Source organism: Prionailurus viverrinus, chromosome B2 (assembly GCF_022837055.1).
Source record: "Prionailurus viverrinus isolate Anna chromosome B2, UM_Priviv_1.0, whole genome shotgun sequence".
NCBI lineage: Eukaryota > Metazoa > Chordata > Mammalia > Carnivora > Felidae > Prionailurus > Prionailurus viverrinus.
The window spans coordinates 144,550,120-144,677,718 of NC_062565.1; the positions used below are offsets into that span (position 1 = coordinate 144,550,120).

The 127,599-nt window shown below is 51.5% G+C and overlaps 1 protein-coding gene across 2 annotated transcripts; it reads left to right on the forward strand.

Moving 5' to 3' along the window:
- Nucleotides 1–13,802: 13,802 nt before the first annotated feature.
- On the forward strand, nucleotides 13,803–119,169 carry IGF2R (insulin like growth factor 2 receptor). 2 transcript variants are annotated; one of them, XM_047858261.1, is made up of 48 exons: nucleotides 13,805–14,175; nucleotides 34,626–34,765; nucleotides 44,677–44,798; nucleotides 46,472–46,570; nucleotides 50,825–50,957; nucleotides 54,340–54,469; nucleotides 56,154–56,259; nucleotides 58,836–58,998; nucleotides 59,174–59,348; nucleotides 60,180–60,283; nucleotides 65,763–65,927; nucleotides 68,606–68,746; nucleotides 70,194–70,334; nucleotides 71,687–71,824; nucleotides 72,966–73,113; nucleotides 73,626–73,803; nucleotides 74,435–74,550; nucleotides 75,031–75,199; nucleotides 76,432–76,611; nucleotides 79,330–79,431; nucleotides 80,727–80,828; nucleotides 83,164–83,359; nucleotides 84,677–84,847; nucleotides 85,386–85,529; nucleotides 85,613–85,788; nucleotides 86,068–86,155; nucleotides 86,637–86,852; nucleotides 87,701–87,831; nucleotides 88,083–88,180; nucleotides 90,623–90,759; nucleotides 91,582–91,772; nucleotides 93,496–93,622; nucleotides 95,443–95,562; nucleotides 95,885–96,141; nucleotides 96,480–96,698; nucleotides 98,932–99,081; nucleotides 101,427–101,588; nucleotides 102,793–103,000; nucleotides 103,341–103,487; nucleotides 104,499–104,733; nucleotides 105,482–105,618; nucleotides 108,657–108,771; nucleotides 109,730–109,876; nucleotides 110,520–110,707; nucleotides 112,351–112,537; nucleotides 114,986–115,138; nucleotides 116,570–116,639; nucleotides 117,312–119,169. In XM_047858261.1, exons 1-48 carry the CDS (start codon nucleotides 14,030–14,032, stop codon nucleotides 117,726–117,728), a joined length of 7,485 nt encoding a protein of 2,494 aa, XP_047714217.1. In that variant the 5' UTR covers nucleotides 13,805–14,029; the 3' UTR covers nucleotides 117,729–119,169. The 2 variants fall into 2 exon arrangements, with proteins under 2 accessions (XP_047714218.1, XP_047714217.1); XM_047858262.1 differs by lacking the exons at nucleotides 105,482–105,618; nucleotides 108,657–108,771; nucleotides 109,730–109,876; ... (3 more) ...; nucleotides 116,570–116,639; nucleotides 117,312–119,169 and adding exons at nucleotides 106,655–106,659; nucleotides 107,421–107,431 and having other exon boundaries at nucleotides 13,803–14,175; nucleotides 104,499–104,753.
- The last annotated feature ends 8,430 nt before the right edge of the window (nucleotides 119,170–127,599 follow it).

The following is a 127,599-nucleotide window of genomic DNA, read 5'->3' on the forward strand; positions in this document are numbered from 1 at the left end:
TGAGTTATTCTTGAACCTCCTTTGTAATCCCCCAGACATGGATCTACCTCCAGCCCGCCCCCCCTTCCTTGTTCTACAGTCTTAGGCAAGTTGTTTTACCCTCTTGGGAACCTCGATCGCCTCACGTGTAAATGCGGATAATAATGCTTTACAGGGTTGTCACAAACCATCAATCACTCAGTACAGTACTTCGGACATAGATATCCTCTGGTATGCTGTACCTGCAACATAGTTGCAAGCAACATAGGTTCCGAAATGTTATATTAGATTTATTTCTTTGTTTCAAGTTTTCAAATCCTCACAGAACCGGGTCATCATGGAAAGATTAAACAAAGAAATAGAAAAAAAATACGGCTGGTTGTGCGAAGTCGCCCCAGAGGGAGTGGAGAGAGAGAAGGAGAGGGAATAAGACCGTGTTTTCACTTTGTAAGTTACTCAGCATTTTTTTGACTGAAAGAAATAACTACAAATCCCTATCTATACCTTTCTGATAGAGAATATAATCTTTGAGGATGAGTAACAGCTTGAATGTAGTGGTCTGTCTCCTCAGGCACAGAAGGTGGCTCGTCAAAGAAGACCAATTATTGACTCCAGTCCCACACCCCTCAGACTCACATTTCTGCATCGCTACTTTCCAGAAAATGAAGAAAGGGAGGGAGATGGGGACAGAGACAAAGAGAGGGAGAGGGATTGGGCGAGAGAGAGGGAGAGGAAGAAAGAGGAAAAAAGAAAGACTGCTTCGTAAGCACCCTCACCAGCCCTTGTGGCTGCTGTCAAGATGCCACCAACTTCATCACTTTGACAAGCTAATAATTAGCGTTGGTTTCTTTCCACCAAGTTTTTTCTTATGTGGGTCGGGAATCTCAAGCTAAGAGAAGTGATAGTTTGCAGGGTTTTTAAATTATTATTACTGAAGAGAGAGGAAGGACTTTCCAATGGAATATGGGTGCCAAAGGCATGTGTATATAGTCAACGTGACCAAGACTCAATGATGATTTGGGGGAGAAGTTCTTGGCAATTATTTTATTTTATTTTATTTTATTTTATTTTATTTATTTTATTTATTTTATTTTATTTTATTTTATTTTATTTTATTTTATTTTATTTAGAGGGGGAGAGGGGCAAAGGGACAGGGAGAGAGAATCCCAAGCAGGCTCCACACTCAGCATGGAGCCCGATGCAGGGCTCAATCTCACAACCGTGAGATCGTGACCTGAACCAAAATCAGGAGTCAGACGTTTAACTGACTGAGCCACCCAGGTGCCCTGTGATTATTTCAAGATTACCAATATTCATATCGGCAGAGCTTTAAACTTACATGTCACAGTCACATACCTTGTCCCATTTAGATTCCGTAAGTACCTTTGATTAAGTTTTCACTTGGGGTGACTTTAGCTGACATAACAGATGATCCAATTCAGAGTTAATAAAGAGAAGTTGGAAATTTCTTTAGCATGCGTGAAAAGGAATCTAGAGAAAGGCTTCTCTCTGCCATCCACGTTGTAAAATTGTTCCTAAGGCTGGTAGGATGGCCAATAGCGGCTAGTGGCCGCCAGTCAGCATCTTGTTTCTGACTAGGGTACAGAGCGGCTAGCTTTGTGCAGCAGAATTTTTCTATGTGCAAGGATGGTGATTTCCCTGAAGCTTCCAGTAATCTTCTCCTCATATCTCACTGGCACAGAATGGCTTCGGCATGCACCTGTCTGAACTAACATGGCCCAGGAGGTCAACACCTTAGATTAACATAGAAAACAATCAGCTGGGTTATAACAGACATTGAGCCCTCAACTATAATGGTTTTGTATGGATCATTTTCTACATTGGGGGTTGGCAGACAATAGTCCTTGGAACAAATCTGGCTGAGTGCCTGTTTTTGTAAATAAAGTTTTATTGGAACACAGCCATGCTTCTTTGCTTGTATTTACAGCTGCTTTCATGCTGCAAAAGTAGGGTTGAATAGTTGGGGCAGAGACTGTGTGGGCTATGAAACCTAAAATATTTACTATCTGGCCCTTAATAGGACCTTTGTTGACCCTTGCTCTAGAAGAAGAAAGTGGAGTTAAAGTTAGAAGACCTGTCCGAGGTCAAGGAGCTAACAAGAGGCAGAGGCTAGCTTCTAACCCATATGCCCAATCTCTCACCACCACCAGCTCCTCGGAGAGAATTGCTTGGGATAGACTTGCATTTTTTGTGATGTGTGCTATGTGGCCTTTTATACACAGCAACACTGACGACATAGGCCCAATGAAATAAGTGTGTTTATGATGACTAATGCAATTCTCAGAGACAATGAATGAGTTCACAGGCTACTAGATAGAGGAATAGTTTGGAGCACAAGAAAATTGAAGGGATATTTCATAATCCCATCATACTCATCTTGACCCCCCACTTAAAAATACAGAAACAGCAACCGAAATAGGATGCAAAATTTTCAGTGACCGTGGGTTAAAATGATCGATTTTCAAAAAATAACTTCACATGGATGAGATGTTGCTGTGTGTTTTTTGATGAGTTTTATTCAGAGGAAGTTTTAAAATGAAGGAAAAACAGTGAAATGACTGAATAGAGTATTCCTAAGACACACCTATGATGGCTATTTTCCCTTTATTACGCCTTCAATGTCCTCTCTTCACCTTCCTCTCTGATTTTCCATAGTAACCAATCTCCAAGATGGCTCCCAGTCAACTTCACCTTCGGGCATTTGTGCTTTTTGTGTAGTTTCCATCTATAGTATATAAGGTCTGGGCACTGTGACCAAGAGAATATGGCCAGAGTGGCAGTGTGCAGCTCTAAAGCCTTGTCACAGAGGGCACTGCAACATCTACCTTGCTTTCCTGTATTGCTTGTTCTGGGGGAGGACTCTGTCACTGTGCCGGGAGGATGCTCAAGCAGCCCGGTGGGGAGGCCCCCATGGAGGGGAACTGGAGCCCCCCCCCCCCCCAATAGTCATACTGACTAGCCAGCCATGTGAGCGAACACCTTGGAAGCAGACCCACCTCGGTCAGACCTTCAGATGATGGCAACCTTAGAAGATGCTCAGCCAGAACCTCCCTGCCCACCCACAGAAAGCATGGGAGATCATAAACGCATGTTGCTATTTTAAGTTGTGAAGTTTGGGGATAATTCGCAAAGCTGCAGAAGATAACTAATATACATTTCTTCCATATTAGGTCAAAAGAGTGGTGGTGGATTGGGTACACAGGTCAGAATGAAGGAGTAATCATGAAACAAAGGACAAAGAAGGAGGCAAGTAAGAAATCAAATGAAATAAAAAGAAGTATGTCCAGATTTATTGTGTGACTTTCTTTTTCTTTTCTTTCTTTCTTTCTTTCTTTCTTTCTTTCTTTCTTTCTTTCTTTCTTTCGTAATCTCTACACCCATCATGGGGCTCAAACTCACAATCCTGAGATCAAGAGTTGCATGCTCTACTGACTGAACCAGCCAGGTGCCCCCAGGAGAAGATATGTCCAGATTTATCAGACAGGTACAAGTTCACTATTAGGGTAACAACACTAGGTATTTTATGGAGCATTTAGTTGTGTCAAGCACTGTGGTGGAATCAGTAAGTACGCTTCCTCTAGGGGACCATGGGTTCTGATTCCTTGAGTTAGAAAATTTGCATCTTAGCATAAGGGAAGAGGAAAAGGGGTGGAATGGTACACAGGAGGGATAAAAAATCTGGACAATAGAGAACACTGAAAAGAAGGCTGCACAAAAATTATATTTATATGGAACTTGAAAAACTTGGTGGGGAAATGTCAAAAATGTCTATGTGTGTGTTATAGATATAAAACAGATACCCTTCCCCTTTCGCCTATTTCATTAGGCTCCCCACCCATTCAGTAATTACCTGTTCTGGGTACTGAGCTGTCACTGTTCTGGACACTAGGAGTCACACTGCATAAAACACAGCTGCGGAGCTTGTATTCTGGGAGGATTTCCTCTTTTTCAGCAGATGGCACCACCAAATACCCCGTCATCCTACAGAAACTGGGGAGTTGTCCTAACCCTCTCTTCCAACCTCCACAAGGAGCCCCCAAATCTGATGAGTACTTCCTGCTGCCCTCTGTCCCCACAGTGGCTGCCTCACCCGAATGGTCATTATTGTCTCCTGGTGGGTCAGTTTCCTAGGCCTCCACAGCAGACTACCACAAGGACTTGGGTGGCTTAGAGCAAATGAAGTTTTTTGTCTCCCAGTCCTGGGGGTTAGAAGTCCCAGATCAAGGTAGTGGCAGGGGTGTGCTCCCTCTGAAGGCTCTAGGCCTCTCTTCCATCCTCTGGCGGTCCCTTGGCCCATGACAGCATAACTCCAATCTTCACATGGCATTCTCCCTGTGTGCAGGTCTGCTTCCCTTTGATTCTTCCAGGTTGAGTTGGACTTAGAGGAAACTCTGTCTCCTTTTGTTTCCTGCAGGTAAGTACCTACCTACTTATTCCCCTGAGTAGGAAAATTGTTCACTTGTTCTGTTTCTTAAACCTGTGAGTCCCTTGATGCAGGAACTGTGCCTCCTTTGGTCCTCTAGTGCTGAGTATCATATCAATTATAAGTAGTCAATACAAAAATAAGTATCCAATACAAAAATACTTAAAACACAAGTATTAAGTATGTGTTTGTGGAATTCGCTTTACTGTCTTTTCTTACAATTATGCCTCTTGTAGAGAGTGAGAAGACAATGATGGTAGTCCAAAGGGTCCCCCATTCCTGCTTATAGTTTTGTGAGAGAATGCACTCATATGGAGTCTTGCTAATATGGATCTAATGGTTTGTATATATTCATAAGCTCCTAACTCTCTTTGTAGGGGAACATTACAAACTAAAGGAATGACAGCCAGATAATGGTTTGTTTAAAAGGGCACTGTCTATTTTCCCATCTTTTCACTTCCATGAGGCTGTCTTGCTTCCTAGCAGGGGAACCTAAGGAATAGATATCTCTAATCTAAGGGCTTGACTCTTCAGCCACCAACCTAAAAGTGTCATCTTTGCGGGAGTTTCCCAGAACACAGCCACCACCATTCATTTTCATCTGAGCTTCTTGTAACTGAACTCCACACCGCTCTCAACTGGAATTTCACAGGAAATTTTCTTCCCTCTTGGTTCCTGTGAATCTCCTCTGTTCTCTTTCTACACCTCTGTTCCTTTTCTGGCATGTTCTCTCTTCCCCATAAATACGGTGCTCCCCAAGGATGGCAAGTAGCTCTTTCCAAAGATGCCCACTGCTTGATATTTATCTCATTCCGTTTTCCCTTCTTGTGGTGTGATTGATGCTCTCCCACTGAGAACTGGGGTCTAGGATCCCTCCCCTTGAAACTGCACAGGGGCTGGTGACTGCCCTGATCAATGGCACATGCCCAAACCACTTTTAAATGACTCCCAAGTGGAGTCCACCTCTCTCCCTCTTCTCTCCCTTTCTTTCTCTCTGCTTGACTTGGAGCCAAGCCACCATATTTGAAAGCACTCAGGCTACATGTGGAGGCCACACACAGGCATTCCAGCTAAAGTCTCCGTTGACAGCCAGCACCACCCCTCAGACATGGGGATGAATGAGTGTTCAGATGACTTCAGCCTGAACCCTTGAAGCTTCCAGTTGAGGGCCAGAAGTCCTGGAGCAGAAAGGAGCCATCCCTACTGGGCTTGGTCTGAATTCCTGACCCACAGAAAGTTGTGAGAATTAATAGTGATTGTTATTTTAAGTCACTACGTTGGAGGGTAATTTATCACATTTCAATAGATCTCTAATATGCCAAGAATCTCTTTTCTTTTTTGTTCTTTCCATGGGTGATTTCATTCACTTGGCTGATGTCCAGTTATCTCTCCTACCACCAATTCTCATGTCTTTGTGTCTCCCCCCCCCATGATTTCTTCCAGTTCCAGCTTCTTCTCCATGTTCAGTGTTGTACTTTCAGCTGCCTGCTGGGCACCTTTCTCTCTCTGGGTATTCCTCAGACTCGCTCTTTCACAGAAAGACACTTCGCATCTTTCTCCTCAAGTTCATGTCTCTTCTGTTCCCTCTTTCTGTTCTTGGAAGCACCAGCCTTCCCATCTAGAAACTTTAATCATCACTGATGTCTTCTTCCTTGTCTGTCCTACCCAACCAGTTGCTAAGTGTTGCATTGGGTCTGTTGGTATGTTTTGGCTACAAGTAATACAAAAGCCAACTGAACATGGTATAGCAATCTGGGCCCAACCAGAAGACAGAAACAGGCATGTTTAATATAGAAAATTATTAGCTATGACAAGAGAGCAACTACAAGGTATGAAGAAAGTCTATAGAGTACACTAGGGCTGAGGGAGAGGACCCAAGGAAGGGCAGCCTTGAGAGGGGTTCAGATCTCATCAGAGAGGGTAGGATTCAGGTCATTGAAGAGTAGAGAAGTTCTCTGGGTTGGCCAGGCTGGTGCTGATCTGCAGTTGCAATAGGTCCCCCTTTGAAATGTGGTGGGGAGGGTAGCACATGATCAGCAACCAGTGGCATGGATGTTCTGGAAAGGATGGGAGAAGCTTGTCCCCTCGCCCAGTGCCGCTCCAGAGTTCATTCTACTCAGAAACCTTAACATTGTGCTCGCTTTCTTTCTTTCTTTCTTTCTTTCTTTCTTTCTTTCTCCTTTTTTAATTTCCTTTTTTAATTTTTAAAATTTACATCCAAATTAGTTAGCATCTAGTGCAACAATGATTTCAGGAGTAGATTCCTTAGTGCCCCTACCCATTTAGCCCATCCCCCTCCCACAACCCCTCCAGCAACCTCCAGCAATTCTCCATATTTATGAGTCTCTTCTGTTTTGTCCCCCTCCCTGTTTTTATATTATTTTTGTTTCCCTTCCCTCATGTTCACCTGTTTTGTCTCTTAAAGTCCTCATATGAATGAAGTCATATGATTTTTGTCTTTCTCTAATTTCACTTAGCATAATACACTCCAGTTCCATCCACGTAGTTACAAATGGCAAGATTTCATTCTTTTTGATTGCTGAGTAATACTCCATTGTATATATATATACCACACCTTCTTTATCCATTCGTCCGTCAATGGACCTTCGGGCTCTTTCCATACTTTGGCTGTTGTCCATAGAGCTGCTATAAACATGGGGGTGCATGTGCCCCTTCGAAACAGCACACCTGTATCCCTTGGATAAATGCCTAGTAGTGCAATTGCTGGGTCGTAGGGTAGTTCTATTTTTAGTTTTTTGAGGAACCCCTGGACTTTTCCAGAGTGGCTGCACCAGCTTGCATTTCCACATGCTCACTTTAAAAGGAACTTCTTTAAAAAAATTCTTTTATCACAGAACATATATTAGAGAGTGCATTTGGAGCTGGGAGGCAATAAATTATTAACTAACACACATGGCTTGAGCAAATTTATTTATTGTGTCACAAAGTAAATGATGAGATACTGGTCAGTTCCAGGGTTTCCTTGAAGTGGTCAATAATGTCATCAAAGCCCCTGATGTTTTCCATCTTTCTCCCGCTGTGTTGGCCATATATTCCCTCCAGGTAAAGCTACAAGTGCCTTATACAGAAAGTACTCCATCCAGCAAAAAAAGGGGGTGGTGAATTTCCTCCTTTGCTTCATTTTTTATTGGGGAGGAAAACATCTTGCAGAAGGTTCTAGGAGACTTCTCACCAATCTCCATTGTCAGGATTGGATCTTAGGCTCTCCCTCTGGTGGCAAGAATGGCTGGGATGCATGGTATTTAGCCTCAGTGGAAGGTGGGCTTTGCCAGCAGGGAAGGGAATGCCTACAGGAAGACAGCAACTCTACCTGCCTCACACCTCCTCCCCCACTCTCCCTCCCCCTGGATAGTCTTAAGGAACCTAGGTGCCCTGATTAGTGACAAGTCCTGAGTTCTACTTTTGGCCAGGTGTTAACCAGTTCTTGCCAAAGGACAAAAGGGTTCCTGCTGTCCCTTTCGTCACCTTAATTTTGATGCTTTTATTGAAGTCAGTAAAACCAGATGGATTTCTTGAAGAGTTAAATGTGAACCTCTCTCTCTCAGGCTCCAAATATCTCACTGAGGAGGCAGTTTCTGAGTTAAAATCGTGGACTTTTGTACCAGATCATACAACTCACATTGAAGTTCTGTCTCTTACTAATTGCATGACCTTGGGCAAGGTATTTAATTTTTTATGCCTGAATTCCTCATATTTTTTTTTAGTTTTTTTTTTGATGTTTATTTTTGAGGCAGAGAGAGAGAGAGAGAGAGAGAGAATTTGAAGCAGGCTCCAGGCTCCAAGCTGTCAGCACAGAGCCCGACGTGGGGCTCAAACTCACGAACCACGAGATCATGACCTGAGCCGAAGTCGGACGCTCAACTGACTGAGGCACCCAGGCACCCCATTGGGAAGGATTATATTTTATAAGGCCAGGGTCTAGCACAATCCTTGGCCAAAGTAGTTTCTTTCTATTCCCATGTGGTTTTCGCTCAAGCAAAAGGTCTTGCTCGTTATACAGCTTCTGTCTTTTTCCACCTGTGCCTTGTTCTTGCTCTCCTCCGTCTGCAATGCCCTTTCTCTATGTCCACTCTCCGGGCCGCCCCTACCACCTGCCGCCACCAACTTCCTTCCAGGCTCATCTCAGAAGCAATCGCTTCCCTGACGGGACCTCTTTCCCAACTTATGCTTGAAAAATGTCAAGCTTCCAGAAAAACTGAAAAAATAGTACAGAGCACTGATACCCCCTTCATCTACGTGCAGCAACTGTTAATATGTTGGACATCTCGTCTCTATCTATATACATATATCTTTTCCTTTTGGAGCCATGTGAAAGTTGCTGACATCATGAGACTCTAGCATGTAGTTTAGCATGCATGATATGTTCAGCATGTGTCACGTAAGAACAAGGACATTCTTCTACAAAATGACAATATCATTATCTCACCCCCCAAAATTTAGCATTGATTCCTTAATACTATTTACCATACAATTTTTTTTTTCTAGGAAAATAGATTACTTTGTTTATTGTTGTAGGGATCAGGAAACACCCAATAGAAATGACAACATAACTTGAGGATCTCGTAGTACAATTTTGCCCTTTCCTGGGTATTCAGAAAAGTTTCTGGAATTTTGTTGCATGCTTCTGCCTGAGTTTCAGAGAGACCTCTGAGCACCATCAGTTTGATAACTTGTGGTTTATGTTCCAAAGGGGCCCCCACTGGCTTTACCTGCAGCTACTACTCTTTCAGACACCAAGCAGGGAAACCCACAGCAGTAGCATATGTTTTTCCATGGTCTGTCAGCTGAACTTGTGTTTCCAAAGCCAGGCCAAGTGTCAGGTGCAAGAAGACTGAGGCTTCATGATGGTGTCGTGTTTGGAACACCTGGATTCCAAGCCTGAATCTGTCCTGTTAGTTGCAAGGTGTATGTGTGTTCTAAGACTGCTGTGACAAACAAAACCTCAACGGAGTATATTTTTAAAGATGTCATTGGCTTTAGTCAATGATTCAGGAATTGCATAGCATCTCTTCTAGCAGACAGAATGGAGTTCTGAGTACAAGATGGAAGACTTTTATAGACAGAAGGGAGGAGGGGGAGTTATACTAGCAAAGAGGGAGTTACCTAGAGGGAAGTCATACTGGCAACAAGTAGGTTGGTGGTGTCAGTCGAGGTCACTTTCCTTCGGGGGGAGACAGGAGACGGCAGGGGTCTCTCAAGCAGAGTACCTCACTCGTGTTGACCTGGTGATTCCTGACTGACTGGTTTAAGATTCCATTTCTGGGAGAGGCTCAGATTGTAATTAAGTCTCAGTTTGGTGGCATGGAGCTCAGCCCAAGTGATTCCATTTTGGGCCTGCTGTCTTGTTTTTAACACAAAGTACCGCAAAATGAAACAACAGAAATGCGTTGTCTTATAGTTCTGCAGGCTAGAAGCCCAAAATCAAGGTGTCAGCAGGGCCATGCTCTCTCTGAAGGTTCTAGGGGAGAATGTGTTCCTTGTCTTTCTCCCAGCTTCTGGTGGTGCCACCAATTCCTGGTGTCATTTGTTGTAGATGCTTCACTCCTCCATTTTTATGTGGCCTTCTTCCCCTCTGCGTGTCTCCATGTCTCTACTCTGCTTCTTTTTCTTTCTTTTTCTTTTCTTTTCTTTTCTTTTCTTTTCTTTTCTTTCTTTCCTTCTTTCTTTCGCTCTCCCTTTCTTTTCTTTCTTTCTTTCTTTCTTTCTTTCTTTCTTTCTTTCTATTCTTAGATTTTTGGGAGAGTGCAAGTGGGGGAGGAGCAGAGAGAGGGGGACAGAGGTAGCGAACCAGGCTCTGCTGACAGGCTGGCAGCAGCGAGCCCGATGCGGGGCTTGAACTCAGGAACTGCGGTATCATGACCTGAGCTGAAGTTGGACCCTCAACTGACTGAGTCACCCTGGTGCCCCTCTACTCCACTTCTTATAAGGATGCCAGTCTTAATGGATTGAGCCCACCCTACTCCGTTCTGATCTAAGGTCAACTAACTACATCTGCAAGGACTCTATTTTTAAATAAGGTCACATTCTGGAGTAATGGGGCTTAGGACTTCAACATATTTTTTCAGGGGACATAATTCAACTCATAACATGGGGTCTTGAGCTAACACCTTGGAGTTTCCATTTTCTCAAAGGTTTGCTGCTTAAACGAAATACAGGAGAATTATGCTCTATCCATTTGACTTTAGAGTTTCTAATATAAAATTTACGTTCAAGCTTTGCCAATTATCCTCAAGTGTCCCTTATGCTTTCCTTTTTTGGGGTCCAGTCTCCAATTAAGGGTCATGTATTGCATTTTGTTGTCTTGCCTCTTTATTCTCCTTTAATTCAGCACAGTGGTTCTCAAACCTTCATGTGTATGAGAATCTCCTGGAGAGGAATTATATGGGGGCCCATCAGCAAAGATTTTGAGTCAGTAGGTCAGAGTGGGGCCCATGAATTGGCATTTCTAACAAGCGGGAAGGTGATGTCCAAACTGCTGGTCCAAGGACCACACTTTTGTGAACCATTGATGTAGAACGGATATTGGAAAACTTTTCCATAGGGGGCCAGTTGGTAGAATAGGCTTTGTGGGCTCTGTTGCAACTGCTCGATGCTATTGTAGGCAAGAGCAGCCATAAACAGTATATAAACAAATGGGTATGGCTATATTCCAATAAAACTTTGTTTACGGGAGAGATCTCTGGACAGATTTGGCCCTCGGCTGTCATTCATAATCCTGATCTGGAATAGTAGTATGACTTTTTTGGAGGGGGTTGTCTTTCAGAGCTTTGACATTTTTTAATTGTCTAGTTCAGTTTTCTTACAGAATGTTCCACAATCTGGAGTCAATTGTTGTATTTTGATTAGATTTAAATTAAACATCTTAAGGGGCGCCTGGGTGGCTCAGTCGGTTAAGGGTCCAATTCTTGGTTTCGGCTCAGGTCATGATCTTGCGGTTTTGTGAGTTTGAGCCCTGTGTCAGGCTCTGTGCTGGCAGCACGGAGCCTGCTTGGGATTCTCTCTCTCTGCCCCTCCCCTACTCGCACTGTCTCTCTCTCTCTCAAAATAAATAAATAAACTTAAAACAAATTAAACACCTTGATAAGAATATCAAATAAGTGATATTGTTTACTATCAGGGAAAATTATGGAAGACCTTGAAATGGACCAAAAATAATATTGAGCAACTTCAGTGGAAGGCTAGGCATCATCTAAAGCACCCTGCTGGACTTATCTGATTCTATAAGGGGTTTTGTGCCTTTCATTGTCATTGAGCTATTTCACAACTTGGAAGATTGTAGAATACCGATGGTAATATCTATGATTCTTGTCTTTAGAAATGCACATTGTGTCCATTGAATGTGCAACTGGTTTTTGCCTTATGGACATTGAACAATCCTCCACCCATTGGGCAACTTAACTTCAGCATTTCTGACAGCCTATCTATGCGTTGGACTCTCTTTGGATTCTCCTTTGAGCCAGTTGTAACACGCTATGAGTTCTCATGTTAATTAATGATTTAAATAATATCTTTGACACATGTTCATTTTATATCTGCATCTGAGTGATAATTATACTGTCTTTTAAATATCACCCTTTAGCAGTATTTTTCATCGCATCACTTTAGGACACAGAAAATGTTAGTTTCTCCAAATGTTGGTGACACTCATTTCAATCACTCGATTAAGGTGGTTCTATCAGATCTTTCCACTGTAAAGATAAGCTTTCCTTTTATTAGGGAAATACACTTTGAGGGTGATATTTTGAGACAAAGTGAATATTCCAGTTGTAATAATTTTTCACCTGATGGTTTTAGTATCCCCTGAAGATCTTTGCCTATATTGATTATAACACTGGAGTTGCAAAATATGAGCCCTTTCTAGATGCCCACAGTTGGATATCTGAGCTCTCCCAGATATCCACTGCAGCGTTGAGCCACTGCAACACTTTCCTTTCTTGGGTTATATTACTCTTCCAATAGTATGGTGACAAAATCACAGATTCTGGCACTCTCTGACCTGGCTCAAACCCAGGCCTTCTCTTACTAGCTGCATGACTGGCAGTTAATCTCTCTCTGCCTCAGTCTCCTCATCTGTAAAATGGGTGCAATAAAAGTACCTTAAAAATAGGATTTCGTTGGGATTAATGAGCTAAGTCAAAACACCAAAATGCTACTTCACACACAGTTACCCGCTTAATAAATGTTAGCTGTTATTGGGTCATGATTATTTGTATGTGTTTGAATCCCAGCGTTGCCACTTACCCAAAAGTGTTTTTGGATAAGTTACTTAACATCTTTATGCGTCTATTCCTCATGTACAACAAGGTGCCAATGTCACAATTTCCAGATTCATGCTTAAGTGCTAGCTAGCAGTGTTGGGCATGGAGTAAGCATTAAAGGAAAGACGAACGTCACCACTGTGGTTAGTCTGTAGCTTTTATTTTAATTTTTTTTTCAACGTTTATTTATCTTTGGGACAGAGAGAGACAGAGCATGAACGGGGGAGGGGCAGAGAGAGAGGGAGACACAGAATCTGAAACAGGCTCCAGGCTCTGAGCCATCAGCCCAGAGCCTGACACGGGGCTCGAACTCCCAGACCGCGAGATCGTGACCTGGCTGAAGTCGGACGCTTAACCGACTGCGCCACCCAGGCGCCCCTGTAGCTTTTATTTTAAAGCTCTAAGAGAAGGTCAGTTTAAGTTCAAATCTTCAGATTTCTTATTTTCACTGTGCACAGCTCAGAGCCATTCACAGTATGGGTTCAACAGATTACTTGAATAGAGGAATTAATAAAGTCTTGTTAAGTGGCACTCGCTTCAGTTACACTTTTGCGTCCTTCATATTCTTCGGGCCCATATTTGTGCTGCCTTCCTTAATGTAGGAAGCCCATGCTGGGGCAAAACATTGCCGGGGAAGGTCGTCTAACTCGCTCTGCCGGACAGACGCTGGAACCCCACGCAGGGCTCCGCGATCTGGCTCCGCAGAGCGGAAAAGTGCGTTTCCACTCAAGGATCCGAAGCAACGCTGCCGAGCGATGGCATTTACGGCTGGGCACGAGAAGTCTGAGCCCTCTTACTTTCCCCTCCCCGGCCGTCGGTGGAGGTTGGGGTGCGGTAACTCCAAGTTGGGGAGCCCGCACAACGCGGCCCAGAGTGTGCGCAGGGAGTTAAGCGAGGCCCGGGTCACCGGACCCCGCCGCCACCGGGACGCAGGCCCAAGCCACGCACCTGCGCCCCGCGCCCCGCCGCGCCGCTTCCTGCCCCGCGCGTGCCGCGCTCACGTGACCGGGCCTGGGCGGAGCCGGGGCGGGCGGGGATCACCTGAACAAGGGAGTCATGTGAGCGGGGCGGGGGAGGGGGCGGTGCCGGGCGCGGTCACGTGACGCGGTTCCGGGGCCGCCGCCGCCGCCGCCGCCGCCGCCGCCGCCGAGCCCAGCCGAGCCGAGCCGTGCGCCCCTCGGGCTCCCGCTCCGCTCCCGCTCGTCTCGCGCGTCTCTCCGTCTCCACCTCAGTCTCCGCCCTGGCGGCGCGACCATGTCCCGGGCGCGGCCCCCGGCAGCCGCGCGCCGCTAGCCCCGCGCTCGCCGCGCAGCCAGGGCCGGGCGCGATGGGGGCCGCCGCCGGCCGGAGCGCCCACCTGGGGCCCGCGCCCGCCGGCTGCCCGCTGCTCTCCCTGCTCCTGCTGCAGCTGCTGCTCGTCTTGGCCCCGGGAGCCGCGCGGGCCCAGGGCGCCGAGTTCCCCGAGCTGTGCAGGTGGGTGGCCCGCCCGGGCGCAGGCTTCGCTCGAGGTGCCCGGGGCGCGCAGCGGGGCTGGTGTGTGTGGGGGGGGGGGGGGGGAGGGCTGGGGCGCTCTGCGGGCGGGCTGGGCTCCCCGAGTCTCCTTTAGCCCGGGTTTGGGTTCCCTCGTCCCCGAGGGAAAGTTGCCCGCATAGTGGCGAAGGATGAGAGACCGAGGGGTCGCGCGGGCGGGGGGCGCGGGGTACTCGCCGTCCTGGCACTGGCCCAGGGTGTGGGGGGGGGGGGCCGCTGTCTCGCCACTTGTGGCTGTCACTAAGTCCGGGCGGCTTTGTGTGCGAGCAGCCGGCCGCCCCGACCCAACCGGGTGACACGCTGCGGGCGCCCTCCGCCCAGCGCCTGCCCTCTCACAGCGGTGCGCCTGCGAAAGTTGGAGGACGCAGGAACTACAGCTTTGCTTTGTTCCCGCTGCACGTTTTTCTCAAAGTTCCACCAGCGGGACTTTGGAGAGGCCCCTTAGTGTGGAAGGACACCCACACGAATGGCCTTACTGGGGTGGGAGGGGTTGGTTTCATTTGCTGATTGATTTCCTGCTTGTAGGTTTTCCATGTTCTCTTTAAAGTAGCTTTTCTGCAGAAGGTGACTTTTTTTTTTTTTTTTTTGATCGAGGGAATGGAGGGTGGTCATCCTGTATTGGCTTTCAAGACTTTACCCTTCACTTCTCCGAGCCTAACTTCCTGTCTAGTTGCTCACATGATGTCATTGTCTCTAGGGTGGATTATTCTAGTGGAGTCTTTTGCTCTGGGAATCATGATTGTATAATCACTAGACCCGTCGAGGGCTGTTAGTGCCCTGTGCTGGTTAGGACAGGAGTCCTGGGGGTGGGGAGCTGCCCGTTAGGAGGATTTTCTGACCAACCTTTTCTGAGCTGTTTAGGATGACAGAAAATCCAACTTTTATTGATTTTTTAAACTTTGGTAAAAAGGGAGCAGGATGAAGAGCTCAGAAAGACCAGCAAACAGTCAAAGAGCTCCCAGTGGCACCAGGAGGTTCCTTCTCAGAATGAGTTGAACCTGCTTTGAACTGAACTTTGAGTTTGTGGTGTGGTTTATGGGATTCTGGTTTTTCCCCTGTGTCAGAGACGGTCTCATTCGTACCTCTGAGGTTAGAGCTTGTTCTAAGGAGAGTGAGGCCGAGCTCACAACAGGAATTCTGTGCAAGGGCCATGTTCTTTATTTCTCTTCCCTTTTTTTTTGTGGGCTGGGGGGACAGTCGGATGGAGGGTTCACTGCACATTCATTTTTAGGCAGGCTGCCTCCTCACATACATATTACACCGTAATGAGCATGGTGCATGGTACACACAAAAGGGGGGCAGCTTCTTCAAGGTCAGGCTGCAGCTTGCGTTTAAAGAAGGTTTTGGAATAATGGCTGCTGTGAGCAGCCCTCTCCATAGGAAATTAACTCAGCTGGGCTAGTGGTATTGAAGTCTTGGACTTGTTAGCAAATTGGAATTTATCTTTTAAGAGCTAAGGTTAAAGTTGGCTTCAAGCGCAGACCCATACATAGTGGCTGAGGCAAGGGGCCCTTAGTTTCGCATTACGTTAGTCCTCACAGCCTCATCTGCGAGTGGAACATGGCCTCTGGGTCCAGTAGGCAATGGCCTTTGTATCTTTAACTTAGCAAATGCTAGAGAGTGCTCTTGGGTGATGTGTGCTGTTAGTGTGATAAATGTGTCCTCTGCAGTCTCAGAATGCCTTTAAAGTTGGCGTGTTTACTTTTTCTGCCAGAGTTCTGTAGGACAGCAAATCTCCCAGTTAATTCAGGGGTGTGCTTGCACACATTTCTTTTCCCTGTTACCGCTCTGTGGTTTTGCGTTGAGACTTCTCCAGAGCCCTGCATAATCTCAGCTTTAAACTCCATATTCTGCCAAATGAAAATGTTCCTATTTGTTCCTGTTTTAAATGAATATCTTGGCTTAAATGCTTGTTACAACTTTTGGGTGGGTGTGTGTGTGTGTGTGTGTGTGTGTAAAAAATCTGTGTATTTTTATGAGATAACACTGGCTAAAAGTTCCTTGACTCTAGCGTATATTTGAAGAGTACGAATGGGAGCTGATAATTTGTTTTTAATGTCTTTATTTTTGAGAGGGAGAGTGCTAGCCGGGGAGGGGCAGAGAGAGGACAGAGGATCTGAAGCGGGCTCTGTGCTGGCAGCAGAGAGCCCAACGCGGGGCTCCAATCCACAAGCTTTGAGATCATGACCTGAGCTGAAGTCGGACGCTTAACCGACTGAGCCACCCGGGTGCCCCAGAGCTGATGATTTTTTTAATCCAGTATGAAAAGTTCTGCTAAGTATCACCAAAGCAGCGTGTGTTCAACTGCCTTTTTATTCCACCTCTGGGTGTCCATTGGCTCAAATGTGAATAACCCACCCAGATCTCCAGTAGGGAGTATGAAAACTAGACCGCTCCAAGTATTACTCTTTGCGTAGCTTGGTCAAGTGATAGCAGACCCTAGGTAGACGTCCCCAGTAGACTCAAGGATTACATTCCAAGTATTTGTAAATTGCTTGTTCGCAACACAGAACACAGTTTTCCATTGGAAATTGTCTTGTTCGCGGTGGCTTGGTGCCTAGGGCAGTCCCCAGACACCCGCCATCCACGCCACAGGTGGGGAGTGCCCAGACACTGTACAGCTTTAACTAGAGCCCTGCAGTAAATTTTCATCATCTCGAAATAATAGAGTTGGATCCTGGGAAGCAACTTCTGTGAAGCCCAGCTCTCTAGAACCAGAGAAGGCACTTTTCATCTGCAGTCCCTTAGAACCAACACGAGGGAGGTCGAGTCTGCTTCAGGGCTGCCTGCAGGTCACCTGGTGAGGTCCCCAGGGTGAGGGCAGACCTTGGGGCCAGCCGCGGCCCTGCTCTCTCCTGGGGTAAGGCGGTGGCAGGGGTCCCGTCCCTGGTGCAGTTAGTTACCGGGAGGGATGCCGGCAACACAGAGAGCTATTTCAGCAGGATCTTTAACTGCATCTGTGCACCTGGGGGACAGAACTGGTCTCTGTGAGTTGTGCACTGGAAAACAGGGACGAAAAAGGCGATGTTCCCGAAGTGTGTCTGGCTCTACGCAGTGCTCAATGTGCTTCTCGTTAGAGCAAGTCAGTCGTGTGTTTTCTAAGACTCGAGAGCATTGCCGTGCCGGGTGAGTCCTGTGCTGTGGAAGAAGTTGGTGATTTTTAGTCACTCAGCTGTTTTTTTGGGAGGCAGTGTGCTAGCAGAAAGAAGGCATTTCCCGAGGCCGGTGTGAGTGGCTGTGGGTCTGGCCATGTACAGAGGTCCTGAGGAAGGAGGAGTGTTAATGCCGGTGAGGAATGTTTGGAGGTCAGTAGGGCTGGAACAGTGAGAACAAGGGGGGGTAGGGCAGAAGCCAGGCCTCGCAGAGTCGCCAGAAGTCACCCAAAGTGACCAAAATGCTCTCTGCTCGTCAGTAGCTTTACTCATCGCTCTGGGATTTACACTTTGTAAAATGCCGTCTTGCATCGTAGGTAGTAGGTGAGTTTCCTGTTTGTTTAGGTGTTAACATCCTTAGTAAGTGAGGTCTTAATAGTTTGTACTAGTTATAAAATAATGCATTGGGCTGCATGACTTAAGTAAAATACTTTATAATTTATTCAGAACAAGTTTCCTCCCAGTTGTTTGGGTACAAACGCTGGAAAGTTTTTATTATATCAAGAACAAGAGAATAACGAGGCCAGCCGGGAGTTGGGGTTGGTTTGGTTGCTGTCTCTAAGGAGATTTTTTTTTTCCCTGCGATTTTTCTGAAGGAACAATGCTTATATGCTTGATTTGGGCCACATGTTAAACCTGGACCGCATGCATTTGTGTGTGTACATTTCTTGCAACAATAAGTGTGGGGAGAAGCCCAAGATGGTTAAATTATGGGTGCATTAGACCTCATGCATTGATTCTTAGAGCAGCGTCCTGACAGATTCCCAGGAAATGAATTCCTGATTGGATTTCCCACCTTTTATCAGTGTTTCATAGAAAGAGTTTTAAAAGATGGGGCTGAGAAAAATGATTCAGATGTTCTCATCTGTATTTTGATCTTGGCACATGTAAAACTGTATTGAGCTGGGCAGATGATTCAGTAGGGTATCAGAACTGGGACTTTGCGGCAGAAAGTACCTCATTACTTTGCTGGTTACTTCTTTTTTTGTTTTCTTCCTTTTTGTTGTCCTAGCCACAGAGGTCTGTCTCTTGGTAATGCCCCCACTGGCCAGTGATGGTGTATGCGAAGGTGGAATACCTGTGGCCCCTTTGTGCCTTCCTCATAGCTGACTCATGACCAGTGAGGGACAGAGGCCTGGACTTATGCTGATTGTGTCTCCTCATGTTTGATCCTTGCAAGGTGACGCAGGATTCAGTTATTTTCCAGTAATTTCTTAAGCAGAGGGAAAATTAGGAGGAGCCAGAGCCGGAATGGAGACATCACAAATGGAGCGGCGCATCGGAATCCTAGAAGTTTGTGCTGGCCGCGACTGCTCTCCCTAGGGAGGCAGCAACCATGCACACCCTTCTCTCCTTATTCTTGTTAATTTTAAATAGTGTAATCTTAGTTTTGATTTTTCTCTTTGGTTTAGGAAAAATCTAGGTGTTAACCAGTTTTCGGCTGGTATGAATACAGCTGTTGAGTGTTTGCAAACGAGTCCTTGTGGACTTGTGCATTCATTTTTCTCTTGAGTAGATACACAGGCGTGGAATTGTTCAACGTATGGTGTTTCACCCTGAGAGCTGTCAAGCTGTATTCAGAAGTGAGTGTCCATTTTGCATTCCCACAAGCCACGCGTGAGAGTTCCAGTTCAGTGTCCTGGTCAACGCTTGATCTTACCAGTTTTAGTTTTAGTCATTCTAGTGGGTTTGCAGTGTATCTCAGTGTGGTTTTAATTTCCGTGTCCCCGATTCATGGTGTCGGATATCTTTCCTCGTATTTATTGGAATGTCTAATGATGTTGAACATCTTCCTTGTGTTTATTGACCATTTGGACGGTCTTCAGCAATGTCTCTTTATTAAAACCAGTCTTTTGTCACCACCCTCCCCCCTGACAAAGTTTTGTGTGTGTGGGTGGGTGGGGGGGCAGTGGTCATCTTAATGAGTTTTAAGAGCTCTTTATGTATTCTGAGTACAAGTCCTTAGGTATGTGTACTGTGTACTATGAATATTTTTTCCAGTCTTTGGCTTACCTTTTCATTTTCTTAATGTACACTTTGTCAACAGATATTTTTTCATTTTGATGAACTTCAATTTATCTTTTTTGTTTGCTAATTTATTTTTATTTTTTAATTCTATTTTTTATTTTTTTAAATTTACACCCAAATTAGTTAGCATATAGTGCGACAATGATTTCAGGAGTAGATTCCTTAGTGCCTCTTACCCATTTAGCCCATCCCGCCTCTCACAACGCCTCCCGTAACCCTCAGTTTGTTCTCCATATTTATGAGTCTCTTCTGTTCTGTTCCCCTCCCTGTTTTTATATTATTTTTGTTTCCCTTCCCTTATGTTCATCTGTTTTGTCTCTTAAAGTCCTCATATGAGTGAAGTCATATGATATTTGTCTTTCTCTAATTGACTAATTTCACTTAGCATAATACCCTCCAGTTCCATCCATGTAGTTGCAAATGACAAGATTTCATTCTTTTTGATCGCTGAGTAATACTCCATTGTGTGTGTGTGTGTGTGTGTGTGTGTGTGTGTGTGTGTGTGTGTGTATGTATGTATGTATGTATATATATACCACATCTTCTTTATCCATTCATCCATCGATGGACCTTTGGGCTCTTTCCATACTTTGGCTGTTGTTGATAGTGCTGCTATAAGCATGGGGGTGCATGTGCCCCTTCGAAACAGCACCCCTGTATCCCTTGGATAAATGCCTAGTAGTGCAGTTGCTGGGTTGTAGGGTAGTTGTATTTTTAGTTTTTTGAGGCACCTCCAGACTCGTTTCCAGAGCGGCTGCACCAGCTTGCATTCCCATTATCTTTTTTTTTTTTTTTTTAATGGTTTGTGTTTTTTGTTTTTTTTTTGCAGCTTAAGAAATCTTTACTTGCCCTAAAGTTTCGCAACCTTAACTGTATTGATGTTTAGGCTGGGTAATTCTCTGTCATGGGGGCTCTTGTACATTATAGGATGTTACATAGCATCCCTGACCTCTACTCGCTAGATGCCAGGAGGGACCCCTCTCCCTCCCCCGCCCTCCCAGTTATGACAGACAACATATCTTCAGACATTTTAAATGGCTGCTGGTGGCCAAAATTACTTCCAGTTGAGAACCATTGGTCTACTCAAAGGTCAAACAGATTTTCTCTTATGGTTGTCTGGAAGTTTTATAGTTTTAACTTCTATGTTTAGCCCTAGGATCAGTTTTTTTTTGGGGGGGGGGGTTAATTTTTATGTATGATGTGAGGAGAAGGTGAACGTTTATTTCTTCCATGAATACATCTAGTTCTGTTTGCTAGTATTTTATATAGGATGCTTATAGCTGTGTTTTAGTGAGATTGGACTGTAATTTTCTTTGCCATGCTGTTCTTGGCTGAGTTTAGCATCGAGAGCATGTTTGCTTTGTGGAAAGAGCTAGGAAGCTTTTAGTATTTTATATGTTGTGGAGCAGTTTTGTGTAAGATGGGCATGTTCTCTTACTTAAATTTTGGTAGAACTCACCAGTAAAGCTCTCTGGGTCTGGTGTCTTTGAGGAGGTAGAGTACAGTGGGGGAGGAGTTTTGATTATGGTTTCAGTTTTATCCTCTTTATTTAGCTAGTTAGATTTGCAACTTTTTCTTGAGCCAGTTGACCGAAACTCCATATTTTCTAGGAAGTTGTCATGTTAATTTCACATTCGTATATAAAAACGTAGCATGCTACCTTCTAGTTTTGACAATAACCCTTTGTATCTCTAGGTAAGTTAAAAAATATTCTGATTTTAATTGTGCACTTTTTTCTTCATACTTACTAAAGATTTGTTTACCCTTTTCAGTCTTTAAAAGAACTACCGTTTTACATTCACCGTCTCTCTCACCATTTATTTTCAATTTTATTAATTTCTGCTCTCTATTGGTAATTTCATTGAAAAGCTTAGATCTTTTATTTTAAATCATTTTACGTAACATGAGATGAATTTAAAGCTATATGTTTCTTTGTTCTGAGGACTGTACCACTCAGAGGTTTGTTACATAGTTTTTTTTTAATCCTTAAATTTTAAATATTTTCTTTCAGGACGCAAAAGTTTAACTATTTCAACTTCCGGGACCCACTAATTTTTTAGAATCTTTTTTCCCCTAGGTAAATGGCTCCCTCCCCCTTCCCGCCCTGCCTCCCCCTTCCCCTCCCTGTCCCCCCCTCCCTTCCCCACTGTGGCTAGTAAACGTGGTGGAATTTAGTGACATTTCCCCTGTGGCCTAGCACCTAGTCAAGTTGGGAGTGTTCTGTGTGTTTGGAACAACTCTTCTCCCTTTGGGTCAAAGTGTCTTTTATTGTGCTGTTCAGCTTTTCTTTATTGTAACTTACTCTTTGTCTTGCTCCACTGGTCTTTTATACTTTGTATCTGGCTACTGCCATGAACAGAGTTCCAGAAGAATGTCTTGCTTCCTGTCTCCCAGTTTAGCCAATCTGTTGCTCATAGGTTCTTAAACTTTTTAATTTTTTAATTCTTCGTTTTCACAAGGTCTCCAGTTGATATGTATCCAGAGCTGCCTGTGACCCCACCTGTCTTCACGGCCGTGCAGCTTTCATCATTTCTGGGAAGATGGGTTGGAAAGTTGTGCTCTCCTTGCTCTGTCACTTCTCCTTCCTTGGGCCCTGGGTCTTCTGCTGGAGTTTGCCCTCTCGTTTTCATGGCGGTGCCCTTCTGATGACTGGTGATTCTTGACTGTGGTCTTTGCAGTACGTCTCCTTTGGGACATTTGTTGCTTGTCCTAGTGCAGCTGTGCAGGGTAGGGCTGGCAGCAGTTGTTGGATCTTGGCTCTGAGTGGTTTGGGGGGAGCTTGGGGGATGGGCAGGGCGGGCCTCTGGCTGCTGTATCTCCCTGTCTGCTCTTCAAATCTTGGGAATTTCTGCCTTCCCAGGTATTCCCCCCCCCCCCCCCCCCCCCCGCCTGAGCCTGCCAGGAGATAGCTGATAAACCCTGTGTTCACTGCATTTGGCCAAGTGCAGTGTGTTCTCCTAGGAGCTGGATTACGGAGTTGGCTGTGGCAGATCTCTTTTCTCTGGATCTCAGTTTCCTTTGCAAGAGAGGGCCGTTCATTCTGGAAGTGGCCATCCTGGTTTGGAAATTGGACTCCTCTCTTTACTAGTTATAAGGTCTCAGGCCAGTCACTGATCCTTACAGACCTTGATTTCCTTTTGTGCCAAATCAGGGTGCTGGACGAGTTTTCGGGGCTGGTTTGAGAATTAGAGAATTTCAGTGCCTGCCCCCTCCTCAGTGTTCAGAAACGGTGGCGGCGGTGATTACGTTTTGTCTGTTTAACGTTGCATTGTCTCCGTGATGTTTTTAGCCTCTTACTCTGCACCCCCCCCCTCACTCCCCCACCCGCCCCGGGTTCTCCGTTAGTGCCGTGGGGTTTCTGCCTCAACCAGAGAGCGTCTCTTCTGTAGCCGATTTCCACAGTGGCGCTCCACTGAAGAGTCCTTTTGAGAAAGAAATGTTTCCATCCTTTGAAGAAGTTGAAAAATCATCAGACTGTGTGATTCTCGGGGTCCATTTTGCATCCAGAATTCTGTGGTTGTGAAGTATGCATCCTTCAGGATTCCTTCAGTTGTGAGTTGGGGAAAAGCCCAACTCAGATTCCCTCGGACAAGGAGAAGCTTGATGATAGGAGGTGTGGGCTTTGGGCCGATGCAGATGCCATATGGCCTGCGGGCCCGGGTCCTCCCCTGCCGTTTCCTTGGCTGGTCTGCCTTCCCTGGGGGTGGCCGCAGCCCTGCAGAACCGGCCTCCCCGGCCATCTCCTGGAGGGGTGAGAGGCCCAGCTGACTCCCGCCCGCCCCGGGGGGTGGGGGGGGTTGGGGGGGTGTCAGCGGGTCCGGAGCGGCTGGTCCTCACCCCTCCCCCCGCTCCCCCTGCAGGGGGAGTGGGCCCTGGGTCCCAGGCTGTGTGCTGTAGGTGGGGGCGGGGAGCCAGACGGCGGGCCGGGGTGGGGGAGGTGAGAGCACTTCCTGAAGTCCACTGTGCTGTACAGCTGGCTGGGTCCTTGAGGTGCCCCGAGCCGTGTGTCATCTGCCTATTTTCGTCCTTGTGTTAGTGGGTGCGGGGGGCCACGGTGGCGGAAATGCCAGTCGCTCTCCTTCCTGCGAGCACAGAACCTACCCTTCAGATCAGCCAGAGATCTTTGGTGGGATTTTCCTGTTCACTTTTGTGTGCTTTTAGATCCCCTGGGGCAGCTGTGCCCTCGAGTAGACAGAGGGAGGGAGGGCGGCCTGCTTGGGCGGAGGGAGCAGATTCTTCTGAGTATTTCGGCTCACGGCGAGCGAGGGGACCTGTGGAAATTAGGCTGTGACCGTATCAACCTTAGTTTTGGTGCAGGGTATGGACGGAGAGATTACGAAATGTGGGAGCGGTGACAAGTGGCCTTTGAGATGTGGTTGCCGGTGGGCGGCCTGGGAGGAAGGTTGAGGAGGTGTCTTTTCAATCGGAGCCTTCGTGCTTGGGTGCCGTAAATACTCTCCGCACGCACGTGTGTGTGTGTGTGGTACTAACCTGTGCGCGTGGAGAGCCCACTGAGGCGTAGACGGGCCCGGCGGATTTGGACCGGGTGTGAATTTCATTTGTTGGCGTCAGACGTCAGCTTCGCTCTGAAACCAGCTCCGCCTTGTACACCGATGCCTTGTCCTGGAAACAGTCTGCCCCCCAAGACTTCCTGCTCTTCGCCCCCTGTCTGAAAACAGAAAACCAAACCACCAGAATGGAAGTCCTGAAGAAGTGAGTTCCTACGAGTGACAAGGGTGACAAGGGTGCGTCTCCACTGAGTCACCCTCGCGGTTCCTCCGACCCTCCTCCACCTGCCGCCTGCCCTGCCGCAGATGTTTACTCACCGCAGGCACAGTGGGAAGCCAGTGTGGCTTCTCTTTTCTGTCTTCTAGAGTTGGCCCTTTGGTTGACACTGGGGGAGGGATGAGCCGCGGGTGGGGCCGTTTCCAAGAGGCTGTGCAAGCGGAGAGCACGGAGGAAGTGCCTTGAGCGGGGGACCCCGTGTCAGGTGCTCTGGAGGGGAGCACGGCTGACGTGGCTAGGGCGTGGCAGAGGGGCCGTTGGGGCCAGAGCAGCATGAGTGCCGGAGGGAGCAGGAGAGGACTGGAAGGAAGAAGTAGCTGGGGACCGGGTCCCATAGGCCCTTGTAGTGAGGGACGGGGTTGGGGGGGGCGGGCTGGGAGGATTTTGAGCCCGGGAGTGACGTAGGGGGTGGCCAAAAGGGGGAAGCTGGGATTTTTGATAGACCAGGTTAGAAGTTATAGCAGGTCGGATGGGGGTTGTAGCAAAGGGTGTAGTGAGAAGTGGTGGGAGTTGGATATTTTGAAGGTGGGGCTGATGATGGCTTCGGGATGCGAGGAGAGAGAGAGAGAGGTTCGGTCTGTGCAGTTGGAAGTTGTGTTGCGGTGGAGTTGTGGAGTTGTGTTGCGGGGAAGACGGGGTGTTCGGCTTGGCCGTGTCGCTGTGGGGATGCCCCCTGGCATCCAGGGTGGAGCTCAAGTGGACCCCCGAGCTGTGCCTTCGGGGTGAGGGCAGTCCCTCGGGCTGGGGCTGTCTGTTTGGGGGCCACTGCGTATCAGGAGCACTGTATCGGGAGCACTGGAGCGAGTACTTAGGCAGTGGTGGAGGCGGAGTCTGAGGTACAGATGCTGGGGGACCTGCCGGGGAGGCTGACGAAGAGATGCCAGGGGCCTGGGACGGGAACCAAGAGAGCGCGATGTCCCGGAAGGCCAGGGAAGACCGGGCTGGACGAAGGAAGTGGTCAGGCGTGTCAGGTGGGAGCACCGACTACCACAAAGGCGGAAAAGTGACCGTTGGCTTTGGCAGCACAGAGAGAGGTCTTTGGTGGTGACGATGGAGGTGTTGGTGAAAGCCCGATTGGCTTTGAGGGAATGTGAGAGCACAGGACACGGGGACAGTAGGTCTGGAGTTTGCTGTAAAGGGATCAGAGCGGTGGCTGGTGGCTGCTCTGGCTTGTGGGATCAAGGGAGAGTGTCGTAAAAAGTGGGGTGTAGTGGTGCCTGGGTGGCTCTGTCGGTCGAGTGTCTGACTTCTGCTCAGGTCATGATGTCACAGTGTGTGGGTTTGAGCCCCGCATCGGGCTCCCTGCTGTCAGCTCAGAGCCTGGAGCCTGCTTCGGATTCTGTGTCTCTCTTTCTCTCTCTCTGCCCCTCCCTGACTCATGCTCTGTCTCTCTCTGTCTCTCAAAAATAAATAAACATAAAAAATTTTTTTAAAAAAGTGGGGTGTAGCACGGTAGGTTTGTACGCTGAAGGGAGTGGTCCAGCACGGAGAGGAAGGTTGGTGACCCAGGGTGAAGGGAGAGAAGGAAGGAGAAGACAGAGGAAGCAAAACTCGGGGTGCTGTCCCCAAGTAGGGGACGAGTCTGGTGGCCAGGGTGCCGTGAAGCATGGGCCTTAGTGAGGTGAGGGAAGGCACAATGTGTGAGGACCATGCAGGTAAGCCATCAAGGTAGACTTGATGGAAACATGGGAGTTTCTATCTTAACTTCTACAGCGAACTAAGAAGCACGATCTCTGCCGAGGGTAGCAGTTAAGCAAACAGCGGCCTTTTCTCTTCAGGTCACATTCACGTTGGTGACGCTTTTACTGTGGCCCTGTGGCGGAGGTGGCCTGTGCTCCGAGGCTGGACAGGCCTCTTTGGAGGGCTGGCTCAGCCACTTCCTGAGCTGGTGACAGGAGGCAAGGTCATGGACCTCAAAGGGCCATCGTGCTGTGTCTGCAGGGGGCACAGCACGGACAGGGGGCCTGTACGGATTGGGTGAAGTTGGGTGATGGTGTTTGCAGACCGGTCAGCAGAAGTGTGGGCCACAGACTTGCCCTTGTTCTTCTAAGAGCTCGTAAGGCCGAGATGAGCTAGCGTTGACCTACTTAAGTGATCTCACGGAGGCGATGCCCACCCCGGCACTGACTGAGCGCCCTGTGTGTGTGTGGTTCCTTTTCCCGGTCGGGTGTTAGGTCCTGCTGAGCTGTGTGTGTCAGTCTGACGTTGGAGCCTGGCATCTTCAAAGCAGCGCCTTTTCTCCCATGTGAACCTCGCCGGCCTAGTGAAGAATGCCCGACAGTGGCCTCACTGCCGTCCCGCAGCTGAGTTGACTGCCTGGCACCCAGGAGGGCAGATCGCCCCTGTGGTTGGGGCTCGGAAGAATGGCACGGGGTCTGGGAGGGTTTTCTGGGACACCGGTGACAGCTTACCAGGGGGCGGGACATTCGGGTTTGAATTCTGTGCCGTGCGCTGGTGGGTTGACTTTAAAAGCAGTCAAATTCAGATATCTGTATAATGAGGGAGGTTTAGCCCATAATCCAAGCCTCCTTTATGCATAGGAGCAACAAAGTATTCGAGCATCCAGGTGATTACTCTGATTTTTTCAACGTTTTTTTTTTTTTTTTTTATTTATTTTTGGGACAGAGAGAGACAGAGCATGAACCGGGGAGGGGCAGAGAGAGAGGGAGACACAGAATCGGAAACAGCCTCCAGGCTCCGAGCCATCAGCCCAGAGCCTGACGCGGGGCTCGAACTCACGGACCGCGAGATCGTCACCTGGCTGAAGTCGGACGCTTAACCGACTGCGCCACCCAGGCGCCCCTACTCTGATTTTTAAAGAAGTCCTCACAGAGCAGGGTTGAGGGTTGAAATACAGGCCCGCATCCTGCTACCATATGGAGTGGACCTGAGCAAAAAGGCCACAGGCGCAGCAGAGGAAAGACCGGCCGTCCTTTCTGGTAGCTTCGTGTTGCGAAGGGGCCCCTGCCAGTTTATTGAGAATCCCACACCTTGCACTGCCCTGGAACCTCCTTAGGGAGACTGTGTCCCGTCCTGTCCTTTGCCCCTGCTGCTCTGCCAGAGTTTCAGATGCATCAGTCTTCTGTTCTGGTGGCAGCTGGTGGCTCCATGGCCTTAACGTGAGTAGGCCCATAGTGGCTGTCCTGTCCTGAGAGATCCTGGGAGGCAGCAGAGGGGTGTGTGTGTGTGTGTGTGTGTGTGTGTGTGTGTGTGCGCGCGCGCCTTAAGGCCCCCACCCCCACCCCCCAGTCTCTGTCTTCAGCTCTGCCAGCTCTGTGGAGATGGCCCAAGACCAGGGCCTGCCCCTCTCACTTCCTGGCCAGTGTTACGTGACATTCCTTTAGGAGGGCTCCAAGCCAAAGTACCTTTTTTTGTAAACTCCATTTTTAAAGCTGCCCGAAGCCTTCTATTGACCAGATGAAAGCCTTAAATCTTAGTCTCTCAAAAGTTGTACGTTCCTAGTCATGATTTTCCTCACGGTGACTTTGTGTGGCAGCTGAGTTTTGCAGATGAGGAAGTTGGGGCTTCAGAGATCAAGCATGTCCCACACAGCTGGGCAGGGTGGGGCGGGAGTCGGAGCCAGGTCTGTGGGCTCTCTCCACTCGCCCTGGCACCTTTCCAAGTGCAGCTCACCTCCCTCCCTATTTCACATGACCTCTGTTAGTCACTCGTGGCGCTGTTTTAAAGCTCTGCCCCCCCCCCCCCCCCCCCAGCCCATCCCGTGGCGCCTTAGGCTCTGGTGCCGTCTCAGGGCCTTGCTTCCAGCCGGGTGCCTCTCTAGCCAGCTGGCTTCTCGCTCCCAGACCCTGCGGAACTACCTGGGAAAACCAAAAGCTGACGTCTGGCACTTTCTTGCCTTTTTTTTTTTTTTTTTTTTTGGTGCAGGCCTCATATCTTTATCCACAGCTTTGTGGGTTTGTTAGAATAGGAAGTGAAGTACTTCCTATATAAGCTTTTGCCATGCTGTGTCAAACTCATGTGTCCCCTGGCCTTCAGACCGGGGTGCAGATTTATCGTACCAAATCAGATTCTTCTCCCTTGGTGTCAGCCGCAGAGAGCTGTCGACAACAGTGGTTACAGCAAGCTCTTGTCCTTCTCCTGCAAATGTCCATTTTGGAAACCCTGCCTCTTTCCGCGCCCTCCTTTTTCCCTGCATCCTCCCCGCCCCCTTCTTAAATTTAGGAGACCGTTCCAGATTTTCGAAGGTTAGCGAGCTGGATATACGAGCTGAGAAACTATCTGGTAATGATAAGGGGCAGAAGTGAGCCAAACGATTTCCGGAATATTCTGCAAGAGGACTTGGATGCAGGCCAAAAGTAGGAAAATCTTTTTTTGATGTTCAGGTTGGAAAGACTTTCCCCCTCGTCCCCCAGATTTTAGATCTGCTGCTCACTCTAGATTCAGAGAAACATTCCTCAAGCCAGTTATTGTGTGCTGTGAATTTAGAACGTATATTACTGAGCTTTGTTGTTCTTTTTTAAAAAAGAAACCAAATTATAGATTTGCACATGCTTATTAATTTTATTACTGATTCCATCATACCTGTATACTGCTTTTTATACCAATAATTAATTGTAGACCAGTAATAAAAAGTTTAATGGCTACATGACCATTACCATAACCCTGACTCATAGAGCGTGAGGGAACGAAGGTATATTTCAGGAGTGTGGCTGTGTGGCACTACGTGTGAAGAGTTGGTGAGGGTTCATGGACCTGTTTTGTGTTGGAGGGAAGGAACTCAGTTTCCTGAGATTTTTTGTTTTCTTTAAGACATTGGGCATAGCCTACATTTTATTTATTTAATAAATTTTTTTTTTTTAATGTTTGTTTATTTTTGAAAGAGAGGGAGACAGAGTGTGAACAGGGGAGGGGCAGAGAGAGAGGAAGACACAGAATCCGAAACAGGCTCCAGGCTCCGAGCTGTCAGCACAGAGCCCGACGCGGGGCTCGAACTCACGGACCGTGAGAGATTATGACCCGAGCTGAATTCGGACGGTTTACCGACTGAGCCACCCAGGCGCCACATATCCTACATTTCGTAACTGAATTTTATGTACTTGATTTTAAAATGTTAGTTGTTTTAAAAAACGTAAGGACCGCAAATTCCGTTTTGCAAGATACCACGGTTTTGCAGGCATTCAGTGATGACAGATGTGAAAACTTACTTGTCCCAGTAAGATGCCAAGTTCAAATAGTTTAAGCCTACTGTCCAGGTGTACCTCTGTGGCTTTTCCTTTTGAATTTTCTTTCTTCTGGACAGACCTCAGTCAGTGGAGATGGTTCTGCGTTTCTTCATGAAGCTTTCTGAGCTCCAGGCGATTGTGTTTGGCCAGCTGGATTTGCTTCTTCGTCGCTGCCCCTAGATTGGTTTATTCTTGACCAGGACGGGCCCTGCGTGTGGCATTTGCTGGAGTGTTATTGGGAAAGTGGAAATGCCTTCCTGCTTCTGGCTTGGTTGACAGTATGCTACTTGTGTGCCTCCTTCTCACTGGTAATCTGCCAACACCTTTCAGGATATTATGAAATTCAAACCAAATGAGATTAAAATGGAGCCTCTGTCCACCGAACAGACACGTGGCCTGACTGTGGTCGTCCAGGACACTTTCAGCAGGGGCGGTGGGATTGCAGTCAGGGGCAGCAGTTTTGAGCTTTCTTTAAGGGAAGGGCTTGGCCTGTGTGCTCGGTTTTTATGGTGAAATTGTCCATGTTCGCGGCACATTTCAGGAGCAGGATCCACTTTAAAATCAGAGCTGTCCAAAGTCATTTGCCTTGTGTGTGACTTCTGCCCCCTCCGCCATTCCCTGCTGGATATGAAGGAGTGATTGTAGGATATTTCCGAGTTCCTGGTGACACCTTGAGACTCTTGGTTGGGGTTTCAAAGGGCAGCTCTCCGCTGAGCCAAGTACATGTTTTAAAGGAGAGTGAGTGTGAGATGCGTCTCCTTCTCAGTGGCGTCCTCACCCAGCTTGGATACGCAGGGGGGCGAGGGCAGCTGTGGGTAGGGGGCTCAGGGATCGATGCCCTTTCCTCAGGAACCACCGGGTGAGTGAGGAAAGAGGTTGCAGAAGGCGCCTTTGGGGTTCGGCGGTTCAGACTGTGCAGAAGAGCAGCGGAAGCGGACGGGGGTCGAGAGCAGAAGTGCAAACCCTGGGGGGAGCTCGAGTTCGGCAAGCGCACGGTCTGTGGGCCACCGTGGCTGGGGCAGCCTGGGTCTTCCACGGGCTCACTGTGGCTTCGCTCAGTCTGGGAGCCCACGCAGTACGGACGGAATGTGTCGTTTCGGAGGCATTTATTGCGACAGGACTTCAACTAAAGTTTTGTGGAATATTTTGTCAGTTTCAGTGTTGTAATTGAAACTATTTTCTGCGAAGTTAAAAACGCTTTTGAAAATTGAAACGAAATGAAGCAGTTCGCTGGAGTGGTTAAGCACTTGCCCTCGGAGCTCAGGTAGACCAGGCACATTTCATGGCTCTGTGGCTCTGGGCGGGGGACTTGGTCTTCTGAGCCTTGGGATCTTTGGCTCCCAGGCCAGGGTGCTCGGGACCGTGGGAGGACGGTGGCTTTGCTGGGAGAGGCGTGCAGAGCCACCGCCCTGGTCCCCCATGGCTTTGTTCCCGGCGGCCCTGGGCCTGCTCATCATCGTTCTGGGAGGGGAGGCTGTGACCACCATGAGGAGCCATGCGGCTGGGGACACCTACCAAGAGCCAGCGTTGCACGGTGGGCACTGCCAGTCGTGCTGGCGTCACAGCTGTGGATCGAGAGGACTTACTGTGCCTACGTGCGTATCTAGAGTCGTCAGGTTTGCATGGAAATGGATTTGGATTTTTGGAGAGTGGGAGGGGGACGTCGGCTGACTACGTTTCACGCTCTGGAAAGTGAGGTAGAACGGCAAGGGTCTTGCTTGCTTTTGCTAACTTTTCAAAGCCAAGGTTCTCGCACAGAAGACGTGTCCAGAAGAGCAGTTCTCACTGGGAATCGGCTGCGTCCTCTCCTCTGAGGATGTTGGCCGGGTGTCGCAAGGCTGGGACAGCGGGCAGGGCTGCTGGTGCTGTTGCCCATTGACCAACTGCTTCCTTGGGCCTTTGTGGTTCTCCCTTGTTACACCTCCTTGTGCCCCGTCCTTTCCCTCGGGGTGGGGGTGGGGGCGGGGGTGGTGTATAGGGTAGAAGCCACAGTGACCTGGAAGACTTGATGCAGATTGGGGTGTTAGAGATTCAAGGAGACGCCCACAGGCTTTCAGACCTGTCTCGTTGCGGGAGATGTTTGTATAGCAGACGTATTCAAGATGTGCGCGCAAGTGTATGTGTGTGTGTAGACTGCATTTCCGCTCAGCTTGCAAATATTTTCTTCCAGACGCTTGGTAGTGTAGATTAGAAACATGCCGTGGCCATTCCGTCATTTTTAAGTGGCGTGGCCAAGGAGTCTTCGAACCTGGGTGTTTCAGGTTGGGTTTGTGAGTGTCACTGAAGGTGCCAGCCTGGAGGGGCTGCCCTGTGGTAGGTGGCTCTGGCAACCCCCAGAAAGAAGCCAGCGCCCAAGAACTTTCATAGGGTCCTCATTGCCCCTCACTCCCACAGCCACTTACCATTTTGATAAATCTTGACAGAGCAAATAGGAAATGCAAATGGAGAAAAGAAATAAAATTGGACAGAGCAACCATTTTCTTGCTAGGGACACTGATTTCCAGAAAATGAAGACAATCTTCCCCATTTTGCTTCCCCCCCCCATCTCTTTTCTGCTCCCTAAACACACACTTTTTACAACTACCTTATTTAAATATCACCTCTGCAAAACCAGCAGCGGAATTCTGTTTTTAAGAAAAGCGTAGCATTTTAGGCGCTGTGTGGATTGCTTTAGAGTTGATTCCTACTAGTTGATTCATTCTAAAATGATACCTTTATGTACCTCGCTCATATACTCAGGATTGTGAAACACTTTCATGATACCACTATTAAGGTGTTAGATTTGATGTGTTAGTATCCCAGAAAAACATGGCCGTTGCTCTTGAATAAGAGATTAGCATTTTTTAAAAATCAACTGTAATTAATAGAAAAGTTTTGCTAATACTCTGCAAAATAAAAACACTAGCTTAAAATTTTAAGGAAAGATCCATAGTGTCTTTGAGTGGCCTTCCTTTGTTTCAAATACTAGATCAAAACGACATTGTTTACTCTGCAAAGCAAAGCCCCGGTGTAGCCAGTCTCCCCATGTCCTTGACCTTAACCTGCTGCTTGCTCTGCTTACCGGTCTCCCTCCAGCCTCTTTGCCCTCTTCCCTTTTCTGTCGGGGTGCTAAATTCATTCCCTCCTCGGGGCCTAGCAGTGGTCCATCTGCCGGAATATTCTTCCCACCATATATCTTCCCCTGAGTTGCTCCTTTTTGTTGTTCGGGTCCCAGGAAAACACTATCTCAAGACTTTCCAGGCTCAAGTACGCCCTTGGTCATTTCCTATCCCACGCTGGTTTGTTTTGTCATTGCACTTGGCGTACCAGCGTGTGAAATGGCTTACCTGTTCATTTTATTTTTGTTTACTGTGTATTTGTTTACCTGTTTATGTTCTGTCCTCCCCTGGAGGACAGGGGGCTTTTGGTCTCTGATCATCGCTGCACCCCTCAGTGCCTCTGCAGTGAGTACTTAAGAAATATTTGTGAAGCAAATGAATAAAGAAAGGCTAGTGAAGGTCAAAGGAAACAGGCCTTTATTGATGACGTTCTCATGCCTGGTCATACTTGGGTTATTTTCTCTTGTCTTTAGCCCTCATGACTTTAGGAGATAACTCTAAGGGGTTACTGATAAAGACGCTGAGTTCAAAATTGGTGGATGCCAGAGGGAAGGGGGTGCCTGGGGGCGTAGATAACTTGGGTGGAGGAGAGAGGGAGGAAAAGGTTTCCAGTTACGGAATGAACAAGGCACGGGGATAAAAGGCACAGCACAGGGAATAAAGTCCACGGTATTGTAACAGGTTGTATGGTGGCCGATGGTAACTTCACTTGTGAGCACAGCCTGAGGAAGAGAGAGAATGAATTACCATGTTGCACACTTGAAACTAATTAACATTGTGTGTCAACTAAGCTTGAAAACATAAAAATACAAAATAAAAACAAGAAGCTTAGTTCAATGGTAACTGCTTCTGAGCCTGGCCTTACCTCCCGCCCGCCCGGCCTGTTTTTCAGGTTTCCAGTAGCTGGCTGTCAGAACCTCTAGGGGAGCACTCTGGGGTGTTCCTGTCCCTTTGCTTCTTGGCACGGAAATTCTGGTCAGTCCCCACACCTAGGTTCGGGAGAATGCTTGGTTCGTTGCCTGCCACCACCCCGCTCTTGGGGCTCGTCTGTTACTGGACAGGGCTGCTGGAGGGTGGGGAGGAGGAGAGGGGGCCCACATCCCTGCAGGGGAGGGCCATGTTGCCTGCTGGGTTGTGGAGTCTTTGTCCTGAGGCCCGGCGGAAGGGGGCTCTGGGAAGTGCATCGCCACTTCTGTGAGCGAGTGCCTTCTGTCATCAAGGTGCTGCTTTGGGGAGATCAGCTCTGGCTACACCTCAGTGGTCTCAGGGTTCAGTGACCTCCAGGTGTCCCCCCACCCCCACCCCAACAACTCCTAAGCCTTCTCTCCAGCGACTGTTGAATTAATACAGTATCTTTGCATTTTGCAAGGAACTTCTTCGTTGCTTTCCTCATTTCCTGTCTTTAGCCTTGCTGAGGAAATGACCCCTGTTTTACAAAAACGACAAAACATTCTCCCCAGGAAGAGTAGAGAATGGAGAATAATTGCTTTGACAGAACGGACAAGCCATCATTTTGTCCCACGTATGCAGATTGACTCCTTAACAAGTACTCGGTGTTTACTTGGCAGAGGTTTGAACGGAGAGTGTTTTAATGCCTGTGAAATGCTTGATGTAGTGGGTCCAGCTTAAGTAAAGTTTGTCTGATTTTGAAGCCAATAGTTGATTCATTGCACCACTTTGTCTTGTCCCTTTGGATGTGAACTGTAGCCGTAAAAGGTAAAACCCGAGACTGTCTTTCATGCCATCGCTAGTGTTTATATAGAATAACCAAAGTTTAAACCAATTCTTTGGCTCTTCAGCATTCCAGTGCTGACTGGAAAGGTTGTGATCTTATATTCAACATGATTCTGGGGCAGTTACTTATGTGAGTTGATGCTGTTTAATGGTAGAGTTTTAAGTATTTTGATGATGGTCAGTCTTGTGGCAGCTTCAGGGCGGACTGAACCAGCGCGAGGTGGTATTTAGTGGTTTCTGCCCTGGCTTCTGTTCAACTTAACATAGTTTGACTTTAGTATTTTTTGGCTGACGAAAGTGTGTCTTTTAGGTTGTGGCAGTCTTAAGTAAATGTGGCTTGCATGTGAAGCCAGGGAGAAGCTTAATTATTGGCAGATCAGTGACAGTGACAAATTGTTTTTCTTCCTTTCTAGTTATACATGGGAAGCTGTTGATACCAAAAATAACATGCTTTATAAGATCAGCATCTGTGGAAATCTGGATATTGCCCAGTGTGGGCAAGCAAGTGCTGTTTGTATGTACGACTCCAAGACAAGCAGCTATCACTCTGTGGGTAAGTAGAAAGTTCTCCTTACTTTACTGGTTGTGTGGGATCCCAGTTTTGCAAAAATGACTATGTACATAGAGCTGTCTACACGTATGCTTATATTTTTATCTTTTATAATTAAGTGGTAACAATTTTAGTTGTCCAGTGTGAGATCAGATTAGCTTACTTCCATCTAGTGGATACTGTTGGCCAATCACGGAGAATTGTGCACATTTGTATCTATTGTCACGAAGAATTGTGCACATTTGTATCTATTGATACAGAAGGATGTTTCTTATATGGCTCTGCCTTCTTACGTTTTTCTTAAACCCCATCTTTACTTTCTCCCTGCTTCACACTTACTTCTTCCAGCTGGTGCCCAGCCCCTGACCCGCTTCTACCCTTCCGGTTGTCCGTATTCACATGGGACAAGAGGTGGTCACCAGTTTTCAGCTTATATTAAAAATTAAATAGTCCTGAGAACCACCAATCCAGGAGAAAGGAGTGCAGACTTTTCTTTCCCAGGACTCATTTCATTTCCCCAAATGCCCTCCTCTGGGGTTAGGATCCCTTTCTTACTGGTGAGGATGAGGGGCCCAAGGTGGCCAACAGCAGCCGCCCTACCAAGTTACATGGAACAGCAAAGGGTGGGGGGGAGGGGTGGGGGGGGTGGGGAGGGTTAAAGGAAGAGACGCAGGGCAGAGCTAAACATGGCAGCCCTTTCTCTTGGTTGGTCCACGGATGTCCGTAGTGACCTCCGACCAACACAGTTTGAACAGTGCAGTGTGACCGTGAAGGACCGTCATGAAACGAAGGCCTGCATGTGACTGGGGACAGGGTGGTCGCTGGGAGAGGGCACTCAGGTGTTTACAGTTGGGAGGGTCAGCTTGCCGTGGTAGCTCTGTCTGTCATTTTTAACGAAAACGCCTAAACACAGTTAAAAGGGCTTTTTAGAAAGTAATGGTTAGAGTGATAAGAGTAAGGTCTGTGAGGTCTGCTGGTGGAGGCAGCTTCTCTTAGTTTCCTTCTCTTCCGACGGGGCCCCTGTCTAGATTGAAAACACTGGTAAGAGGGGGTTGAGGCTCAGGACGGAGGTCTGAGAAAGCGCCATGTTATTCTGAAGTCGTGGGTTGGACAAATTGTATTTTCTCATAGATTTAAAAACTTGCAAACGACATGGCCAACTTCCTGCCGTTCTGTTTTGATGCTTCATGAAGGAGGGCACTAGTGGGCCTGTTGGTCAGTGTTACTCAGGTTTCCAGAAAAAGGAAAGGTAGTTTTCCTCTTGACTTCACCATAATATTTGACTACAGTGTTTCCGACTGATGAAATACAGTGCAGCTGATGGATGTTGGATACAGACAAGTAAATCGCTAGAGGTATGATTTGTGAAGTTAGGTTGGCTGGACAGAATTTGACAATGACCAAGTTGAGTTGGCTTTGAAAACCAGGCGGGTGAGTCGATCTTTGCTGAGATGTTGGTAGTGGATCCATCATAGATTCTGTGTGACAGTAATGGGGGAGGTGATCTGATAAAATGCATTTTTAGGAAGCTGGGCCCAATGGAATAGGAGAGGTTGGTTAAAGGGGAGAAGCCAGAGGTAACTAGATGACTCGAAAGCCAAGTTACAGGTTGATTAAGATACAAACTAGCAGTTTCTGGTCTCATTTTACTCCCAGACACACACGACAGATACTTTCCCCTGAACTTCACACTCCCAGAAGGAGAGGACATACGCTGGATAATGGAGACTTTCAGCATCGCCCTGTCCTTCACCTCAAGAAAGCAAAGTAGTAAAAGCGGGTGCAAATGACTTTCACACTAGCACAGAGATAATCTTGAGTCAGATCTAGTTCTGCTAATTTGTATTATATAATAGAAATAACCGACTGTGTTATTATAAATTTGGTTTTGGGACACCTGGGTGGCTCAGTCAGTTGAGTGTCCGACTTCTCAAGTCATGATCTCATGGTTCATGGGTTCAAGCCCCACGTTGTGCTCTTTGCTGACAGCTCAGAGCCTGGAGCCTGCTTCCGATTCTCTGTCTCCTTTTTTCTCTCTGGCCCTCCCCCACTCACACTCTGTCTCTCTCAAAAATAAATGTGAAAAAAACTTTTAAAAAATTTGGTTTCATAACTAAATAATAACTAAATTTGTTATGCGCTTATGTGCCAGGCATTATGTTTTTAAGTAAAATATCTTCTTTAGCTCTTTCAGCAACTTTTTGAAGTAGGTGGCTCCATTTCCCTGATTTTATAAATGAAGAAACTGAAGCACAAAATAGATACAGGAGCTTGTCAGAGGTGAATGCTGACAGGCAAGCTCCAGAGCCCGTGTCCTTATTTGAGGCCGTGTTGCTCTGTGAGTTATAGGGTCACATCGGACGGTTCGAGAGGTAATATGCGGAACCACGGTGGGAAGTCTGAACTCCCGGCTCTGAGAGGGCAGCTGAGAAACTAACTCCCTATGAACTTGTTAGAAAGGAAAAAAAAATGTGACTTCTGAAAACAGCTACAAAAACTGGAGCTCCCAATAGGTAGGAGAACAGAAAAGCTAGGAAAGCAATAGATCAAAATATATATGAGAAGTTAATGTATAACCAAAAGTTTGGGTGTAATTTAGCAATTTATCTGTTAGGAAACAGCTTTAGACCTCTCCTTCGTACCCTATAACGGAAATTACAGATCAGTTAAAATTAAAATGATTAGAACATCGGGAAGAAATGTAGCAAAATAGATATATAATCTAGGGGTGGTAGGAGCTTCTCTTAATAAATGATTAGAAAAACACACAGCCTGGGGCACCTGGGTGGCTCAGTCACCGAGGTGACTCTTGGTGTCCTGTCCGACTCTTGGTATTGGCTCAGGTCATGATTTCACAGTTTGTGAGATCAAGCCCCATGTCAGGCTCTGCACTGATAGTGCAGAGCCCGCTTGGGATTCTCTCTCTCCCTCTCTCTGCCCCTCCCTGCCTCAAAATAAGTAAATAAACTTAAAAAAAGGTCAGGGGCGGGGGCGGGGTGCAGGCGAAGGACCAAGAACCCAAGGAAAAATGGCAGTCTGAAGACTGGCGGTTTACAATAGAAGAAATCCAAGACGCTCAGTACAACTTCATTCGTAAGCCAGGTATAAATGCAAATCAAAGCAATAATGAAATCTCATTTTTCTTCTATCAAATGTGCAGAAGTTTAAACGGGAAGATGGTGGTTCTGTAACCCTTTGGGAAGGTAATCATCGATGTGCGTTAGTGCCCACAAAGGCCGTTTCTGTTCTTAGAAATGGATAGTAAGACCTCAACTTTGGTTTAAACAACACTACATCAGTTTTGATTTAAAAAATCTTGAATTAGTTCTTTCTTAGGCAAACGGTACTGCTACGTATATAAATCTAGCAGAGTTCAGCAGCCATTTTTAGGGGACCCATGAACAACATTTGGTTCTGTTTACGACCTAGTTGAACCACCTTCACCACAATTTAAAACGACGTATACGTTTCACCTATTTGATTTCCTTTTAAAGTACTTCAGATGTCTGATCTGAAAGTTAGAACTTAGTAACAATAATTATAAATTTAATAGTTGAAACTTCTCATAAGCCTGAAATTCTCTTAGAATTTCTAAGTTCTAGTACTGTGTCACCCGTCTCAATCAGTTGCGACTCAGTTGTAACCTGTGGGTTGGAGTCATAACATTGAACATTGCAAGTAGGTAGAAATACTATGCTCACATTCCTCCTGACATCCCAAATGTTAATTCTTTGGCCTTAATTGAGTTAATCTTTCTGAGGGCTAAAAAACTATGTATATCTACTTCAGGAAACCTGTTAGCACATGTAGCTGAAGTAACATACCCACCAGGGAAGGGTGGTAATTGCGGTTACTTACCGTCAAAGCCTCGGATTCTGACCGGCTTCTTGCTGGTGACCTGGGTAGGACACAGTGAATCCGGTTGTAGTTGCCGCATCAAGTGACTTCCTTTACTCTCAGGAGGCTGGCCCCTGACTTCAGATGCTAGTTGGATGGTTTGATTCTTGTGCGCACTGGGGGAAATCTATGACAGTCATTCAGGTTGATCGCTGCACTGAATTTTGCATCTCTGACTCCTAAGATGTGAAAATCTCTTTTCCTCTTAAGCCCTGTATTCTTTCCTTTTTAAAAAAAAAACATATAATTCTACTGGATATTTAAGATGATATCTGGGAGAGTTTTAGATAGAACTCCTGTTTCTGTCTTACGGCCTCTCCTGAGAGTCTGGCAATAATATCTGTTAGACTTCAAAACCCAGATTCCCATAACCTACTTTTGTAAATCTTAACCAGTAGAGGAATTAGTACTGTATACAGATTTTTTGTACAAGTTTTTTTTTGTTTTGTTTTTTTTTTTTTTTTTTGTAGCATTGTTAACTGTGGCAAATGTGCTGGCCCACCCTAACTATATGGGGATAGTTGAACAAGTTGTATATTTTATTCTGATTTACTTGGTTAAGTCACATCTGAAAAGATATATGTATAAATTATATTTTGAAACAGCCAACACTTAATATTCATTTATTTATTTGTAACAAATACTTGAATGACTCAGTCACTAAAACAGACAAAAATCCCTTTTCTTGTGGAGCTTACATACTAGTAGTTGAGTGGGAGACAAACACAAACACTGGCTAGGTAGCGTATTAGAGTATGATGGATGTAAAAAAGAAAAGGAGGGACAGTCAGGAGTGCTGGAGGTCTCGGGAGTGTGTGTGTTCAAGAATATTAAACGGGGTAAGTGTCGCTGAGAAGGTGACATTTAAGCAAAGACTTGGAGCTGAGGGAGTCAGGTGGCTCTGGGGGGAGCAGCCAGTGCAAGGGACGGAGGGGGGAGTATTAGAGAGGGGAGGGTAATTGGTGGTAGCAAGAATAGAAATCTCTTTTGAAGAGTGTTAATACAAAGAGGGGCAGAAAAATGAGGCAGCAGCTGGAGGGAAAAATTGGGCAGCTAGGAGGATTCTTCGTTTGGTGAAAGGACACGTGAATAGTACACGTTGAAGGACACGACACGATAAAGAAGGGAAAGTGGGTAACGGGGGAAGCCTTGCTGGAGCACATTGGTGACTAGCACGGGGAGGGCTGTCTGCCTGTCTGACAGGCCCTGATCGAGGTGTTGGGGAGGCCCGGTGGCCGTGCGGTGGGCCCTGAGGCTGCCTGCGAAGTTGGGACCGCTGGGGCTTGCGGCCTCAGCGAGGCCGAGTTGCGAGCTCGGCTGGGCTCGGCCGGGGGCGCCGAGGGTTGCAGGCGAGGCCTGGTAGGCCTGGAGCGCGGCCTGGTCTGGCGGGCTCTGGTGAGCGCGGCCTGGCGCGCAGGGTCTGCAGGACCCGGCGCGGCCTGGCCTGTAGAGCGTGGCCTGGTCTGGCGGGTACGGGCGAGCGTGGCCTGGCGGGCCTGGCGCGCAGGGTCTGCAGGACCCGGCGCGGCCTGGCCTGTAGAGCGTGGCCTGGTCTGGCGGGTACGGGCGAGCGTGGCCTGGCGGGCCCCCTGGTGCGCAGGGTCGGGAGGACCGGACGCGGCCTGGCCGGTAGAGCGTGGCCTGGTCTGGCGGGTCCGGGTGAGTGCGGCCTGGTCTGGCGGGCCCGGGCGAGCGCGGCCTGGAGGGCCCGGCCTGGAGAGCGCTGTCTGGCGGACCCAGCGCGTGGTCTGGCGGACCCGGCGCGGTCTGGGGGACCTGGCCTGGAGACCGAGGTCTGGCAGACTCGCCACGGCCTGGCGGGCCCGGCAAGCACGGTTTGGTCTGGCGGGCCCAGGCGAGCGCGGCCTGGTCTGGCGGGCCCGGCCTGGGGACCGCGGTCTGGCGGGCCTGGCGCGCGCAGCCTGGTCTGGAGGACCCGGCCTGGAGAGCGCGGCCTGGAGGACCCGGCGCGGTCTAGTCTGGTGGGGCCTCGCCAGCGCGGTCTGGTCTGGTGGGCCCGGGCGAGCTCGGCCTGGTCTGGCGGACCTGGCCTGGAGAGCGCGGTCTGGAGGACCCGGCGCGGTCTGGCGGGCCCTGGTGAGCGTGGCCTGGCGGGCCTGGTACGCAGGGTCTGTAGGACCCGGCGCGGCCTGGCCTGGAGAGCGCGGCCTGGTCTGGCGGACCCGGCTTGGAGAGCGCCGTCTGGTGGGCCTGGCGCGCGTGGCCTGGTTTGGAGGACCCGGCCTGGAGACCGTGGTCTGGAGGACCTGGCGCGCGCGGCCCGGCGCGGTCCGGAGGACCCGGCGCGATCTGGCGGGCCCGGCGAGCGCGGCCTGGTCTGGCGGGCCCAGCGAGCGCGGCCTGGTCTGGCGGACCCGGCTTGGAGAGCGCGGTCTGGAGGACCTGGCGCGCGCGGTCTGGCGGGCCTGGCGCGGTCCGGCGGGCCCAGCGCGCGGTCTGGAGGACCCAGCGCGCGGTCTGGCGGGCCCAGCGCGCGGTCTGGCGGACCCAGCGCGGTCTGGCGGACCCGGCCTGGAGAGCGCGGTCTGGAGGACCCGGCGCGGCCTGGCGGGCCCGGGCGAGCGCGGCCTGGTCTGGCGGGCCCGGCCTGGAGACCGCGGTCTGGCGGGCCTGGCGCGCGCAGCCTGGTCTGGAGGACCCGGCCTGGAGAGCGCGGCCTGGAGGACCCGGCGCGGTCTGGTCTGGTGGGGCCCCGCCAGTGCGGTCTGGTCTGGCGGACCCGGCCTGGAGAGCGTGGTCTGGCGGGCCCGGCGCGCGGTCTGGAGGACCCGGCGCGGTCTGGCGGGCCCGGCGAGCGCGGCCCAGCCCATTTGGCGCCGTCCTCGGGAGCTGGCCGTGGGCCTGGCGTGCTGGCCGCGGCCCCGCAGTCCTCACCCGGCTCTCGTCCGGGGAGGACGGCCAGGCTGGCCGGTTGCCGCGGTTGTCTGCCGCGGTTCGCTGCGGCCTCTCCCCGAGTGCCCCGGTTGGCAGCCGGTCCCGGCCACCGGGTGGAGTGGGCAGAGGAAGAAGGCGAGGTGGACAGGCGGGTGCGATGCTGATGGGGGCCTGGCGCTTAGGGATGCTGGTGCCCAGTGCCGCGGCGGCAGAGGTTGGCTGGATCCCTCCCAGCCCGAGGCCAGGGCCCTCCGCGTTTCCTTTTCAGGGCGGACCCAGCTGTTATGAGGAGCCCCCGGGAGCTCTGGGCACAGGGCCGGAAGGGGCCGCTGTGTGGGGGGACAGGAGGCGCGGGGGAGGGTCTTCAAGGTGGGGGGGGCTGCGGCCTGTGAGCGCCCCCTTCTGGCCACAGCGCTTGCCGCTTCCTGTGGTCCTTGCCCGCCCTCCGTGTCTCCTGGAGCGCAGCGCTGCAGGGGCTCGTCGAAGCCCCGCCCCGTCTCCCGGCCCTAGGCCCGCCTGCCGTAGGCGGGGCTTACGGGCGCTGTCCACGGGGCGCTGTCCTCGGTCCCGGAGACTCCTCTGGGCTTGTGTGCTCTTTTGGTCGAGGAAAAAGATTTTCGGACGGATCCCGGGAATTTTAGGGGAGAGAGCGATTCAGGTGGACCTTTGCACAAAGACAGGCGGGCAGGCAGTCAGGAGAAAGAACCAATGTACTGTGAGCCTGGTGCTCTGGGGGCAGCTCTGAAATCCATTATCCTGTCTCCACTGGCATCTTAATTTTGACCCCTCCCCCTCTTCTTCCTCCTTTATTTCTTTTCACAAAAAGATATCAGGTATTTGTATCGAAATGGACCAGTTATAATCCTGAGTTTATGATACGCAGTCATAACTAATCCGTGGGCTAACCTTTTTCTGTTTTTTAATTAATTAATTAATTAATTTCTGTTTTGGATAACGTAATGAACCCCATCTCTAACAGAATCTAGGAACCTGAGAATAACCACTGTCTCTGTGTTTTCCTCACCACCCCTCCCCCCCGCCACCGTTTCCCTTCCCTGGGAGTAATAATTAGCCTATATTTAAATTTTTCTTCCTTTTCTTTGTCTCTGTGTCTCTGCCTCTCAAAAGTGTGTGTGTGTGTGTGTGTGTGTGTGTGTGTACGTGCCCAATATTTTTAACTCTATACAAAGCATAGATCATGCTATATGTAATTTTGGGGGCCTTAAAGTGGTAACAACAATATTATGTTTCTAAAGATGGAGCGTATTGTTATCTTTCACCATGGTTTGTTCCTACTAACACTTTTGTGATATTATGTGGCTCTCCCAAAGGTAAGTTATCCATGGTTCTATTGATGGGCATTTGGGTTGTTTCCACGGTTTTGCTGGTGTGAGGAACATGAGATGTTCTTTCATTTGTTTCTTGTTCTACGTATATGAGTATGGTTTTCTTCTGTGTATATACATAAGAGTTGAATATGTAGGTCACAGGATACACGGATATTAGGACATAATGCCATGCGGAGGCAACAAAGGCATGCTAGGCCATCTCTTTTCCAGCACTTGGTATTCAACTTTTGTCAATGGGATGGTTGTAATCAGTATGCCATGTGTTCTCAATATGTAATTCCTTGATCAGTAGGGGTGTTGTACATCTCTTCGTGTATTTACTGACATGGTTTTCTTCCCTTTGATCATATCTGGTTCATTTTATATTGGGTTATTTATTGCATGTGACCTATTCTACCTTTCTAGAAGCTTTAGAATTTTTACGTTTGATATTAAAATTTACCATGACATGACTAGGTGTCGGTCTTTCCTCATTGTCTTCTTTTTGTATGTTCTTTCAGTTAGAGGTTATTTTGTTTCATTTTCTAGGATTATAAAATTTTTTTCCTTTCCTTTTTTTTTTTGGGGGGGGTGTGTGTGAATGTATATATTTTTGATGCCAATTCTTTGCCAGTTTGCCAGTTCTGTGTATCTCCCAGTTTAAAACTTGTTTCTGTTTTCCTTAAGCTATTTTTTTTGGTGAATGTAAACTTTTAAATTTACTAAGTCAAATATATTGACATTTTAGAGTTAATGCTTTTGAGTCTTAAATATTTTTCCTACATTAAGATCTAAAAGGTAATTATGTTTTCTACCAAGAGTTCTATCTAAAGTTTGGTGTTTGATGTTATTTAATTCCTTTAGAGTTGATTTTCATGTACAGTGGTAGGTAGGGATCCAGTTTTTATCTTTTTTCCATTTTGTTTTCAGTTCCATTTATTGAAAGTCTCTTCTTTGCCCACTGATCTATTACTCTGTCACATATCAAGGTTTGATTCACACATATCTGTCTGTGCTCTTTGTCCTAATCTGCTTATACCAATTATCAGTATTTGGTATGGAATAGACATTTTATTCTGGATTATTACAGTAATATACCAGGAAAACTGAAATGTAATCACTCCACTTTTTGGCCATTCTAAAGAATTTTGATTTTTGAGGCTGGCACTTGTGTTGAACACTGGGTGTTCTGTGTAAGTAATGAACCACTAAATTCTACTCCTGAACCCAATGTTACACTATACATTAACTAGCTAGAATTTAAATAAAAATTTGAAAGGAAAAAATTTTGTTTTGATAGTATATATGATGGGAATTTATTGAAGAACTTGAGCAGTTGAGTTATACGTATATTCTGACTTATGTTTTTGGAGATTGTATCTGTCGAGGTGGATGGGGAGGGAGGATGGTGAGGGTCAGGAGTGGAGCAAGGGGACCAATTCTATGCTGCTGCCAGAGTGTAGGTGAGGGATGGTAGTGATTTTAGTAGCAGCAGTAGTAGAGGTGGAGAGTAGTGGATGGATTTGAGATGGAGGGAAAACCATTAGAGTTTTCCAACTTATTCAATGTGATAGATGAGAGAAAGTTGGGACTCATGTAATGTGTTTGGGTCTTGAACAGCTGGGTGGATGGAGATGCCATTCCTCAGCTGGAGAATTCTGGGGAAGGGACAGCCTGTAAGTTTATGAATTTTCAGATGAATTATGGTACCACTTTTAATTTGTTTATGCTCGGAAATGGCTTTATGGTCATGAATGTTTTATAGCTTGTTCATGCTCTTTCCTTTCCAAATAGGTGATTCTTCTTTGAAAACTGCAACCAGATCTCTTCTGGAATTCAATACAACAGAGACCTGTAAGCAAAACACAAATCACAAAATCCAGACTAGCATCACCTTCTTATGTGGGAAAACTTTGGTGAGTCCGCACAGTCACTTTATAATGTTCTTTCCTTTTGTTAAAAATGTTTGTCTGTTGGACATTCTTACTACAGTGTCATTCCGGGAAGAATAAGTGAGCAAAATTAAAAACACAAACTGAAAACCCCAACCAAAACGCCATCGCCATTAAGAACCAATACATAAACAAACCCTAGCCTGTAGTTACAACTTTTAAGTGAAACTTGACCTACATCCTGTATAAAACTACAATTCAAGGTGATTAGCATGTTTAAACTCGAAACACTGCTGAACATTTACATTGCAGGCATAATTTTTTTTCTAAAACTTATTTTCATAGCATTTTATTATGGTAGTTTTTAGGGCAATGCACTTTTTTTTTTTAAAAAAAGGTTTTTGTTTTCTCATTTACATTAAATTGGAGAGGCCAACATCTATCTAGGAGAAGCCTTGGCCAGCAGACAATGGCCACTAATATCACTTTTTCAAGTATTGCTAGTATCGAAAGGGGACATAAATAATTATTTAAAGCATGATGTTTGTTCTTATCCTCTGTATATTGCATGCGAGTTTTTGCTGTTAATCTCTAGTGTTCAGAAAGGGACTGTCAGTGAATAATTGCTAGCTTTTAGGAGAAGCAATTTATTTTTTATTTTTATTATTTATTTATTTTTTTAAATGAAAGTTATTGTCAAATTGGTTTCTATACAACACCCAGTACTCATCCTAGGAGAAGCAGTTTATATACAAGTCTTATGAATGTTCTCTGATCAGAGTAAGAATGCAAGTATTTAGAAAAATAAGGTTGAGTGAAACTCAATGTGGGTATCAGTTTGCTTTAAAGTATCATTTTAGAATTTGGTGCTGTGACTTCCTGCATCTTCAGACCTATAATGTCTCCTCTGAAGAACTTTAAAAATAGAACTTACATTGTTAATTTTGGACCAGCCTGTCAGTTGCACTGTTGTCTATGTTGAAACCTTGGAAAAAGATCTGTTTGCAGTGATATGAAATATGGAGGTCTGTGCTACAGAATAAGCTAGCTGCTGCTTTAATTTTAACTAACTTCCCTCAAGAATTCTGCGTTCACCGTACAAGAACCAGAATTGCGAAGAACTCCCTAGATTTGCATGTGGGCGTATGGAGGTAAATTCAGTATCGCGTATCACCCAGCAGCGCTGTGGTTGGCCATTTTGGAGTCCACCTTGGTTGCAGTCTGTTAGGAGGGGCTGCCCTTGAGTGTGGGGTGTCTGAAGCGAGGCTGGTGTGTGAACTCAGTCGGGTCCAGATGGGCGTCCGTCCTCAGCTTACAGGAAGTATGAGGTCACATTTTCTGGCTTTGATTTTGTTGGCATTTGGTTAAGAGAACATTTGGAGTTTGAGAGTGGAAGGGCTCTGAGGATTGCATCCCATGAGTTTACTGTGCTTTGCATAGTTGGGGCAGTAGAACAGTTTTGGACCGATTATACCAAAATTCCAGCATGATTTCATGAAGCTTTTGTCTCATAATTTTTGCGTTTGGGAACTTCTTGATGACCTTGATTAACTAAAACAGTTGTGTCCTCCCTCCTCTCCCTCTTCTTTCTGCTTTCAAATTTTCATTAGCCTTTACTGTTTCTAACTTTAAGAGAGAAAAAAAAAACCCTTACATCATGCAGTATCGTAACTTATTTTTAATTTTTTTAAAAATAGGGAACTCCTGAATTTGTAACTGCGACAGACTGTGTGCATTACTTCGAGTGGAGGACCACTGCAGCCTGCAAGAAAGACATATTTAAAGCTAATAAAGAGGTAACGAGGGGGCTCAAGGTCACGTGCTTGACATTCTGGGACCTTTAAGAGTTGAAATATTGGCGCAAACCTTTTGGGGTCAAAATCTTTTTTAGTTTTCAGATTCCATTTGAGCAAAGATAACCGTATGATTTAATTGTTAAAATGAGGCTGGGTGGTTCTTATTTTTAGAACAGGGCATTTAAAACATCACAGGATATGATTAGAAATGGACTGGCTCAGCATCTACTCAGTTGGTTAGTTAGTTCTTGGTTTCTGGTGCTGCGCAACTTGGTGACTAACGTGGTTGAGCTTGTGTTCAGCGGATTCCCTCTTCCTACTGGCCCCATCTCTCCCCCACCGTGGGGCGGCTTCTGGACGCTTTCCAAGTCCAGGCCAGGCGTTCCTAGCCCCTCAGTTCTCTGCCAGTTCACCTCAGAGACTTAGATGGCTCCTGTCGCTCCCTCCACTCTTTTCCTGGTGTTTGCTCGAGTCGTTTTTGGTGATTAATGAAGCATCCTCTCCCTGAGCCCAGAGACTCTGAAGCTGGCTCCGCTGAGAGCAGACAGCACTCCCCTGCTGCTCCTCCCCTCTCACCATCCCGCGTCTGAAAGGTGGTGTCCTGTGCTCACCTAGACGACAGCCTTCGTGGGTTGTTACTCTCACGTGTCTCCGTTAGTTGTGTGTTCCAAAGGATTCGGTTCACAGACTCTCTCAGGTTCTAGGAACTGACAGATGGGGGGCCATCTGTTATTTTCCGTGATGGCCTAAGATAGTGCCGTTGAAGGAGGGTGAAAAGGGAGATGTTTGTTTTTTGAAAATAAAGCCAAATTAAGTTAAAGAGAATAAGTTATCAGTGGTCTTTCAAATATGGCAGTCTTTAAAAGAAAAGACAGTCTGATAGGAAAGTGGCAGAGGGAAAATGTTGCCTCCCAGAGAGGAGCGTAAGGAATACTCAACGAGAAAGCAGTTTCCATTGTGGAAAGAATGAATGCGTAAGAAAATGACACTGACATTGAGGAGACCGGGTCACATTTAAACCTCAAATTTTAACACTTAGGTTAAGCTCTTTGCCAGTATATATCGGTGAATGGCGGGAAAAACATCTCAGGAACACAGAGACACATGCCTCCTGCTCTTTTTGGGGCCTCAGACCTCTCTGGGCCCCACACATGTCCTCTGGGGCTCTGGTTTTCCAGCCTGAAAGTGCTGCCCATTTTTCCAGTGTTACCTGTGCATCCTGTTACCTCGCCTTGCTGAGCTGACAGTTGTGTCTCCCACCACCTGGGGAAAAGTCGCTTCTCAAAATAAATACATAAATAGCAACCTATTTTCTGTTTTCTTCATGGTACAGGTCAGAAGTCACAGGCTGCAGACCCTGGACCAACTCCTGCCCCCTGGCCTGTGTTTGTGCAGCCCCAGAACTAAGAACAGGTTTTACATTTTTATAGGATTTAAAAAAAAAAAAAAAAAGCAAAGAACAACAGAGACCTATGTGACTTACGGAGCTTAAAATAACGTGCTCTGTCGCCCTTTATGGGAAATTGAGTGGGCCCCTGTTCTAAATTAGATTTTGGTATGTTAAGGGAGAGGTATAGCCCTCTTTTTTTTCTCAAAACGGTGACATTTCATTTCTCTTGGAAGCTGACGTAAAGATCATGAGCACCATACAGTTTGTCCTCAGTGATACTCTCTTTAGGTCTGGTTGGTAGCTGGGGCTTTATTCGTTCAGTTTTCATTTATCGACGCCCTGTCATGGGCCAAGAAGTAGGAATTTCATTAAATTTTGAAAGGGTTCTTGCTTTCAGAGAACCCATAGACCTATGGTGCGGAGGGCATGTCTTCATTCACGACCCGGGTTCATCCTGCCTCAGGTACAGGTAAACTGAGGCAGGAAGCATGGAAGAGGACGGTGGCCGCCAAAAAGCAGTGCCGTTGCTGTTAGTAAATCATAATCAAGTAGATTTCCTCTTCTCTGTTTTTGGTAAGATTTGATTACACCTTACGGACTGTGGTATCACTTCAAAAACTAGTAGATGTTTCATGTAAACAAACCAACCAGATTTGGTTTTCACATTTCATTTCTGCTGTCAGTTTTGCTTTGTCAAGTTTAGAAGAATTTGGTGGGCAAATATCATGGAGTTCCAGACACTGGCTCTACAGGCTGGCGGAATAATGCTTGTCTAGTGGATCCTGGTTGTTTTTTTTTTTTTTAAGATAATTTCTTTAAAATATCGCGGACGGACGTCCCCTTACTGTGGCACTCTTGGGAACACAGGAAATTCAGAACTGGCATGCCAGTGTTCTTACCAGAGTTACATAAATACAGCTAATATACGTATGGTGCTAACAAGGTTGATTCACTGTGTGGTGTTTGAAGCTGGCAAGCGACCTCCTTCCCGGCGGCTGCATTCCTGCTCTTATGAATGTCTCCATTGCTCTGCTCAGTGGAGCAGGAAGTGGGGAGGACTTTCCCCAGGAGCCTTCACTGTTTTTCCGATGCACGCTCCAATTCTGTGGGGCGCTGTGTTAGGCGTGTCTTCTGTTCCTTCCTGGAGTAGCGAGCCAGCCAGAAGTTGCTAAAACTCCCTTGAGCTGGGTGTCTGTGGACCTCGCTTCCTGGAATCTCTCGAGTCTGTTGGTGAAACCGAGCTAGTTTGGAACTACGAGTTCTTTCACACATGGCCCCGGCTTTCCTTCCCGCCATGTTCCAGGCTGCTCCCTTCGTTCCCAGGCCTTCCTTTGGTCACTAGAGAGGTGCTCCCTGTCTCCCGTTCCCACCCACTCACCAGCCGGCTCGCTCCCTGCTCGAGTCCTGTTTCTGTGTTAACCTGCCGGAGGATGACGGGCTGTCGGTTTGTAGGATTCTGGACACCGTGGTCGCTCTCGCGGGAACCTAGTCACTGTCTGCAGCAGTACCTTTCTTTTTGGCCGCTTTTATGCAGGATGCAGCGTTAGGCTTGGCATCTGGCCTGCCGACCCTGCTGCTGGCTTGGTGTGCCTGTGTCCCCGGAGCGGAGGCGCCGGCCCCCTCAGTCATCAGAGAGACCCCCGATCAATGCTGTGGGCGTTGGGGGAGTTCGTTTTCGGGGTCTGGCTGAAGGGAATTCTTGTGTCCCTTGAGGTTGTTTGATTTGATCCATTAGATCTCCCTGAATCTCTGAGAACAGGACTGGGAAAAAGGGTTAGTAGGTCAGAGTATTGCTGCGGGTTTGATAGCGTCTTTCTAAGAATAATTTTTTAGCTAAATAGTAAGCAGTTAGTTTTTGTTATATAGATCTGCCTGTGAATAGCTTCAGTCTTTTTTTCAGTCAATTTTAGGAAAACCATCCTTTGAGAGTGATGTAGCAGATGAGTTTGAAATGATCACCGAGGGGCACCTAGGTGGCTCAGTTGGTTGAGCATCCAACTTTGGCTTAGGTCATAATCTTGTGGTTCGTTGAGTTCTAGGCCTGCACTGGGCTCACTGCTTTCAGCTTGGAGCCTGCTTCAGATTCTGTGTCTCCCTCTCCCTCTGCCCCTCTCCCTCCCCGCCCCCTCCCAGAAATAAACGTTAGAAAAATGATTGCCAAGAATGTGAATTTTTGGGCATTCTTTGGCAGGGCGATTAAAGGGGTATTTCCGTAAAGATGACGTGGCGGTACATGATGTCAGTTAGATGACCAGGGCCTGTTTTATTCTTGGGCGCATCTCTGGGCTTGAATGCTCTGCCTTCAGAAATAGGTAGACCTTGTAAAGCGCAGGGTCTTCTAGTGGGTTCCTTGAAATTTTAAAAATAAGAGGCCATTAGTTCCTAGAGATGAGCGAGAGGGCCTAGGTTAGAATCCAGGAAGCGTTGGATTAGATGCGCAGAGGAGGAACGTGTCTTCATACGTTCCTGAACAGGTGTTTCGGGAGGCCCCGTTAGGTTCCAGGCGTCATCCTAAGCCTCCCGCTTAGGACCACAGCAGTGACAGAGTCCCTGTCTTCAGGGAGCTTCCTCTCTCGTGGGAGAAAGCTGGCGAGTCAGCAGATGGCAGTGCCCGGAAATACACGTTAGCATTAGGAAGAAAAAGGAAGCGGAGGCTTCTGGCAGCGTGCTGCTGGGATTGGGCAGTAGTGAGGGAAAGTCGGTGGTGCTAAATGTACAGCCGCTGAAGCTCTTGTCGACCTTTGCTCTGTTCCTCTTGTCGCCGGGGACCCCGACAGTGGAGACGAGACGTTGGCCACAGGCCCCACCCAGCCGGTGGTGGAAGAAGCTGTGTGTCCAAGACCGCTTCTCTTCCTCTCTTCTAGGTGCCGTGCTACGTTTTTGATGGAGAGTTCAAGAAGCACGATTTAAATCCGCTGATCAAGATTAGCGGAGGTTACTTGGTGGATGACTCTGACCCGGACACTTCCCTGTTCATCAACGTTTGTAGAGACATAGGTAGGTTTGGGGGGGGTGGTGGCGAAGGATTTCTCAGAAGGCTTTGGTATCTTTGCGCTTCTGCCGTTCTTCCTAGTTGGAATATCCGTGTCACTGAGTAGGCCCCCTGAGGAACCTACCGGAAAGATGTGCATAACCTCACCCCCAGGCTCCCAGTCAGTTCTGATTCCGTTGCAGATCTTGTCCAGACTGTTGGTCCATCCCAGTGTGTTCTCTCTGCCAGACGTGTTGGTTCCAGGATTCTCCCATAGCTGACTTCCAGGGAGATGGTGGGGAGGGCAGATAGGGTGGGCGTGCCGGGCACCCCGAGACCTGCTGGAGCAGGATGAGTCAGCCTTCCTGGGAGGGCTGTGGGGAGGAGGGTCTCTAGCCAGCTGTGTGTACCCCAGTCTGTCGGCTTTGTGTTGCAGGCTGGGCAAAAGGGACAGACGGACAGCCAAGTGACCTGGGGAACTTGCTCGTGACGCGTATCTTAGCCCAAGCCAGCTTCTTGCCCGGCTTTCTCTACAGGTGCCAGAAGCGCTGTGAGAAGCGTGGGTGTCTTTGCTCAGTTAACTGAAGGCTGTAAATGGCCTTTATCTAAATGGGGCCCTGAGAACTGTTACTAATAAACCTTTGTTCTGTCAGCAATTTCTAAACTCCAGCTCTGTGCGTTCTTCAGGGGCGAGGAGGGGTTAGTCCCGAAGGCCGAGACTTGTCTCCCTGCTGTGCCAGCAGTAGTTGTGCCCCCGTAAATCTTGCTGGTAATTAGCTAATAAAATTAAGATCGTTTTTAGTGTTTTAAGTTCCTGTTTCTCACATAGTACGTGGGACTTTGGCCTTAGGAAAGCTCGGGACAAAATTTTTAGTTTGAGAGAGAGAGAGAGAGGGAGAGCACGTGCGTGTATGGTGGAGGGGCAGAGAGAGGAGGAGAGAGAGAACCCCAGGCAGGCTCCGCACTGTCAGCACGGAGCCCGGTGTGGGACCCGATCCCACAAACTGAGATCCTGACTTGAGTTGAAACCAAGAGTCTTCCGCTTAACTTGACTGAGCCACCACTCAGGTGCTCCTACGTTCGGGAAAAAATTTTAAAATAAACTCCGAACATGAGGGTGTGGCTGGGTGGTCGGTACGTGAGTTTACAGTTATTCTTTGAATTGTACAAATACGTTATATACCATTTTGATTTTTTTTTAAGTTTATTTTGAAAGAGAGAGGGGGAGGGGGAGGAGGAGCAGAGAGAGAGGGAGAGAGAAAGAATTCAGCACTGTCAGCACAGAGCCGATGTGAGGGATCGAACTCACAAACCACGAGATCATGACCGGAGCCGAAATTAAAGAGTTGGACGCTTCACCGGCTGATCCTCCCAGGTGCCCCCCCATTTTGATTATTTTCAAACAGTTTTAAAAAGTGAGTATACCACATATGTGGTTCACTAGAAGTGACTAGTGATAATTTTAGATTTTTTTATGTCAGGCTCTTTACATCATTCTTTTGTTCTCTGAAGACAGCTTTTAATGTTCTTTTGGAATAAGCCAGATAGACAGAGTCTTTGTCTTAAATGGATCTGTAACTCAAATTTGATTATAAAGCTGACGAGCCTTGCAGATTATTGAATTCTGAAATAATATGCCATCTTAGTTTAGAAAACATTTAGATTCCTGGTCTTTTTATCATTTTGAGGATTCTCTGAATTCGGTAAGAGGTATTCTTATGAAAGGGTTTTTTTTTTTGTTTTTTTTTTTTTTTAAAGTTGGCTCCCCACTGGCGGTGGAGCCCAGTGTGGGTCTTGAGCTCATGACCCTGAGATCAAGATCTGAGCTGAGATCAAGAGTCGGACACTTACTGACTGAGCCACCCAGGTGCCCCAAAAGTTGGTTTTTCTTTTTGATTACTGACAGTTTGAATTGGCCTTCAGTGACTTTGACTCACAGTAGTTTTTTGAATTAAAAATTTAAAAATGAAAAAAAAAATTGATTTGCCAGTTATTGTCCAGACGCCCTCCATCCCCAGGAAGTTGCCCTGGGCCCCAAGCCTTGTTTGACAGTGACCCTGAAAAGCTCATGAGCAGCCGTAGCTTTGCTGCTGTGTGCCTGCCTCTGCACACTCAGGGTACCTGCGTCCCGTCTTGCCTTCAGTAGACCAGCGGGTCTGCTGATGCGGGGTGGGCAGGGAGCCCGCCACACCACGGGGACTTGACGTGGACTAAAACCGTCCCCTCGCGAGGTTTCACGGTACAGCCTGACGATGCGCTTACCTTTTCCTCAGCCGCCGCCACCTCCCGTCACGCTGGAGAAGAAGGGGCAAGGGCCCCCCTCTGGTTGATCAGGCTTTAGTTAAAGACCAGGCTGGGCCTTATTTACTCCTTCACGGGGGAAATTTGAACCCCTGTCCTGTGCTGGGCACTGAGTCCTAGCCTTGGATGGAGCTTATGGTCAGGGGCACGTGTGAGGTAAGCATGTAAACCCGATGCCGTGTGAGATGCCCGTGGCGGTGAAGGAAAAGCTGTAGGATGGGAAAGGGTGGTGGCAGTAGCCGCTGAAGTCTGGGCGGTGTTCTAGGTACATCGGGGTGTTTTTTAATCCTCCCCAGACCTGTGGGAGATGCCCCAGCAGTTGGACAGTTGTGTGATGAGAGCAAAGTTACAGAGACAGCAAGTGGTGGATCTAAGAGTTGAACCAGAACTGTCTGTAGGTTCTTTCCACCAGTGTCCTCATCTTCCCACTGGTCCTTGGGGTGTCTGCATTTTCTGCATTGTTTGTAGCTTGGAGGAGGGGATGACGCTGCAGTCGGTGTGTCTTTAGGAAAGGGTGGGGGTGGGGGGGTGTTCCTTAAGTACAGATTACACAATAGTCCCCGTTCCTCGGGCACCTCTTCCCTGCCAGGTGCAGCGTGAGCGCCTTCCCTGCACGTCCCGGCAGCCATGCCGGGCAGGCGATGCTGTTCTCACTCCACGTGTCCAGAGTGGTCAGTGGCGCGCCCACGGTCTCCGGACGGGGTTCGGTCGTAGCTCTTTTTTGTTTCCAGACCTCCACTACTTTATGTTACTTTGGGGATTTTCAAAAATTTGATAATTTTTTTTTTTTTAAAATTTTTTTTTTCAACGTTTATTTATTTTTGGGACAGAGAGAGACAGAGCATGAACGGGGGAGGGGCAGAGAGATAGGGAGACACAGAATCGGAAACAGGCTCCAGGCTCTGAGCCATCAGCCCAGAACCCGACGCGGGGCTCGAACTCACGGACCGCGAGATCGTGACCTGGCTGAAGTCGGACGCTTAACCGACTGCGCCACCCAGGCGCCCCTGATAATTTTTTTTTTAAAGGGACCCTGTGCCTAAGGTTAAGCGTGATCATCAGTCCTGACGCACAGCCTGATTCAGCGTCACGTGTGATGTTTTACAGACTCCCTACGGGACTCGAGTCCACAGTTGCGTGGCTGTCCCCGTGGCACTGCTGCCTGCCTGGTGAGGGGGGACCGGGCGTTTGATGTCGGCCAGCCCAAGGAGGGCCTGAAGCTCGTGAGCAAGGACAGGTGAGTGTGCTCTCGGTGCTCGTAACCCCCGCAGGTCCCTGTGAGATTGCTACTTCGTGTGTGCTCGTAGAGACGTTGGTCATGGCTGTGCATCACGCAGGCTGGTCTGCTTGCCGATTTTCTGGTCATTTGTCTCTGTGGTCGTTCAAAACATGTATCACGATGCGGCACACATCCACACGTGTATTCAGTTCACGAAATAACCCCTACCTTAACGCATGTTCTGATGTTCCAGTATCCTCCATGTCACATCACTCGTGACGTTGCTTTTGCAACCACAGTCCTCTGTTCCCCAGAGAGGAGGTTTGCTGGTGTCCTTGTAGGGTGCGGAGCTTGCTTCCTGACCGGGGTGCGGCGAGCACCCTAGTTCCTGTGGGGGGTGGTTTGTTTCTCGTAAGAAGCCGTGCTTTCTGCACGTGGGCTTCTACTGCCCTCGTAGCCTTGAATTAGCAGAGAGAGGCTTTTCTCCAGTGTGTCCCACATGACCACGGCTTAGATCACGTCTTGGCTTCCAGGGGCCTTTGGTAGATGGCTCATCGTGGCTGTTCTAGCATGGAACTGATGGTACGTCAGGGCGGGTGCTTCTGTCCACAGAAAATGTCGGAGCATCACCTAAGTTTAAGAACATTTGGGAGGTTTCTGTACATGTGTCTGTGTTAGTTTGCCAGGGCTGCCATGACAGCGTGCTGTAGGCTGGCTGCAACCACAGAAACCGGTTTCCTTTCAGTTCTGGAGGCTGGGAGATCCAAGGTGCAGGGAAGCCGGGTTTCTTCTGAGACCTTTCTCCTTGACTCGTAGACGGCCGCCTTCTCCCTGTGTCCTCATCTGGTCGTTTCCTCTTTGTGTCCGTGTTCTGGTCTCTCCTTCTGATACTGACACCAGTCGTGTCTGATTAGCTCCTCACATCCCCCCTGTGGCCTCGTTGTAACTTACTCACCCTGTCTTCAAATACAGTCACATGCCAAGGCACTGGGGGGTTAGGGCTTCAGCATATGAATTTTAGAGGGACACAGTTCAGCCCGTCCCGTTGTCCTAAGTGACAGGTGGGTGACTCCTCATGCAGGAGAGGGGACTTTGTAAAACGTGGGCATTGAATGAAAGCTGGAGCTTTTCAGAGAAGAGGAAGATCATCTGTTTTCGGGTGTTCTGTGACCGTCAGCCCTGGAGCCGCGGGCACATCCCGCGGGGAGGCCAGCACACAGACCGGTGGCCCAGGCTCGCCTGGCCACGGGAGGGCAGGACGGCTGCGGCACTTGGCCGTCTTCAGGTTAGAGGAGAAGAGACCTTGGCCTGCACTGACAAGCCGCTGTGTAGAGAAGTGGTCGTGCAGCCTCGTGGACAGAGATGCACTCGGCCGCTCCGCTGTGTTTGTTTTGTTTTCTCAGATCGTTTATAGTCTCGTCTTGTTTGTCTTACTCAAGCGGCTTTTTTTAGTATTTAAATTTACACGTCAGTCGTTTTATTTATTTTTAAAAAGAGAACAGTATTCACTGAAGTTTACTTAAGTAAAACAGTTTTTTAGAATGGAGATTGGAGTTATTTTGCGCTGCGGTTTCCTTTATATTTCAGTGTTTCTTCTGTTCCCCCCTCCCCCAAAGGAGTGTGCTGAATACTCAGGGAAGCAGATTAATGTGAATCTAATTCATACTTTCACAACCCTCTTTTCCAAACGTGTGTCGTCCAGGCTTGTCCTGAGTTACATGAAAGAAGAGGCCGGGGAGCTAGACTTCTGTGATGGTCACAGCCCGGCGGTGACGATCACGTTTGTCTGCCCATCGGAGCGCAGAGAGGTGAGTGGCTTGCCTCGGAGGGCTTCCTGGCAGCGCGCGTCAGTGGGGACCGGCCGAGCGAGCACATCTCGGGGCGGGCCAGGGCGGCGGGTCCGGGGGCAGGAGACGGCCGGCCGGGAAAAGATGCATCAGTGGAGTATCCGGGAAGACGCGCCTGTGGGGACAGACCCTCGTCTGCACGTGCGAGGGTCTCAGGGGGACAGCGGCTTGGTGTTCGCTTTTTCTCGACAGCCTGGAGGGGCCTGTGCGTATGTCGACGTAGGATGGCGTGTTGATGTAGGGAGGCGTCTTGTTCTAGTTTGTGTGAGATGATTTTAAGCGGCTCGTGGAGAGATTTCTTAAGTTTATATAGCAGCGCTGATTGGAACGCGTATTTGAAAGGCCATATGTATAGTCTCAAACCTGTGACTCCCTGGCTATTATTTGTTAGGCTGAGACAAGGTGAAAGTAGCTAATTGGTTTGCAGAAACAGTCAAGGCATGAGAACAGATGCTCTGCAGACGTGGTGGAGGCCGTGCAGGCCAGAGGCTGGAGTTGCAGGGCTAAGGAGGTAGGAGACTCGTGGCCAGAAGGAAGGTTCTTATTCCTAGGGCCTCGCAGCGAAGCCTTCCGCCCCCTCCTCCCCCACTCTCACGCGGCCGATGACCCCGTCATCCGGTCCTCAATTCTGGCACACTCGTAAACTCCTTCAGGGTAGGGCCCGCGTCTGCTTGTCCTTGGGCCCGTGCCCGGTGGCGTTGCACGCGTCCGTTGCTGTTCAAGTGTCCTAGCAGGTGCGGGGTGCTGATGGAGGGAGATAGCCCCCGGGGAGGAAGGGTAGGGCTTTCCTCTCATTTATTTCTGTCTCCTCATAATAGAATGAAGGGGGAGGAGCTGAATTCTTTCGCGAGGGAACCGTGCTTCCCCCCTCCCCACAAACGAACGTGGAATTTGGTCTGGTTTCGGGCTGGCAGCCGGCCCGTTTTGTGTGTGTGGGATTTGGAGACAAAAGTGGAGTCCGGGCCAGCTTTCCATTTTGTGTCCCCAGACTTCCAGGGCCACATGGTGTCAGCTTGGGAGAGCCCTGCCTGGCCGGCAGCGGACCTTGGTGCTGGAGGCGAACGCTGGGGAATAGTGTGTGCGCTTTCCACTGGCGCCTACGGGTGTGAAGTGGAGTCTAAGCTGGCAGGGGTCTTCGTGGTTCCCCTTCCTGCTGGGGCTTTCAGTGAGAAACGGTTCCCTCCACCATAGCGAAGGGAAGCGGGAGTGTCCCTCCTTTCTTCTCCGTGGATACGGATACGTGCCTCCATGGATACGAGGCACTCCGTGGCCTTCGGAAAGGAGGCCAATTTGTTATTAGTGGAGGGAGAGTCCGTTCCCGGCTGCACCGTTCACTGCACAGAACCGGGTGACATTTGACACCTTTGCTCTTGAAGGTCTCTTTAAGTGTTTACGCAGGCTCATGGAATGTACCTAGGAGCTGGACTTTTAGTAAATGTTCACCCTGTCCTATGGATCTTTAAAAAAAAAAAAAGGCTTTACTGAGTTTGCTTAGCATAAAATTAACCTGTTTCAAGGACAGCGTAATGGCTATTAGCACATTAACAGAATTGTGCAGTCTCTGGCACAGTGGGACGTGAGGACATCTCCGTCATCCCAGAAGAAAGCCTGGGCCTGGCGGGTGTTCAGTTCCCATTCCTCCCCCAGCCCTGGCAGCCGCTAGTCGACTTTCTGCCTCCGTGATTGGCCCTTTCTGCGCCTGTCCGATGCGCGAACCTTGCACGCTGGGGCCTTTTGCATCCGTCTTCGTTCACTTAGCCCTCGGCACCCCGTCACGAGTGTCCGGCTTCCCCAGGCCAGGTGGTGGGAGCCTCGATTTTGAGTCGGACAGGCAGAGCTGGACTCACAGCTCTCCGCGTCTGATGGAGTTGCGACCCGCGTGTGTAGCCCCAGCCCTTCGCGCGGTGCCTGGCACGTGACAGGCGCTCGGGAAACGTTCGTGGGGTGGTGTTGCCTGGAAGGAGCATGGCAGCCTTCCGCGTCACTCCAGAGAGGGCGGCTGAGGTTACGCTTGTGAAAGCGGCTCTCGGGCTGCAAAGTGGCAGACTTCAGGCTTGTGGGGGTGATGCCCTGGCCTCCCCCCGGGGACGGGAGCCGACTCGTGTGCAGGTGAGGTGTGCCCAAGACCCCTTTGACAACCTGAGGGCAGGGGTCACGGATCGTCTGCCCAGACACGCGCATCCACGGCGGTTTCCGCTCAGCTCGGGGGTTCCTCTGGCCTGCTCCTTTCATCTCCGATCGAGAGGAGCGAACAGACCGCGTGCCTTCGCAAGTCACGGCCGCCTGTGGAGGTTGTGGCTGTCAGGCGACCTTGAGTCCGGGGCGGTCGCAGTGGCCGAACCTTGAGCGTGCCTCTGAGAGGGACAAGAATGGTAGCAGGTAGACAGTTATCACTCGCCAAGTGATCGAACTGTTCGGAAACAGTAACAGAAGAGTGTAGAAACCCAACACCATAACATACGTTTGGGTTTTTGAGAAGCATAGAAAGTTGACATGTAAAAACGTTAATATTGCTCTTTTCAAACCGTTCCTGATAGGGCACCATTCCCAAGCTCACAGCAAAATCCAATTGCCGCTACGAAGTCGAATGGGTCACTGAGTACGCATGCCACAGAGATTATCTGGAAAGCAGAACGTGTTCCCTGAGCAGCGAGCAGCACGAGGTCACCGTCGACCTCCAGCCACTCAGACAGGACAGAGGTGAGGGTGCTCTGAAGAGAAGCCGGAGGGGCACGGTGAGCCGAGCGGCCGGGGTGGCCTCCGCCGCCGGGGTGGGTGTGTGAGGAAGGGATGAGGCCTGCCTCGGGTAGCGCCCCCGCTTTCTGGCACCTGCTCACGTAACAGCGTCTCTCCTCCTCTCGTCCCCTTTCCTTAGCTTCATCCTCCTCTTACTACGCTTCCGACGGCAAGGAATACATGTTTTACTTGAACGTCTGTGGAGAAGTTGAATTGTCTTTCTGTAGTAAGAAAGAAGCTGCCGTTTGCCAAGTGAAAAAGTCCGAATCCAGTCAAGTCAAAGTAGCAGGAAAGTACCAGAATCAGACCCTCCGGTGTGTAAACAGCCTTCACGTCATTTTCGAGTGCATTGTGTCTATTCTTGTGAGACTGAGCTGACTTGCCTTATCTTCTTCCTCCTTCCATTTTCTGTAAAGTACACACAGGCCCGTTAAGCCAGCATTCCTTCCCGTTTGACTTAGGAGAGCTGCCATCTGTCAGCGATCCTGGCTTTCCAATACGGCCGTTTCTGTTAATGCTGTTCGATTTATCGTCTGTTGTTTGTAAGGGACCACCCTGTCGGAGAGGCACTGAATTTGGTTACCGTGGCTCTGGCCTTTGCATTTTACAACGCGTGTTTCTGAGGAGTTCTGATTTTTCTCTGGCAGCTCGAGAATCTGTAATGCCGTTAGCATTAGTAAAAGTTTGAAACCACTAAGAAAATGCATTCAGTACGATTCCCGTGGCCCTTAACTTGGTAGTTACCTTCACAAAAGCATTACGAAAATGTAGCTCTCTGCAAAGAAGTATGGTCAAGGGTCCTTCAGGTAAGACTGTGCCGTGGCAGTCGCTAGACAACCCGTGTGCTCCTTGGGCCTTACTTATTTTGTACAAAATCCGAAACAAGAGTGGAAGAGTTTTCATGCTCACAGCAAAACCTTCAGTGCTTTCTTCCAGCCAGCTATTACTTTGAAGTAAGAGGACAGGCCCATACATTTGGAACTCATTTCCTTTAGATGTTTTTTTCCCAGCTGCCCGGAGAGCTGGCTGTTCTGTCAGGACTGATTTGTTGATGGTATGCAGAAGGCTGAACGTGGAAACGTGTAACAATTCAGGTTTCTTTCTTGGTTCTACCAAACCTGTGTGTGTTTCTCGCAAACCTCTAGATACTCCGATGGAGACCTCACCTTGATATATTTTGGAGGTGACGAATGCAGCTCAGGCTTCCAGCGGATGACTGTCATAAACTTTGAGTGCAATAAAACTGCAGGTGAGTGCCGGGGGTGGGGGCGGGGGCGGGGGGTCGTCCTTGCTCGTCGTAGTGCCTGGGACATATGTGTTCTTGGGAGCCGAATGCCGAACGGATCAGCCAGGCGTTCTCCTTCGGACGTGGCTACCGCTGGTCCCCGGACTGGGGTTTTCTGTTGTAGCGGACAGGAGTACCCCTTCCATCCCATGCCGCCAGTGACACACACATCCTGTTTCCATTTTCCTCTGCTCTCTGTTTGTTTTGGGAATGGGCCCAGCACGGGGCTTGCTGGGAAGGCGTTTCTGTCCTGACTTCTGGCTCGCACCGAAGCGTGTGCAGGTCTGGCAGGGGTGGGTCTGCTTACCACCCTCGGGGGGGTTGTCACAAAGAGCTCTTCTCTTGGGAAGTAAGATTCAAGACGACCCTTCCTGCAAATAGTGGCTCTGCGGTAGAGGCTGGATGTGGGGGTGGCGAAAGGTCCCAGGGCGAGTTTAAACAGAATGTCTGGTTTTCCTGAGAGGTTAGGATGAGCTTTCTTGAAGTCACAATGGCACTGGCATTTCAAAAAGTTGTGCTCCTATCGGTTTTTTTTTTTAAATTAAAGAAAATGTTATTTTCCATTTTTTAAAAATGTGTATTTTGGAGAGAGCGAGTGAGAGCAAGAGAGCGCGCCCACGCAAGTGGGTGAGGGACAGACAGGGGACAGAGGATCCGAAACGGACTCCATGCTGACAGCAGCAAGCCCGATGTGGGGCTCGAACTCATGAACTGCGAGATCATGACTTGAGCTGAAGTCAGATGCTCAACCGACCGAACCACCCAGGCGCCCCCCAAAATGTGCCTATTTTTGAGAGAGAGGGTGCGCACAAGGGAGGGGCAGAGAGAGAAGGGAACAGGGGATCCAAAATGGGCTCTGCACTGACAGCAGAGAGCCTGATGTGGGGCTCGAACTCACAAACTGTGAGATCATGACACGAGCTGATGTCAGATGCTTAACCGACTGAGCCACTGAGGTGCCCCTCTGCTGTCTATATCTTGGAGATCTTGGACATGGTTTGCATCTGTAGGGAGTTGATGGGATGCCATCACCATCGAAGAGCCATCCTATCCATTGACCTCCAGGCTGTGACCCAGGTGCACGCAGGCAGACTGAGCCCCCGCACAGAGCTCTCATTCTGGACCTGGCCTGGTTCCAGTCGGCTTACAGCCGCAGAAGCTCTCGAGGCCGTTCCACCCCCAAGGGTCTTTCTGGCTCTTTGTTCTGTTTGTTTTGTGTGTTTCTATGGCAGAGTTGTGACCGTTGGTCACGAGGCAGGCTCCTGTGTGATTCAGCAAGGGCTCTGGGAGAGGCAGCTGTGCCCGACATAAATTGTGCTCCAGAAGCTTGTGTCTGCAATGGTGATGGAGGTCGGCGGGGAGACTGTGATCGGCACCAGGCTCTCGCAGGCCGCCGCGGGCGCAGCGGAGAGGGAGCCCGGGGTAGAGCAGATGGGAAGGCTTCAAATCAAAGTGCCACCCTGTCCCCTCGCCGCGAACTCTCTTGTCTTCCCGTGCCCCTCGGTCTCGCCCAGGAATCTCTTTGCTGTCCCTTTTGAGAACTTCCATATTCAAGTGGATTTGTTCAACACACGTTTCGTCCTTATCATATGTCTAGACCCCGCGAGGCCTGCGGTGCCGTGATGGCCACACATTTGCCTGGCGTTGAGGCTGGAAATGCAGCGGGAGCGAGCACGGTGCCCATAGTACAGGTCGTGTAGGCTGGACCTGGGCCGCGTGCACGCACTGTGCCCGAGACCTCGTCAGAGCCGCCTGGGGTGCGGGCAGCTGTGAGGATCAGGGCGGCTAGGGAGAGAGGAGGCACTGCTTGGTGAGCCCCACAGGGTGCGCAGGAGGAGTCAGCCGGGCGCAGCAGTAGGGTGGCCGTGGGGACCAGAGAGAGAGGGAGCAGCTCTGCTGAGGGCTGGATGTGGGTAGGTGTAAGCAGGTCAGAGCTGCCGCCTCAGAACACCGCTACAGATGACCCCAGAGAGGAGAGTGAGAAGCTCCTATGTCCTGCAGAGGAGTTGGGTTTTCTCCAGAAGTCAGCATGGAGTCCCAAGGACCGGAGGTGTGGGGTGGACGAGCCTGGTTTGGGTGTGGCCTGTGGGTACGTCTCCCGTGTGGTTTGAATGCCCCGCTGCTCTCGCCGGATTCCCGACTTCCTTCCATCGTCCTCACCTCTCCCCAGATTCTGGTCTTTCTTCCATCGTCTTTACCTCTTCCAAGCTCTTAGGACCTGTCTCTGAAGTCCAGCCCTCCTTACTCTGTGTCCCAGGGCCTGGAAACACATCCTGTTTCTTCCTCCGTGTCCCCAGGCCCGCAGGCCTCCAGGGCGCCCGCCCTCCCCGGCTGGCCGACTCCAGTAGTCCCAGCCTCCCTCCGACCTTGTTCTGTTCTGGGCTTTTTATAAACGACTTGGCTGAGATCTTTATGCGCGCACTGATGTCACTTGGGTGTGCTGGGAGGAGAGTCGTGATCTGAAAAGATCCCAGCAGGTGAGGAGGATATTGAGAAGGGCACGTAGTCTGGAGCTGCTGGGGAGGGACTCGCGCCCGAGCGCCAGTGCCCCAACGAGTCGGGCTCGAAAAGAATACTAGTGGCCGTTTTCTCCTCTTCTGTCTTCTTCTCCTATTTTCTTCACTTCCAAATGTGAAAGTAGAAAGAATATTGCAGTGAGAACTCATACAGTCGCCACTTTTTGTAGAGCAGTTGCTAACATTTTGCCAAATTTGCTTTGTGCGCTGCTGATGGATCCTAGCATGCCACCCACCGCCCTCCCTTCGCGTGACCTCACGGCCTTTATCAGAGCCGACAGGGTCGACGGAGATGCCCTGATGCCCAAAACCCAGTGTCTTACGAGCCTGTGTTGGTTAGGCTGGTGGTGGAAAGACCAGAGGGGGAGATGCCAGATGTTTTGTGAGGGGTTTTGAGTCTGTTCTCGTGCTGGAGTTGGATTATAAAGTATTTCCGATTCCTTTCAGCTCTGTGATTCGGTGCTTCAAACTTCAGAGCAAACTGTGGACTGTATGGTTACTTCGTTATTGCTTCATTCAAATTTAAATGTAGAATTTTCAGAGAAAAATTCCTTTGTGGATTTTATTTGGATAAATGTCACATCATTTTTGCATGCGAATGGGTGTTAATGGGTTACGTCTTACAATGTGGTTTCTGGTTTAACTGGGATCTCCAAGAATCGTTTATGCTCATGACACATGGGTGCATAAATTTATTCTTTTACCCTCTATGTGTGTACGCTCACACACACGCATACGCACCACCATTTGTTTTAGTAACTTACATCTCGTTTGCTGCAGTGTGCTCCTTATCATCAGTGATCTTGTCAGGTAAGAACATTACATCTTTTTTTCCGAAGGGCAATATCTTGGAATAGCTACTCACGAATTTAACTGACTCATTACAGTAAAGGTGTATTTTCTTCCGTTCAGAGCAGGTCATCGGAGGGACTGGATGTGGGACTCTGCTCCACACGGTCGTCTTGTGTCTCCCATCCGGTTGTTGCTGTCTGTACACTTGGCCTTGAAGGACTCTGCAGAATGGGAGCAGCATTTGTTATGGGCGAGAACTAAGTGGCATGGCCCGACCTCAGAAGCAAGGGGGGGCTGGGAAATGTAGCTCAGTTGTGCACCTGGGAGGAAAACTAAGCCAGTTTGGTGAGCAGGTAGCTTTGTCTTTGCGATAGTGTGATGTGAAATGGTGCTGCAGGCAGAGCACAACTCGGCACCGCTGGAGAAATCCACTTTCCCTTGAGCTGGGGAGTCGCAGCTTCCTGTTCTTCTGAAATTCACTGAGTAATTAATAAGAATACAGGTACGATGCAGGCCGGTGGTCGTGTCAAACTGACTCTCCCTCGTTATTAGTAAGTTTCAGAGGCAGAACCAGCTCCAGAGTAGGGATGGATACCGGAACCATTCCTAGTATTATTTAACGATTTGTAAACTTACCTGGTAAAAGAGAAATGTGGGAAACACGAATCTTTTCCAGACAGTGAAATACAAATCCCGTAGGAGTAAGCTGTGCGGCAGTCTTGTGGGTGGGGTGAAGAGACAAAGGAGTTTCACTGCTGGGTGGGCCGCACAATGGAGGGAGGGAGGGAGGGCACCGTGGTGCTGACTAGAGGGGGTGGGCTCCTCGTCGAAAGGGAAGCTGGGAGCGCTGCTGCTTAAAAAGAACGGCTTAAAGTGTGTACGTTTCAAAGAGAAGGAAAAAAAAAACCCACAGGAGTGTGGGGAAGTATTGCCTTGTGGTTATGGTTATGAGCCTGGCTCTGGGGCCAGACTGTCTGGGTTTGAATCCTGGCTCCTCTGCTTTCTAGCTATGAAACCATAGGCAAATTATTTAGCCCCCCCTTAACCTGTAGAAACGGGGCTACAACCGTACCTGTGCCACAGGGTTTCAGGATTAAACATGCCGACGTATAAAAAGTACTTAACCCGGAACTTGTTTTCTGCAGCCATCCCCCCGTAGCACTTAAACGCTCAGTGCCTGGCTCAGATTGTGCTCAGTACAGGTTAGCTGCTCCTCCTGGTATTATAATTATAATGTTTATAATAGTGAAGATTTAAGAGAAATTGCAATCAAAACATCATTTGCCCTTGGTACAAAATATTATTTCCCTTTCCTTTAGAACATTGTGCACTTCAGGGCACCCCAAACCTCAAGAAAGGCACATCATGTAGGAGGTCCAGAGGAAGATTATTAAACCATCAAGGGGTGGAAAACAGAGCTCTGTGCCAGCGGTTGACCAGCCTGGAAAGGCGAGGGGATAGTATTTCTAGTAAGGGAAAAATTACCAAAGTTCACCGAATCCCAGGCTACGTGGATCAGAGAAGTGGCCCACGGAGAGCTGGCTTTCAGACCGGAGCTGACCTGTCGGAGCTCCCTGGAGCTGTGGGGACCAGAGCACCGGTTAGGGTAGGGTGTTGGAGGCATACACATGTGATGGGGGCCTGAGGGCCGAGGATACTGGGGCCGTCTGGACGCATGCCTCTGAGCCGTGAGGCCGCGTAGGCCTCGCACGCTTCCGTGGGGTGGCTGTCCGTTGTGACTCTTTCCTTTCGGTCTAGGGCTGGATCGCAGGGAACTCCCCCTGCCCGAAACCACATCAGAAAGCCAGTGGTGCTCGTAGAGCCCGCAGGATGTTCATGAGCCCGTTGGGGGCTGACCACAGCCCGTGCGCAGCAAGCCCTGCCTGGTGGCTTACATGGTCCTCATCAGCACCCCTTTCATGTCCTTGGTGAATGTGCTGTCAACAGCCTACTGGCCCGTTGAGGGGTTGATGACGGAAACTCCAGAGAAGCCTCTCGAATCTCCGGCGCCTCTGATGTCTGGGCTTGGGGACTGGAGTTTAACTGCCCAGCTGGTGCTGGTGTCCTTGTCGGCTGACATCCCTAGGTTTTGGTCACGTAATCGGGTGGCTTTTCTTCCTTCTCCAATGGCACAGGTAATGACGGGAAAGGAGCGCCCATCTTCACTGGGGAGGTAGACTGCACCTACTTCTTCACGTGGGACACCAAGTACGCCTGCATCAAGGAGAAGGAGGACCTCCTCTGCAGTGTGACCGAGGACAAGAAGCGCTATGACCTGTCTGCGCTGGCTCGGCACTCAGGTAGGGCTCCCGTGCGCCCTGGAGGCCAGTCCGCGCGCTGGCGGGGGCGTTCTCTCGACTCTTAACCGTGAACGCATTCCGAGAGGCTCCTACTGTTTTCTTCAACGGTCAACTAATCGTGTCCTGGCCTTTCTCCCCTTCCCGCGCAGCGGCACGAATTGTTAGACGTGACGCTGAACGAATGAGGAGGCAGACGGTCTCAGCTCGAGGTTGGCATTGCTCCTCCAGTTGGGAGAGTTGAGGCAGAACCGCCAAGGGCCAGGCCTTGTGCTTTGTGATTAGAACGTCTTTTATTTTAGATTTCTATTCTCGTTGCTAAGGAAGTAGGTGTTGAAAGTTGCCATCTCACGTGCACGCGTCTGTGTCTGCATGTGGTGCTGGACGTTAATGCAACGCAGTGATGCTCTCATAGCAGATGCACACTGTGTTCACGCAGAGCAAGTACAAGGTTGTGTGTCGATTATGTCTCTGGAAAAAAAATAAAAGCAGAATTTAGAGTCTTAAGGCAGCCTTCAAGTAGGTAGTGTTTCCGGCTCGCACCTGGACTGTCGGGCTTGCGGGCTTGAACACCACGTGTGAGGGCCGGTGGGGCCGGGGTCAGCTGTACTTTGACCATGCTTTCCTGTCTCTACAGTGGGGTCGGCAATCCCCATCCACCCTCAGATGCTCTTGTAAGGCTGAAGGGAGAAAGGGTGCGGGAGCCTGTGGATGCCATGTCTCTTGCTCCATCAGTGTGATGAGCTTTGTCACCGAGCCCTGGCTTCACCGTAAACACCGGCCAAGATGGGTGTTACGAGTCTGCACAGCAGGTGTTGTTGAGCGTTGGTTACGTGGCAGGTGCCAGACAGGGTCCTGGGGTCACAGGAGCAAACCTGGTGAGCATGCCCCAGGCCTGCCCCAGGCCTTGTAGCTTCCCATAACTTCCCAGAGGGCCGGGAGATTGAGGACTAAGAATGGGGGTTCCCATCAGGGAGACGGAATCCAGTGGGGACATTTTTAGTTTTACCCTTTTAGCAGCCCTGGAATTCAGTATCTGTAGAAGCGAACAGCATAGAGAGAATACCTAACGGAAAGAGAACGGCTTGCCTCAAGTCCCAGAATCGCCCATGCAGTAGGAGCGATGACTCATGTGTTCTGAGTCCCCATCTGGTTTGGGCAGTATAATATTAGAAAAAGGGATTCCTCTCTTGTGGAGTGCTGGAGAGCTTCTTTTTGAACACGAGATGTCTATAAATGTTCAGTGTCGGCGCGTTTGCCTCGGAAGCAAATGTCCTTTGTGCGTTAGTAGCTCGGCACCCGTTAAGCTGGGAAGGGTGCCATGGGGAAGTTCTGGTGCGTGTGTGTTCGGGAAGAGACAGGCTTTGTGCGGCGGAAGGAGAGCATCCAGCTGTGTGTACGTGAGCGGTTTGCCTGCCTCCTCGGGCCTCACTTGTGTTGCGGTAAACTGAGCGGTGCTGTTAGATCCCTCTGTTCAGCCTTGTTGTTGTGTGCGGATGCACATGGGGCCAGGGGCCTGTGCGGGACGCAGAGATAAGTGCACTCTGTCCCCCAGCGTGGGCCGCCACGCGGGCTCTCCTGGGACACGGGTATTTCTGGGGGGGGGGGGGGGGGGGTTCGTGCAGACCGCTAAGGATTGCCTTGAGCAAGAGCCGAGCTCCTTCCTTGCCGGCTTCAAACTGTCCTCCCGTCTTCTGGCTTGTCAGCCCACTTCGCTCCCTGTGTCCTTGTCCTCATTTATGTTTGTGCAAGCATCTGTGGGTTCTTCTGGGTTGTCGACAGCGGCACATAGAGCTTCAGAGTGTGTTACTTCCGACGGGCGGTGGGCTTCCCCCTCTGAACCCCGGTGTCTGTACGCCCTTCACACGCAGCTCTCCTTCACCCCTTTGGCAGCTGTTCTGGGAACACCATCGGTTTGTGGTCTTGCTCTCGGCACTCACGTGTGCTCCCTCGACCTACCGTGGAGTCCTGATCCTGCTCATAAAGGAGTACATCACGAGCTGTTTGAGCTCAGGGACCTCGGTGTCCTATGATCTCCCAGAAGGCAAGCATGCCCCACGCTCGGTCCGCTGGTGTGGGAGACGTGGCAGCTTTCTTGAGCCTTCCTTGCGGTCGGAGGAGGGCACGTTACCAGTGGCATGGCGTTCTGCCTTCCAAGGCACGGTCTGCCGTCCTGATTTGCTTTTTTTTTTTTTTTTTTTTTTTTTTTTTGTGTTTGTTTATTTTTGAGAGAGAGAGAGAGGGAGACAGACCAGAATGTGAGTTGGGGAGGGACAGAGCGAGAGGGAGACACAGAATCTGAAACAGGCTCCAGGCTCTGAGCTATCACCGCAGAGCTTGATGCAGGGCTTGAACCCACAAACCCTGAGATCACGACCTGAGCCAAAGTCGGACGCCCAACCGACTGAGCCACCCAGGTGCCCCTGCTCTTCCGTTTCTGATTTCACACTCTCTGCCTACTTCTGTTGAGCCTGCTCTTCCGAGGAGGTTTGTTTCCGTCACATTAAGTGAGAAGCCTGAGAATCTCGGTGAGTCTCTGTGTCTCCGTCTGCCCGCGTCCAGAAACATGAGTTTCATGTCCGGTGAGCTTTGGGCCTTTTCCTTTGGCTTAATCACCATTTACGGTGTGACTTTTAGCCTTTGGCTAAAAGCAGATTCTTTTTTTTCTTTTTAAATTACAGAACTGGAACGGAATTGGGAAGCCGTGGATGGCAGCCAGAGAGAAACAGACAAGAAGCATTTCTTCATCAACATCTGCCACAAAGTGCTGCAGGAAGGCCAGGCCAGAGGCTGTCCCGAGGATGCGGCCGTGTGCTCTGTGGGTGAGTGTGCCCAGAGCAGGGGTCGCGGTGGCGGTTTCCCTGCAGGCGTGTGGAGCTCTGCGGCATCCAGTTAGGAAATCTTCCTGTGGTTTATGCGGATCTCCTCTGTCTCAGTTCAGCGTCCACAGGGTGATAAAAAGAGGTGATGATCCAAATGTAGGTAACTGCTCGTTGTGCTCTGGCAGCTACAGCGCTTCCGTGTCCTGACGTCGGAAGGCCAGGGCCTCCTGATGTCAGCTAACAGAAGGAACCATGCTGGGAGTTACTGGATTATCTCTTCACTTTGCAGCTTGAAGAGTAACCTTGCCAGTACTTGTGTAAAACTGATTTTGAGGCTTTTTTTTTTATTTAACAGCTTGACTGCCTGTAATTGTTAATAAGTTAGGCCTTAAGGCAAGTGAGCTCTCATTGTTCTCTTCATATGAGCACTTGTATCCCCGAGGGTTCTTTTTGCAGTAGTTTTGTTGGTCCTCCGGCTTTCCCGAGGAGACTTCTCAGTGTGATACAGATCTTCAGCATGTTTGTTGTCCCTTAAGACTCGCCCCGAAGATGAGAGGCAGGGAGAGGGATCAAAATCTGTTACTAACCTTCGACAAGGAATTGTGAACTCGGGTCGGGTGTTCGGGATTGCCCCAGTTTCCAGAATTGGTGATGTGTCCTTGGGAGCAGGTCCGGGTGTGCCCCTGCTTAAGAAGGACGGGGGATGGGGCGCCTGGGTGGCTCAGTCGGTTAAGCGTCCGACTTCGGCTCAGGTCACGATCTCACGGTCTGTGAGTTCGAGCCCTGCGTCAGGCTCTGTGCTGACAGCTCAGAGCCTGGAGCCCGTTTCAGATTCTGTGTCTCCCTCTCTCTCTGCCCCTCCCCTGCTCATGCTCTGTCTCTCTCTGTCTCAAAAATAAATAAAAACATTAAAAAAAAAAAAAAAAAAAAGGAGGACGGGGGACAATTTCAATGCTTCCTAGTCAAAGTCAACTGAACCAGGAACGAAATAGTCCCCTGCCTGGCTTGCTGAACGGGTTCAGTTAGTTTCCGCTTTGGTCATGGGACAGACTCTAGTCTCTTGGCTGTGCTTCCAAAAGGCCTTGTGTCTCGGGGGGAGCCAAGGCCCTGAAAATAGGGGAACGGTGTTGCTTCATTGGATGGTGTGACACGAGAGCTTGCTGTCCTCCTTGCCTGCCCCTGGAGGACGTTGTTTATCGATGCTGCACTTTTCCTACTCAGCCCGGAGGTGGCCTTGGCATCCCCCGTGTGGCTGCCATTGCCTGGCCAAACCTGTCACTCAAGAAAAACCCACCGACCATGGGGCCAGGTTATGCGGTTGGGGAATGGACCACGGCGCACCTGCTGGTGGTTCCTGGCTGATTTTTATATACCTCTTCGTCGGCATCATTATCATTTTTAATCACGTGTCCTGTTTTTTTTTTTTTTTCCCGTTTCTCTTTTCCAGATAAGAGTGGATTTAAAAATCTAGGCAAATTTATTTCTTCTCCCACAAAAGAGAAAGGAAACATTCAACTCTCGTATTCAGACGGTGATGATTGTGGCCATAAGAAAATAACAACCAACATAACACTTGTGTGCAAGCCAGGTAAAGCATTTTAAAAAATGGGAAAAGGCGGGATGTTTTAGTGGCTTTTGCCACAGGTGTGCCTGCGTTCTTTGTTTCTCTTGGGCCGCTGCCAAGAGGGGAGGTAGAAAGGGGTTGTGCTGAGCGTTTCAGGTTCTAGAACCTCTAGTGGTGGTCTCTTGGATTTGATCCCCCACCCCCACCCCAAACCAGTCCAGAAATGGAGAAACCATACGGTGTCGAGAGAGTTGTGTTGCAGCGTTCCAAATGAGTTATGGGTCTCGGCTCAGCTTCCTCTTCCTGAGGACTGATACCGAGAGTCGCCATGCTGGCTGTTGACCTTCTTCCATAGGCGGGGGACCGTACGGGGTTTAAAAGTGTTGTCCAGGATCTCACATCTAAATACAATGCTCTCCTTCGCCCGCCTGTATTTATAGGTTTACATTGTTTTTACGGGGTCAAATCTATATGTAGTCATGCGTTTTTGGAAAATGTTCCTCAAAACATGTATTTTGTGAATGCTCTTCTGTGTCTCACGGTTTATATTACTAATTTTTAGGGACTCCCTCGTTGATAATGGTTTGGTCTTACTATTTTTAAGCATTTCCCCTATTGTTGGGTTAATTGCATGTTTCCAGTGTGGGTGATGGTGCTGTTGTGTATCCCTGTCTACCTCCTGCTGCAATATTTTCTTTGGATAAATGCCCAGCTGTGGGATAAGGTCAAGGGCTAGGACTATTTTTTGGTTTTGAGTGTTTTTTAAATTGTGGTAGAATATACATAATGTGAAATTTAGCATTTTTAAGAAACTATAGTAAAATACATGATGTGAAATTCAACTTTTTTAAAGTTTAAAAAATTTTTTTTAACGTTTATTTATTTTTTGAGAGAGAGAGAGAGAGAGAGAGTGCATGAGCGCGTGTGAGTGGGGGAGGGGCAGAGAGAGAGAGACACACAGAATCTGAAGCAGGCTCCAGGCTCTAAGCTGTCAGCACAGAGCCTGACGTGGGGCTTGAACTCATGAGCTGTGAGAGCATGACCTGAGCTGAAGTCGGACGCTGAACCAATGGAGCCGCCCAGGCACCTGTTAACATTTATTAAAGTGTATATAGTCCAGTGGCATGGAGGACATTCAGTGTTGTGCAGCCATCACCATTGTCCGTCTCCAGAACGTTCTCATCTTCTTGAGTGAACTCTGCCCCCGCTGGACACTAATGCCCCCCCTCCTGCCCCAGCCCTTGGTAACCCCCCTTCTTTCTGCCTCTGTAGGTTTGACCGCTCTCAGGACCTCAAGGAAGCAGAATCACAGTGTTCGTGGGACTGTTTTTAGACTAGGAATGATTAGCGATATCATTCTTCTTCCTCGTTGACAGGTGATCTAGAAAGCGCTCCGGTGTTGACAACCTCTGGGGATGGCGGCTGCTTCTATGAGTTTGAGTGGCACACAGCTGCTGCCTGTGTACTGTCCAAGACAGAGGGCGAGAACTGCACGGTCTTTGATTCCCAGGCAGGTGCGTGTGCCCACGTAATACCTTTGGTGGTTTGGTGTCACCTGGAACCGCTTAGGTTTTGTTTGTTTGTTTTTTAACTTAAATATTTTCTTTTCTTTTTTTTTTAAAGTTTATTTTTGAGAGAGAGAGAGAGAGAGAGAGAGAGAGAGACAGAGTGTGAGTGGAGGAGGGGCAGAGAGAGAGGAAGACGCAGAATCCGAAGCAGGCTCTGGGCTCTGAGCTGTCAGCACAGAGCCCGATGCGGGGCTCGAACCCACAGACCGTGAGATCATGACCTGAGCCAAAGTCAGACGCTCAACCGCCTGAGCCACCCAGGCGCCCCTTCCTTAAATATTTCCTAGGAAAGTTTTAGAGATAACCTGCTTCAGGATTACATTAATGCTGAAAATTTTGAAAATTGGACACTTGAGGTTGAGATAGTGAAAAACCTACCTCTTAAATCATGGTGCAGGTAGGTTTGCCGAATGCAAAACTTGAAGATCCCAAGAAAAGAACCGTGTTTGTGAAGGCTTTTTGCAGAAGTTTAGTGACCCAGAAACCTACCTTAGACTTTTCAAGAAGGTCACACTGTGTTGTGGTCATACAGCTTTGAACACACTGGTGGTTTATTCAGCCAGCATTTGAGGCCAGCCAGGGGCTTCAAATTGGGTTTTTAGGTTAATGCAGTAAAAGGGGCTTGGTGGTGATGAATCCATGTGCAGGGGAAATGTCCGTAGGTGCAGCTCTGGTGGCCTGGAGGGGAAAGCATCTTTTCTGCCATTTTGCATCTCCCTGCCCTCATCAGATGGTTCCTGGGGAGACTTTCTTTGAAGCTGCGGGCTTGGGGCCCAACTTGGGGCCCCTGTGGTCCAACTGACCTTCTTTTTTTTTAATTTTTTTTTTTTTAACGTTTATTTATTTTTGAGACAGAGGGAGAGTGCGAGCAGGGGAGGGGCAGAGAGAGAGGGAGACACAGAATCTGAAACAGGCTCCAGGCTCTGAGCTGTCAGCACAGAGGGGCTCAAACCCATGAACCGTGAGATCATGACTTGAGCCAAAGTCGGACGCTAACCGACTGAGCCACCCAGGCGCCCCCCAGCTGACCTTCTTGACTGTGGTCCAACTGACCTTACATATTGGCATTGTTTTTACTCTTCCTTAGGGTTTTCTTTTGATTTATCACCTCTCACGAAGAAAAATGGTGCCTATAAAGTTGAGACCGAGAAGTACGACTTCTACATAAATGTTTGTGGTGCGGTGTCTGTGAGTTTCTGCCAGCCGGACTCCGGAGCCTGTCAAGTTTCAAAAAGGCAAGTGTAACTATTTTTAGTTACGGGTTTTCCTTAGGTATCTTGCGCTAACAAATATTCAGGGACAGGTGTGTTCTCTACTGACATCATTGCTTTGCAAGGAACAGTAAACACTGAGAAGCCCTGGCCTAAAAACCTAAACACCAGAGGATGCTAGGAGGTTGAGATCCTGGATAAGGAGGAGCAGGCCACACCCTTGGAATTTACATAATTCCTTCTGAGTCGCTTGCATTTCTGGGTTGTGAGATAGTTAGCACACGGTTCTCCGTTGGGCGTGGTATCGGTTCAGGTGAGGCGTCGTACGTTAAACCAAGCGTGCTGAGCGTGGCCCTGGGTCCTGGCGTGGGGGTGGGGCTGCCCTCTGCCCCACCGCAGACCCTGGTGATCTGCAGCCCTGGAGCATGGACATTGCCCCCACCACACTGCTCGGTGGCCGTTTCGCCCGTGTTCCAGCACTGCAGTGCTTCTGGCCTTGGTATCCTTTCTGAGAGACGTTTGTTTGCTTGTTTTAGTGATGACAAGGCTTGGAACTTGGGACTGAGTAATGCTAAACTTTCCTATTACAACGGGATGATCCAGTTGAACTACAGAGACGGCACACCCTATAACAACGAAAAGCATACACCAAGAGCCACGTTGATCACCTTCCTTTGTGACCGGGACGCGGGAGTCGGTCTCCCTGAGTATCAGGTAGGAACTGTGCAGTGTGTGGGTGAGCCAAGAGGGAGAGAGTGGCAGTCCCGTCGAGGTGGGGGAAAGGAAGACGGTGGGTGGGACAGGGCTGCTGACTTTCCTGGAGTGGGATGAGGCTCTAACCACAGGTGAGGTGTGAGCTCTGGGCTTTTCTGGGGATAAACCATCACGTCGTCTGGCTCCCTGATGCCTACACAGGAGCCTATCGTGGGCCCTTTATTTAGACGCAGAGCTATTATTAGTCTGGTGTCCTGGCCAAATCATCATCTCCTGTGATTTTAATTAATCCTTTTAGATTTGCCAGGGTACGTAGGCAGTATTCATTTTCTGAGCTGTTTATTCGTTCAGTGGGCTGTGTACCTCAATGGTAACCCACCACCCGGTTGGCTTTGGGGACAAAACTCGTATCAAAAATCAGCCCTCAGTGCCACTTAGCAGAGGGTAGATTTCCATCTTAATTTATTCCTGGGAGATCTTCATGTCAGTAAGACAGACGTAGATGGACAAAGTAGACCGTCTTTCCTATAGTTCTTACCGACGGAAAATGCCCGTCATTTTGTAAATGCTGGCTTTAATAACATTCCCTTTTTTCTTTGCCATCCCATGTCTCTCCCTGTCATGTGACCAGGAGGAAGACAACTCTACCTACAACTTCCGGTGGTACACCAGTTACGCCTGCCCGGAGGAGCCCCTGGAGTGTGTGGTGACCGACCCCTCTACGCTGGAGCAGTATGATCTCTCCAGGTGAGGCCAGGGTCAGCCTGGCCTTGGCCTTGGCCCTGGCCCGGGTCCAGCGTAGTGCTAAGCTGGCTTAGGCTTCGCTGGTGAGCACGTAGCTGAGTTGGTAACGGGGAGTCAAGTAGGTTGTGGGGGTGCAGGACCAAGATGGAGAGTTTTAAACAGAAAGAATTCTAACAGTGGTGTGGTAGGCTTTGTGACATCCACTGCTCCTTGCCACAGCAAAGCCTCAGTCTTCAGCTGCATGGTTTGAAACAGGGATTGTCAGTACAGAGGTGCGGGGGAAGGGGGCAGTGCACGGTCTGCTGAATACTGACTTCAGTGAAAGTCGAGATACTCGTGGGTGTTATGAGTCACGGTGAGCTAAACTCCATAGTTTGAATGGCAGGGCATGTTTCATTCTGTGTGTCCTCAACCACCTAGAAATGAATCGTCAGGCTGAAATCCGTTAGCATTAAAAGCGTGCATTTTGCTTTGAAATTTTAGCCTGGCAAAATCCGAAGGTGGTCGTGGAGGAAACTGGTACGCCATGGACAACGCGGGCGAGCGCAGCACGTGGCGGAAATACTACATCAATGTGTGTCGACCCCTGAACCCGGTGCCGGGCTGTGATCGATATGCGTCGGCTTGCCAGATGAAATACAAGAACGATCAGGTGAGCCTGCCCTCCCCAGTAGTGTCGTTTTCCCCGCCGCCCCCAGCACATGACTCAGTGGGCGGAGGTGGTTATTTTGGGACTTCCAGATCAAAGTAGGCCTGGCTGCTGAAGTGAAGCCCTGTGAGCAGGAGTGGGGCCCCAGCGTAAACTCATCCGCCCCCCGCTCCCCCACCGATGTGGTTGTGCTTGAGTCATTGTTCAGATTTAGAACTGCACGAAATGCCCAGTGCTGGTGACCTCTGATCTCCATACAGGAGAGGACGCTCCTAATGGTATGTCCAGCCTGAGTTCAAAAGTGTCTTTGAGGCCAGTAGATGTCTGTAAAGAATAGTTTTGCTTCCAAAAGCTCACGAGGGGGAAGCCGGCTTGGGAGAGCTGCCGTGGCCGAACAGATCCACGCGTGAGCTCTCACTTGGGGCGCCAGGCTGTGCTGCATCATCGATTGAATGCAGTTACTGCCAGAGTTTCAGTACGTTTCCCTGTGCTCCTCGGACATGGCGAATCTTGAAATAAAGATGTACGTGTGCTTCCTTAAAAAGAGCACGTCGGGAATGGGCTTTTCCTGGCACATGTTACGTGGCCGCTTGGAGGGGTTTTCCAGGAAGCTGGTGAGCGCACTCTGGTGGTCGAGAGTGAAGTTCCCTGCTGTGTTCACACGTGTGCATACGTGTGTGCGTGCTTTGTTGGAGCAGTGACTTCGGGGGGTAGTCGGTCCTCCTCGTTCGCGGGTTCTGTATTTGAGATTCGCTCACTTGCCTGCACGGATTTGTGGCCCACACTCAAATCTGGCCGTGCTTCTGGTCCTCCATGGACATGTCCACCGTCTCCTGTTGGCTCTCCTGCTGGGACAACAGTGGAGCGGAGACAGGAGGGGCGGGGGCTGGTGGGAAGGGCAGCGCCAGAAGCTCCTGGTTCTGGGCCAGGTGGACAAGGGTTGAGTCCTGCCTTGGATGCCTGTTAGCCGGGCAGCCTCAGACAAGTCACTCAGCACGTCTGAACCTCCTTTCCCTTTTTGTAAAATGAGGAAAATAGAACCTGCCAGCATGAGTTGTTTTCGGGATTTGAGACCGTCATCTCTGTGGGATGTGTGTACGTAAAGGTGCGTGATCCCTTTGGAATGATGGTTCAGCGTCTGTGGTGACTTTACAGACACGAGAATCACATGTACCAGCAGTGAAGTCCTGTGTTCTCTTTGGAGGGGAAAGCCCAATAGACGCGTTTGTTTGCAGGGTTCCTTTTCTGAGACTGTCTCCATCGGCAACTTGGGGGTCGCAAAGACGGGCCCCATGGTGGAGGACAGCGGCAGCCTCCTTTTAGAGTACGTGAACGGCTCAGCGTGCACCACCAGCGACGGGAGGCTCACCACCTACACCACCAGGATCCATCTCGTCTGTTCCCGGGGCAGCCTGGTAAGGCGCTGTGTGTTGCCCACGGTCTTGGTTCCTTTGGGTCTTTTGTGACTGAGAACCAGCTGACGTGTCTCTTGTGGAGATGAGCGAGTCTCGAGTGGAGTTTTCTCTCTGGCTTGTGTGGACTCCATTCTGTCCCTTACTTCTTGTCAGCTGGTGATCTGAGAATCCTGGCGGCAGAAAGGGTCTTTGAGACAATTTCACCCAAACCCCAGCATTCATAGATGAGGAAGCTGGGGCACGATGCCGCTCTGATTCACAGATAAATGATGAAGATTATATGTGTGAAACGTGGGCAATCAAGGATAAAAAATTAAGGCTAGGAAGTAGAGAAAGTGATAGAGATTGCTTTTGGCCCTGAGTTCCTTAGCCAGGGTAGAATAGAAGAGAAACCCCAAATAAAGATGCTTATGTACCGTCCCAATTGTTTTTCTAAAAAAAAAAAGTTGGTAAAAAATGTATAACATAATTGGGGCGCCTGGGTGGCTCAGTCGGTGGAGCGTCCGACTTTGGCTCAGGTTCAAGAGTTCAAGCCCTGCATCAGGCTCCATGCTCACAGCTTGGAGCCTGCAGCCTGCTTTGGATTCTGTGTCTCCCTCTCTCTCTGCCTCTCCCCCACTCATGTTCTCTCTCTGTCTCAAAAATAAAGATAAACATTAAGAAAAAATTGAAAGCGTATAACATAAAAGGTACCATTTAAACCACCTTTAGGTATACAGTTCAGTGGCATTAGATACATGCACGATGTTATGCACCATCCCTGGCACTCCTTTCCAGAACGTGGCTATCCCAAATCCAATTGCTTTTTTTACCTGGAGTTTTACATTTATATCTGGGTCACGTGCTTTTTGGGTAATTATTCAAAGTCTTAGGTGAATGCACAGTGGAGGTAATAGAATTCATGTTTGTTATCAAATAACTTAAAGGGTCAGGTACACATTTGAAGGGTCTGTTCCAGCTTCCTGTAGTTTCTTTGGAACGAACGGCAAAATGTGTTCAGTCCTCAGCAGTCTGTTGGACTTTGTCACATACATTCCAGTTGCCTCGCAGACCCCAAGTTCTCAGTGTCATTTGCCAACTCGTGATTTTTTTCCGAGAGACGATTTCTTCAGAGGTCAAGGAGGGGTCTCTGATAAGGGGATGAAATCCCTAGCTGGACGGGCATGGGCCCACGTCGTGCAAGGTGTTCCATGACTGAACTGTAAGCGTGCTCCTTGAGTAGCCTGGGGATGGGTTGGCTGTTTCCTTCCTCAGTCTCAGGAAGAACTCCTGGCTGCCCAGCCCAGCCCTCGCCACCTCCTGGGCATGTCTGTGTCCCCTCCTTGGAGCCTTGCCCACCTCCCCTTCTCACTGCGGTTTCTTGTTCCCACGGAGATACTGGACTGTTCCAGAAGGTTCTCTGGGATCCTTAGTTTTTCAGCTTCCCTGTGACACCTCATGCGGGCAGCGTTCTGCAGTCTTCAGAGCAGCTTCGCGTCGTCACTGTATCTCTGAGTACTTGTGTGGGGCTTGGTACACACGGTGGGCCCCAGACACCATGAACAGAGGTCGTGTTGCAGAGTTCTGCAAGCCACAGAACTTTCAGAACTTTCACTGTTAAAGCAGCACCTTTTCACAACCAGTGTAGGGCAGAAGGCACAGATTTTTTTTTTTTTTAAGGATTTTTAAAACTTTATTTATTTTGAGAGAGGAGGGGGGGCAGGGAGAGAATCCCAAGCAAGCTCCACACTGTCAGCACAGAGCCTGAGGCGGGGCTTGAACCCACCAACTGTGAGATCGAGAGTCAGACGCTTAACGCCTGAGCCACCCAGGCGCCCCAGGACAGATGTGTTTTTATCTTACTGTTAGAGATGCTGAGGCTGAGGGGGGCGGGGAGGGGGGGCACTTCCAGGCCAGAGGGTGCTTGGTGGGTAAGGTGTGGGCTCGCCATCAGGTGCCCAATGTGTCCTCCTGTGAGCCTGGGCAGGTGTCCTGACTCTCTGTGCCTCTGTTTGCTCACCTGTGTATAGATGGTAGGTGATTACAGAACCTGGTTCCCAGGTCATTATGAGGCTCGGTTGAGAAATGCTAATAAAACACAGTGGTAAATGCTCTCTCAGCACAAGCTGCTGTTCCCTGTAACGAGGCAGAGCTCCCACAGGAGGCGGTGCGGCGCATGTTTGGGCAACATTTCACTGAAACACACCCAGGACAGTGCACACATTGTAAGTTACCGGCAGCCGGTGAACCCTCACGCGTTGAGCAGGACTTTGCAGCCAGACCCCACACGGTGGCAGTGCTCACAGCGCCCGCGAGGCTCCCTGTGACCCTTCCAGGCTCCTCTGTACCCTCGGTCCCCGGTTCTGAGCTTCTGTCAGTAAAATCTCCCACGCCGGGGTCTTTTGTGTCTTTCTTACGTTCCATACTCTTGGCGTGGAGTGTTTTTCAACAGCGTGGACTTAAACCCAGATCTGGACCCCAATTCTGCCATTCACTGCCACGTGACCTCGGGTAAACTTCTTGACATCTGAGCACGAGAGGTAGTATGTCCTTAGTGGGAATAATAGGACATGAAATTGTAATTAGGGAGTGCGCACTGAGCACCTAGTCTGTCGCTGACGCATAATTAAACTAAGTTCAGTAGACTTTAGCGCTTTGTATGTGCTAGGCTAGTAGTCCCTTGGTGAGATCGAGTTCCATCTCCTTATACTGACTGTTACTCTGCATTTAACCTTTCAGAATACCCACCCCATATTTTCTCTCAGTTGGGAGTGTGTGGTTAGTTTCCTGTGGAACACAGAAGCCGCCTGTCCCATCCAAATCATGACAGACACAAAACAGGTATGTGTGCTGTCCCGGGTTGTCTCGCCGCCCTGCTCCTGGATATGCGCCCCCCGGTGCCCCCGCTCTGCGCCCACCCCTTCCCTCGTGCTTCCAAACCTGTTCCTGGCTTCTCCATTTCCCGTGCCTTGGCATCAGGCATCTGGGCGTCCCCCCGCATTGCTCTCCCGGAGACCCCGGCTCGCAGGTGCTGGGCTGAGAACCAGACCCTGGGCTTTACTCCCCTATTACTATAGATTCCTTCCTTTTTCTCCATTGCCCTGTCCCTTCTGTGTTGTGGTGGCACTCTAGCGGGCTCTGGGGGTTCTCCATCACCGTAGAGATGTGGGGGCTTGTCACTGCAGCACCTAAAACGTTCCAGTGCCCTGTCATCTGCGGGATCTGGCCTGTTTCAATGTGATGCTCACGGTTTTCAAGCTCTGATCCTGGCCCTGTTACTGCCGTTGCTTCTACGTGCCTGTTGCCGTCCTGGCTTATCCTGCTCTTTGGCCTTGGCCTGTGTTCTTGCCCTTGGGTGGCCCCCCCCCCCCCCCCCCGCAGAGCCGTGAGCTGGTGACCTGTTGTTTTCACGGCGCTGGCTGTGTTCCTTGTGCTCAGTCTTCCTCCTTTCCCTCTCCTTCTAAAAGCTCTGCTTTCACAGTAGAGCCCAGGCCCACCTAAACGAAGGTTCCCACAGGGTCCTGGGCCTGTGGTGCCGGGGAAGGGTAGGGATGGCGGGATGCTGCCCTGCGTCCTCGGTCATGCTCTCTGGGGTTGGGACCCCTGATGCTTCCCCTGAACTGCCGGACTGTGCAGAAGAAAGATGTGGGGGGAGGGTAAGGTTTATGACGTCTCCTAGAGGAGAAGGGATGGTGAGGTACCTCATCATGCCTCCCGTTATCATGGTCTTTAAGTGAATGCCTGAAATAGAAAAAGGAACACTTAAACCAACTTTCTAAAGTTTTTCTTTTTTTTTTTTTTAAATTATTTATGGGTTACGTATGGTTTCTAACTAACTTTTCCCTTGAGGGTCAGCGGTGGTCTCCTTATTTAGGTAAATATCGTAGCCTTGAGAGCTTTCAGGTAAGTTTAATATTTGTCAGCCTGGTATCACACCTGGGCAGACCGCAGGGGCCGTATCTGAAGGGGCTGGTGCGGATGGATGCATGGGGCCGCTTTTCTGACAGGGGTTTCAGGTCAGTGGAGAAGCACATGTTTTGTGAGGTCCATACACACAGGTTTGCGAGGGCGCTCCATATTGGCCGTGTTCTTGTGGGATTGGTTTGAATGTATCTCTTCCCCTGTTGTTTCTGCAGGCCTGTTCTATAAGGGACCCGAACAGTGGGTTTGTGTTTGATCTTAACCCATTGAACAATACCCAAGGATACGTGCTCTTAGGCATTGGAAAGACTTTTGTGGTAAGAGTTACATGATGAATTTCTAGTTTGCTTTGAAACAAGGAGAACGTGCGTGTAAGTCATCTGCCGCTGGTGCATGCTGGTGGCAGGTGTCTTTAGGAATGGTCCAGGGCAGTGTGGTGGCAGCTGTTACCCAGGAAGAGGTGAAAGAATCCAGATTTGAGGGGAGAGGGAGGTAAAACTTCCACTCACTGCTGTAGTACAGACATGAGGGTGACATTTTTCAGAAAAGAAATTCTTAATCTGTTGCTGTGTGTCTAGAGCAGTGGTCCTGGGCCAGCAGCATTGGCGTCACCCCGGAATTTGTTAGAAATATAAATTCTTGTGGGGTGGGTTCATCAGTTTCTTTTGACCAGCTGCCAGGTGATTCTGATGCCCACTGGAGTCAGAACCACCAGTCAGGAGGAAATGGTACTTACGTTACCCTATAAAAGGGAAACAACCTGGGGTGGCTGTGTTCTGGATTCTTCTGAGAGCACTTCCTTCAGTGATAGCCTGATATTCTGTCCGGAGCAGCAAGGTGGAAAACCCCCACGTAATGCTGTTCTGTTACGAACTAAGCATTGCTGGAAAGAAAGAACACACGCGTATGTGTATATATATACACGCATATATGTATATGTATGTGTGTATATACATGTGTATATATGTTAGCTTGTGTATATGTATATATGTACATAGATACATTTGTTTAAATTTTTGCAGCACAGCCACATGGGAAGGAGAGAATACCCTTTGAGAACAGGAAGTTGGGATAAGAATGTCTTACGTGAATTTGACACAGAGGGGAATTTGTCGGTGTAGAAGAGCATACAGCTTGTCCCACAGGCTGGGGGGGATACCCGAACAGGGTTTGTCCCTCAGCAGCACTTTGGCTGGTCATCTACCCACCCCCAGGCCCCAAACTGCTGCTATAGGGTTCGGTTAATAATAGGTTTATAATAGGTGCGAGTGTATATGGCCACCTGTAAGTGTGAGAAGCAGACAAGAACGTTGTCGACCCACATAGAGGACACGCTGGAAGATAGTAACCCTTATAAAGAACACACTAGAAGCAGCCCAGAGAGCCTCTGCCTTGTGTGCGCTAGCAGGGGCACTGGGTGGTGCCAGCTGTGTCTGGGCTCCTGGGTGCCACCAGGAGAACCATCTGCTTAGGCCAGCGCCACCCACCAGCCGCCTACCCGGCTTTGTCCCCTTGCCACCCGGTCCTCCCGGGCTCGGTGGCCCCCGGATATGCCCAGCGGCCTCCCCACGCTGCTGAAGCTGCCGACATCTCCGAGGGTGCCTGAACACCCCCGATCAGAGGGGCCTACAGATGCAGGCCCACAGGACAGCCGGTGCCCACAGCCTGGCAGAGCAAGCCCAAGCTTCTCTCAGCTCTGTGGTTCACTTGCAGGCAAGTCAAGTCCACAGAAAGGAAAGGGAACCTACATCCAAATTTCGTTAAACCACGGCCTCCCGCGCACGGCCCGCACGGCTGCTGAGCACTTGCGTTGGCTGTAGTCCCGATGGGCCGTTTCCCGAGTAGGAAGCTTTGGTCTTTTAAGAAAAGCTGACCTTGGGGCGCCTGGGTGGCGCAGTCGGTTAAGCGTCCGACTTCAGCCAGGTCACGATCTCGCGGTCCGTGAGTTCGAGCCCCGGGTCAGGCTCTGGGCTGATGGCTCAGAGCCTGGAGCCTGTTTCCGATTCTGTGTCTCCCTCTCTCTCTGCCCCTCCCCCGTTCATGCTCTGTCTCTCTCTGTCCCAAAAATAAATAAAAACGTTGAAAAAAAAAAAAATTAAAAAAAAAAAAAAAAAAAGAAAAGCTGACCTTGATTTTGTGCACGTTGTCCGTGAACACTTAACAGATGTAGAGAAGTCTTTCCTTTCTGCGTCTTCGTACCACAGAACATATTTAGCTTCATTTGCATGATAGAATGATACCGGTGTCTTTAGGAAGTACAGGGGATGTTTGCTCCTGGTTCCTTGTAACTGACATTTCAACTCTACACAGTTTCTCTAATATTGAAAATGGTGTCATAGTCTGCTCTACATATATGTTCCCTCTTGTAGATGGGGCATCGTTCTATGTAATGCATCTTCGGCATTTAGAGATACGGGGCTGTGTAAATAAATATGTGTTTATTATTCCCTAGAAGCAGTTTATGTGTGTTGCCATTTGGATTTTGAATTTTGCATTGTGTACTAACTTCTGGATTTAAGTGCCCAAACGTGTAAATTGGTAACTTGAATACTAACTAGTTAGCCTCCCAGGGTTTGAGTTGCTAGGGCTCTTGTTTGTGCTGAGTTACATGGCCTGTGTTAACGCATGTGGCTCTTGCTGTCCGGCCTGCAGTTCAACGTGTGTGGCACAATGCCAGCCTGTGGCACCTTCGATGGAAAACCAGCCTCTGGCTGTGAGGCGGAAACCGAGACAAAAGACCTGAAGAATCTGAAGCCAGAAAGGCAGGTTGGACTCGAGAAAACCCTCCAGCTGTCTACCGAGGGCTTTATAACTCTGACCTACAAGGGGCCTCTTTACCCTTCCACAGGTGAGCTCAGAACCAGGTTATTTTGCCACTAACGCGTGTCCTGGTGGCTCTGTGCGTGTCTGTGAACCTCCTGAGCGTGTAGGGTACGCGACCATGCAGCACTCCCCTGCCCTCCAGCCTCTGGGCCATGGCATTGCACACACGAGTCCTCTGTGCTCTGCCAGGCCCCTCGCGTGTGATCCTGTTAAGTGTCGGGACCACACTATTGACGGTCCCCGTGCCTGTCCTTCCCCCAGGCTCCTAACGTTAGGCCCCTTGGCGGTTCTGGGATGTAAAGCCGTGTGACCTCAGGCTTGTCGTGTAGCCTCTTTGCTTCGGTCTCCTCCTGTCTCAGATGGGGATGATGACATTACCTGCCACCTCTGTGGATGGCTGCAGGAGATGACGTGCTGGTGGCTGTGGGGTCTTCACCCATTGCGGCCGCTGAGCCAGCACGCTTCCTCGGTTCCCCTCGCTGCAGGAGCCCTTTGGTGGTCGTCCTGTTTTTTCCCTCGCCCGCCCTCCACCCCCGAGCGCTCTGTGTTCGACAGAGTGATGGTTCAAGTGTTTAGATCGTGCCATTCCCAGCCACTTGCGCCCGGACTAGAGGCCAGTGCTGTCACAGAGGCTGCGGGACGGGATTCCCCCTTCTTGCTCAGTCCTGCCGACCTCCTGCTTCTGAAACCATTGAGACTCCCTCTCACCCACCCTCCCCTCCTGAGCTTCTGTCTCTGCTCTTGCCCCAGCCCAAGGTGCTCCCCCCTTAAGATGGCCCTGGGGTCCCTTTCTTCACCTTCTTCGGGTATCAGCTCAGGTGTCCCTTTCCCAGTGAGGCCAGCCCCCTCCTTAAAACCCCCACCACCTGGGGGTCTCTCATGTCTGGGCCTGCTGCATTTTCCTTCCATCAACTTCCCGCCGTCTGGCGAGCCCTAGACTGCATTCCACGTGCTTCGTGTTGGGGCCGCCGGGCTGGAGTGTAAGCTCCTAGGAGGGCAGGGATCGCTTCTGGTTCTTTCACTCTGCGTGTGGAAGGAACTTAGCGAGTGGTGTTGAATAAGCCGGTGATGTTAGCTAGCGTTGGGGTTGAGGAAAGGATGTTGCATGTGCATATTTTCTAGAATATGAGACCGCAGGACTGTCAGGCTCACCCTGTAAACCCATTGTCGTGTGGGTCACTGTGGCAGTGAACACGGCCACTCTGTAGTTGACATCAGCCCCCTTGAGACAGACCCAGTGCTGTGATGTCATCATTTTAGAGGGTGGCTGTGAGGTTTGTTCCCAGTGGGGGCATTGTCCTGTTGCTCTGTTTCTTAAAACCTGGCCTCCCTTGTTCCCCAGGGACTGCTGATGCTTTTATCATCCGCTTTGTTTGCAACGATGATGCCTACCCAGGAATCCCCAAGTTCCTGCATCAGGACATTGACTCTGGCCGGGGAATCCGAGATACTTTCTTTGAGTTTGAGACCGCACTGGCCTGTGTCCCTTCTCCAGTGGATTGCCAGGTCACGGGTAAGGCCGAGAGGACCAGGATCAAGGGTGTGTGTATGTGTGCGTAAGTGTAATCACGTGTGCGTGTGTGGTGTGTTTTATAGGCAGCATGTTTGTGTTCTGTGCTTCTTTGATACCCACACTTGCGGTGTTTCTCTGAAAGAGAATCTGGGTATATAATTAAGAGTTTTAAGCTACGTTTTGTAATCAGAAGCTGCTCAAGAACAGAAGAAAACGCAGGGGAAGAAAGTAAAATACATTCAGAGCTTCTTACTTGAGGACCTAAAAGGCATTAAAGCTCTGTGAGCTGAGCAGTGTCCCCAGGACGCCTCGTGCTTGTGGGGTCCCTGCACCTCCACGTCAGTGGTACTTTGTTGTGAAGGGCGGTTCCGAGGGCCAGAGCCAGTGTATGTGTCTGTGGGAAAAGCCTTGTAGCTTCCTGGGCCCTTCTGATTCCTTAGTGATGACGTCAAGTTCGTGCATCATTGGTCTTCAGTGTGCCGGTGTGCTAACGCTGGCAAGAGAGCAGGGGTAGCTCGTGTGTTTCCGTGTATTTCAGACCTCGCTGGAAACGAGTATGATCTGAGCGGCTTAAGCCAAGTCAGGAAGCCCTGGGCGGCTGTAGACACCTCCGCGGATGGGAGAAAGAGAACTTTCTATTTGAGCGTTTGCACTCCCCTCCCTTATATTCCTGAATGTCATGGTGAGTAGTGAGCATTTGACTCGAGTCGCATCTGCCTTCCTGCTGTCCCCCGCCCCAGACGGACGAACTCCCGGCTCTTTCAGGCAGTGCAGTGGGGTCTTGCCTGGTATCAGAAGACAACAGCCAGAACCTGGGCGTGGTACAGATCAGCCCTCAGGCTGCAGCCAACGGGTCTCTGAGTATCGTCTACGTCAATGGCGACAGGTGTGGGAACCAGCGCTTCTCGACCAGGATAATGTTCGAGTGTGCTCAGACTTTGGTGCGTGAGCTCGTCAGTGAGGACTGGGCCTGCTTGTCAGTGGCTCCATTTCCTGTTTCCCTTCACCCTCTGAACCTTCTCTCTGATTTCACCCTTGGCTATGTTTTCATGGGTTGTAGGCCTTCAGTAGCATTTGACTAGAACATACTGTTTTTTTTTGGGTCTTAACACGTTTAATAAGGCTCATGTATTTTTCTCACGGAGATTGAAGGTTGGGTATTGTGGCTATCTTTGGCTTAAGAAAAAGATAAAAACAGAAGTTGTTGGTTTCTGTTATAGGGATCACCAACATTTCAGCTTCTGGATGATTGTGAGTACGTGTTTGTCTGGAGAACGGTGGAAGCCTGTCCTGTCGTCAGAGTGGAAGGTAAGACCTGGGGCCCGGCTCACTAATGCTGCAAAGGGATGAAGGGGCAGACATTCCAACCAGCATCTGGGTACAAAACTCCGTAGTGATGGCCACACACACGGTCGTGAGATGCTTGTTAGTAGATGGATAATTTCTTATCCTAGAGTTGTTTTTTACTCCACTGCCTTGCCACCTTTACCAGGGACATCTTCCCTCACCTACTCGGAGTGACGGCTTATTGGCTTCTCACCTGTGAGAACCGTAACTTGAGGTTTTGTGTGGTTAAGTGGACCTTCACCCTGTGACCCAGGCTTTTCTAGAACGCTGTTTGACAGGCAGTTTGTGTAATGTTACAAGCATGATGGGATGATGTGGAAATGGCATTTAATGCTTATTTTAAGACCGTATTCACGTGATTAAAAATTGTAAGACTTTTTGCCCGAGAGAGTGAGTGCGTGTGGAACTGCAATGGTCCTTCGCTTCCCGTGTGTTCTTGAAGGAGACAACTGTGAGGTGAAGGACCCGAGACATGGCAACTTGTACGACCTGAAGCCTCTGGCCGTCAATGACACGGTCGTGAGTGCTGGGGAGTACACCTATTATTTCCGGGTCTGTGGAAAGCTGTCCTCAGACGTCTGCTCCACGGATGACAAGTCCAAGGTGATCTCATCGTGTCAGGAAAAGCGGGGAGCCCTGGGATTTCACAAAGTGGCAGGTACTGTGGGTTTTTCTTACGCTTTTGTGCAAGAATGGAATCGCATATTAAGGTTCATGCTGAAGGTTTCTTCTTTCCAGAGTAGGAAGAAAGCTGCCTTTGGGTGAAATATTCACGTTTCTGATTTCACTTGATTTTCTTAAGCAGAATGCATCGTGGTAGATGTTGCTAGAGCTTATTTTGTTCTTACTTAGCAATTCCAGCTATCGATTCTTTATTGCAACCCAGGGGCACGCTGAAGTAGCCAGTACTTTCTAGAATCAAGTTAGCGGAGATGCATTTAGTATAGGGTGTGGCTATAACTTACAGGGTAGGCCGTTGGTCATGATGCCGTCTCAGCAGCTGGGCAAGTAATACTAGTTTGAGAACTTTTAAATAGGAGTAGCTGGGCGCCTGGGTGGCTCAGTCGGTTGAATGTCCGGCTTCAGATCATGGTGTCACTTGTGAGTTCAAGCCCCACATAGGGCTCTGTTCTGTCAGCCTCTTCATAGCCTCTGTCACCCCCTCTCTGCCTCTTCTCTGCTTACACGCCCGCTCTCTCTCAAATCATAAAAAAAAGAAGAAGAAGAAGTATGCGACATGGTGGTGAATGCGTGGGCAGCCCCTAGGGCCACCCTCTTAGTGACGAGAGCCTGTGCTGCTTGTGCCCACCATGAGACCAGAACACTGTAGCCGTGGACAAGAGGAGGCCGGGTTTTATTCCTCCTGTGGGGCAGTGGGGCAGGGAGTAGGCTCCGGTGCTGGGAGGCCAGACACACGTGCTCTTGTGGCGATTTGTTTGGGGGACGTGACGTGGCTGGGAGACTTTGGGCCCCGAACCTTGTTTTAATCTGGTCATTTCCGAACAGGCCTCCTCACTCAGAAGCTGACTTACGAGAATGGCTTGTTGAAAATGAACTACACTGGGGGGGACACTTGCCACAAGGTGTACCAGCGCTCCACAACCATCTTCTTCTACTGCGACCGTAGCACGCAGAGGGTGAGTGTGGTCACGGCCCACGGGCGTGGCTGCCCCGCTCTTCGAGAGATGCCTCCGCTTCGGCGTTTCAGAGGCCCCTGGTCAGCTGACTGCAAATGCAGTAGTTATGGAAGATGGGTCGAAACCTTGATCAGCGTGTATGGATTTTAACGGACATCACCTCCTTTACTATTTCCATTCTGAAGATTCAAAGTGTGATAAACTACGTGAAGTGTCCCACGTGACATATATGTCGCTCTTCCCTTTTCCAGCCGGTATTTCTCAGGGAGACCTCGGATTGCTCCTACGTGTTCGAGTGGCGAACGCAATATGCCTGCGCACCTTTTGACGTGACCGAGTGTTCATTCAAGTAAGTCCGTGCGTCTCTTGATTCCTTTGGACAGGCTGATGAACTGCGTGCAGTTTTAACAGTTCATGGTCGGGACAGGGTGTTGGCTTAGGTGGTTTCTCCAAGCCTTCATTTCTTCATATTCAAACAAGTACTTGGATCAGGTTAACTCCTGAACCCTTCACAGCTTTGGGTTTCAGTGATCATTTTGTGCTGAGATGCGTACAGGGAAGTGATTGCGATTGGAACAGAAGAAAAACCTTGCATGATTCACAGTGTGAGTGGAATAGAGTGAGCGGGATGTCACCTGGCCTGTGCTCCACCCTGGCACGCTGCTTGTGTGGCGGGGAGAAGGCGTGGAGAGGACAAGGGCGGAGGTGCAGGGGCCGGGGCGTCGGAGACAGTCAGGGGTGCCCAGACAGCAGGTTCTCAGGGGCTGTCAGTGGCTCTTTTGATCTCTGTCGCCTGTGGCTCCTGGGACTGGGTGACTGGCAGCTCCTGAGGTGAAGTAGAGGCCTCTACTGTGTGTGCATTTCAGCGGTTGCCCTTGGAACTATTGCAAAATAGGCATCTTGTGTCCCGTCCCTGGAGGTTTCATCTGTGGTTCTCAACGGTTGGGGGACGTGCTGTCACTTCTGCTCTGTGATGATCCACCTGAAAAGGGTCACAGACTTACAGCACCCAGCCCTAGGGGAAAGTGTAGTCATTTCCATGTTTTCCTTCCCTGTTTTGTTGTGTTCTCTCCTTTTATCTGGGTAAAGTGACAACTTTTTAAGTTTTAGTAATGTGGGAAAGCATACATTCAGTAATATGTGTTTAGCAACTTTGAATCAGAATTTGTTTTGTAATGTTACCTTTTCCAGCTAATGTTTCTTAAGCATTTTCACATGAAACAAATGCATTTCTCATTTCTTTTTTTTTTTTTTTAATTTTTTTTTTTTAACGTTTATTTATTTTTGAGACAGAGAGAGAGCATGAATGGGGGAGGGGCAGAGAGAGAGGGAGACACAGAATCGGAAGCAGGCTCCAGGCTCGGAGCCATCAGCCCAGAGCCCGACGTGGGTCTTGAACTCACGGACCGCGAGATTGTGACCTGAGCTGAAGTCGGACGCTCAACTGACTGAGCCACCCAGGCGCCCCTGCATTTCTCATTTCTAATGGGCGTGAACTATCCTTCTGATAGGCCTAATTCATTCAGCTATTCTCTTTGTGCCACTGGAGACTGTTTTCTGCTTTCTGAGATTTGTGTACAAAGAGTCTTATTTTTGTGCATGAAACCTTTCCCACCAAATATATTTATGCTCAGTTTTTATTTTTATTATTTTTTTGTTTATTTCGAAAGAGCGAGAGTACATGAGCGTGGGAGGGGCAGAGAGAGAGAATCCCAGGCAGGCTCTGTGTTGTTAGTGCAGAGCCCAACGCGGGGCTTGGTCCCACGCACCGTGAGATCGTGACCTGAGCTGAAACCAAGAGCCAGACGCTCAACCAGCTGAGCCACCCAGCTGCCCCAATGCACAATTTTTAAGAGAATTAATGAAATCAAAGGAAAATGGAATCGCCGGTTAAAATGGAAGTTTATACGTGCATATTGTAATGAATTTATAGGAGCGCAAACGTGTGTAAAGGAGGTCACCTTGTCAATAAGGTTTTCTCTGACCGTGCCATCTAAAAACCTCAGTCTTTCTCTGCCACCGGCCCCAAACCTCACATCGCCCTTCCCTGCCTCATTTTTCTCTTCGGCTTTAATTGCCATCTGATATATTGTGTACTTAAAAAAGTTTTTTTTTTCATTCTGTTTATCGTGTTTTCCTTCTACTGGTCATTTCTGTGTCATAAGACAGGTGGTTTTCATCCATTTTGCTCAGTACAGTACCCTCAGTTTTAGCACCTGTCTTGTGAACGAATGAATGAATGCTTCCATTCTCTTATCTCCTGAGTCCTCGTCAAGTGCCATCTGTGACCGCGTCTCTGTCTTCACCCAGACCTGGTGTGTCCCAGGGACAGAGCGTGTGTCTTGCTCACCATTAACACCTCACCGGTGTGGGGCTGGCCCTCAGTAACGGTTCTATTTGGGATTTGTGTAGTAAGTAAGCGTTCAGCCCGAGAAGCGTCGACACCAGTTCATTTTTATCTCAGTGGCCGTTGGTCTCCTCGGGGTCCAACAGCAGGCAGCTGGCCCCGAGGGAGCTCTGAGTGGCCGGCTCTTTGCTTTTGTCCTCTCACTGGCTTGAGCGTGGGGAGCACTTCTCAGGCTTGGTCTCTGCTCTTTTCTGGGTGAATACAGACTTTTGCTGAACGAGGTGGTGGGAGAGGTCCAGGGTGAAGTTCTGTCCCGGGGTGAGATCGGAGTCCTGGGACGTCAGCCATAGACTGCACCTTGGATCCTTGGTCCTTCCCAGACCGAGTGCTCAGTGCGCACCCTGAATACACGTGAGCCTAATGGCAGTGCTCTCTTCCCTCCAGAGACGCGGCTGGCAACACCTTCGACCTCTCGTCGCTGGCAAGGTACAGTGACAACTGGGAAGCCGTCACGAGGACAGGGGCCACTGAGCACTACCTCATCAACGTTTGCAAGTCTCTGTCTCCCCAGGCTGGCTCGGGTGAGAGAGGACTCTTGGTGGGCTGTTGGCCTGTGGTCAGTTTGGGAGAAGATCAAGTGGGAGCAGGAATCTTTGAAAGTGCATCCCCCCTTGACATCACGCGAGTGCTTTGGCCATGGGGTGGCAGGAGGAATTATTTAAGGGCTAATGACTGATTCCTGGGGTGGTCCAGGATAAATCAGCATTGGAGACTCTGCTGGGAACACTGTAATTTTGTTTGATCGTGAAGGGTTAGAGGTAGGTGGAGATGGTCATGGTGGTGGATATTTCCTAGCGGGGTAGGAGACACAGGGTGTGAAACAGAGATCGGGTGTGTGCTTTCTGTGTTTCTTGAGAGGAATGTGGGTGGGTGGTCCTTACATCTAAGGCCATGGGTCCCCTTCTCACTTTGTGTGGCTCCCAGTCCAGGAAGTGGGACTAGTTCTTTACCTGGGCAGATGGCACAGACGTTTTGGGGACCGGTAAATTGGCAGAGTTCTTGGTAACTCTTAAAGATGGTATATGAGTGCCGGCTGTCAAAAATGTTCTGTTGGCTTCATGTAGGTAGTTCACCTGCATCGTATTTGGGGTTCAGAAATAATTTAGGCTGTTGAACCTTGGAATCTCCCTGCACCCCATGCCTCCGCCATGCCATCTGTGGTAAAACAGCATTTAACTGAGAAGTCCTGTGATATCACTGTCATGTCACTTACGTGAAAGAGAAAGAGCTATTCTGGAGTCACCGTTAGCATCAAATACGTGGCGTGTCTGACGTTACCTGCCTGATAAATTCTAGACGGGAGAATCACGGGAGGTAACTCTTACCTGTGTCTTGTCTCACAGAGCCATGCCCTCCAGAAGCGGCCGTGTGTCTCCTGGGCAGCTCCAAGCCCGTGAACCTTGGCCGGGTGAGGGACGGGCCGCAGTGGAAAGACGGCAGCACCATCCTGAAGTACGTTGATGGGGACTCGTGTCCAGACCAGATTCGGAAGAAGTCGACCACCATCCGATTCACCTGCAGTGAGAGCCAAGTCGTAAGTGACACGGCTTTCTTAGTCCCTGGTGCTCTGTGGGCAGCGTGAATCCAAGGGCCAGTGAGACTGTCTTGTTGCCCTTGGGATGTGAGCAGAGGGCCCAGGCTGCCCCCGCACAACAGCCCTGCCCCAGCCCTGCGGCTCGTGGGGCACCTCTCTTCTCTGGCTTCTGGCATGCCTGACCTGGCATTTCTAGTTTCAGAGTTGGTTGGTTCTGTTTAAAATTTTTTTTTTTCAACGTTTTTATTTATTTTTGGGACAGAGAGAGACAGAGCATGAACGGGGGAGGGGCAGAGAGAGAGGGAGACACAGAATCGGAAACAGGCTCCAGGCTCTGAGCCATCAGCCCAGAGCCTGACGCGGGGCTCGAACTCAAGGACCGCGAGATCGTGACCTGGCTGAAGTCGGACGCTTAACCGACTGCGCCACCCAGGCGCCCCTGTTGGTTCTGTTTAAAGTGTGGTTCCCCAAAGGTTCCCCAAAGGCTGTGGAGAAAACTAGTATTCGAGAGCCCGCCCTGTGTCTTCACGGACATGGCTCGGGAGAAGCAGAAGGTTGGACAAACTCTGTTCAGGGCAGCTTGCCCGCTTCCTGCCTGTGCAACTTGCTTGATTACTTAACCATCCTAAGCTGGTTACCCATTAATAATGTGGGCTATTCCCATCTTGCCAAACCGAAGTGAGCTGGAGGAGGTAAGAGGGTGCCACGCGTCGTTGCCGGGGTGCGGTAGGGGCACGGCAGAGGGGGGCCGGCCTCGTTTCTGCCGACCGTGCCCGTCTCCGACGGGCTGCTGTGTGTAGGTAAGCAGGTGTGGGCTGAATGAACGGTTTCTCGAGACTGTTTCTCGCCACGGGAACGTCTCCACTCGTGAGCTCAAGATGAAGCCCCGTGTGCTGTTGTGTGAGACTAGGGTTGTAGACAGTTTAGGAGTAAGGACAGGCGGGACCAGCACACTCCGTGTTAGGACAGGGTGCCCGCTCTCTCAGCTGTTTGGCCGGCAGCGATAGGAGGAGCCCAGGGAGCCCCAGGAGCCAGAGGTCGGCCCTCTTAAGGGAGCAGCAGCCGAGGCTTCCTCCTCAGGAAACTAGGCACGTGAGCCACTGGGGCTGGACCCCCGGGCCCTGATAGATACTCTCAGCTCCGTAACCGGGCAGAGGCTCAGGGCAGAGAAGAGAGCCGATGGACGCGGGGTGGGGACGCGGGGGTGGCCCGCGAGGGGCTGTGCGCGCGGTGGCCCAGGCCGTGCCCTGTGCTGCAGGTGGGCTGTGGCCAGGCGGCTGAAGCGTTGGGATGCGCGGAGGGTCGGTAGAATAAATGGCTCGTTCTTTGGCGGGCTTTTTTGCCTCCAGTAGCAGATTTTGAGGTCCTTTGTTTTTCACAACCTTATCAGCCATTTACTCTTCCCTGACGCACCGGAGCCCTGCAGGCCTCCTCGCCCGCCGGGGCCTCCGCCCCTCCTTCCCAGCCTGAGCTGTGGGGAAGTGTCCGTGGGCGCCCTAGCAGATTTCCAGCCCTGGGTCCGTCTCACCTGCTCTGCACGTGTTAAGCCCCCGGTGAAACGCCAGGAACGGGTCTCCACCCTTGGCTTTCCAAAATGTGCCCTCACCCCACGCAGACGCTGCCTCGCGTCCTGCGTGGTGCTGCGGAGAAGCTGCTGCTTGGCGTAGGGTGACGTCCTGTAGAAAACCTGCCCTGTTGGCAACGCTCTGTCCTTTGCTCGCAGAACTCCAGGCCCATGTTCATCAGCGCGGTGGAGGACTGTGAGTACACCTTCTCCTGGCCCACAGCCGCCGCCTGTCCTGTGAGGAGCAATGTGCACGACAACTGCCAGGTCACCAACCCTGCCACAGGTGAGGGACGCCGCCCGTCGGCCACCCGCCCCCACAGGGAGGGACGCCGCCCGTCGGTCACCCGCCCCCACAGGGAGGGACGCCCGCCCGTCGGTCACCTGCCCCCACAGGGAGGGACGCCGCCTGTCAGTCACCTACCTCCACAGGGAGGGACACCGCCAGTCACCAACCCCCCACAGGGATGGACGCTGCCCGTCAGTCACTTGCCCCCACAGGGAGAGACACCACCAGTCACCAACCCCCCCACAGGGAGGGACGCCACCTGTCAGTCACCTACCCCACAGGGAGGGACACCACCTGTTAGTCACCTACCCCACAGGGAGGGACACTGCCCGTCAGTCACCTACCCCCATAGGGAGGGACACCGCCAGTCACCAACCCCCCCACAGGGGGGGATGCCGCTTGTCACCTACCCCCATTGGGAGGGACACCACCCGTCAGTCACCTGCCCCCACAGGGAGGGACGCCGCCTGTCAGTTACCTACCCCACAGGGAGGGACACCACCTGTCAGTCACCTACCCCACAGGGAGGGACACTGCCTGTCAGTCACCTACCCCCATAGGGAGGGACACCGCCAGTCACCAACCCCCCCACAGGGAGGGATGCCGCTTGTCACCTACCCCCATTGGGAGGGACACCACCCGTCAGTCACCTGCCCCCACAGGGAGGGACGCCGCCCGTCAGTCACCTGCCCCCACAGGGAGGGACGCCGCCCGTCAGTCACCTGCCCCCACAGGGAGGGATGCCGCCCGTCGGCCACCCACCCCCACAGGGAGGGACGCTGCCCGTCGGTCACCTGCCCACACAGGGAGGGATGCCACGCCGCCCGTTGGTCACCTACCCCCACAGGGAGGGATGCCACCCGTCGGTCACCTACCCCCACAGGGAGGGACGCCGCCTGTCAGTCACCTACCCCACAGGGAGGGACGCCGCTCGTCAGTCACCTACCCCACAGGGAGGGACACTGCCCGTCAGTCACCTACCCCCACAGGGAGGGATGCCGCTTGTCACCTACCCCCATCGGGAGGGACACCACCCGTCAGTCACCTACCCCCACAGGGAGGGACACCACCCGTCAGTCACCTACCCCACAGGGAGGGATGCTGACAGTCACCCACCCCCACAATGAGGGACACTGCCAGTCACCAGTGCCCCATAGTGGGGGACCCAACCTGAAGCCGGGGAGCCAGACAGCCTTGGGCAGCCGCATTCTGTCGTGTGCATACCCGTTGGCGTCTGGGCCCCCCCGCTGGGTCTACTCGGAGCTCTCCTTCGGTGAGGAGATCAGCCCCTCTCCCTGAGAGCCATGCTGCGGTCCGTGACTCCTGTTTCCCAGGGTGCCAGTCACACCAGCTGTAGGCTTGCAGATTTGTCAGAGTCAGTCTCCTTGTTAACCTTCCAGTGGTAACGTGGGGACAGCTAGGAGACCTCAACTGAATGTCCGTGCCTGGGCCCCAGAGAGGTGTGGGTTCATTGGCAGCAGGAGGGGTGCCATCAGGTCCCCCCGCATCCCACCACAACCCTACTGGCTGCTGTGGCCCAGCCCCGGGGGAGAAGGGGGAGGCTGTGGAGCCGCTGTCTTCCGGGTCAAGAGGAGCCATCCCATAAACTTGGGGACTGCAGCCTCATGATCTAGCCTAGCTGGCCAGGGGCACTTTTAGGGCCACGTCTGTGATTGAGGAGGGGGGTGGAGGGGACTCCTGGAGAGACGTCAGAAGCCCCGATGGCCACCGTGATGTGTGTGTGAGGATTCTGGCAGCGGGCCTCCTGAGTCCACGCGACCTGGCGTCACTGCGTCCGTCCCCTCTCTCCCTCGTAGGACATCTGTTTGACCTGAGCTCTTTAAGTGGCAAATCCGGGTACACGGCCGCATACAGCGAGAAGGGGCTCGTGTACATCAGCGTGTGCGGGGAGAACGAGAACTGCTCTCCTGGCGTGGGTAAGTGCCGCGGCCTCCCGCTGTGGCCCGGCTGTCCCTGCCCGGAGGTTGTCCCGACCTCCTCACTCCTGTGCCGGAAGAGAAGAGTAGATCCGAAGGTCGATCACCTTCTCTGCTGTAACAGTCCGCTCACGTGGGGGAAACGTGTGGCCACGTGACAACATGTGAGAGACGTGACACCTGTCGAAACCACATTGGACGCTCAGAATTCTGAGCGTTAGCTCCGATTTAAGCCTCTACATTTGCAGAAAGCGGTCCTCGGAAGGCCGGTCATCTGAATCCCTAATGGTGTGTTTTTCCTCCCCCTCTGCGTCCGGTGCAGGGGCCTGCTTTGGGCAGACCAGGATCAGCGTGGGCAAGGCGAACAAGAGGCTGACGTACGTGGACCAGGTCTTACAGCTGGTGTACGAGGACGGGTCGCCCTGTCCGTCCAAATCCGGCCTCACCTACAAGAGCGTCATCAGCTTCGTGTGCAGGCCTGAGGCCGGGCCCACCAACCGGCCCATGCTTATCTCTCTCGACAAGCAGACGTGCACGCTCTTCTTTTCCTGGCACACACCTCTGGCTTGCGAGCAGGTGGTGAGTCTGGGGCTGGGCGCGTGTGGCCTCTGAGAAGTGCCTGCCTGATGCCTGGGGCTGCCCGCAGCCCGGGGGACCCCGGTTCTGTCACGAGTTCCACTGCAGCTCACCGACCCCCGGCCCCCCTCCCACCCGTGGGTACCCAGCATCTTTTATCCAGCCGTGGTCGTCATGACAGTGAACGGTTGAAGGTGCCCAGTGTTCTATAACCGAGAATTCGGGGACATCGATCCATCTTCCATGCTTTTTCTGTTCAGTTTTTAAATTCCCGTGGGTAACTGAGTGGAGATTAGGAGAATGCCACTGTAGACTCCAGCGAGGTCTTCCCTGTGTGACAGACGGAATGCTCCGTGAGGAACGGAAGCTCCATTATTGACCTGTCCCCACTCATCCACCGTACGGGGGGCTACGAGGCGTATGACGAGAGCGAGGACGACACCTCTGACACCGGCCCCGATTTCTACATCAACATCTGCCAGCCTCTGAACCCCATGCACGGGGTGCCTTGTCCTGCCGGGGCAGCTGTGTGCAAGGTTCCCGTTGACGGTGCCCCCATAGTGAGTATGGGAAACTCAAGGTGGAGACAAGCTTTGCGAGAGTTTTAACCGTAACTGCCGCGTCGTGTTTCTTGCGTTCAGTGGAGGGTTATGCACAAAGAATGGAGAGATGAGCTGGGGCTGTGTGTGTTCTGGGACCAGCAGGGGAAGAGTGATGTCAGGATTTGGGCACTGAGCTGGCGGCTGCTGACCGCGGCCAGAGAGTCTCTGAGCTGTGGAAGACAGCGTGAACATGGGGATACACGGGCTGCTCGTATCGTGTTCGGAGTCTCCGGGTTGACCCTGGTCCAGAAACTTTTATGTAAAGTGGCAAGAAAGAACATGGAGAAGGCGTGGCTTCTTTCTTTGAAGTGCACGTCTTCTGTGAAGAACATGCTTATGACCTGTGAGTGCTTTTTTTGGAAAATGAATTATTCAGGGCAAGAGCAGATTTGCTAATTTCTGGATACCACCCTGCCTTGAAAGTTTTGGTCTCAAACTAGCCCTTTTTAGTATTGCTTTGGCTTTTTAAAAATTACTTGCATGAATTATCTTCAGGTTTTATCAAATCCTTGCTACCTTTTTTGGTGCTTATTTATTTTTGAGAGAGAGCAAGTGGGGGATGGGCAGAGAGACAGGGAGACAGAGAATCCCAAGCAGGCTCCGTGCTGTCAGCACAGAGCCCGACACGGGGCTCAAACTCACCAACTGTGAGATCATGACCTGAGCCAAAATCAAGAGTCGAACACTCAACTGACTGAGCCACCCAGGAGCCCTTATTGCTACATTTTTTTTTTTTATTATTTGAGATGCATCTCAAAAGGGTCAATTTCTATTTTTTTTTTTTTCAACGTTTATTTTTGGGACAGAGAGAGACAGAGCATGAACGGGGGAGGGGCAGAGAGAGAGGGAGACACAGAATTGGAAGCAGGCTCCAGGCTCTGAGCCATCAGCCCAGAGCCTGACGCAGGGCTCGAACTCATGGACCGCAAGATCATGACCTGGCTGAAGTCGGACGCTTAACCGACTGCGCCACCCAGGCGCCCCAAAAGGGTCAATTTCTATACTTTTATCTGTATGCTTTACATAGTCTTGTTGTAAGATACATAAATGTCCTTTTAAAAATGGATGGTATCTGCAGCATTTGGGAAGAAATGTCGGGAGCGGGTGGGAGAAATTGGCCGTGATACGAATTTAACACAAAGTCCGTAGCTCTGTGAGAAATGTTGGGCCTGGTGAACCAAATCTTAGATCGGTACAGATCGGTACCCTTGTGTGAATCACTTTCTGAGAGGTCGGATCTGCTGTGTTTTCCTGCTTGGCTACCATTTTTCAGATACTAAAAATTGTAGTAAGTTCTCTACGTGGAGCAGGAGTTGTGGCCTGAATGTGCTCCATGGTGGTGAACGAGAGCATCGCGGCTCGCTCACACATTCATCATGCACACACACACCGTTCCTGGCTGTTCAGCTTTCCTTCGTTCATGTGTTTATTTGCTCAGAACTATTTATTGGGCAGCCAGTGTGTGTCAGATGCTGTGCTAAGCAGTATCGTGTCATGAGGCACACTCCTGTGCCCTCCCTGAGGATGTACTGAGGGGCACTGCCGAGGAAACGGGCAATCCCAGTGCAGTGGTGGGCATGAGATGAGCCAGCTGGGGGCAGAGATGTGGGTTTCTGCCTCACACCATCAGGTGATAGAAGACGGTGCAGCATTCTTGATTTGACTGGAGAGAGAAATTCTTGTTGCCTGGAGTCTTTGAAAATTGACCGTGATTAGAAGTAGAATTGTTGTGGGGCACCTGGGTGGCTCCGTTGCTTGGGTGTCTGACTTCAGCTCAGGTCATGTCGTGATTCGTGGGTTCGAGCCCCACATCGGGCTGTGTGCGGACAGCTCGGAACTTGGAGCCTGCTTTGAAGTCTGTGTCTCCCTCTCTCTCCGTCCCTCCCCTGCTGGCACTGTCTTTCTCTTTCTCTCTCAAAAATAAAACATTAAAAAAAAAAAAAAAAGAAGAAATAGAATCATGTTATAAACTATAGGATGGAAACTGATAACCGCTGGCCAACTGAAGTTTCTGCCAAGCAGCTTATTATCAAGACTTGTCAAGTGAGTTGCCGTTAACCGAGTTTCTTTAGATGCTACTCGGTTTCAAAACAGATGAGCTTGTATATTTGCAGTTCTGTATTAGCTCTTATTCTGCTAACACGGGGAACAATTTCCTGAAATGTTGTTTGCTTTTTTTTTCTTTGCTTAGGATATTGGTCGAGTCACAGGACCTCCGATACTCAACCCCATAGCTAATGAAGTTTACTTGAATTTTGAAAGTAGTACTCCCTGCCTAGCAGACAAGCATTTCAACTACACCTCCCTGATCGCATTTCACTGTAAGAGAGGCGTGAGCATGGTAAGTGTGCACCTGTTCACAATTTGGGCGCTGAAGCTTGGACCAGTGAACCAGAGCTGCGAGTCCCGAAAGCGTGCTGCAGAGCTAAGGACGTCCCTACTGAAAATGGGTGCTGTCATAGGTTAGTCAGTGGTGCCTTGAATAATTTAAAACCGTTAATTTAACAGTGAGTAAGCCCATCCTGAATGAACGGGGCAGACTGCCCAGCGAGCTCACTGTGATGTAAAAACATGAAGTGCATGTGAGCCGAGGTGTGGCATTCAGCTTGGCCCACCAGCGTGTAAAAGTGTCAGCTTCTTTTTCCTTCTTAAAAACTGTAACATTAGTGATTTTGTTCTCATTGGGAAGTCAGACTTTTAGTGGCTGTAATCATTCAGGACGCGACCCCAAATTTAGAAGTTAGCAAACATAAGATCTCCGGAATCACAACAGCTGTAACAGAGTTGTAGGTGTTACTTCTAAGGAGGTTATTGATTTGTTTTACATGCATTTAAAAATGAGACTGGCTTTCACCCCGAGTACCATTTTGTTGCACAGGGTTTTTGCATATATTTACCCTTGACTTCTACCTGCGAATAGGAGATAAATGGATGGATCATGGCTCCATCATAGTGACTCAGAGCTGCCTGACTCCCGCAGCCCTGCAGTGGCCGCTGGGACCCCCGCCTTCTGCTCAGGTGGAGAGCTCTTTGCTGTAGGCAGCCCGGCCTCACAGCCCCTTATCTGTGCTTCTGAAGTCTGTAGAGCTCAGAAAACTCCCAATCCTCTCACGTGAGGGGGGGAGGCTACTTGTGGTATTTGTCCACATAAGGAGAATATTCATACATTTTGCTGCAGAAATATTCATGTGCTTGATTCTAGTACTCTGTGTGTATGTGTGGGGGTAGGTAATAGAAACAAAGGTCTCAAATCACTTTTTAACGTCTTGAAGCCGATGAATTATAAAGCTCATCTGCCCCGAGGAGCTCAGGTAATGGATTATGGTTCTGGAATGCGTCTTGTAAATTCAGTAGGATACCTTTCTGATTTCTCAGCCTGTCGCAGGTTTGTAAGGGAAAGAGAGCTCTGGCTGCCACATAGGTATTTTGACAGTGGTAGGAAGTGACGTGGCCGGGGCCTGATGCCTGATGAGGAGGGACAGTGTGGTAACTGAGAGGGAAGAAGCAAACCTTGCCGCCTGGGCCGTCTCCATGTGGTGCCGCAAAGCACCGCGGGGCCCTGGGACACGTCACTGTTCACAGATTGTCCCTCGACTGTCAGGGTAATTTGAGTTCTCAAGGCAGGGCGGAGCTCTGATCAACAAAGTCTTCTTATCTCTTCATACTGTGTGCGTTACGAGGGCGTGTGGGCGTGTCTCAACAGGCACCCGCCGTGAAGGCAGTGTGGCTTACTCTGTAGAAAGGCTTCCAGTTTTGGTATTTCATTCTTCCGAGGGGATTGGTCTTTTGAAGATCCACCTCTCCTGAGGAGCCCTGGTTATCTCACACGCCACGTAGAGAATGTGTGACGGCTAAGTGCTGAAGCTGAATGCACGTGGTCCAGTGCACACACGGGGGTCTCTCCGATTCTCAGAGCAGCCGCGGGTTGAAAGTGAGCAGTGTTTACTGGGTTTTAGAAACAAGGCATCTCACACGAAATGTGCATTCGATTTTGGAAAGATCTTTAAGAGATTTTCTTCCCCTGTGGTTTTTATCTTTCACGGGAATATTTTCTCCACTTATGTTCATAGAAAAACAGATGCTCAGCAGCAACTAAAACCGAGATTCCTGACCAGCTGCCCCATCTGTGTTTTTGTGGCTGTTGCTGAGTGAGGGAAGGCATAGACACGTCAGTTCAGGACATTTGGCCTGTGGAAAGTCGGGCCGAGTTGCGTGTGGCCCTCATGATGAAAACTGTCAGTTGCTACACACGGAGCAGAGACCCTGCTCGTGAGCGAACTGGAGCGCCTCCCGGCCTCCTCTGCGCAGGCAGGGTCTGTTTCACACCCTCCTCTGCCGTGACATCGGAAGAACTGCTAGTGGGGACACGGAGACTGTCTCCAAGTGTGGGTCGACTGGAGGTCGCGAGGGGGCCTGGGTGTGTGGGCACGGCTGCCCGGTGGTGCTGTGAGGGCAGAGTCGTGGTCCCTTGCAGCTGGTGGTGGCGACTGTCCCTCCCCCCGGAGCGAAGCCCCTGTGGGCCACCGAGAGCACCCAGTGGCCTCACAGCCGCGTCTGCGGCTGGGGTGGGGGGCAGGGGTGGCGCCTGCAGCCCCCGGAAGCAGGAGTCTCTCTCTGGCGTTGGCTGGGGCACAGAGCCGTGTGGGGGATGCTGTACTTAACTCTCGTGGCTTTCCTTTTGAACAGGGAGTTCCCATGCTGCTGAGGACCAGTGACTGTGACTTTGTGTTTGGGTGGGAGACCCCACTGGTCTGTCCCGACGAAGTGCGGGTGGACGGCTGCTCCCTGACGGACGAGCAGCTGCATTATAGCTTCAACCTGTCCAGCCTTTCCAAGGTCCCCTTCAAGGTGAGGCGGCTCAGCCAGAGCCCGGCGGCCCTGGGGACACGGCGGCCGGGGTTCTTTCTGACAGCCACTTGTGTTTTAAGTAACAGGACACCTGTGACCACCGAGGCACAGTGTGTTGGGGGACGGGGGTGGGTAGTGGGCTCAGCGCCGCTCGTGGATGCACAGGATTAGCCTGTCGGGGATTCCGGATCGTGTGGCGAACCAGTCACGGCTAACGCTTGAGTTGTGCTCCATGGTTCAGAGTTTCATTCCTTACGGCTTTGTCAAGATGAAAGGACACAACGGAGATCAGGAGGCTGCTTGGGGGTGGGCGTGTGACCACGTGCCCCATAAGGGCCAGGGCCGGTGCCAGGTGTAGCGTACCTGGCAGAGGCCACGTGGAATTTCCCTCGTGTCTCCCTGCAACCTGGCTTCAAGATAAAGAGGCAGCTGTTTCACTGATTGCAGAGGTAATGGACGGAGGGAGCTAGGATGTCCCCCTGATTTAGATGCATTTGTGTGGGTGGGGGAGGGGGTGGCTTATCTTACTCTTGGCCTGCGTGTCGTGGGCCTGATGTTGACGAGGCCATGGGCATCTTGGATCACTGGTGTTTGGAGGACCGTGCGTCTCTAGGCCTGTGATCTAGATGTTACCGAGTCATACACTGCCGACCATGCCGACCAAATCCCAGCGCCTCCCAGGCGATGGATGGTCGCTGGTGAGCAGTGGCTCCTGTGATGGAGACCTTGCGCAGGTGTGACAGGTGTGCAGGTGGGGGCCAGGCGGGGAAGGCAAGATACATATTTAATTATGCCGTGTCCACTTAGTGACCATCAATTCAGTCCTCACCATTCCCGCGTTGCGGACAGGGAGCTGGGGCTTCGGGAAGGGGATGAACAGCCCCGCGGTCTTGCGGATGGCTCCCTGCCAGAGGCCCGGCTGCGGAGCACAGCCAGCCGTGTGTGGGAGGAGGAGGAAGGCTGGGCCTGGGAGTGGAGGGAGATGTGGGTCCTTCCAGTGGCTGGAGGGAAACGTCCAGACAGCGGGTAAGGCATTGCCCTGTGCGGGGAGGTCAGGATTGGAGAGAAGGAAGGTTAGCACTGAGGCACCCATGCAGAGCCCACAGGCAGCCCCTGCTTTCCTGCACGAGTGCACCTCCCCGCAGCGATGGCTCCTCTCTGTCTTGAGAGCCACTGACAGCCACACGTGGTGTTGTCTGTCCAGGTGACTCGGGACTCACGCACCTACAGCGTGGGGGTATGCACCGCGGCGGCGGGCCCGGAGCAAGGAGGCTGTAAGGACGGAGGTGTCTGCCTGCTCTCTGGGACCAAGGGGGCATCTTTTGGACGGCTGGCGTCGATGAGACTGGATTATAGGCACCAGGACGAAGCTGTCATTTTAAGTTACGCCAATGGAGATAATTGTCCTCCAGGTAAATCTTCGTAGCGGGATGCATTTGACGGTCCTGGGAGATGTGGTGTTAGACCTGGCAGCAGGAGGAAACTGAGGCACGAAGCTCCAGATGCTGTGAATGCTGACCCCTGGCCCGGACCACGCAGTGTTCCACGCGGGCAGCCCCGGGTGTGAGCGCTTGGGCTCTGAACACACTCTGGCCTGCGAGCCGCTTGTCACCTTGTGGTCCTCGTGTTGGTTTAGGGTGACTGCTCCCGTCAGAGATCCTTTTGAGCGTCCCCAGGTGATCGTGCCCAGCGAGGAGAGCGGAGCCGAGGTCGTGCCGGTCATCAGGGTCTCACAGGTATTCTTTGTTCCAGAAACCGAGGAAGGTGACCCCTGTGTGTTCCCCTTCATATTCAACGGGAAGAGCTACGACGAGTGTGTTCTGGAGGGCAGGGCGAGGCTCTGGTGCTCCACCACCGCGGACTACGACAGAGACCACGAGTGGGGCTTCTGCAGACACTGTACGTAGCGGAGCGCGCGTCTGGGCCCAGGCTGCCCTGTAGCCAGTGTCCTTCCCAGGCTCGCGTCGTGCCTGCGCCTTTGTGGGTGTCCAAGTTAATGCAGAAATTTTGTTGCGTGTAGTTTTTCCACATCGGGCCTATTTCCCATAGAGAAAGGACGTGTCTCGTTGCTCCGGGGGCGTGTTACATGACCGTGCATGTGGACCTCAGTAGAGCACAGTTGACGTGCAGGTGTCAGGGGGCCAGCGAGGCCTGCTCTCTCCAGGGATCTGTGTCCGTGGACCGGGTCTCAGCACTGATGATGCACATTCGTGCTTATTAGAATCCCACTTGTCACAAGTCTGCAGGGTGGCAGTAATCAGAAAGGGTGGGGGCGGGGGGCGGGGATCCTCCACTGGCTGTCTGCTGGGGGTGGGGGCAGGCTCAGGACAGGGGCGGGGGGTTCAGCATGAGCCGGACATCACGGCCTTGCTCTGGCGACGCTTGGAGACAAGGGATGTGGGAACCCTGCTCACGTGTGTGGCACAGATGTGAGCTCTCAAAGGAAGTGATGAGAAAATGCATAAAAAATCAGTTGTCGTGAGTGATCAGGGACAAGATGCTACAAAGAGAGCGTTAAGTGTTAAATTCACAAGGGGACTGATACAGTTTTGTTTGGAGGCTTGTTGCGACAGGATCTTTCTCCTGGTCTGTTGGATGACACGTTTTTAGGTGATTAGAGGTATCTTGTTGCTGTTTTAATTTGTTGTTCTCACCCATGTGTGATCGAATGTGGAGCGTCCGTCTACGGGGAATTGAGCTCGGGCCGCGGGGTCACGAAGCCCAGGAAGGGACCCTGTGCCCTGAGGGGTCTTGGTCTGTTTCAGGTTAGGATCTGGGTGAACGGAACAGGACGGGCTCTGCCCCTGGCGTGTGGGCAGCGGCCGGCCAATGCAGCTGAGGGGGAGGGAGGGGAGGAGCCCGTGCGGGACCAGGCCACGGTCTGACTTTTCCCGCATGCTGCGCCCCCAGCAAACAGCCACCGGACGTCCGCGATCATCTTCAAGTGTGACGAGGACGCTGATATCGGGAGGCCACAAGTCTTCAGTGAAGTTCGTGGCTGTGAGGTGACATTTGAATGGAAGACGAAAGTTGTGTGCCCCCCAAAGAAGATGGAGTGCAAGTTCATCCAGAAGCACAAAACCTATGACTTAAGGCTGCTGTCCTCGCTCACTGGCTCCTGGTTCTTTGTCCACGAAGGAGTCTCGTGAGTACCCGCCACCTCTTGTCAGCCGTGACCTTCTCTCGGGCCTGATGGCGATGGGCACATGGCAGTCCACCTTTGTGTCCCCCCAGAGCTGGGGCTGTCATGGAAATCCAGTGCTTGTGGTGGCTTGAATGCCCCTGGGCTCTAGGGAGCAGCCCACTGGTGTCTGGCCTAGTGGGCGTGGCTGCTTTGGAAGGCAGAGGAGGACAGAAAGGGAGCCTTTGGAACCAGAAGCTGGCGATCAGCAGTTGGCCGGACACAGGGTCTCGATTGGCATCATGTTTGGAAGGGGCTTCTGTCTGCTGCTGGGTGTGTGTGTGTTGGGGGGGGGGGGGGCGGGGGTGCATTGATTTTCTCAACTCCTTGGCACGAACCCCTTGGGCTGTGTGGTTCGGGGTTCGTGCGCTGTGGTGGCTGCTCTGTGCACGGCCCCCACTCTGCCCGGCACCCCCAGATCAGGAAGTCCTCAGCCTGGGGCGGGGGCGTGGACTTGGGCCACAGCTGGTCCCGACCCAAAAGCCCTTCTAAACCGCACCGTCTCAGGGTCCACCCCCACTGGCCTGGTTGACGCACTCCCATTTTCAGTAACCGGATAGTCTCTGTCTCAGTGCCGTCTTCAGAGGTGCTCTGGCATACCTGGTTGTCACAACGATTACCGTTTCTGAAAGTGACGGACGGAGCTGCACCCCAGTGTGCCAGGGCAGACTAACCTTGCACCCCTCCCCCATCCCTTTGTGTTGTTGTACAGGTACTATATAAATCTGTGCCAGAAAATCTATAAAGGGCCCCTCGACTGCTCGGACCGAGCCAGCATCTGCAAAAAGAGTGCGTCTGGTGTCGTCCAGGTCTTGGGGCTCGTTCACACGCAGAAGCTGGACGTCATAGGTAAGGCCCTGGGTCCTTGTGCATGGTTACAGGTGTCTCATCAGAATTGGGAAGAAAAAGGCATCCTCATAGGCCAGGAGGCTCAGCACGGGCTTCAGTTGAAACTGCCAGATAGAATTCCCAATGGTTGTCCAGCGTTCCAGTAACTCCTGGAACATAAGAGTAAGCACCGCTTTGCATTCTCCGAGGTGGCACGTCCTGGCGGGTGTGTTCAAGAGGGTTCGGCTCTCTTGCGAACGTCCTTCCCCACCCAAGAGGGTCACAGTGGTTAAGGTTCTGCTGAATCCCTGCTCCAGCTCTGGGCTGAGCACAGAGTCTGCATAAACACGTGCAAGCATTTATTCGGGAGAGCTGAATGGTTACACAAGAACTTGGCAAAGATAATTCAGGGGTACGTTTTTGTAATATCTTAACAGTTTAGAAAAATAGTAACAAATAATAATAATGAACCTTTTTTTAATGGCGTTTTTAGAAAATTCATCTTGCAACTGGTTGTTTAGTGAAAGATTCTATCTTTTGTTATTTAAAAGAGGAAGGTAGCTGGGGTGCCTGGGTGGCTCAGTGGGTTAAGCGTCCGACTTCGGCTCAGGTCGCCAACTTCGGCTCAGGTCATGATCTTGCGGTTTGTGAATTCGAGCCCTGCTTTGGGCTCTGTCTGACAGCTCAGAGCCTGGAGACTGCTTCGGATTCTGTGTCTCCCTCTCCCTCCGTCCCTCCCCTGCTCACGCTCTGACTCTCTCATTGACTTTCAATAATAAATAAACATTAAAAAAAAAATTTAAAAGAGGAAGGTAGGGCTATCTGGGTGGCTCAGTTGGTCAAGCATCCAACTCTTGATTTCAGCTCAGGTATGACCTCACAGTTGTGGGTTTGTGGGGATTGGGCCCCATGTGGGGGGCCCTGTGCTGAAAATGCAGAGTCTCCTTGGGACTCTCTCTCTCTCTCTGCCCCTCCCCCACGGGTGCACGTGTGTGTTCTCTAAATAAATCAATATTTAAATAAAAATAAAAGGAGAAGGTAGATTTTTCTTAGGTAGATACAGTTGGGGTCAGTTGGGGTGTATTAGGGGGACCAGTGAAGAAGAATACCTTTATCTTGTTGGACTAGAGAGGGGTCCCCGGGTTGTCCTGATTAAATCACAGGGTGACTCGAGTTTGTGTGAGCTGTTGAAAAAGAGGCAGGGAATTCTGCGGGAGCCACTGTGAGTCTTAGAAGCAAACCAGATTCTGCAGGTTGGTGGAGTCCCCCGGAGTGGCCAGCCGTCCCATGACTCACTGCTGTTTCCCCATGGCTCCCTAAGGGGGCTGAGGGTGGCTCATTGCTCTGCGGTCTCGCGGTTGTACGCGGATATCGGAGCAGCCTTCGCCTGAGTTTCCCGCAGCTGGCTGACAGGTTTGAATAGTTAAGCCCTCACTGAAGGTTCAGCTAGTAGATGTGTCCTGGTCCCCAGCCCACCAGGTAAGACCTTCCCTTTTGGTCCCAAAAGGATAGCTGTCCAAGGGCAGACACAGTGATTGCCACCCTCATTTAGGGGCTGCACCCATCTGGGGCGGGGAGATGGGCCGTCTGTCCCAGGAGCTAACAGTTACCTACAACTGTGCTGTCTGCAGGTGTAGTTCTCAGCAGCTTTGTGGGGTTGGGGTTAGAGTTCGTGTCATCAGTCGGGCAATGAGGTGTGGGAGGTCTAGTGTACCGCCCAGTAGTGTGGGGTGTCTATAGTAAGATGTGCATTTGTTTGGCCTCATGCTCAGCAGTTTAAGAATGTCTCTTCAAGGGGCGCCTGGGCAGCTCAGTCGGCTAAGCATCTGACTCTTGATTTCAGCTCAGGTCAAGATCCCAGGGTTGTAGGATCGAGCCCTGTGTTGATCTCTGTGCTGAGCGTGGAACCTGCTTAGGGCTCGGTCGCTCGCTCTCTCCACCGCCCCCACCCCCACCCCGCTTGCGTGTGTGTGTGTGTGTGTGTACTCTCATGTTTTTTTTTTCCTCTCTCTCTCAAATAAAAAAATTAAGAAAGAAAAAAAGAATTTCTCTTTAAAGAAAGAATTTCTCTTTCTTCCAAAATTTTACACAGGAGCCCACTATTTAGCACAGAAGCTCAGTGTTTAATACAAGTCCATCCAGTAACAGCTCTGAATCGGGCAGGGCTGAGGGCCCTGGGCTTTCGGCCGAGCGGTTGGGCCGCTGCGTGTGGAAGAGCGGGGGGGGGGAGGGGGGAAGCTGGTGCCGAGGCCCACGTTTCCTCCGTGTCCCCTGCCTCGCGTGGGTGAGGGTCCGGGGCTACAGCGTGTGTGGTGCCCCTGTGAGGGCCCCGCCCTGTGCCCCTGAGCCACAGTCTGCCTGCCGAGCCAGACTGGGCTCGGGCGCCACCCCGAGCTGCACTGGGCAGCCACACGTGGTAGCTGGCAGCAGCATGGGACTTGAACTGGCGGCCACGCTGGCTTCCGTGCGACTGGCAGCTGAATGCAAGCGCTCGCTTTCCTCTTAGACCCTGCTCGTCAAGGTCTCGTCACTTTCTTTATCCGCGATCCTTTCAGCAGTCGAAAGATTGGACACAGAGCCGGAAGACCCGAGAAGAACAGAGTTGTTCTGGGTCTGGTTTTCCTCGTTGTGCTTGTCGGTCCGGCACCTGCCCCGTTACCACTGGGGTGTTGAGACGGGGGGATGTGTCGGGAGGGCACCTAGAACAACCCTGCAGTGGTACAGAACTGGAGCAGTGGCGAACGCTGCCCCTGGGGTCCTGCTCTGTGAGCACGTGGCGCCGGGCACTCGGCTGCTCGTTGGAAGGTGTTCCCGTGGCGCAGGTGAGGAGACAGGCTCAGAGGCTCAGCAGCCCGGAGTCAGGCAGCCAGTGAGCAGGAAGGCTAGGGTTTGGACCCAGGTCTTCTGTAGCCACACAAGGTGTGTTGTGAGCCGGGAGGCGGTCACCGAGCTTAGCAGAGCTGGGAACCCGGGGTGGAGGACTCAGGAGTCTTCAGAGAGCCGGACGTTTGTTCTTTATAACCAGGAACGACGTCACTTCCGTTATTTGTGTGTTTCAGGTGACAAAGTCATCGTAACTTATTCAAAAGGTTATCAGTGTGGGGAGAATAAGACCGCCTCTGCCGTCATCGAGTTGACCTGTGCAAAGACAGTGGGCAGACCTTCGTTCAAGAGGTGAGAGAGAGGGTCGGGGCCTCACGGGGGAGCTGTGCTGAGAGTGCACTGGGGGCCCATCAGCATCTTTCCGCATGGTTTTCACTTGCAGGCGTGCAAACGTGCGTGTAGGGAGAGGGTGTTCGGGTGGCCATGGTGGGGAGGGGGCTGTTCGATGTCCTGTAGCGTGCAGGGCTGTTCTGCACCAGGAGGGATTTCCCGGAAAGGGGGCTGGGGCACACGGTCACTTGACTAAAGCCACAAGGTAAGGTGGCATCCGGCCTCCACCCTGAGCATCATCATAGGACCAGAGGGGCAGCTATTGGCGCCACCTTAAGTCCAGCTGTCTGGGTGGCCTGTCTGAGATCCCCAGGCAGGTGGGGCTGGCATAGGGGATGCTCTTGGATGACACTAGAATTTTCCAGGCAACTCTGCAACTAGCATTAGGAGGAGTTGGCCAACAGAGGGAGTGTATGAGCTGCTGTTTGTGAACAAATGATTCTTCCGGAAGCTGGGCTTGAAAAAGGCAGGACCTAGGAATCGTACGAGGATTGAATCAACGTAGGAGTTGAAAAAGCTTGCAAAGTAAAGTTCAGAAATTTACGAGCAAATTTTTCCAGTTTTTGGATGTTGCACAGTTTCTGAATTTAACAACACCAAAAAAACGTGTTGAACGGTGCTCAACATTATCACGTTGCCAAAGGGCCACACAACATCTTCCTCACTAGGCTGTTGTTCCCGGATCTTTCCTGTGAGGCTGCTGAGAAAAGTCCTGCGAGCCTCGCTAGCCCAGAGCTGCCTGCACCCATCGTGGGGGCGGCGAGGGCTCGGTGGCGGGGTGCTTCTGCAGGGACCCAGGGCTCAGGACTGACCGGAGCCCTGAAAGCCAGTGAGCCTCTTCCCGGCACGAGAGGCCTGGTGTCGCAGCCGCCCCCGCGTGTGGCTGGGCGTGACCGCAGCCCGTGCTCCCTCCTTCCAGGTTCGACTTGGACAGTTGCACTTACTACTTCAACTGGGACTCTCGGGCTGCCTGTGCCGTGAAGCCCCAGGAGGTGCGGATGGTGAACGGGACCATCACCAACCCTAGAAATGGCAAGAGCTTCAGCCTCGGAGATATTTATTTTAAGTAAGTGAAACATTTTCCTTTTGAGCACTGAACTGTATTCAAAATTAAACCAATTTAGATCTTTCCCGGTGTGGGGGGGGGGGAGTAGAGGAGGGGAGCCGCAAGATAAATGGGCCTGTGTGTGTTAGTTACTGTTTCTAGGTAGATGTCCTATTTTGCTTAAAACTGGGGGACAGCATTACTCAACTGTGAAGTTTTAACACCAAAGATGGTGAATTCTGTTGAGTGTAAAAATAAAGTCACCCCTTCTCCTTCACTTCATGATAAGCCCAGGGGCAAAGCTGAAACCCGAAAGAGTTTTTGATCAGGAATCCCTGGGCTTACTGGTTTGTGAAAATAGAGTGTCCCAGCAGTGTCTCCGGAGCCGTTCCTGAGGTCAGGTGGCCGTATGTGCTGGCTGCACCCGCGGCAAGCGAAGCAGGTGTGCTGTGGGAACAGCGCATTTTGAGGAGGGTGCACCGGTGCTCAGAGCACGGGGCGGGAGGCAAGTTGGTGCCCTCGGGGGTCTCCGTGGGCTCCCAGGCTGGCCAGGGTGGAGAAGGGCAGTGTCCTGCGGCCCTGTGCTTGTTCACAGGTGTCTGGGTCTCTGGTAAATGGGTTCCTTGAAGGACTGGAGCCATTGCTGTCTTTTCCATTTCTCCAGGCTGTTCAGTGCCTCTGGGGACATGAGGACAAATGGGGACAAGTACCTGTATGAAATCCAGCTTTCCTCCATCACGAGCTCCAAAAACCCGGCGTGCTCTGGGGCCAACATCTGCCAGGTTAAACCAAATGACCAACACTTCAGCAGGAAAGTTGGAACTTCTGATAAAACCAAATACTACGTTCAAGGTAATTGCTTTCCATTAACGTTCCGTGTCCCGCTTCCTTGGAAGGGCCTTACGCTTTCCCCGAACTAACACCCTTCCGTTGAAATGCCACATTTTAAAGCAGAAGCCCTGGTCTGATTCTGTGTCTCGATACGTGTTCATCAAGATGGATCGAACAGGTGTAAGATGAACGTTTCACTGTAGGTAAAATTCACCTTAGACTTGGTCTGCGCCAGGGGGTGTGAGGTGGGGGTGTGGAAGGTGAAGTGTGCGCGTCCAGAACTGCCTTTGATGCGGTTTTAGTCGTGTTCTTTACTTCACAATTTCAGATGCTATTACACAAGGATGAGAAATTTTACATTTGTCAGAAGGATGAAAAGAAAGGATAAACACTCTTTAAAAGGTCAAGTGCATGTTTCCGCGCTCGGACGCTGAGCGCACGCGTCACCGCACCTGGCCATGCCCGACGGGCAAGGCAGAGGTACCCGTCACGTCAGCCTGATTTGCTTTCGTGATTCCACACCAAGGAGCAGTAACCCCCGCGGTTCTCTTTTCTAGCAATTCTGGGTTGGATTTACTCGTACCTGTGCGCGTCGTGCGCATTTACTTATTCGGGGTTAATTAAACCCCTTTTAAACCTTGTCGCTTTCTGCATTCACCAGCCCTAGAAAGTAAGTTTAGTTTTAAGACCACTTGTTGTGTTGCATGAAGAAGTACAGATTGAATCTCTTCCCGAGTCTTCATTCATTTGAGACGGCAAGAGTAGGAAGCTGCCACGGGCTCCCCCATCAGCTCGTGGACATGGGCCCGCATGCCGGCCTCATGGGACGGTCCGTTCAGGCCTTGCCTCAGCCAGTTATGCGTGAGAACACGTGGGGCCTCCCGAGCCCAGCCCGCATTGGCCGGGGCTCAGGGCTCCCTGTGTGTGGACGTGACCGCCTTGCACACGGAACTCGGTGGCTCTCCAGCGGTGGCTCGCTGTGAAGTTTGAGCCACTTGCAAAGTTTGGGGAGGGCAGCGTCCGCACAAGGCTCCCTCACCTCTGACACCAAGTGGGAGTTTTTGGGGGGGCTTCCCCCGCCACCCTCAGGTCTGGTCCTTCGCTGGGACTCAGAACTCACTGAGAGCTGTTACTGCCACCGTTAAGGATGACAATTGGCGGAGGGGAGAAGCATGTAGGGTGACATCCAGGAGGGAGCCAGATGCTTCCGTCGTCCTCTCCCTGTAGAATCGGGCTGTGACCGTACGCACGGAGTGTCGCCAACCGGGGAAGCTCGTGTCTCCGTGTCCAGGGGTTTTATTGCGGTTCCGTCACAGAGGCTTGTTTGGTTGGCCCGCCAGTTGCTTGGTTCCCCATCTGGTCCATTTCGGTCTCCGGATGAGCAGGTACCATGTGGCCAGTCGCCATTCTGAATCCGACTGTGAACTGAGGACAAAGGCCGAACCTCTCCTGGGGTCAAGGTTCAAGTCTTTCCTGCTCCCGGACTTCAGGCGGGGGGCCCTGTAAGGAGTGTGAGGTGGCCTGTGAGAACGCGCACATGTGAGACCTTTGAAGAAGGCCCTTTACGTGAGATCCTAAGTCCGTGCGGGAGTTTTACAGACCACGAGGACATTATTGAAACGTCGATGGTAACGTGTGGTTGTGTCGTACTTCCTTTTTGACAGACGGGGATCTAGATGTGGTGTTTGCCTCGTCCTCTAAGTGCGGAAAAGACAAGACGAAGTCTGTGTCTTCCACCATCTTCTTCCACTGCGACCCTCTGGTGAAGGATGGGATCCCCGAGTTCAGCCACGAGACCGCCGACTGCCAGTATCTCTTCTCTTGGTACACCTCTGCTGTGTGTCCCCTAGGGTGAGTGCGCGGGCCGGGCCACTTTCCCCTTTCTGCGCACGCTCACCAGCCGCACGCCGACCCGCTCTCCCCTGACTCAGCTCGAGCACGTATTTGTGTGTGTTCTGCCCCACCTGGTGTGGGGATATTCAAGCGTGCACAAACACCGGAGAGGCAAGCCCCACGCGGCCAGCACGCGGCCTCACTGGCTGTCCAAGGGTCGCCCCTCGTCTGCTCCCCTACCGCCACCGCCCACCATTCCCAGGGCACCCCCATCTGCCGGCAGGCACGCACGAGGCCTGAGTGCGCCCGCTTTCTTTCCGGCCTCCCCCATGCTGCCTCACGGCAGGCCGATGCTGAGCCTCGTCTTTGTGTTCCTAGCGCATTTTTCCTTGGGTTCCAGTGCAGATTATTATATGGTAAAGGTCGCTTTACCTTGAGCGAGGTAGTGTTTATGTTTGGACGGAGGAAAACTTGTTCTACAGAGTTTGAAGATCAGGCATAGGCCAGGTTTTGCGTGCGCATATGGGAATGTGCATTTCTGTGCCAAGGGAAGGGTGATCTTGGCCTCTGTGTGGCCTCAGGAACTCTCTCTTCTTGTGTCCCAGGGCCTTTGCTCCTCTGCCCAGTTCACTGTCAGGTGTAGAGACCTTCATCTAGAACAAAGTGCTACAGCTTGCTTTCCTCTTTGGACTTGTTTTCTTCCCATTTCATCCAGGTCCTTTTCTTACAGAAGCGTTTTCAGTCTCTGTCTGAGACTACAATCAAGAGAAAAAGGAGTTCTTGCCATGCACTGGTTTCCTTTGTGTCCTGAAGGAATGTTTCTCTGCAGTCCCTAGAAACCGTGGTAGGAACAGTGGGAGGAGTCCCAGATCACATCTGTTAGATCTTAAATGAGTTTTCATTTTTAAAAAGAGTCAGCTATGTCTGAAGTTTTCCAGGAATGTGAACGCAAGGCAAGTCTTAAATTTCTAGACGTTGGTGCCGTATAAACAACACACACAAAGTTGTGTTGTTAAGCATCTGACTTCGGCTCAGGTCGTGATCTTGAGATTCTTGAGTTCAAGCCCTGCATCTGGCTCTGTGCTGACAGCTCAGAGCCTGGAGCCTGCTTCAGATTCTGTGCCTCCCTCTCTGTCTCTGCCCCTCCCCCACTCATGCTCTGTCTCTTTCTCTCTCTCTCTCTCTCTCTCTCTCTCTCTCAAAAATAAACATTAAAAAATTAAAACGCAAAACACACAGTGAAGTTAAGAACCAGTAATGAGAAATTACCTGAAAAATAGAAATACATTTGCAAACTAAAACACACTTGAAAATGATTCCTGGCTCCCTGGAGAACCCAAAAGTAGCAGTGAGGACAAGCCTAGAAGTGAGTGACGATGCGCCTCTCCCATTGGGACGCGGAGGTGCGTCCCAGGTGCTCCTGAACAAACTCCTGTCCCTCGGGGTCCACAGAGCACGTGTGGGGGCGTCCCCGCTCGAGCACACAGCGACCAGTGCCACCACGCTGGAACAGAACACTGAGGTCGTCGTCCGGTTTGGTACCGGATTATTTGGCTCAGGCTGAATGCTGAAGGGCGCAGTTATCCTCACGCAGTTGAGCCGTCGGTTGCCCTCCGACCCAGTCTGAATCAAGAAGTTTTCTGAACCAGTATCTGCACCTGTAGCCTCCAGTTCGTCACGGGTGTGGCCCATCAGTTGTCCTCTCTCCTCCCGAGCAGCCCATACAGTCCCTGTAGCCTGCCTCTCTGCCTTCCCAGGGCGGGAAGAACTTTGTTAGCGGATTCTGTTACTGTAGGTGCCCTGAGTGCAGGCACGAAGGGTCGGAAGTGTCCAGTCACTACATGGACATCTGGTTCTCTGAGCAGAAGGTCCGTTGTGGTTTTTCTAGCTTTGTGTTCGTTAATTTGTACTACTTTCCTTGAGCGTTTAAGGTCATAGAAATACGCTGCTCTTTCCCACACGTGGGCGGGACTCCTGCCGTCCTAGCTGCTCGAGGGGCGGTCGTGTTGGTCCAGGGACGTGCCTCCCGGACGCGGCAGCCCGGATGGAGCGTCTGTGCCGTGTCCAGCCGTGTCCCGTGCGTGTTCCCTCAGCCCTCGTGAGGCACCGACGGTGTGTCCTGAGACGAGGTGGAGGGGACAGAAGCCTGCCCCCGGCGGTGACTGCTTGTCCCCAGGGAGGGGAGCTGTGGTCCTGGGAAGATGAGTGTTGCCGGCTTATCCCTGCTGTGGCCTCCCAGGTGCCTCTGTGCCCTGCAGCCATCCGGGGGGGGCTGGCCGCCACGGAGTAGGCCACGCTCCTCCGTAAGAGCTGCCCGCGCGGCTCCAGGCGGTGCCTTCCACCTGTTCTCCGGTCCCGCCGCCGTGTCGTTGAGGACCCCGTCCTGCTGTTCTCCACACCCTGGGCTGGGAACTGCTCCGGCCGTGGCTGCCATGGCAGGCCACCAAAGGACGTGGTTCCTTTCAGGGTGGGCCTTGATGGTGACGGTGCGGGCGAGGACACGCAGGAGCACCAGGGGCTGTCGGAGAGAAGCCAGGCGGTCGGGGCTGTGCTGAGCCTGCTGCTCGTGGCGCTCACTGGCTGTCTGCTGACCCTGCTGCTTTACAAGAAGGAAAGGAGGTAAGGAGAGGGGAGCAGGTGTGCCCCGAGGCCAGTGCTTCAAGGTCGCGTCCTGGGGTGTGTGTGTGTGTGTGTGTGTGTGTGTGTGTGTGTGTGTTGCAACCACGGAAACGGTCTCCGAAGTCGCGTAAACGTCCGCGTTTCTGGGACGAGGTGACCATCTGACTCCCAGGCATGCAAGTCAGGCCCTGGTGGTCGTGTCGTGTAGGAGATGCCGCACAGGCACTAAGCCTGGCCTGTTTCTAGGATGTTGGTCTCTGAATGTGTCCAAAGAGACAGCAAATGAGCACCTTTTATGAGCAGGCTTCCTTCTGATCAGCTGACCCCTCTACATGGTCCTCCCCTCGCCCCTTCCTCCCGTTTACTAGATGCCTACCATGTGCCAGGCATGACACTGTCTTCTTGGCTCACGGTTTCTGGGTAAAAGGGCTTGTCACCACATTTCCGTGTGGTGTGTGAATGAGGCACAGGGCCCATGAGCCCTGTGCGTGGTCCTCCCTGGCAGGTGGGAGAGGGCGTCCAGAAGTCCTGGGTGCGGCCGTCCCGGCCCGGAGAGGCAGGTACTGGAACGAAAAATCCGGGCCGAGGGTCTGGGCATGAGTTTTGGCACACGTCTCTGTGCAGCCCTGGGGTGGGAGGAATATGTGCTCTTGTCATAGTCACATGGGACAAAGCAGAAGCCCACAGTGGGTAACTTGCACTTGCTTTTGCTAGACCACTGAGAGAGGAAGCAGGTTTCGAATCCACATTCGTCTGGTTCCAAAGTGTTCTTTTCATTGAACTCGTGTATAACCCAGCTGCTGTGGGTTTAGCGTGCCCATGCCATGGAGGGATGTGCCTGTGGGGGCTGCAGGCTTCTCTGTGAGCAGATGAGCAGGGTGCCAGGACTGTGGAAGGGCGGGTGGGCGAGGGGCCGGGGCCAGGGAGGGCCGGGAGGACTGGCACGTGAGACGCCAGGGCTGCGGAGGGGCGGGTGGGCGAGGGGCCGGGGCCGAGAGGACTGGCACGCGAGATGCCAGGGCTGCGGAGGGGCGGGTGGGCGAGGGGCTGGGGCTGGGAGGACTGGCACGCAAGATGCCAGGACCACGGAGGGGTGGGTGGGCGAGGGGCCGGGACCAGGGAGGGCCGGGAGGACTGGCACGTGAGACGCCAGGGCTGCGGAGGGGCGGGTGGGCGAGGGGCCGGGGCTGAGAGGACTGGCACGCGAGATGCCAGGGCTGCGGAGGGGCGGGTGGGCGAGGGGCCGGGGCCAGGGAGGGCCGGGAGGACTGGCACGTGAGACGCCAGGACTGTGGAGGGGCGGGTTTGGGAGGGGCTGGGGCCGGGAGGACTGGCACGCGAGATGCCAGGGCTGCGGAGGGGGCGGGGAGGGCCGGCCGGGCGGTTCTCCTGCCCGGCTGGTCCCGCCCGCAGTGACCGCTCGCCCCGCAGGGAGTCGGTGGTTAGCAGGCTGAGCAGCTGCTGCAGGAGGAGTGCCAGCGTGTCCTACAAATACTCGAAGGTAACGTCCCATCACCCCTGTCGCCCCCGCCCCACTGTTGAGCTGTGTGTGCCCTGATGGTGTCAGCCTGTGACGAGGAAGACGCCACCACAGGCCTTTTGAAGGAGAGAAGGGAAAGGTCAGCCGTCGCTCTGAACCCGAGCGCACTCCGTGTCCTTTCTGCCTTCAGGTTTTATCATCGCGGCTGCGGCTGGTTTTCTCAGAACGTTTAATATTTCAGTTGCTTCTACTTTGGGGGCTATTCTGAAAACTAAATAAATAACGAACGTGTCTGTGCATCTGGCACCTGGATGAGTCCCTTCAGATAAACTTCCCCCGGACAGGCGTTCGGGTAATGGGCACACGCGTGCTCGTGGCTCTCGGTCCTCCAGCCAGATTGCGTCCTCAAAGGTTTCGCTCAGACACAGTCACGTCCGGCCCCTGCGGCTTCTCGTACCGCACGGCCCCTCCCGTCCCCCCGGTGCCGCTGACTTGCCAGCCTGACACCAGCTGCCTCGTGGGGTCCAAGCGGGAGCCGACGGTCGCCAGCCTTCCCTTCCTCTCTGGGTGGGGGACCCGGGAAGCAGGGAAGGGGTTCCCCAACTCAGGCAGGTCACGGAAGGGAGGGTCACAGAGGAGCGGCGTGGTCTGGGGCCTCAGAGGGGCTCCAGGGTGTGGCCTCGTCCCTGGCAGGTGAACAAGGAGGAGGAGGCGGATGAGAATGAAACCGAGTGGTTGATGGAAGAGATCCAGGTGCCGACCCCAAGGCCCGGGAAGGAAGGGCAGGAAAACGGCCACATTACCACGAAGTCCGTGAAGGCCGAAGCCCTCACCTCCCTGCACGGGGACGACCAGGACAGCGAAGACGAGGTCCTGACCATCCCGGAGGTGAAAGTGCAGGCGGGCAGGGGGACCGGGGCAGCAAGCGTGCAGCACGGGAGGAACGCGCAGAGGAAGGAGCTTCGGGAGAGCGCGGATGGCGCGGGGGTGCTGGTGAGAGGGGACAGGGCCCGCAGAGGGAGGCCCAGGCCCGCACAGCAGAAGCCCGCACAGCCCGGCAGCCTGGCGTCCTTCCACGACGACAGCGACGAGGACCTCTTACACATCTAGTCTCCTGGCGCCTACAGGGGACGCGGGTCCGTGGCGTCGCCGAGCACCTCCAACCAAATAAGACTTCAGTTCGATGATGCTTCTATCATTTTTGCCTTTAACAAGAACTGTCTCAAAAGGGAAGAGTTTTTGTGATGGGGGAGAGGGTGAGGAGGTCAGGTTTACGGTCCTCGGAACGTGGCTCTGCCCCTGTCGTGGGGGCGGTGCAGGGCCCCGGGTTTTGTCCCCAGTCCTCAGAAGCATGGCTGCCGTGCGCTTCGTAACGTGCGCCCGGGCCAGACGCATCTTGGAACAGAGGGCTGTGTATTCGAGGAAAACCCTTGCTGCTTTAGGCCCTGTGGGGTATTTGACCATTATATTTTAGCATTTAATTCTCTCCTCCTATTTATTGACTTTGACAATTACTCAGGTTTGCAAAAAAGGAAAAACGAAAAAAAAAAACCACAAAAAACAAAAAACAAAACAAAAAAAACAAACAAGCCAACAGTTTCTTCGTGACAGCGGGGGTGATCGTGGTTCATCCCCGGTCGGAAGGGGAAGCTGTCGGTGTGCTAGGAAAGTCCATATGAGATTTTGAACTGGTCAATAATGTAGCCTGTAAGTTAGAATGCTCCAATCTGTCCCTTCCTTTTTGCTTCCTGTTTCTTAAGGGAACACGCACGTGCGCGCACACACACACGTGCACGCGCACACGCATGTGCAGGGTCCCCGAGTGCCTAGGCTTTGGAGGGTTCGCCTGCTCTCTGCCCTTAGTCAGTAACGGCTGCAGCGTTTTGCATGACATCTTCAATCCTAGGTGCACAGAGCACACTTATCAGTATTTCTTTCACCGGCTGGTGAATTCAAACAACCCACCCAAAGATTATTTTTGTGTGTGTGTGAGGATGGAGTTGAGATGTCAGAGAAAATAACTTTCCTCCAGATTTGGGGGATAGGTCTCACCTCTTCAGGTTCTCATGATACCACCTTTACTGTGCTTATTTTTTTAAGAAAAAAAAAAAAAAGTGTTTATCAACCATCCGACCTATAAGAAGCCTTAATTTGCACAGTGCGTGACTTACGGAAATTGCATGAAAGCCGATGGGCCAGCATCTCGCCCTAGCGTTGCACTTGGGGATCCCGCTCTGGGGGTGCTGGGTCGGCCTCTCGGTGCTGCGGGACTGGAGGGCGGGGCCGCTGTCCTTCCCTCGCTGTTGGCACCTTTCTCGAAGTGTTTAATGAATGACTTTTCTCGAATTCTAGAATTGTACATAGACTCAGTGGTATTCATGTACTGAGAAAACCACCCTATGGTGGTTCCTTGGTTTGTACTCCGTTTGGCTGGCTAATTTGATTTCAACATGAGTGTATTTTTTAAAATTGATTTCTTTCCTCATTTTTTTTCAATCAAATTTACTGTAAGATAAAGTATTCAACAATTTCAATAAAAGATAAATTATTAGTCGGGTGTTACTGCTTTCTCCTTACAAGTTGCCCAGCGCGCTGCCGAGCCTGGCCGCCCATCTGTTCTTCTGTGCTGTTGGGGAAGATGCCCGCGTTTGGGCTCCTGCCGCGGGGCCCCCTGGCCCTTCGTGTGCAGCACCACCGTGCGCTCGCTGGCGTCCTTCCGGTGGGCAGGTCTCATTTCCTCCTTCCTTGCGAGAAAGCGCACCTCCGGCTAGTCCCAGGTTCCTGGAGCGAGCACGTGGGAGTGCAGGTTCCGGCACTGCAGGCAGGCACGGGGGGGCGGGGGGCGCCCTGTGTGTCGTGGAGGGGGGGGGTGGCTTCTCTTTGGTCAGTTGTCACCCCGACTAGTGACGAGAGCTTCCTAGACGCTAGTGGGAAAGCGGACAAAGCAGAAAGTTGCAGCGGCAAGCGGACGTCTCGGAGTCAACGTCTGTCCCTCCCTCCCTTCCCCTCATTTGTTCATCGACGTCGTTTCTTCTGCCACCGACACTTGGGTCTTAGAAAAGTGTGCGTTACCACCCAGGAGTCACGGGTGCTCGGGGACTGTGTCCGGAGGGCTGTTCTCCCAGCACCCCCTCCCTCTAAGTCACAGGAAGCCCACTTCGGGCAGGGGGCAGGAGGTCGGGAAGGCCACTTGCAGTCATGCGCTGGCCCTGTTGGTGAACTTGACCACAGGGGTCTTTGTACCCCTGGCTGCCTGCCGAGCACGCGGCTTGTGGCCGGCAGGTGGAGGGTGACAGGTGGGCCCGTGTGTGTGAGGGCATTCGCTCTGACCCTTAGGAACCTGGACTAGAGCTAGCCCTGGGCTCGGAAGACAGTCCCCGTCCTCGCCGTGGCACGTAGTTGCGGGAAAACGCGCCCTGATGGCAGATAGGAACTGTGATGTCTTCAGAAGTGACTTTATTGATAAGAGTACAGCCCTGATACTCAGTGTCCTTTCAGCCAACTTTTCTGTGCCCTTTGGAGACTGTCCAAGGATGGCAGAGAAGTGGAGTAAGTGGGGGATGAGCACGATGTAGGCAAACCTTGTGTCGAGGAAAATCCGTGGTCTAGAAGTCTGTTCTTACTCGGAACGTTTAAAAACAGTTGACACCAGCTCTCCTCCGCCAACCACTGAGATCACACAGCACACGCGATGACCCTGCAGGAAGGCTGACTCCACCTGGACGTTTAAAACAGTACTCTGGTGGGGGGGGGGCAGGGGGGCACCTGGGTGACTCGTTCAGTTGAGTGTCAGACTCTAAATTTCGGCTCAGGTTGAGATCTCACAGTTCTGAGTTCAAGCCCCGTGTCGGGCTCAGTGCCGACAGCTCGGGGTCTGCTTGGGATTCTCCCTCTGCCCGTCTGTCTGTCTGTCTGTCTGTCTCTCTCTCTCAAAATAAATAAACTTAAAAAAAATGTTTCAAATTCCTAATTGGCACATAAGAATTGTTTTTTTTAACATTTATTTTTGAGAGATAGAGCACGAGCAGGGGAGGGGTAGAGAGAGAGGGAGACCTGGAATCTGAAGCAGGCTCCAGGCTCCGAGCTGTCAGCGCAGAGCCTGATGTGGGGCTCGGACCCACGAACCGAGAGATCATGACCTGAGCCATAGTCGGACGCTTAACTGACTGAGCCGCCCAGGTCCCCAGCACACAAGATTTTTAATATAAATGCAAAATTCCACCTAAAGGTAAGACTGTTTTGCTGTTGGTAAAAATACTGAAATAAAGTGAAACAGAATAAGAAAATAACAAAACCGTACTTTGGGGAACCTGATCCTTTGTGGGAGTCACAGAACCGATGGTCGTGCAGGTCCTACAGTCACAAGGGGGGAGGGAGCGTGTCGGGGGCGCGTGTTATGGATGAGGTTCGATTTAAATAAATCCCCTTCCCCCACGACTCAGGTGCTTCACACACCTTATTTCTCCAAGTGCGCGTCACTGAGTTGGGGTGAGCCTCGCCCTCGGGCTAGCCTTGCCGTACGGCCTGGGAGAGCGGGCTGAGCGCATGATCCCCTCCCCACAGGAAGCGTTGCGGGGGCCACTGTGGGTGCCGGGCTGGCCGCCGTGTCCGGGTCACGCAGGCCGAGGGACGGCGATCGGGCAGATGGCAGAGGCAAGGCTGAAGCAGGCCTGTGACTCAAGGTGTCACGTGGACGACACAGTAAGGAGCCGTGTGCTGTGGAAGGGCCCGCGTCGGTGGGAGAAAGGAAGAAGACGCGCTGAGGCTCAGGAGGCGGGTGTGCAGACCCTGGAAGGCCTCAGGCTGCCAGCCCGGAAGGAGGGGGTCCTGGGGGAAACACCCTGTGTTCTTAAAGAGAGGGGGACGGACCAAAGTTAGGCTTGGGAACGGCCACTCCCATTTCTTCACCTCTTGTTCCGCTTTGTGTTTTGGCCAGGTTGCAAATCAAATTCGGTAAAAGATTACCTCTAATGTTACTTTGATACAGCGTCAGAGGAAAACGAGATTGCACAAATGGCCGTCCGTCATTCCCCCTGGACGGGGCGAGACCACGGAGCCCACGGATGGGCTCGCGGCCAAGTTGGGGAGACCTGACGGCCGCTCTCGGCACTGTCCTGGAAGACGGAGTGGGGAGCTGGAGACCCACACGACGGGGTGCAGCGCCCCAGAAGGCACCCTGGAAGGAGCAGAGGGCCAGGTCCCACACCAACCTTGTGACCTTCGGCTTCAGGCTTCTGTTTCTTTTTTTTTTAATTTTGAGATCATCAGAACATACGGAGATGTTGAACCAACAGGACGAGGAACTTTCTTGAACCGCTTGAGAGTGAGCTGCCTCCCTGACGCCTCACCTTCTCTGGACACTTCAGGTTGTCATCCCGCGGGAGCGCGATGCATCCACCGAGAGCACGGTGGTGGGCCCATTCCTACCAGCTAAGCCTCAGATCCTGCTCGGGTGTCCCCGCTGGTCACAGCAATGCCCTTTTTAGGAAAAGGACCCCGTTCTGAATCCTGTGTTGTACCTCACTGTCTTTCAGTTTCACTTCAGCCCAGAAAGTTCCTCAATCTTTGCGCTTTCGTGGCCTTGACACGTGAGGTTGCCCTCCTCGCCTCGGGGTCTGACACCCTGAGGCCCCTCGGCCCCCCCCCCCCCCCCCCACTGGAGGATCCCTGTTCTGCTCTGCCCCGTGTCATGGTTTTAGGACTCCTTTTTGGGAAAGCATGGGGGACGGACCTCAGGTTGAACAGAATCATACTTAAACTAGAAAGTCTTGCCGTAGAGTGGCGTTTCCCAAAGGATGCCCCGTGGAACACTTGTCCCGTCTGATTTGGTCGATGTGCTATGGAAACTGGAAAGGGTCTGTGCCCAAGTAGGTCAGGACGATGCCGAGAAGACAGGCTTCCTTGCCGTGAGACACCTCTGAGATCCGGCTCAGATCACAATAAAAAAATGTGGCTGGTGGGTCTCCCAAGAAGGTACAGTATGAAGTGCTTTCCACGTGTTGGCCTGTGTCCCCTTGGGGAGCCTGGTGGCCGGTGGCCCGTCCCCTGGGAAATGCTGTCACCGTGGCGCACGGTTGTCCTGAGGGTCGCACAGAACGGGTGTGGTGTTCTCTGTACAAGAATGGTGAGGGCCCAAGAGACGGGTGCACACTACTTCAGAACCTGCCCTCCCCAGGGAAGCCCCCCGCGCCCTCCCCATGGCCCCGCCCCAGCCATTTGCGCCCCCCAACACTGCTCCCCACATCGGGTCCAATTCCCCAGGAAGCTGACAGTGACCAGGTTCTGCGGCCATTGGCGTGGCGCTTCTGACCCGTTGCCTGTTACTCTCCACGCGTGAGTGCTGGCGTGTTGAGATGATCAGGGGTCGAATTGTGTCCCCCAAAACCCCTGTGTTGGAGCGCTCACCCCTAGCACTCCCGAATGTGACCTTATTCAGAGACTGGATCTTTATAGACGTGATCAAGTTCAAGCGAGGTCGGGGGGTGGGCCCTAGTCCACTGTGACTGGTGTCCTTATGAACAGGGGAAATTCATGATGTGAAGACACAGGGAGGAGACGGACGTCTGCAAGCTGAGGAGAGAGGCCTTCCCTCCCTGCCCACCCCTTGGTTTTGGAGTTCCAGCTTCCAGAACCACGAGACAATAAATATCTGCGACTTCAGCCTCCCAGACCGTCCGTGCTACTTTGTTCCGGCAGCCCTGAGACACGAGTCCGGGGAGCAGAGGCCCAGTCGCTCTCCTAGAGGGGCCAGGCGGTCATCAGACACAGCGAGAGTGACCCATGGCTGTGTGCGGAGGCTGAGGAGCCTCGTCTAGGCTGCCCCACTGTGACCTGTCGTTGCCTCCATGCCCATCGAGGGATGACTGAGTGGCCGATGGTTTTGAATGAACCACAGGTGGTTTCGTGGGTTCCTTTGTGGGGACGGGGTGGGTGGGTCATTGAGAGCTGAGCCGGCTTTGACAATGATACCTCGAGGACGTGGAAGCAGGCTGCCTGAGACTTGGCTCTGGCGTCCAGAACTGAGAATAGGGGCCAGGTGATGCCCTCGGCTCCTGGCCACTGTCCCGTGTGCCTGACCAGCCCCTGCTCCCGGGGACCTCTAGCCCCAGTGGTGATGTCTGTGCGCGCTCGGCCTTCTGAGCTCTGGAGGCCGGGAGGGTAGGGAGGAATTTAATGCGTAGCTTCCATGTCATGTGTCTGCTGGAACAGATGGGGACAAGAAGATTGTCCTGGGCAAGCTGGGCAGACAGGGTCACTGGGTCCGGTTGGTCCCAGTGCCGGGGGGGTTGGAGACAGAAGGCCCCTGTCTTGTCCTCTGGCCGGGCTCTGGGGGAAGAGGCCTGCCCAGCGGCCTTCCTTGTCAGGGGCTTTGGCGTAGGGCAAACGGAGTCATCAGAGAGGCCCCGACATCGGGGAGGGGACCGTGGTGTGGAGAACAGCCTGGGTCCTCAAGGAAGGCAGCACCTTTGATGACCGAGTGGAGCCTCGCTGTGGCTCCCACGCTGGGGCCTCTTTTCTGGTGGTGTCCATGCTCCTCAGCGCAATTTAAAACCGCTCCTTGGGGCGCCTGGGTGGCGCAGTCGGTTAAGCGTCCGACTTCAGCCAGGTCACGATCTCGCGGTCCGTGAGTTCGAGCCCCGCGTCGGGCTCTGGGCTGATGGCTCAGAGCCTGGAGCCTGTTTCCAATTCTGTGTCTCCCTCTCTCTCTGCCCCTCGCCCGTTCATGCTCTGTCTCTCTCTGTCCCCAAAATAAATAAACGTTGAAAAAAAAAAAAAATTTAAAACCGCTCCTTAAGGACCTTAAAAGAAGGTGCCGTTTTGGAGGCGGTGCTGGGGGTTGAGGTCTGTGAGGAGAGGTCTGCCTCCACCACGGTGGTCTCCTGACGGCACACAGAGGGCGACAGCAACCCCAGGGCTGGTGAGGAGGCCTGAGTGCAGCTGGAGGAGGGGCGCCCATGGCGGCGGGGATGGGGGGGGGGCAGTTGGCCACAATACTCTGTCACTTCTCCCCTTTGCAATTCTGATGACCCGAGGTGTCTGGTCCTTGCACCTGAAGCAGGGATTGGGCGATGGGAACAGAGTGGCCTGTCTGAGCAAAAGAAAGAGTGAGCGCCAGCCCGCTGGGGAGTGGGGAGGGAAGCCTTTGCCCAGAGCCAGGGAGATTGCTTTCTCCAGCAAGAAAAGAGCAGGGGCGGGAGGCCTGGCTGGCTGCCTTCCCACCCCCAGCCCCTGCACCGCCCTGGGGGAATTGGGGGCAGAGAGGGGCCTTGCTTTCTCCCCAGGATGTGTCGAAAGCAGGACCTTTGCTCCCTGGCTGCTTCCCAGGTAGAGGTAGAGGGCACCCAGGACGCTTGGGGCCAGCACGCTTGTGTTAGAAAAAGCCACTTGTTTTCCTCCCGTGTGGTGGGGAACACCCAGCTCTCCCTTCTGTGTATCTCCCTTGCTGCTCACCCAGAACATTTCACTTCTGGTCACCAGATGTGGGGGCTTTGCCCCACGCCAAGCAATTCGTTGGAGCACCAGTCGGGGAGTCCTATAATTGAACTCAATTCTGACGTGGTCCACCTGTAGGTAGCATCAGAACCACCCCCCCCCCAACCCCAGCTAGGGGCTCAGTCCCGTAAGACTGCCCCCCACCTCAGATGCCAACGGCAAGTAGTAGGTCCCCAGGTTACCCATAGTTCTGTCCGACTTGGCTACAAAGTCGGGGGACTTCCATGACCTCTTCCCCTTTGGATCCAATTGATTTGCTCGAGCAGCTCACAGCACTCCGGGAAACACTCCTATTTTTACCAGTTTACCAAAGGACACAGACGAGCAGCCAGATGAAGACGTACTTGGGGCGAGGTCTGGGAGGGTCCCAGGCATAGGGAGCTTCTGTCCCCCTGGAGCTGGGGTGTGTGATCCCCCCTGAGGTGGGAGTGTTCACCAGCCAGGAAGCTCTCCAAACCCCATTCCTTTGGGATCCTCACAGGGGCTTCCTCGTGTAGGCTCGATGGATCATGAACTCCATTTTCAGCCCTTCTCCCTTCTCGAGAGAATGCGGGTTGGGCCGAAAGTGCCAAGCTTCTGATCATGGCTTGGCCTTTCCCGTGACCGGGAGCCCTCCAGAGTCCCCTCATCAGAACAAAGGCTACTCCTACCACCCAGGAAACCACAAGGGTTTCAGGAGCTCCGTGCCAGGAACCGGGGGCAGAGCCCCAGACACATGTCCTACGATCTCACGCCGCCAGAAAGGACTGCTTTCAGCTTGGAGTGTGTGACTGTCCTGCCTTTGGGGGACGTTTGCCTCCGGCCTTCTTCCTTCCTGCCCTTCCAGCGAGCACTCAGCCCTCTGGCAGCAGCCCGGGGCGGGGCGGGGGGCCGGGGGTTCAAGAGCTACAACCCCCGGGAGGGGGACTGTATTTTGCCAAACCAGCCAGCGCCCAGTGCCCGCGGAGCAGAGAGAGGAGTCCCAGAAACAAAAGGGCCTCTCCCGTGTGCAAATGCAAGGACCCGCCCTGGATGTCTGTGCCCTCCCAAGGCTGACGTGGGGGGGGGGGGGGGGGTGGGGGAGGCGTTTCCTTTCTGGTAGCATTTCGCTGCTGTCCTCCATCAGCAGTTCTGGCCGGGACTCCCGGGGTCCCGCTCTGTGCCCAGACAGCCCCCTTGACCCCGTTCCCTGCATGTCAGGTTGTTTTACAACCGAGCAGCTGGGAGCCCGCCCTGGGCAGGTGATGGTGCCGGGTGGAGTCCCATGGGGTGCTGGGAAACTGCCTGTGTTGGGGCGGGGAGACGGGGAAGTGGGTTTGGGGAGCTTGGCTCTCCCACCACCCTGGTCGGTCCGTGTGTCCCAGGCTTTTAAAGGTCTGGTTGGCCTGTTCCCCCGAGGAGGGCGAGGGGGCCAGGATGAGGGCCTGGGGGGGCCCGGCCACCACAGGCTGCCCCCCTCCCCGCCCCTGCCCCCAGAGCAGCCCTGGGGCTGGCACGCAGGCCAGGTGGACGGGCTGAGGGAGCTGCTGCTTGAGCCTGGCCTCAGAGGTCAGCCTGGCACGCAGGGCCCCAGAGGGGCGAGTGTGGAGCGCGGTTAGCCAGCCCCAGGCCGCGTGAGCAGCACTGCACGTGGGCTCGCAGGCCTTTCGAGGCCCTGCTGCTCCCAGGAACATTCCCTCCTTGTCTCCCAGGAGCCATTTCTCCTTGTCTGTTCCTGTGGAGCCACACGACCACAACCCTAGCTGGATAAGGCCGCACACTCGTCTCCCGGCTTCTGGGGGGGACCCTCTGCGGGTCTGGGGCAAGATGGGCCTCAGCCCACGAGGTTCCTGCAGCTGCGGGCCTGAGGGTCCCCGTCAGCCGGTGGCATCTCCTCTCCTTGCCTTGTGGACTCCCCCGCAGGGCCACCTGCTTCATCAAAGCCAGCAGTGGGATGAGGGACGCCGAGCCAGGCAGCTGTGAACCTGCGCTCGATGGAGTCCTGGGAGTGGCATCGCCACATTTGCTGTGTTCCGTGGGGACAGGCCAGTCTCAGGTCCCGTGCCTACTCCAGGGTGCGCGTGCCAGGAGGCAGGGTCTTCGGGGGTCACCTTCCCATCCCTGCCTGCCACACCCTTTCTGCCTTTCATCACTTCCTGCTCCCCCCACCCCCCACCATCGTATCAACCTACTGGCCATAAGGTTCACGGCTGGCTGAGAAGCAGGTTTTGGGGGCTCCCCTAGTGCCCTCTGCTTGAGCTGACCCTTTGTGAGTCTATCCCCCCGAACGATATGCTGTTTGGAGTTAGAAGCTGCCCCATCTCTGTGTCCCAGAGCCTGGCACCAACTGAGACGTATAAGGGCTTGGTGAATATTTCTTGAATGCAAAAAGCAAACTGACAGGAGTTGGTGAACTAAGGGCAGGCTAATAAATTCGGGATGTTGCTCTGGAGCGGAAGAAGACTCAAGTTCAAGGACAGTGGGAACTCGGGAGGTTGCCTTTGGCTCCCCAAACCTCTGTTTTCCTAGC

What these genes read in the sequence shown, in the direction of transcription:
- IGF2R (XM_047858261.1), top strand. Translation starts at nt 14,030, where the DNA reads ATGGGGGCCGCCGCCGGCCGGAGCGCCCACCTGGGGCCCGCGCCCGCC. An exon ending in GTGACCGAGTGTTCATTCAA is followed by an intron (nt 88,181 to 90,622) that starts GTAAGTCCGTGC and finishes TCTTCCCTCCAG; the next exon opens with AGACGCGGCTGGCAACACCT. An exon ending in TGTCCTACAAATACTCGAAG is followed by an intron (nt 116,640 to 117,311) that starts GTAACGTCCCAT and finishes CGTCCCTGGCAG; the next exon opens with GTGAACAAGGAGGAGGAGGC.